Source organism: Dysidea avara, chromosome 2, assembly GCF_963678975.1.
Source record: "Dysidea avara chromosome 2, odDysAvar1.4, whole genome shotgun sequence".
NCBI lineage: Eukaryota > Metazoa > Porifera > Demospongiae > Dictyoceratida > Dysideidae > Dysidea > Dysidea avara.
Window position 1 is genome coordinate 18813995 of NC_089273.1, and position 144179 is coordinate 18958173.

Sequence of the window (144179 nt, forward strand, 5' to 3'; positions counted from 1 at the left end):
CAGATCACTCAGATCACTCCAATCACCCCAATCACTCTGATCACTCCAATCACTCCGATCACTCAGATCACTCCAATCACTTAGATCACTCCAATCACTCCAATGAGTTAACTGCCTAACTGTGTAATGCTACTGAAAATGTGCATCATTTGGAGTACAGCAGTATACAGTAATATCCTAACACCGTGTTATGGAAACTTCCTCTCCTTAATGGTATGTGTAGTATTTACATTGCTAATGCAATATGTATTATTTATGAGGAGACATATGATCAAGCTAGTTTTGGGTAGTGATCAATACTATTATGTCACTCTTTCTGATGAGAATGACAGTATCAGAATAGCAATATCTCCTGATGAAGATGGGGTGGTCAGCATTGCAGGGTTAAGTTGCAGAATAGATGGAATTTAATTGAGTTCTTTAGTGCCAGGCTGACAGAAATCACAGCAACATTTATGCCAGCTTCTGCTCCTCCAGAATGTTACATTCCTTGCAGCTTATGTCCAGGTCTCCATCTAAGATTGGATGAGATCAGAGCTAATGAATTGCCACTTCGTTGCTCCAGGGGAAAGTTGACCTCTGATTACTACAAGAGTCTGAGGCAATACCCAGGTACATAATAATGTACTAATATAGTTACAATTACACTTGTGTAACTGTACTAATACAGTATACTGTCTAACTGTCATCATGATTGCAAAGTTGTCATATACACAATGATGATGTTTGTGTAAAATTTTTGTGCATTGATGAAGTTATTACATCCAATTTTCATGTTTTAAAATTGTTGTAAAATCTAGGTTGTAATTGTTTGAATTGAATTTATGCTTTATTGTCCTTGAATAATAGATAATTACTGAAATGATCAATTGTGGTTGTAATATTGATTTGTCTATATTGTATGTATGAAGTGAATGTACTAACAGAGCTACTTTTTCATTATATTAGCTCAGTCAGAAATCAAGCCTGATCGTCACACCAGTTCTATAGAAAGTGACTGTGGTAAGACCCTATAGCTCAGGCTTGTTGTAATAAGTATTAGTGATTGTTATACTAAACTATTGCATCTACAGTATGTACTATACTACTTCAACAATGACTATACCGTATAGTGGGTAATTTTCAAAGGGTTTTCATTTTAGGATAGTTCAAAGAGGCTCTTCTCTTTGAAAATGTATTCCCACAATTAAAAGTAGCTAACTTACTTTCACATGATCAAGCATCTTTAGAAATTTAGCCCATGCAGTATTACTGATTTTAATGGTTAAACAGCTTCATTACTGTATCAAAATAGGCAGAAAACAGCTGATCCAGAACTGCCATTGTTGGGAATTGACACCATCCACTGCAATTCTATATAGGCTTTGCAGTGTTTGATTAGAATTTGCTTATTCAAGAGCACCCCAGTCTTCTCTAGGCATAGGATGGGAATTATTCCATCAGTAAGTCAGTTGTTGGCAAGCATGTATATATTTCATAATATGTAAGCAAATTCCATTTATTTGATAGTCAGCTGGACGTCAAAATATGCACTCTTCAAAATTTAAAACCTTCGAAATTCAGATTTTGCAACTTCTTGAAAGTTTTTGCTTCGAAAATAATCCACTATATGGTACATATAACACATTTATAAAAATGTACCATCCAGTTATAGCGCTAGGCTAATACCGGATTTGTTAGTAATCTATGATATCTAAGTCATACTGGTTTTGATACCACTGTTTTTTTTAATGCCACCATACCAACTGGGCATTAAGACTTCCTTGTGGGCTTGTTTTATTCCATATTTAGAGGATAACCAGACATGTGTTTATAGGCAGGTTGGGGCATCTGAATTCAGTGGAATGGAATGGTGGAATGGACTGGAATAGTGGACTGGAATGGAACGGTACTTTGGTATTTCAATTGGTGGTCACCTATTTATAAAGACCGTTTTACTTTAATGTTTAAATTTCTGCTATCTTGTTGCTTTAGAGTGTATTCCCATAGAATGGTCTTATTGATCAGTTGTGCACCACATGCCTAGAAAAGTCAGAGTGATATTTGATTTGTAATACAGCAATATACCCCCATGCAAAACAGTTTGGCTGTACAAAAATGATGTCCCCATCAAACTAAAAGTAACTGACAACTAAAGGAGCTATATCTGGGTGAGGCCAAGAATTACTGGCAATTAACTCACTATAATTTATAAAAAAATGGTCCTTTATCATTGACTTGTACAGTCTTGCTGCATTCCTAATTAATTCCCTGTAACTCTAATTGGCTAGTAATTTAGCCGCCTTTTTCTCCTCTACAACACCGGACTATTGAGAAAGGTACCAATTTACTAGCCTATTAGATTTACAGGGAATTAATTAGGAATACAATCAGACTGCACAAGTCAATAATAAAGGACCAAGATTATTGTAAATTATGCTTAGTTGCCAGTATATATTAACATTCATTTCTTGGCCTCACCAGATATTAACTCCTTTAGTTGCCAGTTGCTTTTAGTTTCGTGGACACATTTTTTTTGTATAGCCAAGCTGTTTCTGTATTGGGTATATAGCTATTACTGTATTGTATCATAAATCAGATATCACTGGCTTTTCTAGACATAACATGTGGCACACAATTCATCAATAAGACTGTCTTGTAGGGCTCTAAAACAACAATTCAGATATTAAAGTAAAACGGTCTTTGTAAAGAGGTGGTCTTTATTAGAAAGTAATCTTTTTAAAGAGGCAACCACTAATTGAAATTACCTAAGTACCGTTCCATTCTACCATTCCAGTCATTCCACTATTCCATTCCATTCCACCATTCCATTCCCCTGAATCCTGATTCCCGGCAGGTTGTGATGTAGCCAGCTAACCAAACAATGTAAATAAGTTTGTTTGTGGTAATTTGTACCTGAGGCTTGCTGAGCTTTGGTGCTTTTATTGAGGTAAATGGCAGTTACTTTATACTAATGGCTTTTACATAAGGTGATATTTAGTAATACCGTGATACATTTTATGGAAGGTATACCATTTGCTATTTTTCAATACTGCCTAGCACTATAATATATTTGTATACTATGATCACCTTTTTACTTGTAATACTATAATATGTAGTTGTTTGTTGGCACATCCACCTATGTATTTGTATAATGCTTATAAAATTACACACATTCTCAGTAGGAGATAAAAGCACATCAATCTATGTATTGGTATAATATTATACACATTCTCTGTAGGTGATAAAAGCTTACCACCAAGTTTGCTAAACAAAGGTATAGAGCCACGTACCATAATTATGAATATGTGATAGTTCAACAGCATCATAATGTTGTGTTTGCAATGTATCATATATGTGCAACTTGCTGTGATAAAATGTGACTTGGTTGTGTATTTTGGTATAGGCTGTTTAAAAGTTTTGGCATACTACTGACTTGTACCATGCACACGCATTATACCACAAATAATTTCCCTGTCCAGACATATGAACACTTACATACCCAGGAAAAAGGCCCAGAAATGTATCTTGAAAATTTTTCCCTTCAAAGTATTTTCCTGGGCCATACAGTTCTTGCAAAAAATGTAGAATTTTACAAACTTGCAAGAAACGTAATGTCCCTATTGATTTGAAAACCATGCATTATATTTTGTCCTGGTCATGTAAATTGTTCATATGTCTGGACAAGGAAATTAATTGTGGTATAATGTGTGTGCATTGAAAGAGTTTGTGGTTGCTCTATATTGTACTTTGTGTGGGAGGATCAAAATGTATAGTACCAATTAGTTACATAATTGTACTGTATGTACAGTTCTGCACACAATTGGGAAAATACAGTACATTTGGGCAATTATTATACAGTTATGCAGAACAATTACGTAAGGAATGTGATGTAAACCACCCCACTCAGAAAGCACAAATGATCACATTTGTGGCATTGTCCGTCACTTAAAACTAGTCAAACTAAACCTACCTGTTCCTTGTATGACTAGAAGTAGTAGACTATACCATAAATGATGAAAGTTTGGTGCAATGTAAGTTTGACAAAGCAGGTTGGCGGGCACACTGAAAGTTTGGCGAATTACCATGCAACTAATATAAAACCATCTACTGAATACTAATCGGTGAATAAAGTTTGGTGAATAAAGTTTGATGAATTTCCTCAATTCGCCAAACTTTAGTCACTTAAAACTTTTGTTGATGAACACTTACTAGTAGTCAGATTACCAAAAATTGAAGCAGTTCAGCCACTTGAGATAAATGCTCTGAGCAAGAAAACCAAGAAGTACAATATAACACATAAATCACCACCTGTGCTTGTGTGTAATACAAGGACAAGTGGTGATTTTGTCTTGAGGCAAATACAGCACTTGGCTTCACCTCATAATTATTAGCCTCCTAACATGTTGTATTTTCCATACACACATGTGGTGGTGCTTCATTTATAACAAATACTGCCAGGCTGGTGTGAAGGAATAATGGAGGTGATATTAACCAGAATCTAAATTTTATAGCTATATATGTATGTGTGTATAATATAGGGATGGATTATTGCTAGTACTGAAATTTTGATTCCTAAAGTCAAAATTGCACTTCATATCAAGACACACAGTATTGTATCATGCGACCGTGATAGCCTCATAATGCACCACCCAGCTAATGTGTTATTTGTACTCCCTTACTTTAATAAAACAAATTTATACAAACACCAATGTTCATATCAGGAAAATTATGAGGGTATGCGATACAACTGATATGTACAGTGCCAATTGCAGACTAAGAGCGATTAATCACCCATGCCAATATGAGACTGACCACTGAATTTATTATATAGACCAACTGGTAAAATTCAATTATGGGACAGTAGCAACCAACATTTTGACTATGTTTGTTAACATGAATAGGCAAGTCCTATAGGTTTCACGGAAAAAGTTCTATTTTACAGGTATTAAAGCCGCTGCATCACTTTATAAACTGTTTACAACATTTACTAAATACCTATATAGGGATAAGCTTCACTGTAGAGTGTTTATCTCATGTTACACGAAAAGTGGGCTTGGTATGTATTCAAAACTGCAGCAAACCACTTGTGAATATGCTATTTTACTAGTTCTCACCTTAAACCAGTGTTTCTCTATTCCTAGGATGGTAAGGTGACAACTTCCTTCCATCTGAGTGTTGTAGCATGCTAATCAAACATATAGCTTTCATCAAGTCACCAACAATAAATTCCCATAATCAACTTCAGCTTGAGTTTTATATAGAAATATTGGTGGTACTGCTCCCACATCAAGACCATGGTACATTTAAAGTGTAGCATATACATATAACCAGCCATGGTTTAACTTAAATGTACCTTCGCCAGCCAGGGTTCATGCAGAAATTTGCTTTTGAAGATAGGTGGCTTCTTGGTGCTTATATGGCTATACTTTACCAAATACATGTTTTAGTATTGTAAGTTCATTATAAAATAATTTTCATAAGCACAAATTAGCTACACAAAACAAAATTATAAATCATTGCAAAAGGTTGATATACTCTAATAGAGTGGTCATTCACAAAATCATCATAAAAACAAAAGTAAACATGCACAAAAACAAAGTGAAATACAATATCATGCATACATAAACCTCACATACATGTAGATACACTTTGGTATCACTTTATTTTGCTGTAAGTATACCAGTCAATCTGCTTTACTTGGGTGCACCTACACAGGGAAAAAGTTGACTTTTAAATCTGTTATGCTGTAGCCGTGGGAGAAAATTAAACTCAAGTCTTGTACATAACAAACAGGTCAATAAAGCTGTAGACCTGAAGCTAAATTGTCAGATAAAGTAATAATTTATATCCTGGCTCATGATATTGCCCTAACCACAGGGCAATATCTAGATATTGCCCTGTGGTCAGGGCATGTGGTCAGGGCAATATGTGAAATATAACCCTGTGGTCTCCTTTGATCTGAGGTGTCAAAGTGGTATATATTGATTTTATAATCATTGTTGTCAGTTGCTGCTGCGATGAACAATCCTTCTGTTACTTTCATAAGACACGCCACATTTTTTGAATAGTATTGCTTACACACATAGCTATTCAATATTACACTGTCATATGAAATGAACAGTTCTATATATGTATTTCCAGTAGTGACTGTATCAGGTCATACTTCCATGTTCTCTTGCATGCATCAACAACTCCACATAAATTGAAAATGGAGTTATATCACTACTGGAATATTAATGTAATGAAGTGGGTTGTGCAATTTAAAATTTTTTGAACCTGGTACTGAAAAACTAATGAAAATTTCATTTTGTTCAGTAGTTCATGACATTGGTACTGAAAATCCAATGAAAAAATCCACATGTTTTAATCACTATTGAAAACCCAATGAAATTTTTTTCACAAGTGTTGACCGATTCACAACGATGAAAAGTATTCATTTCATCACAATGTAATTAATGACACTGATTTTCATTAGCTTTGTGAAATTTTAAATTTCATGACCCGCTTCATTACATTTTCACAACAAAATGTAATTCCAGTAGTGTATGTGCTCTGCTTTGATACATACTTGTACTCTCTGCTTGTCAGGAATGATAGTATTATTACAACAACTTGCTATATACATGTACTAAGTTGGCTTGTGGTATACTCCTAGACTTGATGTTGGAACCATTGTGAATCATATCCACTAGTACCAGTCAAGAAGCCGTGGAAGCTTTTCTATCAATCTTAGCTGCTCTTGCTAGATATAATGGCATCATTGTCGAAGTCCAACTCACGCACTTTACACAGAGTTGTACCTGATCATTATTCAAAGAAAAGGAGCTTCCTTGTAGGTTTCAAGCTTTAGAGATTGTGCTAAAATGCAATTTTTGAGAGATGACTATAATATTATGTTGTACACCAAATAAGAAAGTTTTACAACATCTACATAAGGCTTTAGTCACACCAGTGCTCTTTCTTGTTTCATCAGTATGTGCCACCAACTCTGCCAAGGTGATGCCATGAAAAAACGTTTTTACTTTGATCACAATTTTCTATAGTTTCTAATGCCAGCTGCCCTGTATAGTGATACCAAACAATTCGGATTATGTTTAGCTTCCAATACAATCATGTCTCCAGTACTCAACTCACTGTAGCTAAAAGATAATCATCTTGAAGACCATATGCACACTTTTGCACATGGTAGTTCAGGTACAATGCTGCAGCTTCACAGAGTGACATTTAACTTCAGAGAACAAGAAGCAGATATATTTTGGCAGCTTTTGCAATATACTATGGTGTGTATCACACGTTCAGGCTCATCTACTGAGGAACATTTTCTTTTACTGTTCACTGTTTGAGTCACAAGACTAATTATTTATTAGTATAGCTTCCATCACAGGCATAGCCAGAACCCAGGCCACCCAGGCCCAGGTCAGGGCATCAATAATTGTATACACTAAGATTGAGATACTCTAATAGAGCAGTCAAGATCGAGATACTCTAATGAAGCAGTCACAGTGTTCAGAGAACAGAGAAGCAGTGTAGCAAGCTATGTAGTTATAAATAAGGATATATAGTTGGTGGAGGGCAGCCAGGTAGTTACCTTTTCATGGTCTTACTATACAGCTAGGTCCTGGCATCACCAAAAGTCTGGCTACACCTCTGGCTTCCATTATACACTTTTAGTACTATTAACATTAAACATTAAAACAGTTATATAGCTGCTAAAACTGGTAGAAAATGCTTTCCCTGATATGATAATGCCACATCTTAATTATGAAAATTGGTCATACAGAATAATAAAACTTGGCCATGACTTTTGATCAGAACAAGAAACAGACTTGATTCAACTATTCTAATTAGTGTGCCCTTCAATTTGATACCCATATTGAATACATGTCTAAAAAGTCAATAATTAATTAATGCAAAAAGATCACAAAAGATCAAAGTTAGGGATGCATTGATTTTGCTAGCAAAATATTTGGTATAATGGGTGGATAAAAGCAATGAGCAAAATGTTGGCATAATAGGTGCACTTTTTGTGAAGTGGACAGAGACATTGCACAAAAGATCAAGATACTCTAATAGAACAGTCACACATGAAAAATATCAATAACACATTGCTAACTGTTACGGGAAAATCAAGTCACAGAATTATGTGACCAGGCCTGTCATAATAGTGTATGTGGGCCCAAACTGCATCCCATCACATTATGGGATATATCTCAGTTACTGGGATGGAATATCTACATTCTGTAACTTGTATTATACAGTCAACTAAATGTTTAATAAGTGCTGAAAATTGTGTGGCCATAGCATAATTGACTAAAGCGCCATATATAGCATATGAACATTTGAAAAAGGTAGTCAAATTTTGTGTGCCTACATGCCCTATTTTCACAGGCATATATCGCTACTGTGAGCACATGTGCAGATCAAGATACTCTAATAGAACAGTCACTGTAAGATGAAAGTATGGTTTTGCACTTAGAAATGGCCAATTATCAAAATTTAATGCTGAACAAAATAGATATTTCTTAAGCAAAGTATGGAGCATAATAGGTGAAAATAAAAGAATTGCTGGAAAGAAAAATAGGTGGAAAAACACAAAATAGACTTGTACCTATACAGTTGGAGGTGACTGAAATCCCACCATCCTAGCTACCAACTTTCATGCTAGTACTCAAGTCACTAGGTCTAAGTCCTTGTAGGTTAGGTAATCCTAAGGCTGCAGCACATGTTGCTGTCAGACCTTCAGTACTGGTCACTGTAAAGTGCTAATAATAATTTTAAAAAATACTGTGCGTACAAATCTGTGGGTTTTTTTGCAAATTTGTCTAAAAACACTGAAGCAATTAAAATGTTAGTTTTGTAGCATGCATTTTTGAACCCAATCTATTTCAGCATATTATGATTATCTCAAAAAAGAGTTGAAGAGAATTATACAAACTAGTCAGTTTTTTTTTCAGCAGGTCACTTATAGTATATGCAACTTCTGTCTTTCATAATTATCATTACATAAGAATATTAATGTGAATAAACCAACCAGCTTATGGCCAACTTTAGGATACATAAAAGCAAAAAAAAATACATCCAATGCAAAAACAGCATATTAAAAATCGTTTAGCATCATTGCAGCCATTTATTAGTCATCACCTTTGATATCACAACTTTTCACTATGTAAGGCTTTTAATGGCAGTATAGTCAACAGTACACAGTATGATAGTACTGTATAGTAGGGACCAAAGGTTTGGGCATGGCCCATGAAAAAACATCACCTAAAATTTTCCACAACGATGATGAAGCAGTATTGGTTAGGTAAAACTAAGTTCAAGCAAGCCTTTAGATCGACCCAAAACGCTTTCAACAAGTTACTATGAACTTTAAAAATTATTAAATGGAATTTTCTAGTGACTAACTGACTGACTGAGTTACTGATTAACTGACTGATGCCTTCAGAGTTCAAACAAGAGTAAAACCCAATAACAGCTAAGGCTATGGGCTTGATTTTTTCACTGGTTAATATTGCTTTGCCTTTTGGCATGCCACAGTGTGTACAATGTGTTCATATGGGCTTACCAGTGTCCTCCTTTGTGTCCCATTTATCCTATTCTGACAGCGAAAGGTGTCGATTTTGTGGTAGCACATGACAGGCATGATGGCTACCCTTCATAACGGAAATCATTTGTATTTTCATAGTGGCTGCTGTGATTGCAGATCTTTTTAAACTCTTAATTTGTTATGCTGTATGTGTAACAGGTTGAACATAGCTGACAACGAAGCGTAATGGATACTTCACTTTTTCAGAAAATAATTGATACCTGGGCATGCGGTGCTATTTCTTTCTTTTTGTGCGGTATGCGTGGGTTCAACAGCCGTTCATAATAATTTTATGTTACAGAAAAAGTTAACAAACAAGTATATAAAAAAATTGGGATTTTCAACTAGTGTAGGGACCATAGCACATGGATAAAAAGTACTAAAACAAACTGGCATAGTGCACGATAATAAATTAATAAGAAGTGGTATATTATGGTTACAGTAGGGGTATAACACTTCTCATGTTTTACTGTGTTTTAATAATGTGCACTACTCCAGCTTGTTTCAGTACTTTTTATCGATGTGCTACTTGTACTTGTTTACTGTTTGGCTGCTTTTGCATAAATATTAACTTGGAAACCAATTATTTTATTTATTCAGTCCAACCTACATTATTGGTATCATTTTAGATTTCCATCCAAATCTGGAAATTCATGTTACTCCAACACAAACTGTTGTTTACCGGTGTAATGTTTCTACTGAGTAACCGTATATTTTATTGTATAAACAATCTTGTATGTGCCTTTTAGAAAATAAAGATTGAAAATGGGAGAGATGGAATTGACAGTTGCAAGTTAGCACTATTTCGGACATTTTTAGAATGTGGAGAGAGAACATGGCAGAGAGTGTTGGATGCTCTGGAAGAATCTAGTAATCCCAATTTAGCTGGTGTGGTTAAGGCTAACCTACTAAAGGATTTTGGACAGTAAAACTAGGTAGCTCTATTTAGTAACTGCAACTGCTGCTGCTGTTTATGCATACATCATTTAGCTAGACATAAAACTTAGAGTAGGTTTTTGACTATGTTTTGTTTGCCTGAAAAAGTAGTATTTTAGAACACTTTTAGTGGGAATGCAGAATGGATATTGAAAGTCTTGTTAAAAAAATGTTTTTGATAATATCCCATGAATGAAAATGACAAAAAAAAATTCAACTGTCATGCAAAATTTTGATGCTAGATATGTTCATCATATTTTTGATAACTGTATTATTACAGCTTATGTTTTACAAAAGCAAAATAACAATACACTGTAGCAGAAACAACAATGTGCTAGTAGAAACAAAAGGATGAAGTAAATGTTTTTGCATGTGTGTAAACTGGGTCCACGAACAACCAACATGGAAATTCCTTTACAGGGTGACTGCCCTCCATTTATAGTTCCATTAAATTAATGCTACAAAATTAAATATGTGTACAAAACTCTACCCATCAAGAGGACAATCACTGCCTAACAAAATCACCTACTTATTGTATGCGAACAACTACCATATCACATCTAAGCCATGTAGCTTTCTGTGTCGTGTATTTCATAGCAGACAGTTTAGGCAATGTGCATCTTATTTCTGAAGTATACCAAGCATAATTTCATATCATAGTGTCTTCTGTGCTATTCAGAGCTCAGGGCTTTAGATTAGATATATAGTCCTGCATTATTATAATTACCACTACTTGAAAGGGGAATTGCTATCCCCAATTCCAAGATAAGATTGTCAGGCTACACTTGATTATCACTGCAACAAAGCTGCAAAAGGATCCTTACATTAATTTTAGGTTTACAATTTATTGGTTGGCTTGATGTATACTTTTCCTATAGTTGACAAAGGAGTGATGAAACTGTTAATTAGTCTCCTCATTACATGCTCTTAAGTAAATTTCTGGATGGTGTACAGTAATGTATGAGAAGCAGTGAAGTATTGAAGTAAAATACCATCAAAAATATATAGAAATGTACATTTGTAAACAACCTGTGTGTTACCATTCTCCAACTAAATATTTAAATGTTAGAAAACATCAAAGGTATTAGCTGATCTGGTGGGAAGGTTGACAGTTTTAGTGAGGCCACAATCCTGAATAGAGTTAAGAAATTCTGTTTGACATCATAATAGACGTATCCCATTAACTCTCAATTTATTATCAAATCATATGAGGTCACCACAATATCAACATTATAATTATGTACCTTTTCACATTAAGACAAGTCATTCTATTAGTGCTAACTTCCATCCATGATAATATTGCATATGCCATCATTGTGTTTATTAGGGTTCTTTAATTAGCTATTGCATTTGTATATAGATAGATATATTGTCAGGGGCAGATTCATGATATATAAAGAGGGGGGAGCTAATTCAAGATACTAATCCCTTGGGTGGAGGTGTGCAAACTAGAGGGGTCTATAGTAGGGCCTGCCCCCAAGACATTTTTGAAAAATAGATGCTAAAATACTGCAATTTGGAGACATTTCCACATAAAATGCATATTTCTGCCTGTAGAAATTTTATATACTGGCCTTTAGATACATAATATTGTGGCTCTCTGCAGTATTTGCTAATGGAAAGGTTTGGGTAGGTTCAGACAACCAAGCACATGATGCACCCTCTCACCATTGCATGTATGATAGAATAATAATGTTGAAACTGGAAAATTTTGCCATTTGAACGATACGAAATTAAATCTGAGGGCATTTTCAATGGAAATTGTGTACCTGAATTAAGTATACCAGTACTGGTAATAACTACACAAGTAGATGAATCAAACCTTTTAAACAAATCAATGCTCTTCATTGTATGTATAGGCACATGCAGGCAGATTTGGAAAATTTCCGTAACAGAACCAACTTTTATGCTTACACTGAATTTTCTATTAGAGTAGTTAGGTGACTGTTCTATTAAAGTATCTCGATCTTGTACAATGCTGATCCGGATCCTTGTTGCATAACCTCTTTAGCCATAAATCCACTAATAGTGCCTTGGAAAGATGTTTATTAGGTGGCCCAGGTGGGGATGCTTCAGCCCCCAAAGTCCCCCTAGATCCACCCCTGATTGTAATTAGCAAATTGTAATACTTTAATGTCATGGATACATGTAGGCCTGCATCAAACATGCCAGCATATTAAAAAGCATAGTAGGCTGGAGTGATATACTAGCATAATATTAGGTGGTCAATTCCATAGACTGATGCTCCCTAACTAATAGAGCAGTCAGTGTACTGCAATAGACCACTCAACTGCTAGCTCCTAGCACTGTGAAAAAGGTGGGATATAATATGGTATTTCCAGTGGCTTATTGAATACAAATAAGCCTTAATATAAATCCTGTATTATACTCATGTTATACTTTAGTATAATCCATACTATACTATTACATATATGGTTTCAGTTTATTTACCACATTACCTGAAATAGCTTATATCTAGTATAATGCCCACACTATACCATCACATATATGGTTTCAGTATGTTTAACACAGTAACTAAAGCCTTACATGAGATTGTTAGTATAATACAGATTATATCAAGCTTTTTCGTATTCAATAAGCCACTGGAAATACCATCTTATATCCCTCTTTTTTCACAGTGTAGGATTGATACTCTCACCTGAGTCCCCACCAAATATAGTAATATCAAAGAAGTGAACATGTGTTCACTCCCAATGGTTTTGTGCCGGAACAAGTATGTTTTCATGTTGTAAACATGTTTGTGCACCTGAATTGTCCATACCAAATATATGGGATATTTTAAAATCCTCATAACTCACATTTTCTTACCTGTATTGAAGGCTCAAAGCACTTATTGACAAACAGTTCTGGTGTTTAAAGGGCTTCACAGCACTAACTAAATGTTTGGGCCCATGTAACAAGAGTTATTAACAGGAAAATGATGGTTCAAATGAATGCAAACTGATCAACTATAGTCATGGTCGGGACTGCTTCCCTCCCAATACAAAGATCAGTTCAATTCATCAAAGTACTTACCATTGAATTGTCCTAGTTTTAGCTGATATACTACTAGATCTATTACGATTAATAGTTGTTCTCATATTGGATTTCTTTTAATCGAATATCACATAATGACAATACAAGGTTGTTATTGTTGACAAGTAAGAATGTAAAGAGTTCAAAGTATAAACACTGATACAGAACATACAGCACAATAACACTTTCAGAACACCTGTAGCTATTCTGGTCAGGTAATAGCTACACCTGTGTACAGTTGAGACACCTTTCCACAAACATTGGCAAGCAAATAGCATTCCAACTAGTAATCTTGTTTCTGGTTGTCTAGTTTATGTCTAGAGCTAATTCTTGCCATTATTTGGGATGGCATATTTCCTATATCCTACATAGCTACTGACTAGTACTGAGTCAAAATGCTCAAAATTTTGCCCAAAATGCTTTCAGGAATTTCCCAAAATTTTCACCCATTATGCTCTTTCAGTGTTCCTATTATGCTTGCATTATGCTCCTAAGTTAGCAATATTTGTGACAGTTATCATGGAACATTATTTTTAACCAGTGAATGCTCTATTAAAGTATTTCACTATATGACTGTTCTATAAGAGAGTATCAATAAAAAGGAACTATGTACAATGCATTGTTTAAAATACCATCTCATTATGCTGGCATAACACTCCAGCCTATTATGCCTTTTATTATGCTAGCATAAATATATTTGACGCAGGCCTACTAATATAGCTATATACACAGTTTTAATAACAGAAGGATTAAAGGTACGTAAATGTACAAAGTAAATGGTTTGATTTAACTCATACAAATCATCTACAGGCTACAGCCATTATTCTTTATAGGAGTGAGAAAGAAGCATATTGTAATAATTGTATTGTTACAGGCTGTATATTGGCATGGATCAAATATATGTATATATACTTAATTGCTTCTTGCTTTCAGCTATACATATAGCTATGAGGATCATTCCCTGGAGAAATATATCACTATAAGATATAAGTGTCCTGCACAGAGAACTACTGTAGCTATACTAATGAGAATTCTGAATTATATATGTAAACTATATTGAAAAGAATTGTACATGTTGCTTTAGGCGCAAGCAAAATGGGGAATATATGCAGCTGCTAGCTACATGTATATTAAATATTTACACCTTGCTTTACACACCTAAACAGTGTCATGGCACACATTTTTGGACCAAAAGTTGACACCGTTTTAGTGCGCATCACTGCTTGAAGGTTCTTAGTTTACTAATTTGTTAAGCTGCTTTACTGTAGTTGTACCCAGTTATACTGATAGTAAAATGTCAGTAACTTTAAGTATATGGAACATAATTGTTTTACTAAGTTTTAAACTCTCAGTAAAACTGAAACATCAGTGAATGTGGGTTTACTGAAAAACTACTAAAATAACAAACAATTAACTGTTCCATATACTGGGGATATACCACTCTAGTAAACTAAGAAACTTCAAGCAGTGCATATATTTTTTATGTGACTTCTATTTGGCCACTATTAAACTTTGTTGATTTTCTGTTTTTCATTAGAAAATTCCAAATATAGAACACAGACTGGCGAGGCATAACCATTTTCTCTAGTACTTGCTACCTAGGCTTATTCTCATATCTCAACTCTCTGCATAACTGGTAGTTAGCTAGCTTGGATAACTGTACATAAATTATAAGATGGTAACAACCCAAGACTCTGCTCACTTCAGATATCAGTCATCCTTCATGACAGTTTAATGAGTTAGCTAAACTCAAGATCAAGTTACACTCAAGGTCCAAATTCTGCAAATGCTCCAATATCAGAGAGTTAAGTGCACTTAATCTTTCAATTCTCTTAGTTACAATGCACTCCTGTATGAGTGCAGCAATCTCAATATTTCATTAATAATGCTTGGCTAAATATCTAATAATGGGGAAATACATGCAGCAGTGAAAATACAGGCGAGCACTGATGAAAAACAGAAAATCATTAAAGATGGTGGCCTTTATAAATCTTACAAAATGTGTTACTGCATTGTAACAGCAGCTTCCACATCCAATGTACACCTTTATATTAGAACTGTTTTACAGTGGTTCTTAGCATAAAGTAAAGAAGTGGTTATTGAACCAAAAGTGATGATAATATCATAATTCATTACATGTACTGGGGACCAGGAATCTGGTTTCAAGTTACTAAAAAAGTTGTAATAACTAAAGTCCTGGTAAGATTAAATAATTAAATTGTAGCCACTTATAAAACTATTTAATTATATCAACAGATCAACTACATTCCATGGTTTTACAGGTCTAGCCTTCTCACAGGTCCCTAGTGGGATAGTACTTAATAGATGATGCCTAAACCCATGGGTTAAATATCCTGTACGAATGGAAGATGGCACATAAGCTGCTTACTGAAGCATGCAATGTATTGTACACTTCATGATCAGTAGATGGCATACATTGCTAAGTTTTGTAACAGTCACTGGCATGGAATGGTTTGTTTTAACTGTCACAAGATCAACCAAAAATTCAGTACGTTGAAGGTCCAGCAGTAATATGAACCATGGTGATCTTATTTCTGGTTCCTTGCAACCAAAAAGTGATGTTGAGTATTAGTAACCACAGGGAGTTCTAATAGCACGATGGAATCTGTGAAACTAGTACGAGATCAGGTCTGCTTAAAGTAGATGTGATACTAGGTGGAATAATACTTGAGGGACTAACACTTGCCTGGTAGCCAGGAAGATCAGCATAAAGCTTATAACAAGGTGGTAAATCCTTTTTGAAATAGCTACCTTCCTTGATTAAGTGCAGTGGAACAACTTAAAACATGTAGGCTGAGTAGAAGGGTACATACTGGACTAACAATTATATTAGTCTGTACAGCCAGGTGTTCTACAGACCTTCAGCACTTGTGCTGTAAACCCTTATAAATAAATATTCCAGCGAGCCAGATTCAATGGTGTTGGTGGGGTGTCACAACTGGCTCGCAATGAGAAGGTTGCTCAGTTCCATATAAAGTTTTTGGTGACTTCGAAGGGTTGGAGCAGGCGCGTTATATTGTTGATTTAATTGCTGGTATGTATACATTACTGAACTGACTTTTGGTTCAGTATCCACTGCTTACTGTAATGCTTAGGCTAATCCAAGTGGTAATCCTGTTTCTGGACATCAGCTTTTGGCTTTCTCTAATATATGCCATTGTTTGGTGAATATTCTACTTAATGGTGAGTACTAAGCGTCCCTTACTGTTCAGAAGAGGTACAAGTAAGTTTCATGCATGTATAGCATTGCAAATAACTGAATTAACCAGCAATATACATTACAATATACACACAGCTATATAGATACTGATGCTTTAGATGGCTTGTACTATTTTGGATACATTTGGGTTCATCAGTAGGATTAGTAGCCTATGTCACTGTCAAGAGGTCAAGTCTACACTAGCTATACCTCATGGTTGTAGTGTACATGCACCTATACATAGCTTCATATTTAAAGGAATTAGCTAAATTTGTTGCAACCAATACAAAATACCAGAAAAGGTGTTTTTAAATCATTTATCAGAGATCCACGTGTTCCTGGAGAATACTGTTTCTTTACAGAATTAGGAATATGATGTATCACAGGAAACTAGATCAGTGGTACGGCGTGGATCATTATCAGTACCATCACAGTGGCCCATTACTGGATGCCATCATGTTCGAGCGGTGACTGTTAGTCCATTTCTCCTACATCAATGGGAAACCTTGGTAAACCTTATTTTAATGGGAAACCTTATTGTATTTCATTATTCTTTTTTGCAATTGTAAAAATCAAAAAAGTTTGACAGTAAGTATGATCAAGTGAGTAAGACCCTTTTGATGTCAAGCATCTTCAATACAGCTGTTTAACTCTCACAAAAACCTGCAGTAAATATTGTACATAAGTTAAAGTTATAAGTACAAGGAATGACCTGTGTGAATATCTAATATAGTAGCTTGAGTGGCTGCTGGATTCTAATCAGATAAACAAAGGTCAATATACAACCTATACAACACCTGAATGACTTACCAGATAGCTAACACACACACAGTGACAGACTAGACATACACGAGACAGTTGACCTACACAACACAATCACATAATTAATATAACAATGACGTTCATCATAATACACACAGACGTACATAACACAGACAGTGACAGTCAACATGGTCACGGTAGACACAACACAGTCACAGACAGTGATGATCAACACAGTAACAGTTTACACAATACACACAATGACAATCATCATGGTCACGGTAGACATAACACAGTCACAGACAGTGATGGTCAACACAGTAACAGTTTACACAACACACACAATGACAATCAACATACATGTGTGACAGCCAACATAATTCAGTAACAGTTATCATAACACACAAAATTAATGGTAATCACCATACATAATGGTGATAGTCAATGTAACACAGTCATGGTAGACATAGTGACACACAGTGATCAGTGAGTCAACATAACACACACAGTGACCAGAGGAGGGTGGCACCATTAAAATGAATTATGAAAAACCCTTGGTTTGTGATGGACTAAATCTTTGTTGCTGCTATCATTGTGTATTATGTGCAGGGCTCCCGATAATTTTTTTGAGTGTACTGTCAACCTGCCAGTACAACACAGATTTTGTCCTGTCAAAACATAAAAATGTACTGGTACCCAGTGTTAAGCTTTCAGTAATAAAGATGTAGTCATGCCTAAAGTAATGTAACCATGTCATAAATTAATGTAACAAGCATCACTGTTATGGTTTGAGGTAAAGCTTGTGGCCACAAACCATAAACAACTTAATTAAATATTGCTGCCTTTCTAAGGCTACTCTCCAGCAGTAGCATAGCATTTTGTCCGAATTATACAGCCACAATGTCCGGACAACAATAAAATTAACCAGTCATTGCACAATACTGAGCGAAAATTGGCTGATTGTCGAATGTTGTTTCGAGCCCTGTATGTGGACCATCGCTGTATGTTATGTTTGATTATACGTCACTGTGTGTGTGATGTTAACTGTCACTTTGCCCTTGTATGTGTTATGTCCACTGTTACTGTGTGTGTTAGTCACTGCCACTGCATGTGTGTGTTATGTCAACTGTCACTGTGTGTGGTATGTCCACTGTCACCAGAGGAGGGCAGAAGCATTTTAGGTGCTACTTGAAAATATTACATTAATGGATAGTTTTGCTTGGAATATCACATGAACACCAATAGTTCACAGTACATAACCAGCAAATGGTGGGAATCACTGGGGAACATTAGCTTTTTACATTACGCTTCATGTAAGGATTCAGATGATGTGCTTTGTTTTACAAAATCATGCACTTAAGTTTTCTATGTAAAATACAGTTATAGCAAACATAATACACATGGTCAGGGCTCAACCCAGAATATTAACTAACCTAGAGGGGGCGAAGTAAGTCGCTTCGGATTCTAGGGGGGTCTGAGGGCATGCTCCCCCAAGGAAAATTTTGAAAATTTAGGTGTAAATATACGAAATTTTACTGTGATGCCATTGAATATTGACCATTGGATTATACAACTTTGGGATCAATTAAACCTTTCCATTTCTCAAGGCTTTAGGTATACCTAGGGGGGGCAATGGCTAACCCAGAGGGGGCCTGTGCCCCCCCCCCCCCCCCCCCCCCTAGATTAACCCCTGATGGTGGATAGTATAGATAACACATGAAGTCACACATGGTGATGGTCAACATAAAACACTGAGTAATGGTCAACCACAGGTATGATATACACAGTGGAGAATGCTACACTTACAGTTTGCACCAGTTGTCGTAGATACAGCAGCAATTCCTGAAATACATTAATGGAATTCTTAATTACAAATAATGTTACATACCTTATTATTAGCTTGGTGCAGTTGACAGATGACATATTTCTTGACCATGGGATGGATGAACTGAGGAGCAAGTAGTTCTAGTGTTCCTTGTGAACCTATCAACTGTCATCTCTTCATCAGGGGTAAAGCCTGAAGGAGAACAAAACAATGTTACCACGGATACACAGTGGCACACACCAGTCATCCAAGCCTTAAAGCATGTACTTCCACTGGTATGCTGTTAACCCAACACTTTTATAAATAAAATCTTGCAATTTTCAACTATGTATCATGTACCACAGGAAAACCTTACCGAATATTCAGAGAGATTCTATCCCGAAGATTTAACTGGATTCGGACGCACAATCGTCAACAATTCGGTGTATCATTGAATCGGTTTAACTCAGCACCGAAACATCGCGATTTTTGTGAACCATACTCATACAAATATTCAGTACCCCGAATACACCTGTACACATCGACTTATGCAATAATCGATTGTGGTACGCATGTGGTGGTAATCATACTTTCGATTATGGTTTTTGTTTTTTACAAAATGGCCAGCATTGACGGTGGAACGTTACTTATGTTAGAGAATGACGACGAAGGTCGGTACTGTCCTCATTGTGATGAAAAAGTATCAAAATCAACCTTTTACCGACACAAGACGAAATTTTTCAACCTCCTCACCAAAACCTGGCAGCTTCCAGTAGGCATTCCCATAGGTCTTACTGATCATGAAGAGACAGAAAGCTATGCACAGGATGTGCAGACTCATTTGAGAGCTCGTAAGTGATAGCATAAGGCCAGTTTAACTAGAGATCCGTCTCTAAATTCACCTAGAGATGTGAAGCTAAAGTACGAGATAATAAAGTGCCGCACATCACTGCACGGATTACTAAACACACTGCACGGATTACTAAACACACTGCACGGATTACTAAACAATGATGTAAGTGTTTTGTTATTCAAATAAACAATATTTTATAGTGTTGTTTGTTTCCTCAGATGTATGGTAAAGGCTATCTCAAGACGGACAACTCGTTGGAGTTACATCATGAATGTGGACACTGCACGGATTACTAAACAATGATGTAAGTGTTTTGTTATTCAAATAAACAATATTTTATAGTGTTGTTTGTTTCCTCAGATGTATGGTGAAGGCTAACTCAAGACGGACAACTCGTTGGAGTTGCATCATGAGTGTGGACACTTCATAAACTAGTACTCAACAATGTGAGTGTTTTTGTACGCAGATAATTTGTTACTGGTATTTGTTTATTTCCTCAGAGATGTGTCACCGTAAGCGCTGAGCGGATGGGAATAGCTATTCAAAAGCCAAGCTGCACTAGGAGGATGATCTGATAAACAAGATCAACTGAACCATAATTTTTATTATAATCAATATCGCATTTAAAATCATTTGTAAATGTTAAATAACGCGAAAGTTAAAATTGAGTACCTTGGATGCGGAGAAACACGATCCATTTGTAAGTATCGTTTATGCGTGCAATCGGAAGATGTCAGTCGCAATTTCAGGAAGAACTAGGAGATATTCGGATGATATCAGTCAAGGAATCAGGTGAGCCCGAAGATGTTGTGTTCCTAATCGAAGTTATTCAAGCGAACTCGTACCCCGTGTTCCAAGCGGATTCAGGATACGAGTTTGTTCGAATGCGCCTGACTGCGCGTCAATTTCTGAGGTTTTCAGTCGAGTATTCACCCCGTATTTGCGAGGTCGTTTTCCTGTGTACGCACACATGAATGAACGCATGCATGCACGTGCACATGAACGAACGCATGCACGCACGCACACATGAACAAACACATGCATGCACGCACACTTCATAGCCAATGATTTATTTAGGCCAGATGAATGAATGGACTCCCAGGGGAGGTGGTTTTTAATGGCAACATTTTGGCAGGCGCCATTCGTTTTAGGGGAAAACCCTACTAAGCAGTACTATTGTACTGTTTGATATATACACCTATTGACAAAATAGTCTGATCATTTTGGAATGGAATGGTGGAATAATAGAATAATGGAATGGTAGTCTGCCTACCCCACAGAATGCTGTCCAAGTATACATAACATAGCTCTCAACACTTAAGTGGTAGTGTACAACTACAGTGTGTACAAACATACTGGACTGGTGTGTGGCAACTGTACTTGTACAATAATTCCTGCTCTTACCTTTGTAAGGTTCAGTGTGTCCTGTCCTTTAGTTAAAGAAGTAGCTATATTAGGCAGGTCTTTTTTGGTGTAAGGGAATTTTCAGGATTTAGCAAAGAGAGTAGGAGGTACATACGCGTAGATCAGGGTGAAAGTTATACAGTGGTGTTTGAAGTACATGTTAATATGATTTACTAGAGTGCTCAGCTTCTCAATTAAAGCATTTCGATCTTATTGCTATAACTAACATTTAGGCACCACGCCCCTAACTCCTTTACAAAATTCAGTGCATCACCTCAAATAGGACAATGTATGCATATTTTACAGTACTTTGCTCGACCCCATTAACACGTAGAATTCATGAATGAGATTGTGTGAGTGTGACTATGACATGTTGTGGCACTATTACATTTCTCTTATAACTAATCATATTACTAAAATATTGGATTTGTGTCTTTCAGATGGAGAACTATTTGTGACATTTCAGAAAAACAATCAAAATCGCACATTGGAAGTTTCGAGTAAAACGGTTTTAAAGAATTCAAGTCAGCATAACTTGTCAAGGATAGCAAGCACAAGTAGGTGATGCAGCCTTCAAATAGCCTGGGTGAAAAAGTTGTGAAATCAAAGGTTGCGGCCACAAAATGCCTGTAATTGAAAAGACTGCAGGATGTTGATGCTAATAAATTTAATAATGGCTGCACGCATATGAAATTTACACAAAAGATGCATCAATCCATTACATTTTAGACCACTTCCAGTACTTGTAGCTGCTTGTAGAGTTTCCTGCAAATAAGATAGAAAATCTAAGCAGTTGGACAAGCAAAGTAGTATCATGAGTGCTCACTAAGGGGTGGAGGGTAGGGGGTGGCGGGCTGGGAAAAGGATAGACTTCAAAATGGAGGCAGACCACGACTGGAGTCTAGACACGAGATTACAGGGCTGTGCTGGCTTCTTAGTGACTGATATGTAGAGAAAAAACAAACTTATCAGACCATCCACCAGTAAACCACTCAAGCCAGACCCTTCACAAGACCATAAATTGCCATTCGAGCTTTCTGCACCATCCAGAGGTGGTGTTAGTTTGATTTTTCCTGATGTGCAATTTGGATTGGTATTGTAAAATCTGGCCACATTTAGTCAATACAGATTCTACACCATCACTGGTGTCACACATTGACCAGGTACAAACTGTATGTAGCAAACTTTTTGTGATAGTATAACTAATCTTCCATTGGTTGAAAAAAACCTTCACTATTAAAATTCCATTTCAGTTATATTACCTAACTGTGAAGGGCCTGTTGCTTTTGTGTGTGTGTTGTGTGCCATGTTTAATAGTATTACAGTTATGGCCCAAAGACTACCAGAATAACAGACAAGTTTCACTGCAATTTTAAGTTGTTTACTTGTAAATAAAAGCTTTCGTGGCTTTCCTGAGAGGAACATACCACATGCTGAATATGTGTCCACGTGTGCTGTGTGTATCATTGTGAGCTACTAGTTATTTAAATGTGTTATTTATGATGTTGCTGTAGTTGTTGAGAGTTGTATTGCTGCAGTTAAAGACAACACTTCAGAGCGTCACACAGCAAACACATACTATAGCAAAGAAGTTGAAGCAAAAGTATTACAACAGTTAAGTCGAGAAGGTAAAGTCATTTTAATAATGGCTTTTACGTTCAATTGCTATATATGTCAGTGTGTACACTATTTGTATATCCATGTACTGTATTGTCTTGAATTATGGCCGGGGCAATTGCAACTTTTTACGTATATCTGTTACTATATGAGACCAGTGACTATATGAGACTGGCATTCACATCATGTGACCAGCATTCACAAATCTACTCAGTGTTGTACTCTCCTTGACACTTTCACACACATGATTGCATTATGTACCCCTAATATCTCTCGTAGAAGTGCCCAAGTTACATGTTGTGTATATACTTAATTAAACTCTAAACCATTTCCATATAGCCAGAGAAGGTTGGTCAAGCATCATCATTACCTTCTAATGTGCAGTTGTGGGAACCAAAGATAGTGCTAGGTGTTGATAATTGATTATGTTACAAAAAGTAGACAAACAAGTAGTGATGCACCGATACTAGTACGTTCACGTTGAGCTGAATCCTCAGAAACAGTCAATAACTCATGGATGCAATTACACATGATCTTGAAATTTGGCTCATTCGTAGAATTGTTTGACCCGCTAAAAATATTTCAAAACTGTTGTTCAAATGTTTGACATAACATTTATGGCCAATCAAAATTTACACAATACATTTCCTATGGGGAAGCCATATAAACACAGGGTCCGTCCATTAAAGCCCTTTCCCAAACTTGTAAAGGAGCCAAACCGTACGTGTCTGTTGTTGACACCTTTGCTGGTACCAATATAATCATCTGGTTGGCTAAATGTTAAGTCTATTGAGAAAAATCCACTTTTTAATTGTTAGCTGTTTTTCAGGATTCAGCTCAACGTGAACATACTATAGTTTGGCAGTATCGGACTTTAATCAGTAAAGCTATAAATGCCCAATATTATTCCGATACTTTAAACAATGCCATTTAATTTCATTTCAAGATGGCCACATGCATAGCGCATCAAATGGAGTTGAGCAAGAGATGATACAAGCCATGAATTCTTTGAAAGAATCCAGTTACTAGAATTATTAGTATAGTGTAAACAGCAGTAAGCCACGAATTAAGATTCATTAAAGCCATACACAAGTTTAAAGACAGGTTAAACAGGGTTAAAATTAACTAACAGGTTGAGGTCTGCATAATCTTAGCAGGGGCAACAATGCAATGTCAATTAGCATACAGGTCTGTTAACAAAGAGACAGCTTGTCAAAAAAAAACACATTCTAGTATGCATTCCAGGGCTGGCCTATAAGTATTGCAGAGCAAAACAGCCAGCACAGTCTTTGTTGAGCTGAGCAGCAAGCTTGCAGCAGAATTTTCTTTTAGTATTGTGAATGTCAAACTGGATTGACCAAGTTTTAGTTGCATCTGAGTTCCTAACATGAATGGCCAGTGACGAAGGTAGCAGACCAAGTACTAGTGAGAGTGTCGAGCCGTTCCTATACACACCTGGCACCCTAAGACATTAATCTGATTGCTGGAGCTGTTGCCAACTTACTCCGCAACCCTCCTACTGACCCTGGAGTTCCTTTGACAGTAGAAGCAAGAACAGGTATTTTCTTTTTTCATAGTTTCATACATGCTGGTCACCACAGATAGATAGAAAAAATTTTTTTTAAGAAGCAATATTTAGCGGTGGGTGGTTGCACTTACCAGGCAACAACTAGAAAGGTCACGTGACCTGTTTACTGGGCTTAATGAACTAAGTGGAAGCGTAAAGTTTACCTGCTCTTTGTGCTATTAAGGTCCCAATGTGCTTTAAAATATGCAATTTCAGCTATCCTGATAGCAGGCCAGGAGTATAGAGTGTAGAAAGGCTAACGTTAAGCATGGGCAGCCATGGACAGGTGATCATGACCAGTGTCCAGTGATAGCAGGCACACTGCTGCTATGTATTGTACAATCAGGTGTGGCCATGGATGGGTGGTCTTGGCAATCAGTCATCCGAACCATGTTTTGTTATATACTTCATGTGCAGTGTGTTACAAGTGTTGCTCTATTCAGGCACTGCCACTGATTCACCAGTTACCACTGATAATTCCTGTCCTACCAGTGGATCCCAATCTCACACCCAATCTACCCAGACTGATTCCTACCCTTGAAGACAATCTAGATCACACCATTGCAACTACACCAAGACCAATGCCAACATCAATCGTAATGGACAGGCTACCATCCATTCTAACCAAGCTCCTTGAAAAATTCAACCTTGGGAATACATTGATCTCTCAATGCTTCTGGATGGAGCCCTGCAGGAGCAGACAAATTTTTCTGTATCACACGATGGTAAAACTGCTGATCATGGGACCTACTGATCGTGTTCAAACAAAACGAAGTCATTTCCTACCTCCATACTTGGTTGCAGGCCTACTCCAGAATGATGGCTGCTCTGGTGTCAGCTTCATCAGGAGGAATCAGCTGGCTTTGCAGTTCACCTGCACATAATCCTTCAACTACACCATGACTTGGCAGGCTTTTAGTGGTTACCGTATAGCGGGTTATTTTCAAAACAGAAATCTTCGCACAAGAAAAAAAATCTGAAGATTTTAATTTCTGAAGAGTACATATTTCGAAGTTCGGATGGATTTCAAATAAACGGAAGTTTGTGTCACAAATTATGAAGATGCGTGAATGTTTGCCGAAAACTGACTAATTGATGGAATAAAATCCCCATTCCTGTGCACTGGAGAGAAGACTGAGGGAGTCTCGGGTGCAGTGAATTTACTGACACGATCACGCTCGATCATAGCTAGCTATCCTACTATAGATTCTGGCACTAATTCCCATTCTGGATCACCTGTTTTCTGGTTATTGGATACAGTTTACCCATTATCAGCAGCAATACTGAGCTAAAACTCAAGGAATACATGAATGAATCGCCAAAAGTTGGACAGTTGCTTTCATTTGTGGGAATTTATTTTCGAAAAACAACTGGACATGGGAATTTATTTTCGAAAAGAAGGGCCTCTTCGAAATATCCGAAAATAAAAACCTTTCAAAAATTACCAGCTATACGGTATGATGACCAGGAGTATAGAGAATGGGCTGCAGCAAGGAGTTTCAAAAAATGGAAGAGCTGAACTTGACCATTTATGGTCGCTGTTTACCTTCCCAACTCCCTGCAACTCCTGTCATCAAGCAGACATATCAAGGAGTGGACCAAGGGTCAAAAAGAAAAAGACCAGCAAGAGACCTACGCTGCTATAAATGGAACTTTGATGGTCACTGCAACAAGGCTTCTTGCCACTTCAGTCATTGCTGTGTGCATTGTGGAGAAAGACACAGAGCAACAGAGTGCCCGCTGGTGAAGATAGCAAAGTGACATGACTACTCAACTTTGATTTGGCTGTATGCAGCCTTTATGGTTTGTATATGATTCTCTTTCTGTATTTTTTTGGAGGTATTTGTAATTGAAAAAATATGGGAACATTATTACCAGACTCTAATATTTGCCCATATATATATGGTGTGATATGTTCATCCCTATTCATACCGCACGCACGCACGCACGCACGCACGCACGCACGCACGCACGCACGCACACACACAACACATGTATAGAGCGTCCCACACCTCCATAGCAGGTAGACCACATATCCATAGGTCACAAGCAGAGGTTAATCCAATTTTGTACACTAGGCCCCAGAGGTTCTGTCATCTCCACCATAGTTGGTGTGATTCATGATTGATAGACCTCTCTCTCCCATAGATCTAGATTTAACACTCCATAGCACTGGGATGATCAAAGAGGGGAAATACACATACACGGACAAACTAGTGGTTCTGGATAGCTGCAGGCCCACACAGAGACTACATGAAGTCAGGAGATATACAGGAAGCCCTCTCAAGATAGATGAGTGGAATCAGGCATTGTGTTGCCATCCTGATAAACAGTTTGCACAATAAATAACTCAGTGTTTATTCTAGAGCCTATAGGAGGGGGGGGGGACTTTCCCCCCCCCCCCCCCCCCCTAAAATTTCAGACTCCCTTCCCTAAATTGTCAATGACAACTACACTGTATACTAATTTAAAATGGCACACAAAACTGTCTAAAATAATTGCTCTCAGATTCAATCTCATACAGTCTAATACGTAATTTTTTTCCAGGTTAAACAATTACATATGACACAAGCTTAAATATTTCTTGGGATATACGTATATACATATACAACTACCGATCAATCAAGCTAGTAATGCATCAATCTCTACCAACTGTACAATAACACAATCACAACAATGTTATGTTACAGCCTTGTCTAGCTAGTCTGGTAACTAGCTATTTCAACTGGTTTTATAAGGTTGTGAAGTGTAGCTAGCTCAGTATCATATAGACTTTCGCCCAGCCACCCACCCCAAAGGAGTAATTAACACTGTAATTTTACCACTGTGCATCTGTGATCAGCCATATTGGACGTAAACATTGATATGAGAAACCTAGATGCTCTAAAGTATTAGAATACAGTAGCTAGCATCCTGGACCACTGTAGTTCCTAATCCTAAGTAATTGCTACACAAACAAGACAACTGGCTGGTAAGCTATATATACTACTTAATACCTTTCCATTATGAGATTCCCAACTTGGGCTGGTAAGCTATATACACTACTTAATACCTTTCCATTATGAGATTCCCAATTGGAAAGAAGAATTGTATTCCCCTGCTAATTAGTCGCACACGTGCAACAATCATGATTTCAAATATTGAGCACTCAATTCAGTGGACACGTCTTTATAATAGAACTTATAATATAACTGGATTTTTGTATGAGTTATACAGAAAACATTAACTTCATTTTATGACAGTACTGGTAAATGTAAAGGTGGGTTACTGGAGTCAGCAAAAGATTCAACTACATCGAGTAGCTGCACTCCTTCAGCCATGGCGGGCACCACAGCCACCACAGCAGTGGAGCAACCAATGGCTACATGTAGTTCACATCAAGATATTATTCATAGTGAGGAGGAAACAACACGGAGCTCAGTGAGAACAGTTTTTCGTAGACTAAGTGTAGTTTCTACATCTTCGGATTGCTATCCTTTCAGTAGTACTGGCACAGCCAGTGTTACTACTTCTGATAGGCAAACCGAGCCTGAAACTAGCAGTGATAGTTTATATGAGACAGAGGCTGAAGCTGATAACACATCCAGTGAAGAAAGACCTCCAAAATCGAAAGTGAGTAAAAGATCAATAGTTAACAAAAGTGTTGTGTTTGGAAAGAGTAGTCCACTATGAAAGAGTAAGACACCGATAGACTTCAAAACTAAACATCCATGGCTGAGTTTTGATTCCCAGAAGAAGGGAGCTTATTATTGCAAATTTTGTCAAAAATTTTATAGTGGTGAACGTGGCCTTCCTAAAGGATCAGATGGTGTGTTTATAACTAAGCCATTTACAAAATGGTTCAAAGCTACTGGTTCTACTAAGAAAAACAATAGACTTTTGAAACACCAGGAATCACAGGCACACAAATTAGCCATATCACAGGCTGAATTGTGTGAAAACATGACACGCAGAGGCTCAGTGTATACTCAACTTTACAGTTGTGGTGCGTCAGATTCTGACAGGTGTTTGAATTTAATGATGTTATGTAAATACATAAAAAATTGTCTATTGGCTACTAAAACATGAAATTGTACATACCACTAATTATCAAAGTTTGATTGAATTATGTAAGAATGTGATGAAAGTGGTAATCTTGCAAGGTGGCAACAGCAAAGACCTGACAATGCTACCTATACATCTGCAGCAACATCAGCAGCAACATCAGCAGAAATGATAAAAGCTGTTGGTCAATATTTTGACGAGAAAAACACAGAAAAATTTCGGTCTAGTCCAGTCTTGTCACTGATGTGTGATGAATCAACAGATTTAAGAAATCGCACAGAATTGTCCAGTGTGTGTTCGTATTTGACTGATGCTGGTACCACAATAGAAAGTTTTGTAGCTATGAGGTTTAACTAAAGGATCACGGCAGAAGTCAAGCAAGCCATAAGTTCTCGAAGAGGTTATCACGCACATCTGACAAAACTACTACAGAGTGTACATGAGTGCCTCGCTACTACCACGCTCTTCACTGCAGATCAAATAGTTACTCTGAGGGACCTGCACAAGCAATTTAGCCATAAGAACAGTCTTATAACCTCACTGGAGACTAAGATTCTTGAAGTACTGGATAATGATGAAGACACAGAGACTAAAATATTACAAACAGAAGAGATTGCATCATCAACATCTATTGCTAAGGCCAAGATTACATATTGCCTTACTCATACTGTTTCTGAAGTAAAATATAAATTCAACACAAGACACATCCCCACCATCCCAACTCCTTCTGTATCTCCAGAGCGTCACACTAAAGAACCTGTCTCCCTCACTTGTCTCTCAAAATTGGACTTGCCAGTTCTCTGGTAACCCAATCCTTTGGCAAGCATTTTGGGACAGTTTCGAAGCAGTTGTACACAATAACACATCCCTGACCAGAGTCTAGAAACTGAGTTACTTGTGTGCTCAACTCAAGGGGGAAGCATCCAAAATCATTGCTATATTTCAACTCACCAATGCTAACTATACTCATTGAGTAGCTTTACTACAAGAACACTTCAGACAGCTGTACAAGCAAATTGATGCACATATGCAAGCTCTCATTAATCTTCCCAACCTCAGTCAGTCATACTCGAGTTTATGTGAGATCCATGATGCTATAGAAAGTCACATTCGTAGTCTTACATCACTAGGGAAACTCCTATGACAGCTTGCTTGTCTCAATTATCCTTGGAAAGCTCCCTGGAAAGATCAAACAAAAAAGAGCACATGGCAAGGGAGAGTGGACTGTTACAAAGTTACAATCTGCTACTCTTAATGAGCTGTACATCTTTGAGATGGGATCCCAAGTAGAAGACACACTATCACCAACAGCTGCATTTGTTGCTGGAGCTGGCAAGCCGATTGTTAAATTGAAAGCACAATGCTCCCCTTCTGTAAAGGACCTCATTCTCCCTCATTATGCAGTACTGTCACAGACCCTAAGCAATGCACCGATATTGAACGTCAGGACAGATTGTGCTTCAACTGTTTAGGATACCCGCTTGTAACTTGAAGCACCATTGTCACCACTGTGCCCTTGGACACCAGAGTAATCACAACCCACCTACCACTCTCCAGTCAACACTGTACAAACAGCAGAGCAATAACACAGCTCTCCCTCCACCCCTTGTTAAACTTCAATCTGCTCGTGTACATCCCGTGACCTCTCAATCTACTGGAGTACATCCTACAAGCTCTGTTCAACTACTAACCTGCTGTTCAACCTACTGGTGTACACTCTCGTGACCCTTCATCCCAAACACAACAATGTTTGCCTTCTCAAAATGGCTGTAGCAACAGTGACAAGTCAAAAAAGATGTGTTGAAACCAATATATTACTGGATGAAGGGAATTGCAAACTCATTGTCTCAACTAAGGGGATGAGCCAGTTTGAAGTCCTTTGAAGGTATGGAAGACCTGAAAAATCAAGGCTTGTGCAGTTCTGAAGTGGCACTACAAGGACAGATAATTGTAATTCTACTCCACTCCTAGTGAGCAATGTGACCCTGCTAACATTAAGATGGCAACTTGTTGGATGTTAGGCTAGTTTTTCAGTTACCAATGACCTCAGGTCACTTTTAATAGGAGCAGATTACTACTGGGACATAGTTGGAGATAAAAGTTGTTCGTGGCAGTGGACCAACCACAGTGAGTCGAAGTTAGGATACCTCATTTCAGGCCCAACCCAACAGGGGACTATCATTCCATGACAACCAATGATTTAGTGATTATCACCCCAACACAAAGTGATTTTGACTTAAAATGTTTCTGGACTTTGGAATCAATTGGAATTCACAAAGTGATGTTGAAGTCAACAATTACCTCACCTCATGTGTCATAAGACCCACTGATGAGGCATATGTAGCCAGATTTCCTTGGAGAACACATCATCCTCCTCCCCTTCCTAGTAATTATACTGTGGCAGAATGTAGAGCACAACAATTAGCAAGGAGACTAGCCACTAATCCTAAGCTATTGTTGTTGTACCACCAAATCATTACTGACCAAGAAGCAAGGGGGGTTTCATTGAGCAAGTCGACACATCAAGTGAGTATACTGAGACTCATAACATTCCACACCATGCAGTAGAGAAAGACTCACCAACTACAACCCATTAGAATTGAATTTTATTGTAGCTGCTGTGACAGTCAGCTAGCCACCCCTCACTTAATGACTGACCAGACAGAGATCAGTGTACCATATAGTAATGATTTGTGTGCCATCCTCATTCATTTCAGTCTTCATCAATTTGGGATCTCAGGTGATATTGAGATGCTATTTTTGAACATATACACTTAGGCCAATGAAATGTGATTACCAGTTTCTTGCTCAGAATTTTGAAAATTTGATGCGAGCGGTTATTATTCATTATTTTCCAAAAGCACAACATGAAAATTTCTGCCAAAAAACAGTGAGATCTACATTGATCACTCTTGCACTAAATAGCTAAATTATGTTAATACTAATCCATACAAAAATATTTAGCTATTTCTGTTACTCCTAAACAAGTGATTTTCCAAGAGTATAGCTGATTGCTCTATTAGAGTAAAAGTGACTGCTCTATTAGAGTACTTTGATCTGAATTACCAATAATGAACGGGTATTATAAAAGGCATGTGAGCAGGCAATGACGCGAAACTGCTAATCAAGTTTCATTGGCCTTACATCCAGATGATAGAGATTACACCCAGTTTTTTTGGATTTCAAACCCTACAGATTTGTCCAGTTTCATATTTGGAATTTCAAAGTGATACCCTTTGGAGCAGTTATTTCCCCTTCATACTTAATGCAGTCCTTCAACATCATCTCAAGCAGCATAATATCGTGACATGCAAATTAATCTTACATTTACAATGTCATTACTGGCTGTGATACGGAGGATGCAGCCACAGACTATTACAAGGAAGCACGAGCTATTATGTCTAGTGGAATGTTAAACATTCATAGCTGGTCCTCCAACAGTAGCAGATTTCTGTTCAAGACAATACTGCCAATGATCACAGCCCTGTTAAAGTTTTAGGTCTCCATTGGGACCCAACCAGTGATTACTGTCACTAGTAGCAAAGCCCTTTCTCCTCACAAACAACCACTTGATCACCAACAGTGAAGTACTACAAGACAGAGAAATACCTACCAATCCAATACAAATAATCTAGTAGTATATTTCACCAATACAGATATTGATACCGATAATTGGCATATAATTTACACATCTCTATCATTAGCTTTGCGTGACTGCTCTATTAGAATATCTTTATTGCAGTGACTGTTCTATTAGAGCATTTTGATCTTTTTCATGCAAACATAGAAAGCAGCAGTTGAGACTGAATTAAGGATTAAATGTTCACTAGTATCTGCAGGTATACGCGACTTTCTTTGTTTTTTCTTTTTGTTTTTTTGTCATACTTTTTTCTATGATCCCTAACTGAACATAAAATTCTTAATTTTTCCTCGTCTTGTTTGTAACATCATTATAACTGGTGAATCAGCACATACTGCATCAAAAGAAATGAGAGTGCCAGGGTTAATGTTTCCATCTGAATGTGCTCCAGCTATCAATTATATACTCCAAAGTGAAGTGGGTACTACACTTTGCTTTCAGGTATGTTCAGCCTGTACTACAAATGAAGAACAATAGGAGAAGCACCTCTGCAACCAATCCAGTCACTATGAAAAATATGGACAATCTGCAATTATCAATTACTGACTCAAAAGTGGCTAATACGTTTCGCTTTTAGCTATGTTCAGCTCGTTTTACAGCATTGCAAACAAAGAACAGTTGTAGAAGCACCTCTGCAGTCACACCATGGTAAATACAGATGATTCCAATTTACAAAAGTAGGGAAACCATTGCACTAGAGTTATCACAAATCGATACTTTTGGCTGTCAGCAAAATGGAATGGTACATACAGGAGTACAAAGGCAAGTCTATGAAGCGTGCAGTGTTCTTACTGCAGTATGTCAAAAGGCATATCTTGGGATGAAGCGGCATCAAAAAGTGGAAAAATCAAGCCCATAGCCTTAGCTTTTATCGAATTATACTTGTCTGAAGGTATTAATTAGCCAGTCAGGAAGTAGAAAATTCCACTAAATATTGTTTTTAATAAACTCGTAGCAACTTTTAGGAAGTGTTTCAGGTCGTACTCTTCTTGTGAGTTATGATGACATTATTCGAATATTCAATCACAACAGTTACAACAAATCTTGTAGCCAAACATGTATTACAACAGCAGCATTAGAGTTAACAGTTCTGACAGATCACGTATTATATATTACGTGCCCTACAACTGAAATAACTGGCTATCTCATTCACTGAGCCTTCAATAGCAACATGTCCAATGCTTTTAAGAACATTGTGATTAGTAGGTCACATGTTTGCAGTTTCTTGATGCACTCAATTAACCACAAGCACCTGAAAAGCTGGATAACCATAAACGCCACTTACAGGCACTGGTTGACAGCTATCAACTGTCAAGCCATGATCAAGCCATGCATAACAGATTTAGCCATACTAAAACTCAATACAAGAGTCATCTGGACCACATTTTATACCCATCACATCATCAAATGCAAGAGCCACATGCTCTCGATATCACAATACACTGCTAATGACCATTTTTGCACTATCCCATAAATATATATACAATATATAAGGTAAATTGACAACAAATGAATTCGACAACCACAGAGTGAACTGACTAGTATGTACACAAACATTGTTGATGTAACAACACATGAGTATATTGTGTACACTTAGCTAATATCTTGTACATGTTAGTATCAAACAGTATGGTAGCACTGTTTAAGTAGGAATCCCCTGAAATGATGCGAGCTGCCAAAAATATTGCCTTTAAAAACAAGCTAAGAAACTTCTTACGCGACAAAAATCACCTTTACGAAATAATACTAGTCCATCTAGCATCAAATGTAGCGTTAAAAGCAAGAAAACGCTTACTGGCGGCCGAATATAGAATTTTTTTAAAATCGTCAAAACTCAAACTCAAAATTTCGTCTCACTGCCTCACTCACTGCCTCACTCACTGATCACAGTCCCAAACCTAGAGCCCAAACGAAGCAGCGCACAGTCACCATTTTATGCCACAACAACAAACTCACCGGTGGGATGTGCCTTTTGGGGTTCCGACGAGTGTACGCCCTGTGCGCCTTGTCTTTTCTTTTATCTTCAACCAGGCTGCTTGTCTTCTTCTTCATCCAACAAAACCATATCAAGGCATTAATTTTCCATATCAACACTCTCTTTAAGCAGCATAATAGACACCACACTAAATTATTTAAGGTGCTTAGGCTATGCTACTGTACGGAGGCACCCGGTACTCCACGATAGGTCACAACATCACGCCCATTCTTTATTCTACGTATTATTGATCTATTCATCGAGACCACGATTACCACGCCTATTTTACGCTAGCTGTATTTGTGACCACACACCTTCAAGTTGGTAAGCTCAGATTCGAGATTCTCTTATATAATACTACATGAATCGATCGAAACCACAATGACCACACCCCTTTTTGGGCAAGAACACATCTTTGCAGGCTGACTCAAGATGCTTTAATACAGCAGTCACCCTAATAGAACAGTCACATGTTTATAGCTGTTTTATCAAAAAACTAAACAAACTAGTATATTAAAAAGTATAAATTTAAAAATGAAGTAGGAATCCAAGCGATAAAAAGTAGTGAAACAAGAGATGAACAATGGTAGCTATTACAGTATAGCTCAGTGGGAAATCCTACTTTGGCATTGAACACAAAATAATTGTTATACCATGCCAAAGTAGGGATTTCCCACTGAGCTATACTGTAATAGCTACCATTGTTCATCACTTGTTTCACTACTTTTTATCACTTGGATTCCTACTTCATTTTTAAATTTATAATTTTTAATACATACAATACAAGTCCTACCATGTTGTACATCACTCAGTCTGTTAAAGTATTTCTTGAGTGTCATTATACTGATTACTACACTGATAGCAGAAGATTCTAAAATTGGCCATTTCTAACCCAAGTACACCTGCAACAAGTTCGAAGCATCTTCTCATAGGATGACCTGACTGAATGGTTCAAGCGATATGAAATCTGCTGCAGCAGAATGGCTAGAACAATGAGATGAAAGCTAAAAAGCTATTGACCTGACCTGGCTAAAGTTGACCATGAAACAGCAAGGAATTTATGAGCAGGTGATGAAATCCATCTCATAGAGAATGAAGCCATAGTAGTGTGTGTTGATGGATAACTTTCATTGCAGGCAGTTGTCTCTCTGTATTTTGCTATAAACTGTAGAGGACAATAGATCAAACTATGTCAGCAGCTGATGTGTCAATACGTCAACAGCTGGTAATATGGGACAAGTAAGCAAGCTATTGCATGCAGCTGGAGAGATTAATTATTGGGGGTAGTTGATGTAGTGAGAGCTAAGTTGATGATGACAACAGCTGCTCAGCAGCTACCATATGGAGGGAAACCTTGGAGGAAAAATTTGGCGAATCAAGCAAAATATCAGTTGGCAAAATAAAATTTGGTGAATTGTTAGCAAAGTTTATGCCCTATTTAATTACTAATTGCTGTGTCTGAAGTGAGAACTGGGAGTGCCATGCCTTTTCGGTGCCTGGAGTCAGCTATCAACTAACAGTAGATCTACACCCTCTGGAATAGTGAATATTGTATTTAATATGGTAGGACTCACTACTTGTCACACCCATTTCGAGGTGAGGTTTGAGGATACCACGTATACAGTAGCTAGCTACCTAGTGACGTAGTTGAGGCAGGCTTGGCTCTAGCGTGATGCCTGGCCCAGTAGCCCTTGGTCGAGTAGAAAATTGGTTAGTTCAAGGCTTGGTTTGCTATTTTCTTCACCAGTAAAATATTTGGATGGGGAATATTTGGTAAATTTATGGTCATTCGCCAATTTAACAAAGCTGATGCAACTTTGGTCACAGTTGTGCTTGCATGATGATGGGTTAGTATGTGGACAGTACACACCATGACCTAGCCTCAATACAGTATCGGTTTTGCATACCACCTCACTCTGCTATATCAGCTGCTACTCAGTTAGGGCTAGAGAAAATGATGGCCAGAGAACGTCTAATTGGGAATGTTGCATGACATCAAACTGCAGCAACCTTCACCAAAGAGCTTACAGAGTGGTTTGCTAATATGGTGTTTCAGATATCTTACATCCAGATCAGGGCAGAAATTTTCATCTTATGTCAGACTTTTGATACTTTTGGAGTACCAAATCACGAACCGCAGCCTACCACCCTGTTGGTGATAAGAGTACGTAGATGAATACTTTAACAGCAAATGCTGTCTGCTGATGTCAACAATGACTAAGAAAAATATCTTCCTTTTGTGCTTTATGCATATCACACTGCTGTCCATATTCAACAGGGGTCTCACCATTTGGGCTGATGTTGGCAGATGTGCCCACAAGTCACCGATTCTATCTAGTATGGCTTATGATGTAACCTCTCATCTTCAAGCTAAGTTACCTTAGCTTTGAGATTTTGTTGAGACATACAGCACCCAAGTTAGCAAGCAGAACTATTATGATGGATCATGTTGTATCTGCTGTAAGTGATCCTATTTGGCTTTCCATCACTACAGCAGGCAAGTTAGATCCTAGTTAGGCAAGAGCATATTATGCTTTTTAACTTTCCAATTATTCTTTCTGGCAGTTCTTTTTAAATTTACCAAACAAAATTATTCCTGGAATTTGTGCAAAAAACAAGCATACTAGTTAGTTTTACATAATAGTTAAGACATCTAAACAAACACAGGTTCTACAGAGTTTAGAAACCCAAAAGGCCCTATGCTGTGGTGCACGAGTAAAATTTGCTGCTACTTCACAGCTGCTGGTGGCATGATAAATGTAGCATTCTTGAGTAGAACAAGCCCCTGTCCACTTGTAACTGCTATCCAGTTTAACAGCCATGAGCAATTGCCCGTGTTTTGTATATCCCAGAGACAGAGACATGAACAAGGGATCTACAGGATTTAGATATCTGTAAGAAGCTAACGAAATTTGAATATTTCACCTTGCTGTGGTCTAAATAAGTGACTGCTATACTAGAATTATGAACTCGAAGTTAACTGCTCTATTAGAGTATAAGTGACTGCTCTATTAGAGTATCTCAATCTTTTCAACTGTTTTTATGCTTACATTGTTCCAGTCTTGTATCCAGATTTACATTTGCATCACACTAGAAGAAAAATTAAGTAATCACTCCTAGAACTCATCTGATTATTCCAGAATATTCCCCAATTCTCTTCCACTATCTAGGATTCTCAAATTTATTCTGGCATAATAGACACGTCCCTACTCACATGACAAGTAACAGTGGGACTTCGGGTACCACACCTTTATCTGTGAGATGTGGTACAGCCTACTGAATGATTTAGATAAAATTAACTATTACTGACCCAATTAACATGTAATGTTGTTACTAGTATATAATCCACTGGATAAACACTCAGTCTTAGCTATCATAGGTGTAGCAAGATATTTGTAGATAGGAGCTCTGGTTTGGTATTGAAAAAAAAAAAGGTCAACACCTGCTAAGAATGGCTGTCCTCCACTAAATGATAAAACACATAAAATTCTTATTCACAACTTTACAGTTTTGCTTCTCTGAATACTGTGACTGTTTTATTAGAGTGTCTCGATCTTTTTTCATTTACAATCACAAAATCACGACAGAGGCTTCAGCTCCCCCCCCCCAAGGTTGCTACGCCTATGGCTATCATCTTGCATGGCCTTCATGGCCAGTCCTAAAATAGCTTTCTGTCATTCAGTAGAAAGGTAGTACAGTTTGAATCCCAACAATTACCTTGACAATAGTGCTGTGCACTGTGTGGAAATAACCAGTTGTTAACCAGTGTTGTATAAGTCAGCCAATAACTGGTGAAGAAACCTTTAAACTGGTTTATTGTCCACCCACTTGGTAAACCATAAATTACCCCTGCTGACAAGTGTTAACATAACCTCAAAGCATGTGTAAATATGTGATTGTAATAACTGTTATTGCTAGACAGGATGTTGATGGTCACTTTGGTACCACCCTAAACCTTCCAGCAGGTTTGTTGAGTACATATTATCAAGAGTTCTTTATATTATGAACTCTTGATATTATGGGGAGTGTATAAACAGTGGAATGGACTACTGGAATGGTGGAATAGTGGAATGAAATTTTTAAAGCTCAATATCCCCAAATAAGAGCTCAAATTCCTAATAGCCAGCCCAATTACACACTTTTTTAAGAATGATTGCAAAAGGTTGGCTCTTTTGTACCTTCCAGGCTTGCAGAGCCAGGCATACTCGTCCTACTACCATAGTTAACCTGCAGTTAAATGTGCATACATGTATACATAAGTGCACACTGTCTACTTAGCGCAGAGCAGCACCGAGCCACATGGTTGGCAAGTCTTTGAGCACGTAAGCTTTGTCTCGAAACAACTTGGTTCTTAGTTCTTCCTTATTTCTTTAACCTATTGGCCGACAATTTGTGTGAAAATTCTTTTCCCTCTGGCTAGTATTTGGGTGTTTGCCAGCCAGTGACGTCATAGTCTGAACTTATGTATACATCATACACAATGTAAAGTGTGCATATACTGTAATAAGGTCACCTATCTAACCAGGCTAACTTGTTAATAACTCTGTGTGTCAATCATTAATTTTGTTTGCAAAATTATGTTGCACTGTGTTCAGAAATGACTTCATTCAGTACAGTACATGAGCCACAAGAATGCTGAAAGTATGTAATTGGGCTGACTTTCAGGAATTTGAGCCCTTATTTGGATGTGATGAACTGATAAAAATTTCACTGCACCATTCCACTATTCCACCATTCCAGTAGTCCATTCCACTGTTTATACACTCCCCATATTATGTGTATGTTAGATATCCACTGGAGGTTTTTAGTAGGGTTGACAACCCGAGGGCCTGGTTTGGTCACCGAGGCGTGGCATTAATTAGTGACCGAGGCACAGCCTCGGTCAATAATTAATGCCCGCTGAGGCGCCAAACCAAGCACGAGGGTTTCAACCTACTAAAAACCGACAGTGGGTGACGGAAGGAGTGATAGTATAGGATGTAGTTCGGTAACTAGATGAGCGTCCTCTTTGTGATGGACACGGATACAACTACTCACGCTGCCACTATTACTCTATCACGTGTTAAGCTCTAAATACAGCACAGCATTACAACATTATATTGGTGCGCGTGTGTATGCATATTAGCTATATGGGTTCGGTCAGTCGCAATCTCCAACATCCTCCGGGGGGGCACGGATGCACTCTGTCCATTCTAAAATCTGTTGTCTAGCTCTATCAGCAGCTCCACGTCTTGGACGGGTTTCAACACGTTGCTCAGTCTGTTCATTTGTACTTGCTACTTTGAAATCTTGATCATCTTGTTCACCAGTTGCTTGGCTTCGAATACTGGTTGCATCATTTGATGTTACTTCAAGTGGATAGAGTTTTGAGATGGGTCTGTTGGTGACGCCATTCTTTGTACGGATGGTTGCAGAGCGAACCAAACCATCATTTCCTTCCACGAGATCTACAATCAAAGCTAGTTTCCAATTGATACGGACACAATCATCGTGCACCAACACAACATCACCAACCTTGATCTGTTGGCCACCTCGTCCTGAAGGACGATAGAATTCTCTTAGAGATGTTAAGTATTCATCCCTCCACCGGTTGGTGAAGTGCTCTAGCAAGATTGATTGTTTCTTGGCGTCTCTTCTAAGTTGGTCTGCGTCAAGGTAACTTGGGTCTCTCACTTCTTCAATATCAGCCCTTTCATGAGGTAGTCTAATAAGCCTTCGCCCATGCAGAAGGTGTGCTGGTGTGAGTGGTTCAAGATCTATTAATTCACCTGATATGTAGGTAAGAGGACGGTCATTCAAGATTGCTTCAACTTCAGTGATGATGGTTTGTAGTGTCAACAGATTAACGTGGGCCCTTCCCAATGTCTTCTTGACCGCCATCTTGGTGAGGCCAATAAGTCTCTCCCAGTAGCCTCCAAACCATGGTGCCTTCTTCGATATAAATTTCCACACAGTGCCTTCCCGGCCCAACGATGTTGCTATCTCTTCAGATGTCAATAGTTTATAGAGTTCTTCTGCGGCGGAGGAATACGTAGTTGCATTGTCTGACATCATGACGATCGGCAGTGATCTCCTGGCAACAAAGCGGCGAAAGGCAAGCAGGAAGGTTGCTGTGGAGAGGTCTGTGACTACCTCTAGATGTACTGCCCTGGAAGTCGCACAAGTGAATAAGCAGATGTAGACTTTGCTTTCCTCGTTCTGTTGCTTGACGTACAAAGCTCCAGTGAAGTCTACACCAGTTATGGAGAACGGCGGCACATCTTGCACTCTGGCCTTCGGGAGTGGTGCTGATTCTGGGGTCCCATATGGTCTTCCTCCATGTCGTCTACAAACTGTGCATTGTCGTAACAGTTTCTTGACATACTGACGTCCTGAAGGTATCCAGAAAGTCTGTCGAAGGGCTGTTAGGGTAGATCCAACACCTGCATGGGACAGAAAGACATGCGTGTTGTGAACAATAAGTGCGGTGAAGTGGTCATTCTGTGGCAACAGGTAAGGAAACCTGGCCAGCTCGCTGAGCGGAGCATTGTGTATCCGTCTCCCACACCGCAAGAGGCCCCTGTCATCAACGAACAACCGAAGTTGCCGGACGAGAGGTAGCTTCTTCACTTCAGGACGGGTACACTTGGATTTGGCACTAGCCATCTCCAATGGGTATCTAAGCTCTTGGCAAGCTTGGATCCACTGAATCCGTGCAGAGCTGAGCTCTTCAACAGTTAAGGGGCCATTCAGCTTAGGCCGTGATCTGCACAGATTGTTCACAAATCTGGTTATGTATGCAGTGATGGCAAGCAGCTTGTTTAGGGAGCTGTAGTTGCTCAACTTGATGATTTGGTGAAGGCCAGTGTCTTGGTTGGTCGGTCGTTGAGGGACGAATTCCTCAGCAATGGCTGCAGCTGCATGTAACTGGATTGCTGGTTCCATCTGCCATGTTGGCCAAGCATTTGGTGTGGTTAACCACGGTGGGCCCTTCCACCACAAGCTGTCAGTTGAACTAAGGGATTGAAAACTGATTCCACGAGTCAGGAGGTCTGCCGGATTGTCCGTCGTGGGGCAGAAGTGCCAAGTGGAACCAGGGATAGCTGCTCTAATCTCTGCCACACGGTGTTGTACAAATTGGGGCAAGGGCTTAGTGCTTGCCAGCCAGTGTAGCACAATCTGGCTATCTCCCCAGTAGTAGGTGGGAGTGTTCTCCAGTTCCAGAGAATCACTGACAAACTTCGCTACTCTGGAGGCGATTACGGCAGCCATTAGTTCAAGCTTGGGTAGCGTCAGGCTCTTCAAAGGGGCGACACGGTTCTTAGCCATTGTAAAGCTCACATTGTTATCACTAACTAGGAAGGCTACAGCTCCGTAAGCCTTCATACTGGCATCTGCGAATACGTGAAGGTTGACATCAGCTCTACGGAATCCCTCCTTAAAGTAGCAGCGGTCAATGATCAACTCAGATAGCTTCTGGATATCACTGATGATTGTTATCCACTCATCTCTGATAGTAGCATCCAATGGTTCAATACCTCACGTTTGGTTGTCAGTGTGGTTGGGTGGCCAAGTCCCTTCAGTGAAAGTGATAGCTTGTCTGCTGTTGTGTCCCATTGAAGGCCGAGGACATTGGTGAGGTTAGAGCTGTCAAGTGTCCCATCTTGTCGTGACATTTCTACTAGTTGCTCACTGTTAGATGCCCACGCTCTCAAGTTGAACTTGGCGTCAGATAGCATGGAACGTGCATCCCTGTAGAACTGTGCAGCTTCTCTCTCAGTATTACACCCTGTAACAACATTGTCAACATACAAGTTGTGTCGTATGTTGTTCGAAGTGTGAGTGTCATGTTGCAGTAGATGATAATTAAGTGTTGCAAACAGCATAAATGGGGAACTTACAGATCCAAACAGCACTGTTTGAAAGCGGTAGATGTTAAATTCACTGTTAGGATCACAGGGATCTGAAAGCCAGAGGAACCTTGTAAAGTTGCGGTTCTTCTCGTGCAAGGCAGGAAGGCCTTCTCTATGTCTGTCGAGATTCCATAGAGGTGAATGCGGAAACGAAGAACAATTGATGTTAAGTCATTCAGGAATGGGGGGCCTGTGAGGAGGCAATCATTCAAACTAGGATGTTCACGTGACTGGCGGCAGCTACAGTCATAGACTATCCTTATAGGGGTAGTGGCAGAGTCCTTCCTCACTGGGTGGTGAGGGATGTAATGAGACGGACTGCTCTTGTCAGCCTCTGTGACAAGTTCAATGAAGCCTCTGTTCAACTGCTCCTTCAGGATTCCGTCGTATGTCTGTAGCAAGCCGAGAGACTTAGCAAGTCTGCGAGCTAACGATCTGGTACGCCTCTGACAAACTTCGAGGTTGTCTGGAAGTGGGGGATGTTCACCTCTCCAAGGGAAGCCAGCACAATAGGTTCCATCAGTCAATCTTGATATGTGAGAAACAAAGTAAGATTGCAAAAATCGAGCGTCTGATTGATCAGGTTCAGTTTGTGTGTTGGCGGTGTCTTCTATCTGCCAGAATCTCAACAAGTCACACTCCTCCTGGTGATGCCCTGTAATGACATGAAGGGAGTTAACACTAGCACTAGGTGGTCTGGGAAGTAATGCAGGCCCTGAGAGCAAGTAACCCAGCTTAGAACTCATGGCGGTTGGACCAGCTCCTCTGACAATATGGTCCCCAACTAGGTCCCAGTAATGATTTGCTCCAATGAGTAGGGAGATCTCAAAATTCTCAGCTGCTGTGACTGGGTGTGCGAGTGGTAGTCCCTTAAGATGAGGTAGCTGTAGGACATCTGCATGCAGGGGATTGGAAATAGGTGTGGCTATAGTAGGCACTACCAGTGCTGAAAGTGGTACCATTTCTCCAGTGGGTGTTCTAATTCTGATTGACACTGTGTTCATTTACTTGTACAGTGGTTTGTTAGCACCAAACGATGACAGACTGATATTTTCAAATCTGTATGGTGTTAACTCTAAGTCATTTGCAAGCTTCTCTGTGAGGAAGGATCGCTGCGATCCTTCGTCGAACAACACATTGGCTTCAGTTTGCAAACTGGTGCCGACTACTGTGGCAATAGCGGTCTTCAGTAGACAGGTGGTACTCTTGGTAAGTTGGCGTGGTGCTAGTGTGGTAAGAGAAGCAGTGTCAGTAGTAGCGGTTGTTGACGCTGGAGCTACATCACTGGATGTGGAGGTTTCACTGGTTGTCTGCTTGGATGGGTCACTGCAGATGCTTGTGTGATGCTTGTTCCCACATTTTCGACACCGATTCTTAGAATGGCACTGGGAAACACGATGGTTAGCTAAGCAGTTGTAACACAAGCGTTGCTGCCTAATGATCTCAATGAGAGATGCTGCCTCTTTGTGTACTTCACAGTTTATTGCAGCGTGGTTGCCTTTGCAGTAAACACAACTCAACTTATTGCTGGTCTCTCTCTTAAGCTGTGGTTTGCGATGTAGCAATGTGTGGAAGGAGACAGTAGGATTGCCTTGTTGACTAGCGGATATTTGTTGGCCTGTCTCAAAAATCCTTATCTCATTACAGATAGCAGTCTGTATTTCTAGCACGGTTTACTCTGCACTGGTATGGCCTCTGGCCATGTTTCTCCTGGTTTCTTCAGGCAGCTTGGTTAGTATCATTGGGGCCAACAATGTGTCCAGAGATTCTGGTGACTTGCCTAGAGATTCCAGACAACGGACATGGGTTTCCATGGTGTCATGAAAAAATCTCAGACTAGCCAGCTTGTTGGATGGCTTCGGGAGATCCAGCAGGGCTTGAATGTGTGCGGAAATGATCTTCTGTGACTGCCCATAACGCTCTTTTAATAGAGTCACCGAGTGATTATAATTCAGATTTGTGAGGGGAAGTCCAGTGATCACTCTTGATGCCTCACCTCTCAGCTGGGCTCGCAAGTAGCTGAGTTTCTGAACGCCACTGAGGGACGGGTTAGTGTCAATGGCAGCTGCAAAACAGTCCCAGAAAGGCTGCCAATCAAGTGGTTCTCCACTGAAGACTGGGATCTCCAGCTTGGGGAGGCGGGCACCAAAGTGATATGTAGGTGGGATATCACTACCTGTAGTGGACTTGTGTGTATGAGCCATGTGTGCTGAGGTGTTAGCATGGGCCACGTGTGCTGAGGTGTTAGCATGAGCCATGTGTGATGTGGAGTGTGCGTGAGTATTACTTGAATCAGCCGCAGGCTGATGTGAACTATTGCTACTATTATTAGTACTCACGTGATCCACCTGTTTAATGTTTGACTGCTGTTTTGTTGGAGTCTCTTCTTTTCCACTCTGAGGCTCCCGTGGCTGGGGCAGAGGGTTTGTCTGCTCAGTGGGTGCTGTTCGTTCAGCTACGTCTGCCTTCGAAAGTGTCTGCAGGGTGTGCTGGATCAGTGCCATCTTCTCCGACAAGGTAGTTTGCAGGTCGGCTGCTTCGAACACTGCTGTTTCGATTTTCTCTTCATCCTCCGTACTATCGATGATCTTATCGTCCAATTCTTCAAATACACGGGCTTTGAGGCGAAGCTGCTTCAGGTTTTCTGCCAGAAGGACAGAATCGGATATAACTGCCGTGGCGTATGTTTCTTCTTCGTTGGCGGTTGAGAGCTTGGACAAAATATCGTCTGCACTGGCGAGTATCTTGGCTAAATGGCACTTATGGCCGCGGCGTGAACTAATCAACTTCTTCAGGTCGCTCATCCAGATGCTCAGGTCACAGTACCAGAAATGACGGAAGGAGTGATAGTATAGGATGTAGTTCGGTAACTAGATGAGCGTCCTCTTCGTGATGGACACGGATACAACTACTCACGCTGCCACTATTACTCTATCACATGTTAAGCTCTAAATACAGCACAGCATTACAACATTATATTGGTGCGCGTGTGTATGCATATTAGCTATATGGGTTCGGTCAGTCGCAATCTCCAACAGTGGGTATCTAACCTATTTAGAAAGCAGCTCGTTACCAGCACTGACAAAGAAGCACAGAGTCACGCTAGGTAAGGTCCTTTACAGCATGTTTGCTTGTGCCGCCGGCTTAGTGCCCAGGTTAGTGTTGTTTTAGTAGCTGTTATTTAGGTCCAAGGCTTGTTTACTAGCTAATACAAGCTGGACACGAAGCGCGACAAGCTTTATAACAACTGGCCATGAAGCGCCAAGCTTTATTACGGGTTTTACTCTTTTCACCACGTTTCATAACCCTTACATAATATTAAGCTCAAAAGCATCCAGACTTCCTACTGTAGTTGTTGCTCTCTCTCTTCGACTTTAGGGCACGCATCTAGTAGTTGCCGCGAGTAGTCGACTTTAGGGGATGCGTCCAGTAGTTGCCGTGAGTAGTAGACTTTAGGGGAAGCGTCCAGTAGTTGCCACGAGTAGTAGACTTTAGGGGAAGCGTCTAGTAGTGTTAGCGTTAGGGTTAGAGTTTAGCTTTGGTTTCTTCTTCACCTTTAGGGTTAGGTTCTTCTTACTATATACAGTTTATTTCGTTAGTCACATTTACAAGATACAAAAGAAGGGAATCAAGGGAGCTAGCAGCAGTAGCATGATCAGTAGAACACTGGACCATCACACTGGGATCCTGGGTTCGACCCCCCTTCAATATTGCACGTTTTTTTTCGCCTTTGGGTTCACCATTTTTTGTCTAAGTTCTGTAGGGTTATGAAATAGGGTGAAAAGAGTGATACCTGCTTTATTACACCGCGACAAGCTGTATTACAACTGGCCACGAAGCGACAAGCTTTATTACAACGCGACAAGCTGTATTACAACTGGCCACGAAGCGACAAGCTGTATTACAACAGGCCACGAAGTGACAAGCTTTATTACAACTGGCCACGAAGCGACAAGCTGTATTATAACTGGCCACGAAGTGACAAGCTTTATTACAACGCGACAAGCTGTATTACAACTGGCCACGAAGCGACAAGCTGTATTACAACTGGCCACGAAGCGACAAGCTGTATTACAACTGGCCACGAAGTGACAAGCTTTATTACAACGCGACAAGCTGTATTACAACTGGCCACGAAGTGACAAGCTTTATTACAACGCGACAAGCTGGACAAGCTTTATTACAACTGGCCACGAAGCGACAAACTTTATAACAGCTGGCCACGAAGCGACAAGCTTTATAACAGCTGGCCACGAAGCTACAGGCTTTATAACTCGATACAGAGTGACAAATGTTACAAACAGGTGCAATAGCATAGCTGAAGTGTGTTGATGGTAAAATGGCGACAGTGCTGACAAGCAGACGAACGCAAATGTGCTTGCTGTAAACTCGCAACACCAGTAGTTTTCACTGATGGCTAGCTAGTTGTGAATGTGAACATTGTTGGGGTAACTGTGATATGCATCGAGCAGCTGGCTCTTTCGGTTGATGGCTAGATTGGTCAAGTGCTGGTATGGCTGATGAAGGTAAAAACCCAACTCTCACTAACCATACAACCACTAATTAAATCAGTGACATAGAAAACTCTTTGAAGTGTTGCTGAATTTACCATAACAGTCTCACGTGACAAGAGGTCTCTAAATGAAACTTAGAGCCCTCACCTCAGGTCTCTAAGTGGTATTAATAACCTCATTAACTGTGTCAACATCAAAGAGAATTATTCATGCTGCTTTCTAAGTCTGAAAATATCACTTTACTACACACAACCAATTAACCAGTTATTGCCAATTATTGGTAGGCAATTAATCAGTGACAAATATTTTGTAGGTGTACAGCATTACTTGACAACACTTTTTTATTAAGGCTTTACAGCACAAGTGATGAAAGTCTGTGGGACAACTGGTCCTACAGCCTGTTTAAGGTCGTTACAAGTATGTTGAAAAGGTGGAGAAAAATCCATGACTGGACCTTGGCTACATGTCTAACTAAAGAAACATCTCAAACAATAGCTAGCTACATCAATCTTATTTACAATAAAGATTCAATAAGAAAGCACATGTCACAAGCAGTTTAGTGATACAGGTGTTAAAGCAAGAGGACCTTGCAAGCTTCTTCTCAAGGCCCAAGTGAATATCTGTGAGTGTATCATCCTCACTAATAAGTCAGTAATCCTATAGTATACTAGACCCTTGAAATTGTACATGACTTGTTCAGTGTAGGATAAGCGTGTGTTCTATTAGAGTATTTTATTGGACCTCTGAATGACTATCCAAAACAATTCACTTATCTGAACACTTTTATCATTACCTGACATCATTGGTGTTCACATGGTCTAGTGTACTACACATACTATACTCACCAGTGGTGAACCCTCTGGGACCACAAGTACCAACACCATATTTCCTGACACTCTTGGTTGCTGCATCCTAAATGAAATGTGAGAATTTACTAAGATGTTAACATGTAAGGAATGATTACAACACAATTAGAGCACACGCACACACAGACATATAAGTAACAACAAAGCCTCTGGCAGCTGTGCAAAACACAACCATTCAGCAAACTAGTGCCAGCAGTGGGCGCTGGGATTCCCACTTAGGCACTCGAAGTCTTGTGCAGGCAAATCTTCCTGGTGTAGGACTATTAACCCACAGGAGGTCCAGGTCTCACGGAGAGAGGCCATGGAAATCCCAAGTTCCACAACAACCCCCATCACCGCTAAGTGAAACAAGGAAAGTTTGGCATCTGTTTCCCCAGTTAGCACCAGGTATCCATTAACACAAACATGTACACTAGATACTACACATACAACACACAAACATGTACACTAGACACTATACATACAACGCACAAACATGTACACTAGACACTACACATACAACACACAAACATGTACACTAGACACTACACATACAACACACAAACATGTACACTAGACACTACACATACAACACACAAACATGTACACTAGACACTACACATACAACACACAAACATGTACACTAGACACTACACATACAACACACAAACATGTACACTAGACACTACACATACAACACACAAACATGTACACTAGACACTACACATACAACACACAAACATGTACACTAGACACTACACATACAACACACAAACATGTACACTAGACACTACACATACAACACACAAACATGTACAATAGACACTACACATACAACACACAAACATGTACACTAGACACTACACATACAACACACAAACATGTACACTAGACACTACACATACAACACACAAACATGTACACTAGACACTACACATACAACACACAAACATGTACACTAGACACTACACATACAATACACAAACATGTACACTAGACACTACACATACAACACACAAACATGTACACTAGACACTACACATACAACACACAAACATGTACACTAGATACTACACATACAACACACAAACATGTACACTAGACACTACACATACAATACACAAACATGTACACTAGACACTACACATACAACACACAAACATGTACACTAGATACTACACATACAACACACAAACATGTACACTAGACACTACACATACAACACACAAACATGTACACTAGACACTACACATACAACACACAAACATGTACACTAGACACTACACATACAACACACAAACATGTACACTAGACACTACACATACAACACACAAACATGTACACTAGACACTACACATACAACACACAAACATGTACACTAGACACTACACATACAATACACAAAGCAAAGGAAAATAACTGAAGCCTTAGAGTTCCACACAACATTACCTCCTGATGGTGATCTGTCTTCTAGGGCCTCATATGTACATACAATGTCTTGTGTTAAAATTAGAGCATAAATGAATGTACCAAAATTCAAAGGTCAATACTTTAAGAGCATTTAGATGTAAATCAAAACATTTTATTTCTAGTTTATGGTCCACCTGATGTCTACAAGTAGGTCACTGTCACATGCAGATGGAAGTACTACAAGACACAGCACACATCAGATGTTAAGCTGTTTAGGATGAAACTCTACTTCACACTCACGTATATAACTGTCTGATACAAGCAGTGTATCAAGTAAGTGAGTAGAATTCTCACAACACAACCTGTAGACCTGCACTCCATAAATACAATGAATTATGATTTTAAAGATTTGAATTATTTGCAAATAAATATTTGAATTCTCAATTCTAGTATTCCTTAATGTGCTAGTTAAAATTTTCTGGGGGTCAGGAAACACTAGACCACAGCTACTACCACTGAACATTTGATTTCTCAGTTAATTTAACACCTGGATAAACTTGACACTGACACACACTGACAGACACACACTGACAAACACACCACACACACACACTATACACATACAACACACACACACACTACACCATATCACCAGTGACCACGTCACTACTCACCCTGTTACTACGGGGGGCATCATCCACACTATGATCACTTGGGTAACCCTTGGGAATTAATGGCTCCGGCTACCACTCTCATCTTCCTCCTGTAATGTGATGTAATGTTCAACCCTGAAACACAGTCTACATAAACACAGACAATAAGGGATTTAAAATGGACGAAGATCAAGCTACTTGAAAGTGTAGTGGCCAGTACATGTATTGTTGTAAAAAAAAACTTAAAACTGAAACTGTGCAGAAGATAATGACCCACACTCCCAGCCTGTGTATGTGTAATGGACATTCCTATAGCTTGGATAACTGTCTCAGGTTTGGAATAGTTGACCAGAAGAAACAGTGTAACTACTGTTTTAAAAAGGAAATTGTGACAAAACTTCTTTCAATTAGAGAATGAAAAAAAGACACACACAAACACAGAGTTAGCAGACGCTATGGGTTGAGGTAAATGTGTGAAGTTGCAAGTTTATAAATAGGAAGCCACTAACCCAAATCATTTAGGGACATATAATTCAATACCCAAGCAACCCAACATAATTCATTTCAACACATACATGTAGTTCAATATTAGGAGAACTAGTGTAAGCTAACAATACTCTTGTAACATGTTCGATTATTTCATTACTTAACCACAAACAGATAATTTTTTACTAGACATTTCAAATTTAACATTTGAAACACTAGAGAAGAATGTCTTACTAGATAAAATACCTTCATCATAATATTAGCTGCATAGTGGAAAATTTCCAAGGGGAAAATTTTTATGCTTTTTACAGATTGACTCCAGTCTGTACAAAATTTTGAAGGGGAATTTTTGCTTCTTCAAGATCTGTAACACATTCAACAATGCCATTTTGACCAAACTGCATATTTCGAGGGGGAAATATAATGATCCACAAAATATTTCCCCCTTGAAAATATCCCACTATGGTACTGTATCTACACACAAGACAAATATTGATTTTTTGGGGTAGACAGGTATTTTTAACAAAAGGTTGTACATGTGTCTAATTTCCTTGTGACATTAATAAGGCCAGGAGCTCATAAGTGCCACAAGGCATAAACAGTGCTTATAAGACTTATTGGGTGTTACATTGCCTTTTGAATATTAAGAATTTTCTCACCAAAAAAATTGGCTGATAACAATATCAGTTGGTTACCAATACACAGTTGAGGCTGTAAATTACTGTGTACACCTCATATGCCAGTTGGAGGTGAACTTCATACATTGTACACAAGACTAGTACAGTGCATGTATGAGTGGAGCCAGTATAATACAGGAGTATGGACACCTTGGGACCAACCATTAGTGTCCTGATTATCAAGGTCAGTTTAGATACTTTGGGACCTTAATCCATTAATGGCCATGGCATATGGCAACATGACATCACAACTCACTCATAGAAAAAACTTTAGCCTATTGTAAAATATGTTTCATAGAGAGATGTGCTAGAAATGAAGTGGACACATCCATAGACATCCTGTTTCTTGGATAACCAGATCCTTCCCAGACTAGTGTGTTGCTAAGCAATACCCTATAGGTTGCTAGTAATGTGCCAGGACAATTTGCCTATACTACCTCACACCAACTTGCTGGTGTGGAATCACCCAAACTTGCCCACACACTACATATACATACAGTAGATACCATAATATTATTAGAACTTACGTAAGGATTTGGCAGCGTCGACTCTACCTGAGGTACAGTAGGTGTTACTATGGCAAGGCATTTTACAACGTCCTTAGCAAATGACTGTGGAGATGTTGGCTTCTTTTTGGGGGTCTCACCGATCATATCAGCAGAAACATCTAGGAGACTACTATCCATATCATCATTAATGCTACTTATGTGGTGGAGAAGAATGTAAATAATAAAATGTTTAATTTAAATACTGTAGTAGCTAGTGGTAACTATTATGATGTGTGTTTAGAGGTAGATGGTGAGAGAGAAGAAGGTAGACGGAACTCTGTGACATTGTTCAGAATTCCAGGAGACTCTGACAATAGTATTGTCAATAGTCAGGTAACTAAGAACTTAATACTATAGTCACAATGCATTGACACATTCTCAGGTCACAAGAAGTGGCATAGCTACCATTGAGGCAACCGAGGCAGCTGCCTCAGTAAAAAAATACTCAATAATTCAGGCTGAGTAGGCCTGAGTTTTGGCATCTTAAATTTTCTATACTCAAACGTTTCTGGACAGCATTATTGTACTACATATAATAGAATCTATGGCTGTAGTGCATATACTAAGCAGTGCCAGAGCCCATGGAAGGTGACACAGTATGGCATCGGCTGGAACACTTTTCAGCTACTTGAATTTGATAAAGATCGAGATACTCTAATAGAGCAGTCATTGTAATATACTCTAACAGAGCATTCAGTATAGATTATAGCCACTATTTTTATTACACTGAATGTTAACTGTCTTTATCAAAAGTTACAATGCGTCAACTGCATGGCATTATGTTGAGTTAATTGATCATGCATATCATACATTAGCAGTTACAATAAAAAATAGCCTCCACATGCCATTTTAAAGCATATTTTCAAAATTTTCCTTGATATGTAAGTCAGAGATTATCTCTTTCATGTGATGCTCAACTGCATGTGCTAAGCACGTCAAGCTAGGGAGTCTGGGAACATGCCCTCTCAACACCACAGACCAATAAAAAGTGGTGTGCATGACTGTCAGTGACTTCCACTGCAGTCCATGGATGGCCTGACCACTCAAGAGCAAGTCAGTTTTTGGTGTTGAGTACGGTATACTGTAGTATTAACTAAGCTGCATCATTACTTATGATATGTAGAAAAGCACTCAGAGTCTTCTGAAACAGTTTCTTCCATCCAACCAGAGTCAACCTGCAAATGCTGTACCACCCATGCTTGAAAGTATTTGTGAATCAGTCAAGTCAGAAGCACACCCTCTCAATTAGGTCAGTGTATAAATTTTGCCTCGGTAAAAAAATTTTCCTGGCTACGCCAGACAAGGATGGAGAAAAGAATGTATGGAGTTGTATGTATAATGTTAAGTAAGTGGAAATAAATTTATTGCTTACCTTGTCATGTTAACCAAATTTGCTTTTATTTTAGTGGGTTCAAGGAAGGTAGCTAGTTGCAGCGATGACTTAGAGCTTTGAAGAACTGGTGACATAAATTTTATGGTGAAAAGTGTAAAAATGAAAATTACTATTTATCCTCCACCTCACTGCCTTCATGAATAGACTCTATGGGAATAGAATGACTGAAAAAGCAATGTATTAGAGTGGAAAGGAGGCATATTCTTTTCTGTTGTTATGCATAACAAAATAAAAATCTGCAAAATGTTTGCAAAACAAAAGATAGAGCAACTACAGTATAAAACAGTTCAGAAAATTTCAGTCTTTACATGTGGTTTAAAATGATTACACTTCCTTAGATGTGCATAGCAACATAGTTTGATAAATTACAAAACTACTAATGAATTATGAAATACTTTAAATTACAATAACTGTTACATTTGCTACTTCTATAAACCAGGTACATCCTTAACACCATCCCATAACAAATTAATCAATAATACAATACAAACACAAACAAATCACTTTAAGTTACAAATTAAGAATGTAACAAAATGTTATAGCTTTCAAAGCATACTTGAACATAATACCTAGAGTTTTTACCCTCACATTATAGCACAAACCAATGCTGGGTTAACATTTAACAAGTATACAAAACATTTACACACTATCAAAGATGATCCATAACTCAATAACAGTTGTTCCTATCCACGGAGATTCGCCATTTAATTTCCAATCAGGACACATACGAGAGACTCACGTGATTAAGCCCATAACTGAAGTGTGAGAAGTTTGAAACATGGTAAATGTGAGTCACCTTGCTCATTGCTTTAGAACAAGCACGCCACTGCATATTTAAACTTCTCCAAGCAGCCTAGTGAATAGATTTTGATCATTTTGTAGTGTTAGGTTAAAGAAGTAACTTTAATGTTACCATGTGTACATGTGTTGAGTAAACAGGAATTCTGCGAAGTGGCATCCTATCCAGGAGTACGTCAAATCCTATAGGCAAGGAAGCATGCAACTAACTCTGTACAAAGCAAAATTTTATAAAATGGCTGCCGTGTGCTATAAAAAGTAATTTTATAAAATTCCTTATTGGGATATTATACACGTACTCAAGTCACATTGTCATGTTATTAGCATAACTCAAATAAAGCTATGGAAACAAATTTGAATAGCACAACTAGTCTGGTCCCTTATGTCAAAATTTTGGCAAAATCATTACATGGCGGATCAAGGCACCAAACTTGGTACAGTTATTCCTCAGCACGTATAACCAAATATCAGAGAGTGCCATCACCCAACCCCTCTGTACCCCTAGTTATACCCTCATATTTAATCTCTAGTGCAGACAAGACAATTTGTTCATTTACATGAAAACAAATCACTAAACCATGTTATTAAGCTTGTTGCAGCTGCTTTGTACACAGCGTGCTTTTCATTTCTCTGGTTTCTGTGGTGAATGAAGCTCAAGAAGTTCAAGAAAAGGAGCACTTTAGCCCTTTTACAGTGTTTGTAAGGTAAACATTCATTAATTGTTTAACATTGTAGCATAGCAACAAGTATCACACTCCAATTAACGATCACCATAATTTACAATATGTTCTATTTTTATAGCTGCCTTCTGAAACTAGCTGCACATAGCTTTATGTAGGTCTTACTTAACACCTATGGAAGCCATAGACTGGGACTCATGCATTGTATGCAGTAAACACACTGGAAATTTGAATGTCCAGTAGACAGTTATGAGTATAATGGTTTGGAAGTTTACAGAAATTTTCTGGGAATTGTTGAAGAGTTTCACAGTTTACCGGGGTTTTTAAGTCCGTTGTCCTATGTATTTTGGCGTATGCGCTTAGCAGTGCAAAAGAAATGGCAGATTCAAGTGAGATCAGGTAACTGTGTGTGCCCTATTATGATGGATGATTGTAAATGTGGTAAAACTATTACTCACTGTATTGTTGTGACTCCTTTATCACCAGTGAATGGCCCTTCGGTTAGTAGGTTTTTAGCGCATGCGCAATTATAATAGGACAACGGACTTGAAAACCCTGGTAGATGCACCCCCAGTTGATGTCAAATTTGAAGGTGACAACTTGGCAGAAGTGCTTTATCAAAACAAAGCTAAATAGCACAAATCTTGTCATTTAAATTCTCTGCTTCTAAATTGCTTTAAAATTCTCTGCTTCTAAATTGCTTAGAATTAGAGCACAAAGAGAAAGAGAGAAGGAGTGTGCCTCTATTAATGATCAAAAGGCGGTCAAAGCGCCATTCGATGGCAAATACTGTAAATGAAGAGTGCTGTATATTTTGTTCACTGCCATCTGGTAAGCTTCATGAGTGTGCAACAATGGAGCTTGATTCTGATCTGCAAAAAATGGCAGAAGATCTTCAAGACACAACATTGATTGCAAAGCTTTCGGGTGGAGATCTGATAGCAATTGAAGGCAAATACCACAACAAATGTCGTATAGCTTACCGGAATCAGCACAGAAGTATTATGTGGTTGTAACAGTCACATGACAATATTGGCGAGAGCATTTGTTGAGCTTGTATGTTACATTGAAAACAGTGTAGAGAATGATGAGTGTATTTTTAAGTTAACTCAATTGCACAGTCTTTATGTGGAACGTTTGCAATGCTTGGGTATCAGCAAGAGTGTTAACAAAACAGGTTGAAGAAACAGATACTAGATCATTTTTGTGGTGAGTGTCAAGAGCAATCAGATGGAAAATTTTTTTTGCTTGTTTCAATGAAGGTTTAACAAAAGTTTTAAAGGAGTCAATGAAATCTCAAAATTTTGAATCAGAGGCATTTTTAATGACCAAATTAGTAAAAATCATGAGGCAGGAAATTTTTGACTGTGATTCTTTCCGTTTCTCCGGTACTTTTCCACCCAAATGCCAAGAAAACTCTGTGCCAACTGTCTTGAAGAATTTTCTCTCAATGTTGCTCAATGGACCTCACGTACGGAATCAAGATGATGATGAATCTCAAGCTTGTCTTACAATTTCTCAACTTGTGTGCTTTAATGTCAAATCGAAAAGATCTTTGCTGAAAGCAGTCGACATTTCAAAGACAGAGAAACTCCACTTCCTCTCTATATAGGTTTGAATATTCACTCTCAAACAAGGAGCAAGAAGCTTTTAAATCGTCTCCATAGATTAGGGATTAGCTTTAGCTATAACTGTGTCATTGAATTAGAAAATTGTTTAGCGAGTAGTGTCTGTACAAGATTTGAACAAGACGGTGTGGTGTGTCCTTCTCAGTTGCGGAAGGATTTGTTTACAGTTGGAGCATTTGATAATACTGACCACAATTTATCTTCTACAACCACTCAGGGCTCATTTCATGGCACTGGAATAAGCATATTTCAATCCCCCACTACAAGTAATAGTGGAGTGTGTAGAGACCCCATCATTGTCTCATCACATGGTGATTTATCTAAGTTTTCTTTACCAGAAAGTTACACCAATGTTCCAGCTGTCACTTGCAAAGTCAGTGAGACAGTTGTACCTCAGATACAGTATCCTGAAACCAAAGGCCGTTTAAAGCTGAAGAAGTAAAATGGACCAAACATGCTACAGCATTGTTGGCAAAGGACAAGCTGGAAGTTGATGATTATGTTTCCTGGGCTGCATTTCATGCTGAAAATCAGCCTAATCCTGTTCATCCCATTTCTGTGGTTGCTCTTTTACCCTTATTTTATATCTGCAACCATTGCCATGGTCAAACATGGCATGGATGTTCTGCGAAAGATTACAGCTTACCTCAATCCAGGTCAGACTCCAGTAATGGCTTTCGATCAACCATTGTTTGCTCTAGCAAAATATGTTCAGTGGTCATGGCCACAATCTCTTGGAGAAGATGGTTTTATAGTTATGTTTGGAGGTCTTCATATCAAAATGGCTCTGTGGAATACTATTGGTGATTTTCTAGATTGCTCTGGTTGGACAGCAGCTTTGTGTGAAGCCGGTATATATAGCTACTGCTGGAGTAGCAGATTCCTTCTTGAAGGTGTCACATCTCACTAGAACCAGGCGTAGCCATCAGATCACAGCATTGATGTTAAGCAAGCTTCAGCAGGAAGCTTGGGAGAGTGTGAGAGCTGAAAATGAAGAGGTTTCGTTTGAAGAATGGAAGCAAACAATGATAAAGAATTGTCCCACTTTTCAGTACTGGGATCTTGTTTTAGAGTTTGAAATTCTTGCTTTGATATTCATCCGTGCTCATCGCATAAATGATTTCAACTTGTATCTAGAATCTCAGAAAGCTCTCACTCCATGGTTTCTTGCCTTAGACCATATCAACTATGCACGCTGGATTCCAATTCATATTCGAGATATGGAATCACTTTCAGACAACTTCAGAAATGAGTTTGAAAAGTGCTGGGTGCTGAGATAAACCCATAGCAAATTCTCGTGCATTCCAATTGACCAGGGTCATGAGCAGAACAATGAACTGGTAAAGGGGTCTGGTGGAGCAGTTGGACTTACAGAAAATCCAACAGCTTTTAGAAGATGGATGGTTGCAGGACCAGAGCAGGCTAGATTACCGACTGAATTTGGGAGCCAGTTTATGGAAGAGGAGAATAGTTGTGCAAGCAACATGAACAAGGTCTTTCTGCTCAAGACCTATTCCAGAAGCATGCAAACAGCATGTATCAAACCATGACAGGTATGGGCAATCCTTTCAAAGACAATTGTTTAGAGCTTTTAGCTTTGGATTCCCGTAATTGTGCTACAGAGAGTGTAGTTGAAACAGTTAGGAATATCAAAAGCATTGGAGAAACTTAGTACCAAAATTATGTGAATGTTGTGATTAAAACTAGAACTGTTTCAATCCATAAACCCATCAAGAAAAACTCATTACCTTTACTAAAGAGACAATCCTCCAAGCCTGCTACCAAAAGTGTACAAAAGATAGCAATCCCTAGAAGAGATTGTAATCTGTTCAGCCATTTGTTCATAGTAAGCAAGTTTCAAGATGGTAACTTAGACGACTTCTTTTCGCATGAAAATCACCCTTGGCTTCCTTCTATTTCAGAACATGGAAAGCCTCGCTTTCCCAATAGAAAAGCAGAATTATTGAGTTGTTTGGTGGATCATTTGTGGAAGCTCCTATCACATTCCATGCTAAAATATTTGATGGCCCTGCTGTTGTCTACTGTCTTCCTACTAAGGTCAGCACATTTGAGGAATATGCCAATGAAGTGTTCTTGTCATGGACTAGTCAACAACTCTGTCTCTGTGACAGGATCAACATTATTTGGGATCAGTATGTATCTGGCAGTCTGAAAGACTCTACCAGAGAGAAGAGAGGCAGAGGCATTAGACGAAAGGTACAAGCCCAGACTAAGATACCATAAAATTTTTCTGACTTTCTTCGAGATAACACAAACAAAGCAGAATTGTTTGAATTTCTAACACAAAAGGTGTCAACGCATGAATATCCTAGTGTAAAGCAGGTTTACATTACTTCAGGTTAGTAAATTTACATGTATTATATGGTTTTACATACACTTAAAAAATTATACTTTTTCATGCTATAGTATGTTCACATTGAGCTGAATCCTCAAAAACATTTAATAACTCATGGATACAATTACACACAATCTTGAAATTTGGCTCATTTGTAGTACTGCTTGACCCGCTTAAAATATTTCAAAATCTTTTTGTTCAAATGTTTGCCATAATCAAAATTTTCAAATTAATTTCCTATGGGAAAGCCATATAAGTACAGTGTCCATTACAACCCTTTCCCAAACTTGTAATGGAGCCAAACTGTACGTGTCTGTTGTTGACACTTTTGCTGTTACCACTAATCATCTGGTTGGCTGAAATGTTAACTCTGTTGAGAAATATCAACTTTCAATTTTTAGCTGTTTTTCAGGATTCAACTCAACGTGAACATACTAGTTTTTGTGCTGATGTGTTACTGATTGAATGGTTTGTTTTAGCCCTGTTCTAGTAAATTTTTTTGCTGAATAGTTTGTTAGCATATTTTAAATAATAGTTATACAGGCACAATGTGGAGTCTATGAAATTTATAAACCCTCAGGCCTTTAGTAGCGCCCTAGCTTCGCTCGTGCGCTACAGCCCGGGCCTTCAGGTTTATAAATTTCATAGACTCCACATTGTGCCCGTATAACTGCTTTAGACTCTATTTCACATTACACTCAGATTACTTACCTCATCCACGGCTGTTTCTGCTGTAGGCTCGGCTAAAGCGGCTGGTTTTCTTACGATAATAATAGCGCCATAGCAACTATGCGTCCTCACGTGACTAAATCCCGCTCGTTAAATCACTGCACGTGAACAACGCATAGCGATTGGACAAACCCGATTTTGAGCATATGTTATATTGTGCTTGAAGGCATGGAGTATATTAGAAAACAAGGTGGAGTATATGAGATTTATTACCCACCCAAAACAGCCTAAATAGAGTCTAAATGCACATATTTGTTATTTAAAAAAATTTTTCATTTTGTTCACATTTAGAGTATTCATTTGGTCCTGCTGTCCTGTAGGAAAATCAGTCATTTGTAAAGGAAGTGATCAGCCTATGCAGGACTGTGATCATGAAGAGGCTGACACAAGGATATGTACTCATCTGCATAATGAATGCTCTTGAAAGAGGAGCCTGCAACATCCTGGTCAGCACAGTTGATACAGATGTCATTGTCTTGCTAATCAGCGTTTACTTCCAACTCAACGATAAATTCTCAGAATTCAATGTTTGGGTCAGGTTTGGAACTGGTAATCATATGAAATTTTATGATATCAATTCTATCTGTGAACATCTTGGAGAAGTAAAATCCAAAGGCCTGCCTTTCTTCCATGCTTTTTCAGGCTGTGATACCACATCGCAGTTTCTGTAAATAGGGTAAAAGTCAGCCTGGGAAGCATGGAAGGCATATCCAGATGTTTCAAAGCAGCGTTGAAACCGGGTCGGGTCATCCGGGTCATCCGGGTCAACCGGGTCACATTTTCTCCGGGTCATCCGGGTCTGACCCGGTTTACAAATTATCCGGGTCTGACCCGGATTGGATCACGTGAGAAACGAAATTGATCGTTTAACGGCGTGGAACCTATAAACGCTAGTCGCGTAGCTCTTTCGTGAGCCACGCCCACTTATCAAGTTACAAACATACGCTCAGCCACGCCCATTTATTAGTAAGTGCAGTCTGTAGCATGAAACTGTGTCCGTTTCTGTCTGCAAGCTTACGTGGAACCACGCCCACTAATCGATTAATGTATGAGTTGTATATAGTCTAGGTCTAGTCTTGCAGCAGGATAAGTGTTTTGTGAGCCACACCCATTTTAATATATTGGGAAATTGCAATACTAAGTATGTATGAAGCCACACCCAATTACTGTCTGTAAACTCACAGTAGCTACGTGGAACCAAACCCACTGACTGATTTTAAATTATAAACTTACCGGCTTAGTTATCTCGTTTACTCAACACGAATCGAACACTCAAAACGTAGTCTCTCTCGCTCGAGAATACCCGAAACATATCTCTTATCGCGCGCCTCGGCTTAATTTAATCCGGGTCAATCCGGGTCACATCCGGGTCAAATCCGGGTCTGACCCGGATTGCTATCCGGGTCAGTGGGTCATCCGGGTCAGCAGTAGTGACCCGGTTTCAACGCTGTTTCAAAGGCCTTCCTCTTTCCCCTAGAGCATCCATTTGACATCCTACCGTTGAGATCTACTGAAATGAAGCTGATTGAGCGATGTGTGTGTGTGTCTTATATGATAAAACAACTTCACTCTACTCCATCAATGAGCTACGAAAGGAATTGTTTTGCAAGCGATCAAAGACGATGGAAACTATTCCACCAACACAGGTATTCCTTTAGCTAATAAATTCTTTACTTCACATCAATTTTTTTTGCAATAGCAGGGCTCCCACTAATTTTATTGAGTGTACTGTCAAACTGCCAGTACAATACAGATACTGTCCTGTCAAAACTTTAAAATGTTCTGGTACAAGTTTTGAGTTTATCAATACTCAAAATGTAGTCATGCCAAAAGTAGTATAACAATGTCTAGTCAAGTGCAACAGGAAACCAGTGCTTTAAGCTATTAAAATGAAGTTTCATGCATCCCACAAGTCAAAGGTAACACTGGTAACAAGGTTTTCAATACATTTTGCACTTTCATAGTGACAAGTACAAGTAGGGCTGGTGTTCACATCTCAAAGTTATCTGGAGGTAAAGCTTGTGGTCACAAACCATAAACAAACAAGTTAATTAAATAATACTGCCTTTGTAAGGCTGCTTTCCACCAGTAGTGTAGTTATCCAGCCACAATGTCTGGACAACAATAAAATTAATCTGCCAATACAAATTGGCAGATTGTCGAACCTTATTTCGAGCCCTGAATAGTGTGCTCTTCTTCAACACTTTCTAAGAGCTCTCTATTAAGCAAATGTTTGGGCAACATCCCTGCAAGTCCAAGCAGATAAGCCACCACCAGAAGGATATGGCTGGAAACAAGGATATGGCTGGAAACAAGCCAATGAGCTTTCCTGGGAACCAATGTGGACGCTACTCCCTGAGGTGGTTAAAGCTAGCCAAGATTTGATTAAGTGTGGCTGCAAGGCTGAGCCTCTTTGTTCTAGGAGATGCAAGTGCCAAGAGGCAGGCCTTCCTTGCACTACATTATGCCACTGTGGTGGAATGTGCACATAACATTTTATAATAGAAATAACAAGCTGGTATAATAAGTAATATTAATGTAATATCGGATTTTTAATTTAGCGAGTTTTATTTTCGCTGATCTATAATCAGGATAACAACAATGTAAAATGTATCATTGTACTATACTTTATAATGTGATGGACATATTTAATAGTAATACTAGCACAACAAGTAAAGACAAGTGGTCGATAGCACACCTGTATATAAAAATATAACAATTTTTATTTTCGTAGTTTATTACATTTAGAGGGGGTGCCAGATCATTTCATTGTGGCACCCCTCTCTGAAATCACTTAGTACATGCTAAGGAATCACTGTACCAAATTTGGTGCTTTGATCCACCATGTAACGATCATTCCCATAAGCAACCAGACTAAATAGAAGAAAGGTAGCACAGGGATAAAAGGGTAGCCTTTCTGTATTCACAGGTATGAATAGGTACAGCCAGTTGTCCAACAAATATTTACTTAAAAAATGAAAAACAGTCTAGTCCCAGTGACCTTTCATCTCAAAGAGATGATGTGCTATTCCAGACATGTAGTCTATGAGGCCAGTTAGTGTTTCTCATTTGTTAATCAACCACATAAAGACTTGTTCATAACTCTCTACACAAGTCAAGTACAATAAACTACACCTGCTAATAACCACATGTTAACCAGTTAGGTTAGTTATTACAACACAGGAAAGGGGAGGTCTCCCAATTGTCTTTTATTGAAAGTTCTCCAATTTTCACTCGTAATGCAATAACTTCACATATGGCGGAAACAAGGATACAAAATACTAGTGTGGAATCAAAATTATTTATTAATTATACCATCGTCACTAACCTGTATTTACCATCAATGCAAGAGTGGCACAATTGGTGTCCACGGCATGATGGCTGAGATGGTTGTCTCAAGAGGAGGCGACAGATGAAATATCGGTCAGCTTCAACCTCTACCAGGCTCAGAGACTCCAAACTTTTTCTTAGAAATATCTTGGTTAGATTGACGTCAATTCCAATTCAAGCGGTAGACTCCTGACTAGCCATTTATCAGTCATTTACTAGGCTTGGATCAACACTTGAGCTTTCACTATCGTGTTCTACACAAAAGAAAAGCACAACATATCACTAAAAGAATATAACTTCTACTACATACACTTGTAACTATAGCAAGTTTTAATTACGTCATCCAGTGACAAATAAATACTCTCCTAAACAACAGACAGTGGCCAGAACAGCAAATACAGTAGAAATCACTTAATAGAATAGACATTACTGTGGCACAGCTGCGACAGGAAATTATAACAAAAAAATTGTTTATGAATCAGTAAATTCATCAAATTTTAATTTGTCAAACACCCATAATAGAGCCTTTAAAATACGTGTTAATAGATCTGTGATTGTTGGTCAACACTTAATTCATCAGTGCTGATGAGTACTACACTAGTGTGGATTAATGATTGTCATACCATATAAGAAAAGTCATAAATTATCAGTGTTAGGAGTAACGTGTTACTTATGTAATGTGTTACATAATATTATTACGTTTGTGGTAACTAAGTAATATAACAAAATATGCTATAAAAACAGGTAATATAACTCAAGTTACTTTACTAACAAATGTAATGCGTTACCTAAGTAATATAATTACTGTAATGAATCTAACATTACATAATATTGTTACTAAAAGTAATGAAGTTACTAATCTTGTTAGTAATCCACTGAGTAACGCCTAGCCACAACAAAGCAATGAAGCCAACTGAATGAAGCTTATTCACCAGCTTCTTACTTATAACCAAGATTTGCACATTGTCCAACAACGCAATCATGTCACGTGATAATGTGGTAGTTTCACACGTGACAACTTAAGGCTGTGGACACAAAGTAATATAATATGTAACATTATTATAGTTACTTTATTTTATGGGCAATATATAACTGTAACTAAATAGTTCAGTTGCAAGTAATATGTTATAACTAGTTACTTTTAAAAAGTAACTTTCCTAACACTGTATGCTATGTAACTTGTAAAGCGCATACTCTCTATATTAACGCTTGAGCCAAAGTACAGTATGGGATGAGAGTAATGCAAATGGACTGAAATATTCTCATCTTTTGCTCACTGATTTACTTTCAGTTACTTGGAGCAACTGACTGTGACAACTGGCAGAGATTAACATTTTAGGACTTACTTGAGTAGAAAATTAGGTACAATTATAGCACATATTCAGTGATGTTAGACTGATTTATCAAATGGTATGGTGGTACCATATAAGTAGTGATTGAAGTGAAAATTTTACACGACACCCAAAATTCTGCCTTTAAAATCATCCTAGGGGTATTTACGCCACAATAACCACCTTTATGGAATAGTACTAGTCCATATAATAAATAAAACAGCATTAAATACAACAAAACACTTACAGGTGGCTGGAAAGTCCCTACTTTGCCATTGAGCAAAATAATTGTTATAGACTTTCCCACTGAGCTATGCTGTAATACCATCATTCATCACTTGTTTCACTACTTTTCGTTGCATAGATCTGTACTTCATTTTTAAATTACCAATTTTTTTAAAGTACTTGTTTTTTTTTTGTTTTTTTTTTGTATTACGATTGCTATCAACAAATGTGTTAAACTACCTGTACACATCAATTACCAAAAGGTACAGGGTTTTTTGTAACAGGTGAAAATTTATTATCTGGCATGTAAGTCTGGTATAATATATTTCGTGGACTTAACTAACTCAGGAGCGTACCGAGGGGGGTTTACAGGGTTGGATTTTTTACACACTACTTGAAACATTAAGAAATTGAAACTTCAGGTTTCAAGAATCTGAAATCTATCATGGAACAGGACAACATTTTAAACTTTTATCTTAGTTAAATAATAGTTTCTAAAATGATAGCAAAGCTTATAGCAATTGTTCTGAATTATGATTTTGGTGAAAAGATCGAGATACTCTAATAGAGCAGTCAGGTAATCTAATATAACGGTCACTTAGCTGTAGTGGAAACTTCTTTTCAAAATTTCTACGTACACCCCTGCCAACTAACAAACTAAGTAGTGTACAGTGTATATATACAAACATACAGTGTAATAGGGTTACTTTAATACAATAACACACAAGCTCCTAATTCAAGAACTTGCACTATATGACTCAACCACTATAAAGTCTTGCCAGTTAAAATTGAGCTGTGACACCCCAACAATTTCAATTGTGGGTTTCCAATTACAACCACTTGACACAAATATAGTGACCTTGACCTATATATACAGTAAGACTATTTAAGTTTAACCACTGTTACGATTCGACATACGAGCTCTTGAAGAAATGTTGTAGTTCGTCACTGTGACAACAGTGTATACAATCTCAATACAGAACAAAGCATATTACGAAGTTTTGGTTCAATCTCACTCTGATTGAATATAACTGTGGTAGTTTGGCTGAGTAGCTATTTCAAATCAATCAATTCATTTAATCAACAACTTGCAGAAATTCTGCAAGAAATGCAGCAAAACCAGCAGGCACTGCTCTATTAGAGTATCTTTTTTTACAAATTTTCAAGAGGGCCTGTGGATCCTACAGTACCCTGAGAAATGAATGCAAGTGTTATGTTACTATACATTGTTGTGCTGTTATACAAAATAAAACAATGCATTTAAGGGTAACAAGTACACAGAACAAGTTGGAATTTTCAACTAGAGTAGGGACCATAGCACATTGATAAAAAGTACTGAAACAGTCGGAGTAGTGCACGATATTAAATCACAGTAAAACAATAAGAAGTGTATATGGTCCCTACTCTAGTTGAAAATTCCAAATTTTTCTGTGTACTTGTTTGTTAACTTTTTTTTGTAAATAATTATTAAGGACTGGTGAACCCACACATTTGAAAAGGCACCACTCACCCCAATTATCATCTGAAAAGAGAAGTATCCATTACGCTTCATTGTCAGCTTTGTTCAACCAGTTATGCAACATTTCGAATCAAGAACTGTCTGAAAAGCACCTCTGCTATCAAAATAGCCACTATGACAAATACGGACAATTTCCGTTACAAAGGGAAGCCATCATGTGCTATCGCCAAATCGACACTTTTCGCTGTCAGCAAATATGAATGGGACACAAAGGAGGACACTGGTAAGTCCATGAAGAATGCATTGTACGTACTGCGGTATGCCAAAAGGCACCTGTTGGGCCGAAGTAACATCGAAAAGTGAAAAATCAAGCCCGTAGCCTTAGCCGTTATCGAGTTACTCTTGTCTGAAGGTATCAGTCAGTCAGTTACTTACTCAGTCAGTAGAAAATTCTGTTAAATAACTTTTAAAATTCTGTAGGCTTGCTGAAAGCGTTTCGGGTTGATCTGAAAGTTTGTTTTGGCTTAGTTCTACCTAACCAATACTGCCTCATCGTTGTCAGGGGATTTGAAGCTGTTTTTGGGTGATACTATTTCGTGGGCCATGCCTACTCCTTTGTGGTCCCTACTATACAGTAACTATCGCACTGTATGATAAATTTAGGTGGTGCTGAAAGTATGTCCAGTTATGTATAGTTTGTCAATATGACCTCATCAAAATACAGAGCAAAACCTAATTTTGAATTTGATCACTGACAAAGAAATTGTTTTGACTATAGAATTTTTTAAACCAGACACGTGTCAACAGCTAGCCAGGGGCGGGCTGTGAGCTTACATCTGGTTTACTGAAATTATATTTGTAAGAATGCATGTGTGTGTACCTACCTACCTATGTTTATTTGTCCGGTACGCACTCACGTAAGCAAAAGCATTAAAGATGGTAAAGCAGCCAGGATGTAAGAATTAAAAGTTTGCATTAAACTTTCTCACACATAAACTCTGCTCGGAGGTGGTTTCTTCTCGGCGGTCAGAAATACGGGTATGGCAACTCTTCATACTTCCTGAACGCTCTTCCTTTCGGTTTTATAGACATTTAACAACTTTAAAACAATGCTGAAGGCCTCTTAGACTACCAGAGATAGCATATCCTTCAAGTTAAAAGGGGAGGCATTAGCCATACTTACATGAACAAAAATGAAGGGCAGCCTCGAGGCTTTCTCTATATAATTTGCATGATAAAACATGGTAGACACACTATAAAACAGTTGAGAAATATTTCTATGTGTAATTTGTGGTTTAAAGTGGTTTGTTATAGTTAGCAGTGTATAGCAACATAATTACAAAATTGCAAAATAATTCATGAATTACGAAATACACTAAATCACACCATTTAATTATATAAACTAAATTATAGTCTACATGGTTGCCTAATGCCATAGTATTTAATTGCATGGTTTTTTTAGAAGTAGCATAACATCAACTTGTTTACTGCACTATATTTTCATGCACTAGTTATTCACGCAGCTTTGAACATGTTAGACATAAAATCAGTCTAGTTTGTTGACCTTTGTTTTGACCACAGTCACAGATCATAGTACAATAGATATTGTAGTGACACCTCATTGTGTTCCATGTTACACTACTCTCATGTAGTTTCTACAACACTTATCGATTAGAGATTATAAGTACCAACTATAAAGTATCTGGGCCAAGTGAGTGCCACTAAAACAAATTATGCAAAATTCATTTTATTGAGAAGAGTAATATGTTGATCTCATGTAAACACCATTGTTATTCAGTTTTGTATTGCAAATATTGAGGGTCAGGTGATATCAAACAGTACGGTGGTACTGTTTATGTAGGGATCCACCCCGAAAATTACAAGCGCTGCCTAAAATGCTGCCTTTAAAAATCATCCTACAGACATCTTACGTCACGAAAATCACCTTTACGGAATAATATGAGTCCATCTAACATGAAATACAACATTAAAACACTTACCAGTGGCCGGGTATAGAATTTTTTTTAAACTCCAAAACTTAAAATTTCATCTCGCTCACTCACTTACTGACCACAGCCGCAAGACTAGAGCCCAAACAAAGCAGCGCACATACACCATTTTATGCCACAACAAACTCACCGGTGGGATGCGCCTTTTGGGGCTCTGATGAGTGTACGCCCTGTGCACCTTGTCTTTCCATTTACCTTCAATCAGATTGGCTGTCTTCTTCCACAAGCATTGAAACCATACCAAGGCACTAATTTTCCATATCAACACTTTTCCCTGTAGACACCACAAAATTATTTCAGAAAGCTCTTATGCTGCTGAAAGAGTGGGGTGCTTATAATTTCAAGTGTTGCACATGAAATATTAAGGCTGCTGAGTTGTCACTTCAACTTACACCATATGCATGCATAGTTAGCAGTGGCACTATCAATACCTGTAATTTCCGCCAAAAAATTCCAGTCACCACCTAGAAAGTATTCAATTTCAAAACAAATGCTGTTGACTTTAATTGATGTAAGTGCTTCAACCTCCTTTCTGATGTCTTCAAGAGATAAAACTAGTGAGTCATACTTTTCAGGTTCCTTAATAATAGCCACACAATGGTTACCAGTAGCAGAATATGCCAAGTCTCCTTCTTCGAGTAAAGTTAAGCCAAAGTTTACAACATGTAGGTGCTTTCCAATGTTGGTTTCATCACCGGTTAATTTGACCCTGATTTTTTTCTCTACTATGAAATCTGCTGATGGTGATGACCTATCTACCTATAGAATAAAAAAACAACACATAATTGATTGCAGCTCAAAAAAATCAATATTATTTCAAATAAGGCTTTTGAAGGTACAATTTGTCATATGTAGATATGAATTTTTGAAATATGTTTAAAGTTCAAGATACAGACTCACACCGAAAACACAAATTTCATTATTTTTACATACCAAGCTACTTCAACCGTTCAGTAAATGACTGCTGAATATCAGTCCCATTAGGTAAAGGTTTGATACACCATAATTTATTAAGTTCCTTGATCCTATCTTTCAATCTATAAAGCCGAGGCAGTGTTTTACAAATTTGAGTCATTTCATGGTATGCTCCACCAGAAATATTATACTTGTCTTTAATAATATATAGCATCATATTGATTGTATTCATCTCTTCTTCAGAGACAGATTCCCCAGGGCCAATCAAATATTCATTTCTTAAATCTAGTATTTCTTTCATGTCATTTGAATTGTTAACTAATGTAACCTGAATGGCTTTGCACCCTTCACTCTCCAGCCATGATAATGACCCAGCACACTTATCTTTCCTTCTTTATTTAAGTCCCCTACAGTGGCACTCTGTATACTGAGTCGGTGATTTTCGTTTTGAAGTGCCACGACTTGGTATAAATCCACTCTGGATTGCCTTTTACATTTGTCCAGATAAAAATACTGACTGTGTCTCCAAAGATTTGCATCGCTGTCTCAGTTCCCTATTCTCTTTTTGGAGACGGTCTCTGTCTGATCTTAAATTATTTTCATTAACATCCTGATGTCTGGTTTTTTTATCCCCAGGTGAGAGTTGTATTGCCCATTCTTTTTGTAAGAATGTATTCATTTGGTGGCCTCCTTGTTTTACGAAGTGTTTTAACCTCTCACAATTGCACTAGTCCACTGATACAGCCTCCTCATTAAAGCAGTAGTACAACGAAGTGTGACAGACAGTTCCTTGCTTAGACTTGTAATCCATTTTCTCAACACATTGGCATCGTAAATATTGGGCAAACCTTTCTCCTCCACATAAAGATCATAAAAGAATTGGCTATAACAAAACAATCATGAATGCATAATTTATCATCTGTTTATTATCAACTTTACCAGTTAGGCACTGGAGGGCAAACAAAGAAGGCAGAGCTTGTACAAGTAGTTTACTACTAAGCTGTGAACCTATAAATCTTCAAGCAAAATATCCTAAAGTGAAAGGGGACAAATACCTAGAAGGGCTGAAAAAAAAAAGCCAACCCATCGTGACTTGATCCGCAGGTAATCAACAAATTATGCCAAACACATTAAGTTTTACAACAGAACTACATACTTCTTGACTTTCAAATCAACATCCAGATTCATTGAAAACTTGCAGGTAGCTAGTTAGTACAGCTACGACCAGTAGCCACATTTCATTATTACTCCAGCAACTTCACAAGCTCCACTGTCCTTCACCAGATTACTCTTCAATATAACTCTTTAATTTAGCCACATTATAATCATAGATATTATATACTACATACCATATACTACCTATGGTTATATCATGAAATCCATGATCCCTTCAAAAGGTGGAATCAGGTTCTATGAACCAAAACTTTTCGCCGTCTACTTTAAACTATCCGCCTCTCAACACTCAAAGTACTCTAAATGATATCTATGACTGTCACTTAACAGTGAGGAGGGGTTCCGTACAATCAGGTGGCTGGTGAAAACTCACAGTAGGTGCTCACAGCGAAATTCAACCAGACAACCTTATTTTCTTATTCAGAGTCATAAGCAAAGCAGCTTCAAGTGCAATTTGATGCACTGAAATTTCCTCAAATTGTCAAAAACTTGGTATCAAACGGCCTGCCAAAAACAGCTCTACACAACGCACACCCTGAAAATGGGATAGCATCACGTGTTAGGGGGTTATTATGCCACATGTTGCATGCCCCCAAAACACCCAATACAAAATGTATGGAAGAATATGTGAGTTTGTTTTAGGCCATTTTGATGCACCGAAATTTCCATGAAATGGATATATTCTAGCATCATTAGATTCGCAGAGAGTTGCTATACACTTATCACATCCTGAAAGTTGCTAATTGGGCTCGAGGTAGGCGGTACACAATAATTAATTCCATTTTTAATGAGTTTTTCAATGTAAATGTATTGGACATGTTTGAAACAGCTGTCATTTTTGTAATGTGAACAAATGTATAACAAATTTCCAATATGAAATCAAGCAACCAAGGTGCATTTTCGTCAATCAAAAATCTTGATCCCGGTTGCAAATCGTTCTACAGGACTGACTATTTGTAGTGACTATCCCTTGTGGTATGCTTCATCAAATTTCACGAAACCTTTAGAATCTTTTTGATAACGCTTAATTCGTGTCAACCCTCCTCTGTTGGGCCCGCTTGCATTACAATCTATATCTTTGTCGCGATAAGCAGTCGAGACTAATGTCACGAATCTGCTCGCAAAAATTAACAAATCAACGAAAAGGCAACCACATTCAATTGTTGGCAATAAACTATGTAACAACTTACTGAACGCACCTAGCCTGGTGGTTGATAAAAACGTTCACCACTTCCTCAGTCAAGTCCTCAGTTTCTATTTCACCCGGCCGGTTTCACCAGAGCTGTTGACAAGTTTAGGCTAGTCTTCTTTTCATAGGCGCACGAAGTTCTTCATTGCTTTCTGCGACTCAAGCAGCGGGAGGTCCAGCTGAGGTCACACACCTGGAGATCTGACAAGTTCCACGTGGCCAACCAAGCAAACCTAGTTGCGCCCGCCCCATTTACCAGCCGCAAGCGAAGGCTCGACTGGATACGAGACCAGGCCTGCGAAAACAGGACAAGTGGGGGCACAAACTACATCCTACCACACAACTCAATAGCTACTGGAATAACTATTGTATATGCAGCCAATTATATTAAAGGGCTGAAAATTGTTTGGCCATAAAAACATAAAAGGCTTAATAAAAATAAGTCATGAAAGTTCAAGTGATCCACATGCCGAAGCAAGGGCGGATTTAGGGGGGGGTGCTTGGGGCGCTGAAGCATCCCCCCCCTCCAAAGTTTTACAATGAGCAAGCTAGGAAACTTCTAGAAGCTGTAGTACAGGTGCAGTTGCATTTTATACACATGTATGGGCAATAAAACGATGGAAAGAGCAAGGGGAATAGCTAATCTTATCCAAGAATTACTAAGAGGGGTTCAAAATTATACTTTTGGAGTAAGTCTTACCTTAGAAGTTGCTAAATCCGAAATACTCTAATAGAACAGTCAACTACTCTAATAGAACATCAACAATATGAAAACTATAATTTTCAAGAAGTTACCAGAGTGTGAGCTGAAATTAAACCTATTCTTCAGGACCTGCACACTGCCACCCTCACCATTGTACCAACATCCTGCCATACCAATCACTTCAGGTAAATTTAAAGATTTATACCCTTAATGTACTATAAATTATATTTTATTTATTTATTATTACTTTATGGCAAGTATGCCAAAGGTCTGCAAGCAACTGGTGCTTGCAGCCTAAAACACAAGTTATACATACATTATAATTACTTTAACTAATTATAACTTAGCTATAGTGTTTGAAAGTTTGATGGTGGCGAGAGATCGTGACATTTGCTGCACGGACATAGATAATGGTAGGTACAGTGATTGTCATCGTCAAAATGAGTTACAAAATGATTCCACATGAATTTCTTTAGTTTAGCCTTGATGGTTGCAATTGATAAATTGGTATTGATTACAGGAAGAGCATTCCACAAACGAGGAAGGCGATGGAAATAAGAGTTTCTATTTAAGTTTGTACTATGGAGACGATGTTTGAGTTTATTATGTGTAGAGGATCTGGTGTGACCCTGAGTAAATGTAATGTACCTATTAATGTCAAAGTTTCTTATGGGTGACTTAAGTGACTTGATCGCAAACAAAACATCCTGAATCTCGAGGATATACATGAATGGTAGAAGATGAAGTTCTAATAACCTGGATTTGTAGCTGATATTATAATTATTCAAGATGTGTTTGGTTGCTCGACGTTGAATACGCTCAAAACATAAGATGTCCTTGATTAGGTACGGTCGCCTTAACTGAGAGCAATAGGTAAGATGAGGACGAACTAAAGTAATATACAGATGTAGCTTGACTGATGGGTAGTGATTGGAACAAAAAGTACGTCGTATCAGAGCCAACGATTTATATGCTTTAGATATTATAGAATTGTAGTGATTTGACCACTTCAGGTCACTGGAGACAATCACTCCCAGATCTTTTTGAGTCTCCTGACAATTGATTTCTGTGCTGGAGATAAGGTATCTGGTATTGGACGTTGATTTGAAGGGAACATGTACACACTTGGTAAAGTTGATAGTTAGATTGGAAAGGAATGTTTGGTGAATAATAGAGTCAACATCTTGCTGGAGCTTGATGCAGTCCTCATCACACGAGATGGTCATAAAACATTTCATGTCATCAGCAAACTTCAATACTTGACTAACTTCTATACTGGAAGAGATATTGTTCATATAAACTAGAAATAACAGGGGACCTAAAATACTTCCCTGGGGGACACCAGATATAACTGGTAGTACACTGTCAGATAAGGTATTGTTGATAGATACCTGCTGTACTCGGTCAGTGATGTAGCATTTAAACCACGACCATAGGGTACCAGTAATGCCAAAAGACCAGAGGTGATTTAGTAGGATTCCATGTGAAACAGTGTCGAAGGCTTTACGTATATCCAGGTATATAGTATCAATTTGCGTTGGGCTGTTGGTCAAGAAGTCAAAGAATGTTAAAAGCTGTTGTAAGGTGGAAGCTCCTTTTATAAAGCCAAACTGGCAGGGATTAATTTGAGTTACCAGATGATTTACTATTTTATTATACACTAATCGCTCAAGTACCTTTGATGTGCTGGAAAGCAATGAGATGGGTCTGTAGTTCTTTACCGAAGTTTTATCACCAGCCTTGAAGATAGGTACAATCTTATGGATCTTCCATATAAAACATCATTAATTGAAAATCTATTCTGAAAATAACCTTTTCTGTCAGTTTTTAGGCTCTGCTACCAACTTGATTCTTGGGTTGAAATGCTTCTATTGCAAGTAAAACAGTAGTTTTATATAATAGTGAATTTCGTAGCTTTTATAAAGTTCACAAGGCTGCAACTTTTGAGAACTGTTCGTTTTTGTTTCCCTTGCTTGATCAAATCCCATACTACATTTGTATAAATCTAGCAGCTTTGGAGTTTGCACTATCAAATCCCTTGAAGCTCAACTTTAAGCTTAAAATTATACTACAGCATTTATGTTGTCACGATCATTGTGTGCTAAAAAGGGGTTAGTTGTGGCCAAACACTAGTTGTATTTGTAGAGTAATTGTAAAACAATTATAATGATTGATGGATCAATCATTTTAAAGTTAGATTGAAATAGCAACCTGCACTTCAGAACAGTGGCCACATATGAAGTAGATCCAATCCTGTGTTTTAAATGTTCTCCTTGATCTTACATTCAATTAACTATACACTCTTTATTCTCTTTGACAAGCCACTATTACACATTTTCTTAAAATCAAATAACAAGAAACAGTGTATATTTCTGTCTTTTTTTAAATTAAAATTACTTACAACTGAACTCGTTCAAATTAAAATTACTTCCACCTGAACTCATTTATCTTGTACCCAGATTTGGTTAAAAATAGCTTCTAGATTCAATCTTGTGATAGCCATTTTCCAAAAATTTCCAGGGGTTCCTGGAGTATATATATGCCAACAGATCTAGAGCGCCCCTAGCTGGAGAATTATATACAGATGAGTGCACATGCACTCCATACACTGGTGAATCAGTCTGCTTGCTCTCTCTGCTCGCACTTACCCTCTCTACTGGTTTGGACAGCCAGTGTAGTTTGAGCCATGAGACTGTATTAGACTATACTTCAAAACACTAAATTTGATCAATCATGTGCAGCTGATACCCATATGTTTCCACTACTAGTTCTTTAAGGTGTTAGTCTAAGATTGAATTTTAGCTACATGGCTGCACCCTCTAGTTATATTGACAAGCTGTAGGGGAATAATGGTATCACAAAAACAAAGTGACATCATTTTTCACTCAAAATTACTACCAAATTCAATCTCAATTGGCCAAATTTGCAAAATTTCCTGTGGGAGCATGCCCCCAGACCCCTCTAGATAGAGCATGTTTCGCATGCTGAGTGTGCTTCTCACACTAGTTGTATCAACTATCTTGCTACATATATAAATGTCCATGTTAGCACCCCCCCTTCTGAAATCCTAGATCCACCCCTGCGAAGGCCCGTAATGCAGTCACCTTTTCGCCATGATGCCACCAAGACAATTTTTTTTTGTCATTTGATGTTTTTCCAAGCCTAATGAGTCAGCCATGTATTTCATTTTCTTTTGTCATAGTCCCTACTTCACTGGCTTACTGTCCCATTCAGGTTCCTCACTGAGCGGATATAGTTGTCTAATGAATAGTCAACAGTGGCAGAGAAAGTAGTTGATATGAGGGGAAGAGAACTGACCAGAGTATAGGGGGTCTGGGGGCGCAGCCACCCAGAAGCTGTAGCCATTTTAGCTTTCACAATGTCTCAAAGTTCACTATAATTAATGGAATTTTATAGATACAGTTTAAAGCGTTTTAACTAAAACACCAACTTTTAGTCAAAATTATGTAAAATAGGCTATTTGCCAGTTAAAAAGTTTATTTGGCAAAGATTATAGCTATTGACTACAGTGTTAATGAACATAATATTTATAAGCAATATAAAACAGCCTATAGCCACCTGGAAACACTTGATACAGTGGTAAGACGGGCTAGATGGATGTCCTTACCGCTAACGCCAGGCTCCCCAGCAATGGCTGTCAAGTGCTGGACAGCTGGATAACACCAGTGGCAATTAAGAACAAAGCTATTCGATCGAGGGCATCAGCATTAAGCCTGCCCTCAGAATAGGCCAGATCAATACTGGCAGGTGTTGGGAAATGCACAGTAGAACGATGACCCCTCAAACACATAATGGCTGATCTTAATAAAGAGAAGCAAAGTCTGCATCTCATCCAGTGCAAACACCGAATACAATTCATTTCCCACTTGTCAGCCAACATGGAAGCAAGTTTCTTATACACTGTGGTTGCAGTCAGTCTCATACCTCCACAAGCTGAAAAAAAAACAGAGTAGAGAAGCAAACTCTCTCAACCTCTCTCGCCCTCTCATCATAAGCACATCTGTAAGACACCAACTCTTAAAGTAAGAGGTACCTGGTTTGAGTCCCATTGCATTCAACTTTTTTCTTTTTTTTAAAAGCTACTTTCAGGAACACATTTATGAAGGTCTTTACTGCTCTATTGGGGTATTTGAGCATTCTATTATGGTTTTCAACCCCACTCCAAGAAAGATAATTTTGGCATGACATCATTCTTGAAACTCCCTCAGCAGAGCAAAGGGGAGCCTCAGTACCCTACCCCCCTTCCACCACCTATGATAGTCAATGACCAAACATCATAAAGTTTTGTTAAACTCCTTATATATGACTTGCTCTATAGTTTGTGGAATAGAGGGATGCACATGCAACAAGTACACCCCTACCCAGACTGCACAATGCTTGAACATACTTTACTGTTGTTTGATCAAAGCAGTGAATGGACTCAAAATGGTGGATGGAAAAAAGGCCACTCTCTATACATACTAGTGATCCCACAATATATCGTATATTGTGTGATTATCACGATAGTAATATTTCATGATAATTGTGATAGAGAAAGAGCCATATCGTGATATTAAAAAAACACAACTTATTAATGAAAATGACTTGATATTTGCAAAATGAGTCAACTTCTTTGTCAACATGTGATAATGTCAACTTTGTCACATCAGGGTCAACTTTGTCACATCAGGGTCAACTTTGTCACATCAGGGTCACCTTTGTCACATCAGGGTCATTCCATACCAGCACGGAATTGTAAGGTCACCCCTCAGATTTTGACCAAACTTGGTATGCTTGTAGTACCCTTGGTTCTCATCACCCATACCAATTTTTAGCCTCATACACCACATAGTTTCTGATTTATGACCACAAATATTTCATTAAAAATTGATCCATCTCAAAGTACAAAATCAACTGTAGCTCATCACTGTCTTAATAAATTTTTCAGAGATTGAAGACTGTTAATTGATCTTTCAAGTGGTCCATAAATTATGGGATATACACTTTAAAGGTCTCAATTAAAAACTTCAATCCTTAATATTTCAAAAAGTACTGCTTCAAATTTTTTGAATTTTTTTAGTGAATAAGTATTGGGTCTTGGTCTGTTGTTAAAAAGTTTTTGTGCACAATGGGTTTAAGAGATCTAATTAAATATGTTGTGGCATGTAGTGGAATTTTTTGTCTGTTATTGCTGTATGGGAGTCTATACCTCCAATAACCACTCCTAATAAGGCCATACCAACTTTCCAGTAGTGCAACTTGTATTAATTACCACCTGTATTTAAAGACCACCTTTGTGCTTCAGTTTATTTCCAATTTAGTCTGATTTATCATATAATCCCACTGTCCCACCTTAAGCTTGTCCTGACTATAGCAAACATTATCAAACATGGACACCACCATGTATCCATTAGTTATCTTCTTAATTTACCACCACAGTAGTACAGTACACTTACATAGGCCAAAGCCACACTACATAATATGTGACTAGATTTTACAAAACCGATCCAAATCGCACATCAAGCAAAATCAAACTAACACCACCATTGGATAGCTACACTACCGTACTAGTAGTTTTGACACTCAGTACCACTCAAACTACTCGAGGCTTGTTTCAACAGACGTCTTATCTCAGGGGCGGATCTAGGATTTCAGAAGGGGGGGTGCTAACATGGACATTTATATAATGTGGCAAGAAAGTTGATACAACTAGTGTGCGAAGCACGCTCAGCATGCTCTATCTAGGGGGGTCTGGGGGCATGCCCCCCACAGGAAAATTTAGCAAATTTGGCCTACTGAGATTGAATTTGGAGGGATTTTGAGTGAAAATGATGTCATTCTGTTTATGTGATACCATTATTCCCCTACAGTTTGTCAATATACGTAACTAAAGGTCAGTAGCTAAAATTCTATCTTAGACTAACATCTTAAAGAACTAGTTGTGGGTATCAGCTGCACATGATCAAATTTAGTGTTTTGAAGTATTGCATAATTTACAGTCTCATGGCTCAAACTACACTAGCTGCAGCTGTCCAAACAGTAGAGAGGGTAAATGTGAGTGGGCAAGTAGACTCACCAGTGTGTGGAGTACATGCACTTAGCATGTATAGAATTCTCCAGCTAGAGGGCTCTGGTGGCATACTCCCCTGGGAATTTTTGGAAAATGGCTATCACAAGATTGAATCTAGAAGCTATTTTTAACCAAACGTGGGTACAAGATGAATGAGTTCAGTTGGAAGTAATTTTAATTAAAAAACAGAACTATACACTGTTTCTTGTTATTGGAATTTAAGAAAATGTATAATAGTGGCTTGTCAAAGAGAATAAAGAGTGTACAGTTAATTGAATGCGAGAATATTTAAAACACAGGATTGGATCTACTTCATATTTAGCCACTGTTCTGCGGTGCAGGTTGCTATTATCAAATCCCTTGAAGCTCAACTTTAAGCTTAAATGATACTGCAGCATTTATGTTGCCATGATCATTGTGAGGGGTTTGCTGTGGTCAAAAATTAGTTGTATTTGTAGACTAGTTGTAAAACAATTATGGTGATGAATGGATCCATCATTTTAAAGTTAGATTGAAATAGTTTGGTATATGGCAGGATGTTTGGTACAATGGTGAGGGTAGCAGTGCACAGGCCTAGAAGAATAGGTTTAATTTCAGCTTACACTCTGGTAACTTCTTGAAAATTATAGTTTTAATGATGGATGTTCTATTAGAGTAGTTGACTGTTCTATTAGAGTATTTTGATTCTAGCAGCTTCTAAGGTAAGACTTACTCCAAAAGTATAATTTAGAACCCTTCTTAGTAATTCTTGGATAAGATTAGCTATTCCCCTTGCTCTTTCCATCTTTTTATTGTCCATACATGTGCTTAAAATGCAACTGCACCTGTGCTACAGCTTCTAGAAGCTTCCTAGCTTGCTCATTGTAAAAATTTGGAGGGGGGTGCTTCAGCCCCCCAAGCACCCCCCCTAAATCCGCCCTTGTATCTGGGGTGTGTGTAGAGCTCGAATGGCGGTTTTAGGCCTTGCGAAGGACCTGGCTTGGTAAGAATCAGTGGTTTACTGGTGGACAGCCTGATAATGTAGGCCAGACATTTTTTCTGTGGATTTTGTTACATATCAGGCCCGTAGCCAGGGGGGGTTCGGGGGGTTCGGAAGAACCGCCCTCTTGGGAAAAAGGTCCACAATTTCAGTAAAAAGGTCCACAATTTTAGCAAAAAGGTCCACATTTTTAGTATACAAGTCCAAATTTTCAGTAGCAAAAGTCCATTAGCTCCAGTTTAATAAACACCACTAATAAGAAGCTAAATTAAGTGCTCCGAGTAGCTGGCTCATTCAGTGCTTGTAATGCAATGCAAGATCGAGATACTCTAATAGAGCAGTCAACCACCCTAATAGAACAATCACTCTAATAGAACGGTCACAATTATGTTTTCTTCTAAAATCTGTATGTAATTACTTAATTTATTTACAAAACCATGTTTGTTGCCTTAACTAGAACTTTCATAATATAAAAATTTTGGTGGGCAAGCCCCCCCATGCAGAGCCCATAAATAGCATCCATGCTTCAATGCACGATCCAACAGAGCGTTCAATCTTTCCCATTCTTATTCACTGTGACATTCCAATATATTATAGACACAGATGGTATAATTACAGTAGTATAGTAGAGATATTTCCCAGATGTCATCCAAATAGCTGGTCTTAAGCCTACCTAAAAATTGTTATTTTTATTGACTGAAATGCCACTAAATTCAACCTTTTAGTGTCTATTTTCAAGAAATTTCCTGGGGGGGGCATGCCCCCAGACCCCCCTAGTTTCAGCATGCTTCGCATGCTGGGTGTGCTTCACATGCTGGGTGTGCTTCACATGCTGGGTGTGCTTCACATGCTGGGTGTGCTTCACATGCTGGGTGTGCTTCACATGCTGGGTGTGCTTCACATGCTGGGTGTGCTTCACATGCTGGGTGTGCTTCACATGCTGGGTGTGCTTCACATGCTGGGTGTGCTTCACATGCTGGGTGTGCTTCACATGCTGGGTGTGCTTCACATGCTGGGTGTGCTTCACATGCTGGGTGTGCTTCACATGCTGGGTGTGCTTCACATGCTGGGTGTGCTTCACATGCTGGGTGTGCTTCACATGCTGGGTGTGCTTCACACACCATAATGTAATCCATATAAAAAGGGCCTCAAAAAAGGTCCACTTTTCTTCTAAAAGAACCTACCCAGATAAAAGTCTGGCTACGGCCCTGCATATCAACCACTAAGGAGCCAGCACGGCCCTGTAATCTCGTCTCTGGGCTCCAATCGTGGTCTGCCACCATTTTGAGGTCTAGCCCTTGCCCTCCCCGCCACCCCCACCCCTTTGTGAGCACTCGTGATACTACTTCACTCGTCCAACAGCTCAGATTTTCTATCTTATTTGGTGGGAAACTCTACAAGCAGCTACAAGTACTGGAAGTACATGTAACCCACATATTGTAATTTCCAAAACTTTCAGCTGTTTTTAAACTAAAACATTTTGGAGTTTAGCTGTAAAAAAAAGTAATATCAATAGTTCACCTTAAATGAAAATGCTGCAGTGCTATAAAGAAGTTGTATACTCAATTTGGAATGATGACATATACTCACGGACAGCATAGTAGATCTTGGTACCAGTGGTGGGTTGATTAATCTTCACTTCTTTCTCTAAATGGGTCTTTGAATTATCTTGCCCACATGATGTGCCCATGTGAAGCACTGTGGTAACAATAGCATCATGCAAATCTAAACGTTGCATGCCATCCACCCCAAATCAGGGGTGATGCACCACACAAATGTTTTTTTGGGGGGAAACGTTGGAAAGTTTACTAATTTATTCGTTTATAAAATACCCAATATCGGTAAATAGTGTGAAGTGTGGATTTTTACTTTATACGAAAGGCCTTTTCAAATCCACCTGTTCAAGAAGGATCACTATATAAGCCAGCTTCATTAGAAAACAAAACAGTAAATCTGACTAAGCACAAAGGTGGTCTTTCAATACAGGTGGTCACTAATACAAATTGCACTGTACTTGGACATCTTTACTGTGTAAGACAAAGTTGGCATGGCTTTATTAAGAGTGGTTATTAGTGGTGTATGCTCCCATACAGCAATAATAGCCACCACATACCGCAACATATTTAAGTATATCTCTTGAACCCATTGTGGGCCCCATCACAAAATTTTATCAACAATAGACCATGACCCAATGATTATTCAGTAAAAAATTCGAGGAATTTGAAGCAGCACTTTTTGAAATATGAAGGATTAAAGTTTTTAATAGAGCCCTTTTAAACCTTAATTAAGTTGATATCCCATAATTTATGGATCACTTGAAAGGACAATCAACAGTCTTTAATCACTGAAATTTGTGTTTTAGAATATTGACACAGTGATGAGATACAGTTGATTTTGTAACTCAAGACTGACTGACCAATTTTTCATGAAAAATTCAAAATATTTGTGGTCATAAATCTGAAACTATGTGGTGCATGGGGCCAAAAATTGGTATGGGTGATGAGTACCATAGGTACTCCAAACACAGAGTTTCATCAAAATCTGAGAGGTGAACTTACGATTCCTTGGTGATTTGGCATGGAATGACCCATCATTGTTTTAAGCATATAATAGAATATAAACTGAATAAAACTTGTCCTGTGAAAATATTCATAAATTCAATTCATTTATTATTGTGATTATCATGATTTAAGTCCTATGATCATGATTATCATGATATGAAAATTTTCATATTGTGGCACCACTAATGCATATACCCATCCTCAACCCTGCACACTCTAATAAAACAGTCATCGCATGCATTCCCCAGTTGTAGAAAATCCTCCAAGTAATCCCACTTACAAAAATTATCTAGTAGGTTAAACATGTCCATGGCATTGTGCTTATAGTCATGTAGTTAGCTACATATAGCTAGTAACTGTTAATCATACTCATTCTTCTAGTTTACATCAGGGCAGACATACTACAGCCACATTAAGTAGACACATTCTGTGTACTGTTCTTGATTCAGCTTGAGTAACAGACAGAACAATAGTTGAAGCTGAGCTATATTAAATGTATGGCCTGAGAATTGCTATATTTTCATATCTACAGTTCTCTTGATCTTTTTTCCTTGCTAAAGCATACAATCATGAAAACATGTTACAAAGTTAACAAACAAATGTATGAAAGTAACTAGTAACTTATTACAGCAAAGCTCATAATAATAATACTAATACTGACTGATACTGACTCTGTATTTACTCTTACTCCGTATTATACTCCATCTTATGACCACTCTGTCAACTACTGTCTAGCTAGCTTGAGGCAAAACTAGATTACTGATCACTGTTCAAGATTCGGTATTATGAGTTTTGTTGTGTTAAGTTACCATAGTAACTGCAACTACATAACTTACATGTGATAACAGTAACAAGTATAACTTGTTACTTTACTGAAGTAGTAATTACCTCAACTCTGGTGTTTCTTTAACTAAATGAAATTTTAAGGAAATTAATTTGTCACAATTCATGTTAGCTATATTTCCTCACTGGAATATGCATAGAACATTCCTCAGTCAAAGAAACAGAAACATAATTAAGACAGTTGCTTGTAGCCACAGCTATAGATCATAATATTAAAAGACAAAATACCATACAACCTATAGCCATGTACGTTTTCACTTATAAGATATTATAGCTTTTCTACAGGCCATAGATACAGTGTAGCCATGCATGGTGGCTATTATATTGTTGTGCACATTTTGTTGATTGGCAAGACACAAGAAATTTTGATATCATACAATTCACAAATTTACCTTGCACATAAATTTATTTAGCTATGGCATAAATTATGACAATATAACTTTAAACTGTAATTTGTTTTTGACTATAATCAAGGGTGGATTTAGGGGGGTGCATGGGGGCTGAAGCATCCCCTCCCTCCAAAAACTTCACTATTAATTTGCTAGCTAGAGAGATAGTAGAAGGGGATATGTTTTGGACAGAAATTGGATATGGACATAATGAGGGGCCACTGGCATTGTTATTTTTCTTTTCATGTCCACTAAATAAAAAAAAAAATTAAAGCTACAGTACAGATGCAGTTACATACACAGGAAATGAAAACATAAAAAGAAGAGCTAATCTCTTCTACAAATGTATATTTTTAAGGCTAAAACTGCTAAACTTTGAAATACTTTAATAGAACAGTCAACTACTCTAATAGAACATGCTAAAAATCTTTAAACTATAAAGAACAAAGACCAACTCCCATGCCCCTTGAATGTCATCTTTGAGCTCAAACTGGCCATACTGCAGCATTTATACTGTACCCTTAATTTATAGAGTTATTGGCACTTGTAATTAGTTAAAGTGGACTACAATATTTATTCAATAAGGTTCAGTCAAAATTGTTGCCAAATTCAATCTCAGAAAACTAATCATAAATTTTCTGTGAGGGCATGCCCCCTAGATAAAGCATGCTCCTCTCATGCTGATTATGCTTCTCACATTACACTACTAGTTGTATTAACCAGTTTTAGTTCCCACTCACTGCATAGATGTCCCTAGCTTGGCACTCCACCCTGTGAAATCCTAGATCAGCCCCTGTATAATAATTATATAAAATTACTGTGTTTTACAGTGGTGATGAGAATGATAGAGACTTGGAGTATTATTTTCAAAAATACTTTTCTGCTGTATGTGTCACTATAGATTCAAGAGTACATGTATATAGCTATGTTGCCAAACATGTGGTCATAAAGTCTTCTTTGTTGTTGTTATTGTTTGAGCTAGTGGTCATACTTCACAAGCTTATTGTTAGCCTCCTTGCAGGTCCCTAGAGGAATAGTTGTATAATAAATAATTAAAAATCCTACGTACTTTGTAGCTGATGGGCTTGCCATTGATAGTAGAGGACCTGACTAAGTTTTGTATGCACTTAATTTAGGAGAGAGTATCTCAACTGTTTCAGGGTAATTTGACCCCCAGGAACAACGTGGCAACTGTGCCAAAACTGTATCAGTCTGCAAAACATGTGAAAATGGTCACGTCTTTCTCAATTATACGTATTTATTATAAAAATCTCTTAAATTGTTAGAGTAACAGATTTTTTGAGATACTAGAATGGTCATGTTCATTGGTAGTGATAATGGAGTGAGCATAGGGGCTATGACCCTTCCACTTTCATTAGTCAATACTTGTAACAAATACTCTAATAGAGCAGTCAACCAATCTATTAGTGCAACCAAATTTAATTTCCCATGTGACTACTTAGTTTACACAGAGAAAATAATAACCTTTATGACCATGGACATATTTAGGCATGCATAGACACTTATTTTTAGATCATAGTATTGTAATAGATCACACATCCTGTTATAGTTTCTATTGTATTTCAACTTCCTTTCACCTCATGCTACTATGAACTTTTACATCATTGTTCTTACTAGTATATAATTAGGTCAATTCTTTTCCTTTCAATTTCCTGTATATTACCTATAAATACACTGCTTTTGTAGTGTGTTTATGTGTGTTTTGGTATGTTTACCTTGAAAGTGTATGTAGTAATAAACATTTGTAATGAAGTAAAAGTTGCTTGACCGTATCACAGTGTAAGACATTCTGCAGGACTAAATGGTATGAGATTCATAAAATATGTGGTTATGGATAGAATGTGAAATTGTATCCCTCTAGGATGTAGTAAATCTTTGTGGTACAGCAATTTCAGCGAAGTAAATCAATCTTGAAGAGTGTATCTTCTGTCAAAAGAAAAAACGAACTGAGTACATCTCTAGTGATAAAATTGGCCGAAGTAATATTATTTTACTTGCCATACAAACAGAGTAAAGTGATATTCGAGTTGTCATGGTTCTTTAACTGTCTGAACAAGAACAAGGTACGTACCATAGTTCATCTTGCTACAAAAAATTCCTATAAGGGACATGGCTATAAAATTGACAGTATAACCATAACCTTAGTCAATAGAACAACAAAAATCACCTACTAAGGGATACATCTGAGCAACATAGCAAGAGGTTTAAGCCTAGTACACAGACAAATGTCTGCATATTTTGTGGTGCAGAGTGAACATCAGTTAAATGTAAGACAGTACACACTTTGTATAAAATCTATGAAAAGTCGATGGCTCAACTTTTAAATGCAGCTATGTTGTTTAAGAATATGTGTTCACTAAAACAGCAACAATGTGTGATGTGGGTGATATTTTTGCAGCTGATATACAGTGCCATGCCTACTGCTGTAAAGCTATATGAATAAATTTCATGCAAAAGTTGAGGAAATAATGAGCAATCTTGAAATGGAAGATTTGGTATCAGCTACAAATGACTCTTTGAAGGAAAACTTTTTGGCTCTTAATCTTGATTTTAGTAAGTCAACACACAGTCTGATGTCAAGTAGGGACAAGCTAAATAAAGGTTCAGCTGAAATATTCTCAAACAGAGTTGTAAAGAGGTTAATTATTGAGATATATGGTGACACTGTCTGCTTTACATACCCAAGTAAGAAACAAATATCGCAGATGGTACTTAGCTCTACAAAAAGTTCTCCTGAAACCTTGGTAGAGTCTCTGAGAACAACACCTGTTCAATAGGTTGCAAATGAACTAGCACAAGAACTGAAAGAGTATAGTTTTGGACTACAACAGAGCTCCCAAAATCTTGAACTATCTATTGAACAGTGTTGGGCAAGTTACTTTGTAAAAGTAACTAGTTACATATTACATATTACTTGCAACTGAACTATTTAGTTACAGTTACATATTACCCATAAAATAAAGTAACTATAATAATATTACATATTATATTACTTTGTGTCCACAGCCTTAAGCTGTCACGTGTGAAACTACCACTTTATCACGTGACATGATTGCGTTGTTGGACAATGTGCAAATCTTGGTTATGAATAAGAAGCTGGTGAATAAGCTTCATTCAGTAGGCTTCGTTACTTCGTTGTGGCTAGGTGTTACTCAGAGGATAACTAACGAGATTAGTAACTTCGTTACTTGTAGTAATAATATTATGTAATATTAGATTCATTACAGTAACTATATTACTTAGGTAACGCGTTACATTTGTAAGTAAAACAATTTGAGTTATATTACTTAGTTACCACCATAGATTATATATGGTTACCACAAAAGTAATAATATTACGTAACGCGTTTATCAACTTACATAAGTAACGCGTTATTCCCAACACTGCTATTGAAAGATTTATTAATACCCCACCATCAAAATGGACTGACTTTTGTCTTCATATATATTCAAGGGAAAGACAACATCTCAACTGAAAATGATTACGGTTTTTCGAATTATGCACTATATTCTGACTAATGGAAAAGAGCCAACACCTGGAAGTGCGCAGTCTAACACAGTCAAAAGAGCTAGTGACTTCACTAAACCATCATGGAATATGTGTCAGCTACAACACAGTGAAGCAAATTGATGTGGACCTTGCTGAGCAGATCGTCACTACTGCAGGTGACAATAGAGTACCGCATCCTCCTGTCTTTGAAACAACAAGTCCATTGGATGGAGCAATGGACAACTTTGACTGCAATGAAAGCACCCTAGCAGGAACAGGCTCTACACATGATACAATTCTTGATCTTTTTCAAAATGTTCCCGTAATTTAGAGAAGCCATCTCTGAAAGATCCGTTCAAAGTCAAACCACAGTATGACTTCGATCTAAAGTCAGATGCCAACAGCTTGTTATATAGTATAGGAACACTAAAGGAGCGTGGGTAAATACCCACTGAATACAATTTATCAAAAGTTCCATCCAATTCTACTACATTGGCCCTAGCCTCAGAAGCAGTTCTACCATCCTTAACAACAAAATCCCTAGCAGCATCTCCCATCATCATCACAACAACAGAGCCAACTCCCAACATAGTGAACATGACTGCAGTAACAGAAGTGCCAGATACCACACCAAGAGATCACTTTTCTACAATTATGGACATTTTTCAATTATGGGCAGTATATTACAGTGTGTTACATATAACAATATAATATGAGGTGAAGGAAAATTGAAATGCAAAAAAAGTCCTGTTAAAAATAAGCGATCTATTACAACACTATGATCTAAAATAAGTGTCTATGCATGCCTAAATATGTCCATGGTCATAAAGGTTATAATTTTCACTGTGTAAACTAAACAGTCACATGGGAAATCAAATTTGGTTGCACTAATAGAGTGGTTGATTGCTCTATTAGAGTATTTGTTACAAGTATTGACCAATAAAAGTGGGAGGGTCATAGCCTCTATGCCCACTCCATTATCACTATACCTATGAGTATGATCATTCTGAATATTTTGAGCATCTCAAAAAATCTGTTGTTCTAACAATTTAAAAGATTTCTATAATAAGTATGTATAATTGAGAAAGACATAGTCATTTTCACATGTTTCGCAGAGTGATACAGTTTCGGCACAGTTACCACATTGTTCCTGGAGGTCAAATTACCCTGAAACAGTTGAGATACTCTCTCCTAAATTAAGTGCATACAAAACTTAGTCAGGTCCTAGACTATGAGGAAAAGCTTCACTTTTGTGATGCTGCATGGTTGGCTAGAACTAGTTGCATTCATTATAATTATACATATATACACATTTTAATCACAATGCCACATTTCCATACTGATGGCTCAAAGACTTCAAAGTAGAGTGGACCCAGAGCTGTAGGCCAATTCACCTGTATGATTAATTGTGCTATCTTTTGATGGTGTACATGTACAACTCAAGTTTTATCCTGTATTTCTTAACCATTCCACATACTGCACTTTATTTAGTGGTGTGTTACTGCAGTAAACTACATGCTCTTTCCTAGGGTCGGATGGAGTGTAATCAAAAGACAAAATAAAAAAAACACAGTAGGACATTCCAATATGGTCAAAAAGTTTTGTACATTGTCAATAAACAAAACACAGTATTACCATGAATTTTCAAAGAAATCACCAACCTCATCAGATGGTTATGGCAATGCAGCTTCACACTAACAACTTGTACTCCAGAGTAGGTAGGAGTGTAGAGACAGAAATTGGTACTGTATAAGTACAGCTGTAAAATGTCAAAGTGTTGCTATTATACAAACTATAGCTATATAGTTCAATCAGTTTGTTGCTCAATGATACAATAACAAATACTTGAAGTGGCTGTACACTCAAATAGTTAAACAGTTTCATATACATAGTTTGATGTGACTGAATTTGACAAAACCAATGTGTCCATAATGTTACACAATAACAATTCAGAAGCTGATGATATATTCCTACATGATCTGTCAAATTCAGTCAATGATAACAACTTTTGTCAATATAGTTCTAACAAGTATCAATTACAAAATGATGTGAGGGAAGTATATCTTTACCAACATTTCATAACAATAGACAAATAATTAACACACTTCTCCATTAAGACATTGACTATATACGTACTATGCACTTTGTGTGATGAGGGACTTCTCTTTAATATTACCAGCCCATTATACAATGAGGAATAACATGAATGTTTCTTCCTGAGAAGAAGATCTGCATAGCTGTCTGCAAGAAGATAGATATTTTTATATCACATGGAGATTCTTAGATTTACGGTTCTTGTGATAAAATTGTAGTAGTGTAATTCAGAGACATACAATAATTACATTAACCAGTAAACTCTCAGTCTGAATGTAACTAGAACATCAATCATGATTCTGAGATTGCTTAGTATTCCCTGTAGCTATATGTAGTATACCATCAGCTATACATCATACAGCATAGTTGCAGATTAATGGATGATACAGATTTTACTAAGGAACTGTCAAACTGTATATAGCGATTTATACTATGTACCTGACTGTCCATATAGATACCAGAAAACATCAAGCTAACGTAATAGGGAGAGTTTTTCAGGAAATTTCATCTGAAATCTGGACATAAATATGCTATTGTATAAAATGTTCACTATTTTCTAATAGAATAGCCAGCAATTCCAATAATGCAACCAACCACCTTCTACAGACTTGCCTAATTTAATACATAACCTCTAGTAACAGTAAATACCATTTTCTGCCATTTTGCATAGGTTAAATTAATACAATATTGCATGTGCGAGCGCACTGACGCACACACATACACAATTAGCTTTGTTTGACCATATTGTGGTATCAATTATGGAAATAGATCAATTAAACTACACAACACAACTAGCTATTATAAAAAGTGTGTAGTAGCTAAAAATGACCAGTTATAATTTCAAATATAAAGCCATTATATATTCACAAACAGGCCACTCCCTCTTCACATGAATCACATCAGCTGTTCCAACACTGGAGTAAGGTACAAGGTAACAATATACATAGTACATACCAGGTAAAACCTGGATCATAACAACCAACCTGACAGTTGATCTCCATCATGTGCACATTGAGATATTTTACATGGCAATCCTACCATTACAGATTGGTGATAACAAGAATAGTACATGTGTATATTAGTCCTGATGTCAAGCAGTACTTGCCATGTGATGACAGTCTTTACCCATGATTGGATTCTTAGACAGGGAAGGCCATCTTAGATGTTGGTACTTGACAAAAGCCTTCTGGCTTACAGGTACGTATGCATGCTACATCCTGTACTCTGATGAATCCATCACTGAGGAGATCACATTGGGTTTACTAGACCATAAAATTAATTATGTTTAGTGTCTTAAGGGGCAACCAGTGTAGTATGACAAGACAAAGAGTATGATAGAACTTACAGAGTGATTGACAAAGAACATACAAGTTAGCTATAGTACATAGTATGCCTAGTCAAACTTTTCCCTGACATGACCAGTAGGATTCTGATCTCATCATACGTAGCAAGAAACTCATTCAAAGAGTTCCTAGCACGGTCCAGGATATAGGTAAATGGCTGCACTTTGGATTCTGAGCAGGATTGCTGACCAGGCTGGCCCCTTCTCAATAGGGGGCGATATACAACTTTCTATGACTCTGGTGGCCGTCAAGCTCTGTTATGTTGCTCCTTATCATGAGACACTTGAGTAAAGAGGTCAGTAAGCTAGATTCCAGCTTGAAGTACACATCAGTCTAAGCTCTGATGAATCCACCACTTATGAGGTGACATTGGGACTCCTATAGACCTTTTATTTTAGTACATACAAGTGGTATTGCCTTAGTCAAATATTCACTGGCATGGCTGGTATGATTCTGTTCTTATAATAGCAAGAAGCTTATTCAAATCCCAGGGATAGCTGTATATCAAACTCTGTGATACTGCTCCATGTCATGAAACACTTTACTGGACAGCAAGCCAAGAGTCCCTGGATCATAATAATGCTGTCCACACAATCAATTGCCAGCACATTGAGATATGAATATACTCTACCCATTATGTTACTTGCTGATTAGGCCTCAGGGAATTATGCCAGCATAATTTTGGGAATAATGATCAGACAAAAGAATCAAGAATTATTACAGCATTTTGAAGCAATTTTGAGCATAATTAGCATAATATGCAATTAATTCTGATAAAAAAGTCATCAGTGGAATATTTTACTCTATTGAAATATACTCTACCCATTATGTTAGTTGGTAATTACAGACTTAGAACATGCTCTCATGTTCAAATGTCCAGCAGTCCTAGCCTGTCTCTTTTCACCCCATGGGTTAGCAGAGGAAGACCATCTCTGCTCAGACACAATCCTCCACAGCAGCACTGTCTTCTGCTGAGTCCCCACCTTAGGCCAGGAAAGGTTGATTCACAGTCTATCATCCAAGCTTTTCAAAATAAGCATGAAGTCAGGAGGAGTACAATTGTAAATACCAAAGTACAAACAATGGGTACAACTGCATACACTATGTGATAACTTAAACCCTTCACATTAACCAACTTGACTAAATTATTAAATAGTTTGTCCTTTTCATATTTTTCACGGATAAAATTGGGAAAGAGTCTGAGCACATATATGTCACTGTGACTTCACTGTAAAAGCGTTTCACATGACAGCCTAGCTAGCTGGCTTGAGCTTTCACCCTGTACCAGCATGGACACAACAAATTTAACACGCTACCCAAACAATGAACCTTCCCTCCCAACATTAACAGTTACATCCACACTGGAATTAGTATCTGCTTATCTTGTCCAATATAGACAGCCTCTAAGGTTGACAATCACAGTTCCAACAATGTTGTAATATTTGAAAACTTTCCAGACTATATATCTAAATAATAGTCCACAAAAGTCAAGTTGGCTCCACTGCTATTACAGACCAAGGGACAAGTGTTCTATTCAGAGCTCATATAAGGATGTCACAGTAATTATCAGCCATGCTATTATAATGATAATTTTGGAGGGGCTTTTAAATACCATGTGGGCGGTCATGATATACCATGAATCAACTTTGCTAGGCCTTAAGTCTCCTAGCTCATACGTATATGGTTAGTGTCCTGAACCAGAAGATGAATTATGATTTGAATATTGTAAATTTTTAACTGCTAAAGTGTATTTGAGTTTTGGAGGTAGCCCCATTGAGTAGTTGGACCCCTTCATGCTGTGATATATTGTCACACATACGTACAACATTTAGAGTGAGAGTATTTTTTTTTCAAACAAACAGCTGGTAGTAATAAGGGAAAATTTACAAATATATACAATTAATCATGCTGATAATCTCTACTGTTCAGCAGAGATTTGGCATTGACATTATTACTGTATAAAGTCTCAACTTAATTTAATTAGCAACAGTTAACAACATAATGGACACTTGCTTCTATGATTACGTGTTTATTATTAATTGTGATGGCACTTAGGTGCAGTATCAATGCTATTAGTACTAGTAATAGCATGGGTAGCAGTGAAATTTGGGATAAATACCACGAGTGTTGTATTGGAAATGGGGATAAATTTCACGAGGCGAAGCCGAGTGAAATTTACCATTTTCAATACAACAAGAGTGGTATTTATCCCAAAATTTCACTGCTATACCCATGCTATTCCCAGTTAATACCATACTCGCTGCATATACGCATGCTGTGCATTAGCGTTGCTATGTACGCAATTTGTCACTATGTACGTATACTAAACATGCGTAAACACTAATTGGCGCTACATTGTTAACATAAATTCTAGCCAATGAAATTGCAATTACAACTTTTTCACTGCTACCAGTGAAATACGGGATAAATTTCACTGCTACTATTGAGACTTTTGTATGGGCAGTGAAACAGGTATGGTATTAGCACTGATATTGTTACCTGATACTGTTACACTCCTTGGTCTGCATTTTACTAAATTTAAGTGGAGACCCTCTCACTCACCTTCTTTGTGTTGCCCCCTCCTTTCTAACACACACAGCTTCATGCATTCTCCAGTGTCCATTAACTTTTCCCCATTGTTTAGACACAAGGGGTGCTGCGCAGTTTATGGTTAGTTTTCCATCCTTTGGATGTGACCAGTTATCCCTACAGTATCCTGCTGTACTGTAGATCACCATGCAGTCTCATCTCAGTATACCATTGCTCTACACTTATCAGTCAAAGGGTTGGAGTTGAATAGCTGTCAGACAGCTGCTAGACCCAACTGCCTCTTCATGATGGTGTGAGCTGTCAACCCATCAGCTACATAAACCACCCCTTTTTAAGCTGGTGGGTTATATTATATCTTTTTTCAAACTCTATCAGTGAGAATGAATTACTTTATGGAATTTTGATTGGATAATTGGCGTTATTATACATCACTGCTGGATACCTGGACCTTCTTGAAAGATGCCAAGGCTGAAGTCTAGAGATACAGTAACTGATATGATTTGCATGGATGCACTAATTTGTAACATAGTAAATATTAAACATTACCTGCTATAGCATCACAAGTGTTGCTATACATCATTAAGGTGAACTACAGGTAGCTGTACATACAGTATAGGTGGTAATTTATCAAAGTCATTTTGCAGTTTGGACTATAGCTACTCAATGGCTATATTTCAGCAGACAATATGATCATAACACTGCAAGTATTATGATAGTGTTTTGAAAATATCACACTTATTCTATTTTCTTTAAAATTAGTATTTCTGTAGTTGATAAGCAAGATTGGGTATTACTTCATTCATGCAAATTTGTTAGGAGACCAAATTGTGGTTTAGAAAATATATCCTGTATGTCCCCTGGACATCACCAATCCTTGATTTGACTAATAGGTAGTCTATTAGCCCAGTGGGCACCATTGTGAAAGTAAAGGAAGGTAAATCAGAGAAATGGAGACTTCTCTTCCCCAGTATATAAACTCACAGCTGGAATTACCTTTAGTGAAGGCCTTGGCTGAGTCTAAAGAGGAGTCATATACAGTATGTATGGACTCCCAATAAAGACTGGTCATCAGTAAGTGCCCTATATAACTATCACCCTGTTTTACTCTACCCTGCCTTCACCTTCTTCTGCAATGATATACCATTTTTAAGGATCCAATCTATCTGCAAATCTGATCGAGCCAGGAGGGAAACAAAGGCCAGACTACTTATATTATGGGAAGAGAGAGTCACCACTAGCAAAGTCTCATAGAGCATGATGTGGCATATAATAGTTGTGTAGGCCTACATCACATAATATACCAACATAATAAAAGCATAATAGGCTGGAGTGCTATGCTAAGAATAATTACATTGAATCTAGTGTTGTTTTAGTAAGACATGCATTTGACTTTTAGTTTTAGTTATAGCTGTAGATAGAAAAAGTTTTAGTTAAAGTTTTAGTTTTAGTTATCATCATTAATATATTTTAGTTACAGTTTTAGTTTAAGATGTTAGATTTATATAGTTTTAGTTAAAGTTTTAGTTATAGTTACCATCTTCAATACATTTTAGTTGTAGCTTTAGTTTAAATGCTATAGTTTTAGTTAAAGTTTTACCATCTTCAATACATGTTAGTAATTTAGTTGTAGTTTGAGATCTTAGATTTCAAGAGTTTTAGTTTCAGCTATCCACACAGATGGTATAGCATTTGAAACAAATACCATAGTACTAAATATGATCATTTAGTCTTTCCTGGCCAAAAATATCACTGCTGCATGTATGCCCACATGACTTGGATTTAGATGCAAATATGTAAGTTAGTTTAAATGTTTGTTGCAATGATGTATTTAAATGGAGTTTAAACAAGGTTAATGTTGGTAGGTATGCAATAATATTGCTTAGTGACAGCTTGTAGTTGATGGTCAGGTAGATGCAATAGGGTAAATGGGTTCCACAATGCAAATTAGATGGGAAATGATGAGCATTGTAATCAGGATAACTCTCAAAAGCATGCAACAAAAAAGAATGTACAGATGGCCACATGGAAAGGTGGAAAAAGTTTGTCCCCGCTCAATGCACACCCCTAGATCTAGGAGACTATACATTCAAAATGTGTGTATATTATTGTAAATATATAGCAGTACAAGTAATAATAATAAAGCAAACAAAATTCATAAGCTAAATAAATAATAAATAAATAAAATATACATGTCAGGCTGGCAGAGGATATGCAGTCTCATGGGGTAGACTTTTGCCCCATTTCATGAGTTGCCTCCAACTAAAAGGTTAGCTTGAGGCGTGATAGTGCAAGGTTTCATTAGGATTGGTAGGATGACATTAGAAATTCCTGAGGTGTCAACTATAGGAGAATTGTGGAACCCTGCACAGTTTACCAAAACAACCACCATCACTAGACAGTGGTGGACAAGTGCCACATAGCAAACAGTGTTTGTACTATTGAGTGATATAAATTACACAAGTAAATATGAAGACCAATTTGGCAGTCAGTGCATACCACCCTTATTTGATGCAACCCATCATGTTTGTTTTATGCAATAATGAATGCAGCAGCTCACCTGCATGATTTTTTTCAAAGAACAAGTATAATACAGTGCACATGATTTCACTAATTTTAAAAGAGCTTTTATTATTAAATTCTGTGATATGTAGTTTAAGTTAGCTATGTCCTGCTTGACAACATTGCGGTAGTAGCTTTTTAAGCATTAAACCCTTGTGATGATTATGAAATATCTTTATAGCAAAACACTTTTAGTTACTTTTATATACACTGGCAGATAGTATGTGCATAATGATAATTAGTTACTACAATATAGCAAGGTACTTTTAGTTCTAGTTTTAAACAATTAACAACTTTTATAATTGTTGGTAGTAAGTGCTTTTAGTTTTAGTTTTAATTATTTGTATACTTGGCAAGTACTTTTAGTTTTAGTTTCCGTTATTTGTAAACATTAAATGATAATTTAGTTTTAGTATAAGTTTCCACATAAAGATTGAGGCACTTTTAGTTTTAGTTTCAGATAACTAAAAGTAAAAGCCTTAACTAAAACTACTATTAGTTTTTAGTTTTAGTTACTAAAACAACACTAATTATATCATTGATATATCAATTTATGGAGCTTAAATATACATGGAAATATATCAACACTCCCTAATAGAGCAGTCTGTGGAAGTGCAAACTGTAATAGAGCACTCAAATGTATTGTACATGGCTCCAAAAATTGGTACTCCTAATAGAACAGTCACTTTATCGTGATATATCATTCTGTGAATGAGTTCTATCCCACTATATTAGGGCCAGTCACTAATTTAATGTTGCAAAATGATTATTTATAAGAAATGTTGCTAACCTAGGAACATAATGCATGCATAATTGGAACATTGAACAGCATTACAGGTGAAAATGCTGGAAAATTCCTGAAAGCAAAATTTGAACATATCTGACTCAGGCCTAGGGGAAGACCAGTAGCTATATTTGCTCAAGACTTTTATGAGGGAAGCTGCATTAATGATGTTAGGTCTTAAGGATTCTGCCTACAAACTGTAAGACTAGCTGTAGCTTAGATTGTTTACTACCTGCAGCTGGCTTCACTAATTGTGTCCATCTCTCTCCAATGGTAGTATAGACTGGTTGATTAAATTTGTAGTTATCTGTATTCCTTTAGGACCAAGTATGAGCTTGTACTTGTTGTATGGCTGCCATTAAATACTAGCTATAGTCCATGCAATAATAGTGTGGTTACATGAATGTACAGTCTCTAACTAGCTCATTGCTTTAATGCCCTGTATACTTTTATGAGTGCCAAGGGCATCAGAGTAGGTGTGACCAGTGAGGCCAGAGCCTCACCACTTTTTGGACTAAAATAAAAAAGTAAACTTGATGAATCCAAAACTAAAAGTAGTTAACATGCAATACTTGGCATAAGTTTAATGGCAACAATAGACAGAAACAACACTTTATCTAACCTGCTTCTGTTTCAAAACAGCTTCATGTCAACTTGCGCCTCTAAAAATAGTTAGCGTTATACTAGCTTTGGCTTTGTTTTCTCTTAATTTGTAGCTGCTTTGGAAACAGTTTATTAATAGACTCAGATGATAAAAGGTTAATTATTACAGATGCGCCTTTTGGTCAGTCTCCAGTTTTATCATTGAGCATCTGACAGGTAGCTAGCTAGCTAACTAGCACCTTGCACACAGTACTACAGCCCAAAGAGTACTACTACAGTCCATCTCTAAATGCTCAAATTTAGAATTTTTCTGGGGGCATGCCTCCATACTTAGCCTTACCACTTTCACTTTTACTCTGACGCCCCTGATGGGTAATGAGATGGTTGAGGTGGCTAAAGTTCAATAAGAAGCTATTCTTGGATGAAATGCTGACCCTCCACTACTAAAGTGGGTGTCAACTTCTGTGGTGCAAACATCTCTGAAATGCAGACAGGAAACTTGTCTACTTTCATCATGAGTAGATTCTACCCACCACTCAGCAGGTACCTTCACCCAGCCTGAATTCAGATGTGCTCTAAAATTTAAGATTAGATACTGGGCATTTTCCCAAGGGGTGAAAAACCCCAAAAGGTAGCTACAATCACACACTGTTAAAACTGAGGTGGTCATAGCACACTTAACTAGCAGCACACCCTTTGGGTGCAGGCACACCTTTAGGATATAGCGTGTGAAGCACACAAGACAAGCAGTGTGACTGTATATTGGTATACATGACACTAAGGTTTGTAAATGAAAAACTATTTTCTGCTATTATAGATGATTCTAGTGCTAAAAATTAGGTGTTCTTTGGCATCCTTTATCATTTAGAGGTAGTAGGATGTATAAAAAAGCATCAATTTTATTGAACCCTGTGCTATAAATAAACTCATTTTGTGCTAAGCCATTACGCAGACACATTACAATAAAATGTATATTTGTGCATAATTATGTGGTATGTTCTAAATGTGTTGTATAAATAGCATGCACTCCTGTGGTGTATGTGATGTGTGTAGGAGATGATAGTTCACATTTGTCCATTAGTTAACAAATGTGAACCATCATCTCCTACACATCACATACTCCACCAAAGTATGTGATGTGTGTGTGGTATGCACAAATACACATTTTATTTTATGACAGTTCGAGTCAATGAACAAAGCTGGTATGTTTGCATTAATAAAGTAACCAATTTTGCATTAAAGTAACCAATTTGCATTAACGAAGAGTAAATTTACTCTTGATTAACATTAAATCATAGAATTTCCATTAGATCAATCCAGTCAACAGTAGAGAGATGAAACATTTGTATACTGATGATCAGTGGGGGCCCATACACATCTTAAGGTAGTCTCAGTTGAGTGAAATTAAGCCCACAATCAAACTCCAGGCTTGGTGATATAGGTTTTATATACATTTTGAAACAATGTTTAAGTAGAGATTTGAAAGCAGTAAGTTGCTGACTGACTAATAGTGTTGTGTACTGTTTGTATATTGTTGATATTCCAGGAATGTTATACCAATTGTGATACTGCAGATGATGTAATATTTCACAATACTAAGATGAGTGATTGACTTTGATAATAAAGCCACCCTTCCACTCCTGAATGCACAAGTGCTTTTTTGCAGCTGTACATGTATGGTCACACTATTATTAGTGTAACTATAATATCACTAATATGGTGTGCATACTACTCTTGTAAGGATGTGCCAGTTTGGACAACAATATCACATCTGTGTTAGTGTGTTGTGACCACTACTGTATTTACAGTGCATGCATACATTCTATTTAGCTAGTGTGCTAAGACCTTTTTTGTGCGCTTTTGGATAAAAGCATGAAACTTTCCACATACGTAGTTTGTATGTATCATAAAGATTATTTTGTGATAGGGAGCCACCTCAGATTTGACCTTTGGTGACCTTTACACCCAATTTAATACTTAAAAATGGTCAGTTTTTCATCTATCTCACCTATAAATGGTTCAAAATTCACAAACTTCATGTCAAATTAATGCTCTTGCTGTGAAAAGCACACTAACATTTTTTAAAAGTCCATAGCTTTTACTATTGCAAAGTTATAGCCATTTATTTATAAGAGCAAAAAGTAGCCCTATTTTCTCCCGCCCACGCACATCATGCAGTATGATATGGTACTTATACATAGTGCAGATTTGTATTTACAACATAATCATTAGATGCTGGGTTAGATATGTGATATTTACAATTGTAAAGTGGAACGTGTCATATAGTGACCACCTGTGTTAAGAGACCACATTTTTATAAAAGTTAACTTCCAAGACATAGAATGCACATTGTACAATAAAATGCACTGCATACTTTTCTACATAAGATAGAACACTGTTAAAATTCAGGTGGTCATAGCACACTTAACCAGCAGCACACCCTTGGGGTGCAGTCACACTTTCAGGATATGGTGTGTAAAGCACATAAGACAAGCAGTGTGACTGTACATTGGTGTGTATAACACCAATATTTATACATGAAAAGCTATTCTCTGCCATTATAGATGATTCTAGTATTTAAAAGTGGTATTTTGTGGCATCCTTTATCATTGAGGGGTTGTAAGAAGGATCACAAGTATCAATTTCATTGCATTTATATGTGTTATTAAAATATAACTATGACAATAAATTCATTTTCTGCTAAGCCATTACACACAGACAGTTCAGATCAATGCACAAAGCTGGTATATATGTTTGTATCAACAAAATTAATTTCCATTAGCTCATAGCTAAATAAAATACACTCAATTATGTCATCAGACATCAGAATGTAAACAACAGAAAAGGGATAACAATACTGTGCACTAATCATCAGTGGGGCCAGTACATATCATACTGTAGAACATGAAAGCCTTGGTGGAGTGAAAACCCACAATCAAATGCCAGGCTTGGTGATATAGGTTTTAAATACATTTTGAAAACAATGTTAAAGTAGAGATGTTAAAGTAGGTAAGTTGCTGATAGTTGCTGACTGATGCATAGTGTTGTGTACTGTTTGTAGATTGCTGACATTCCAGGATTGTAACACCAATTGCGAAACTGTAGATGATGCAGCATTCTAATACTGAGATTAGTGGTTGACTTTGATAATAGCATGTCATGAAATGCCTCCCACTCCTAAATGCATTAAGTACTCCTAAATACAATAAGTGCTTTTTATCAGTTGTAAATTTATGGTCACACTATTATTAGTGTGATTGATGTGGTGTGCATACTACCCTTGAAAAGATGTGCCAGTTTGGACAGCGATATCACACCTGTGCTGGTGTGTTATGACCACCTCTGTATTAACAGTGAACACTTGGATAAAATGGTACTAATGCCTATGGAATATAAAATAGCCAGTAGCTACACTTATGCATGCAGTATGTGTTTAGTTGTCACCCTGTAACAATACCCCTTTATATATCACTGCACAAAAAGTAAGATGTCCTGCTTGTGTCAGCATGTAGGAAATTTTTTTAATGATTTCCTTTAGAATTTCCTATTTGAGTTATCATGCAGGAAATGTTTTTGAACATTTTCTGTACAATTTCCTGTTATTGTCACATTGCAGTAAATTGTTTTAACATTTACAAGAAATGTAGATAAAATCAGTATTAAGATTTTCACCACATTCATGACTAGTGCAAATGCAGCTGTAAACTGATCAAATGGATACTGCAGGTTTCTTATGCTTAGCTCAGTGTAATACTGAGCCAAAACGTGGTTCTCAACACAACATAGGCTTTCAACATCATATAACAGAGTGTCTCTACAACAATGTGTAACACTGTAACCCATATTATGCTGCTGCAATAACATTTTAGTGGTATATGAATTGTTATACTAAGGAAGCTCTATTTTACTTTTAAAATTAACTTTACGTTATGCCAGAATTGTATCTAAATTAACTACACCATATTTCTCAGTGACTTACCGTGCTACAGAAAAAAGAAGCTATGGCATACAGTGATGATACTCAACCATTTAGGGCTTTCAACACGACAATGTAAACAGTCAACACATGGAGCTAGATAGTTATGTACTGTATGCCAAGGTAAATATTACATGAATTTATGGCCTTAATTGTGTGTTACACTTTGTTTCTTTGTACAATATGGATGTTAGAATTTGTCATGAATAGTGACAGACAGCTGGGGAGTATGGCGTTGTGACAAAGTGTTTATTTTAGTAAATATCTAGCGATGGCTTTACTTACTGTTTCAGCGGTTCACCATCTTCATGCTATGTACTTTAATGTATGCTACAATGATATACCTGGATTCGTGGAAAGGTACTGATTACTACGATAAAATAACCTGCACTTGGTTGCCAGGAGATAAAAAAGAAATAGTGCATTTCGTGAATAAAAATAATAAAGGAAATGTAAGTGGCTATGAATATTATACATGTACACCATAAAAATTTCCCCTAGTGTATATATAAGGAATGGGAATATATTATGCCTTTACAGTTATGTGGGTGATTATGTGTAACATAGCTACAGTGCAGTGACTAAGTTGATGCCATCCTAGCATTCCCGGTTATCGCTCGGGTGACATATTATTGTAATGTTGCTTTATCTTAATTTTATAACTGAAGCAAGCTATCAACTTAGCTATGATGATATCACATCATTTTACGTATAGCTAGTTTCTGTGTGCATTAGCTGCATCATACTGTCTACATTACCTGATACATGATGCACGCAAGTCTGCATTGACAATATACAATATGGCTAATCTCAACTCTTTGGTCAGTCATGGATGACGTTAACACAGTATATTGTAATGTTGTGACCTCCCCTAGTCTCTGTTGAGGCACCACAGCCAACTGTGGTATAGTCTCTCCCACAATCCTATAGTGGATGGTTGTCAAACCAACAGATGTTAGTCTTTGTGTCACTGCCACTGGGCACTTTCTGACAAGTGTATGTAATGTATAACAATAAATTACTGATTTTTGATTGTATATGTGTACTATCAATAGTTCATAATAAGAGGTCTTATAGTATGGACTCTTGGTACAAGAGGTTATTGGTAGAACTTTATTGCAGGAAAAAACACTAATGACACTTAGATGGTTTATTAATTGTAATGTTGGTTTACAGTTAAATGGCTTCTATCCATGCAAGAATTATGATGTTGTAAGAAAACAAAATGTTTGGATTACAGCTCTCTCATATGGTGGTCTATAGCTAGTATCACATTACATTTTTTTAGTTCACAGATTTACTATACAGATTTGGAGACCTGTATGCCTTAAACACATTATGAGACCAACTAGATGTGATCATCATTCACATGTAACTAGTAGCTAGTAATGTGCAAGGACTTGCATGAGGAATAAAGTTCTCCTAAAAATAGCTTATTTGCTAAGAAACTGCATGAGTGAGAAGGGTGGTGGCAGCTAATTGGTCATATTCATAGAGTTGAAGAATTACACATAACTATATTCAAATGTTTTGGTAGACCTTTTGGTTAAATACATAAACTATAGCTACCTGCCCATTTCTTTGTTCTGTTGTAAATGAGTTTCTGGTCACCTCTTAGCAGCAATGTGTGAACAAAATTATATCATATCAGCAAGTAAGAGTTTAATCTCAGAGGCTTGTAAGATGGAATGCAATCCATCTATGTACATGTGTCCTGCTTAACTGTGTTACTTGATCCTGCATGGTGGTAGCTGCAGCTTTATGTGTTTAAAGCATAGATTATAAAGTGTCAAGTGTTCACAATTTTTTCACAGCAATATGTGAAACACATTGCTCTTCAAAGCAGGCAGTGAAGTGTAGCTTAGTAATCTACTCTATCTATTTCCATACTGGGCATCCACCACAGCACGTAACGTTATTTCATTAGTGGTTATATCCATTTAGTGGCTTGAAGTACCAGCTGTTGTGTCTTTGTGTCACCAATGCTTGGAAGGGACTTATATACTTTGCTATTCATTCATGTAAGCATGGCCTATAGACATTTTGAATCACAAAAAAACTTCTATAGCTGCTAACGGTCTGTCACTATCAAATGCATGAATTATAGTAGGCACAATCAAAGTTTGGTAATTGTAAGGTTTCAGCCAGGGTTGATGCTCAGTTGCTGTTGTTGCTTCCTTGAACAAGAAAGGTTACTCACATTGCTCCGGTTTACCCAGTTGTTAAATAGGGACCTTTCTTAAATGGTGACTTTTTTGGTAGCCCTACTTTTAAATGCTTTTAGTTGAATACATATTAAACTATAACATTACTTTGTTCTGTTGTAAATGAATTTCTAGTCACCTGTTAGCAACTATTGTGTGCACTATAATACATATCTACATGTCAGGAACATGCATTAAGCATGTAGCAAAGTAAGTTTCAATCACAGAGGCTCTTAAGATGGAATGCAATCCATCTATGCACATGTGTCCTGCTAATGGTGGTAGTTAGCTTTTTCTATATTAAAACTAACTTAAAAGTGCCAAGTGTTCACAATAATCGCCACAGTGATGTGTGAAGCATATTGAGCAAAAGCTCTTCGAAGCAGGCAGTGATGTGTAGTGCAAAAAATTCTATGAATTTGCTTGCATACTGGGAATCCACCACAGCGCATTATTTCATTAGTGTTAATGGTTATATTCATTTTAGTGGCTTGAAGGAACAGCTGTTAGTCTGTGTGCCAATAGTTTGAAAGGACTTATATTTTGCTATTGCTTTTGACTCATGCATGCATGCATTATAAATCACAAAAAATTCTGTAGCTGCTAACAGTCTGTCACTATCAAATCCATTACCTTTGGTAGGCACAATCAGTGCTTTGATACATGGAAAAATTTAATGTTGTGTAGTAGCTAGTGTGTGTGTGTCTGTGTGTGTGTGTTTGTGTGTGTGTGTGTGTTTGTGTGTGTGTGTGTGTGTGTGTGTGTGTGTGTGTGTGTGTGTGTGTGTGTGTTTGAGAGAGAGAGTAAATGAGGCAGTTAAGATAAGTGGTCTGAGTTTGGTAATTGAAAGGTTTCAGCCAGGTTTGATGCCCCATCCAGTTACCCAGGTGTTAAGTGGCAACCTGGTGACAACTGGGGAGGCAGACCATCCATAGCTCTGATATAACATATGTAGTGGGTGAAGGTACAGGTGATACTTAATTGGGCTGCCATGCCCACACATTCACATGAGATACTGTATGGTACACCTTTCTGTGAGTTACGTATAATACTAGTCCTGCCCTCGAAGGATTATGCTTACGATGACTCTTAGCACCAGCCTACATGGCAAGTGGTAGCTGAAGGTATTGTCTTTTGTGTGTGTGTTTGTATGTGTGTGTGTGTGTGTGTGTGTGTGTGTGTGTGTGTGTGTGTGTGTTGGGCTTTGCTCTGTTAGTGTAGGCTAAGGCTGACTAAGAAGTTGACAGGAATGCATCCAAGTACATGAATATTTTTACTAATCAGTGTGGACAATCTAATTAGCCACAGTGCATCCACCACACTAGCTATATGGCTGCGCATGTATGAGGTCACTGCTCTATCATGCTCATATATATATCTAATCTAAAACAGCCAAGCTGTAAAAAAAGAGTGCGGCCCTGAGAAAGGCTATGTTGAAAAAAGATGTGAAATCCAAGGTGGCGGCCAAGAAATGGCTGTGATGGTAGGTTAATGGTAAAAATTTTAATAACGACAATTCAAGTGAATTTTGTGCCAAGACCAAGCGGCACCAAATTCACTGAATTGTTGTTATTAAAATTTTTACCATTAACCTACCATCACAGCCATTTCTTGGCCGCCACCTTGGATTTCACATCTTTTTTCAACATAGCCTTTCTCAGGGCCGCACTCTTTTTTTACAGCTTGGCTGTTTTGGATTAGATTTCACTTCTTTTCGCATTTGTATACCCCAAAGCCGGCCTATGGCCGGCTTTAGGGCTTTTAACCTGTCATTTTTTTCTTTACTACAGGAAGAAGAAAAGATGAAGCAGGGTGATTTCTTTGTAGCTGACCTCTCTGCAAGGTGATCCTTCTAGCTGATCCCTCTACTGGATAACTTGTTTGTAGCTGAACTCTCTACAGGGTGATTTGTTTGTAGCTGAACTCTCTACAAGGTAGCTTCTTCTAGCTGATCTTTCTACAGGGTGATTTGTTTGTAGCTGAATTCTCTACATTGCAATTTGTTTGCAGCTAAACTGCTGAACTCTCTACAATGTAACTTCTTCTAGCTAAACTCTCTACGGGTGGCTTGTTTCTAGCTGATCTCTCTACAGGGTGACTTGTTTGTAGCTGAACTCTCTACAAGGTGATTTGTTTGTAGCTGAACTCTCTACAAGGTAACTTCTTCTAACTGATCTTTCTACAGGGTGATTTGTTTGTAGCTAAATTTTCTACAGGGCGATTTGTTTGCAGCTAAACTGCTGAACTCTCTACAATGTAACTTCTTCTAGCTAAACTCTCTACGGGTGGCTTGTTTCTAGCTGATCTCTCTACAGGGCGACTTGTTTGTAGCTGAACTCTCTACAAGGTGATTTGTTTGTAGCTGAACTCTCTACAAGGTAACTTATTCTAGCTGGTCTTTATACAGGGTGATTTGTTTGTAGCTGAATTCTCTACAGGGCGATTTGTTTGCTGCTAAACTCTCTACATGGTAGTTTCTTTGTAGCTGAACTCTCTACAATGTAACTTCTTCTAGCTGAACTCTCTACATGGTGACTTGTTTGTAGCTGAACTCTCTACAGGGTGATTTGTTTGTAGCTGAACTCTCTACAAGGTAACTTCTTCTAGCTGACCTTTCTACAGGGTGATTTGTTTGTAACTAAATTCTCTACAGGGCGATTTGTTTGCTGCTGAACTCTCTACAAGGTAGCTTCTTTGTAGCTGAACTCTCTACAATGTAACTTCTTCTAGCTGAACTCTCTACGGGTGGCTTGTTTCTAGCTGATCTCTCTACAGGGTGACTTGTTTCTAGCTGAACTCTCTACAGGGTGATTTGTTTGTAGCTGAACTCTCTACAAGGTAACTTCTTCTAGCTGACCTTTCTACAGGGTGATTTGTTTGTAGCTGAATTTTCTACATGGTAGTTTCTTTGTAGCTGAACTCTCTACAATGTAACTTCTTCTAGCTGAACTCTCTACAGGATGACTAGTTTCTAGCTGATCTCTCTACAGGGTGACTTGTTTGTAGCTGAACTCTCTACAAGGTAACTTCTTCTAGCTGAACTCTCTACAGGATGACTTTTTTCTAGCTGATTTCTCTACAGGGTGACTTGTTTGTAGCTGAACTCTCTACAGGGTGATTTGTTTGTAGCTGAACTCTCTACAAGGTAACTTCTTCTAGCTGAACTCTCTACATGGTGACTTGTTTCTCTCTACAATGTAACTTCTTCTAGCTGAACTCTCTATGGGTGGCTTGTTTCTGGCTGATCTCTCTACAGGGTGACTTGTTTCTAGCTGAACTCTCTACAGGGTGATTTGTTTGTAGCTGAACTCTCTACAAGGTAACTTCTTCTAGCTGACCTTTCTACAGGGTGATTTGTTTGTAGCTGAACTCTCTACAAGGTAACTTCTTCTAGCTGATCTTCCTACAGGGTGATTTGTTTGTAGCTGAACTCTCTACAGGGCGATTTATTTGCAGCTGAACTCTCTACATGGTAGTTTCTTTGTAGCTGAACTCTGTACAACGTAACTTCTTCTAGCTGAACTCTCTACAGGATGACTTGTTTCTAGCTGATCTCTCTACAGGGTGACTTGTTTGTAACTGAACTTTCTACAGGGTGATTTGTTTGTAGCTGAACTCTCTACAAGGTAACTTCTTCTAGCTGATCTTTCTACAGGGTGATTTGTTTGTAGTTGAATTCTCTACAGGTGATTTGTTTGCAGCTGAACTCTTTTACATGGTGGTTTCTTTGTAGCTGAACTCTCTACAAAGTGACTTCTTCTAGCTGATCTATCTACAGGATGACTTGTTTCTAACTGAACTCTCTACAGTGTGATCTGTTAATAGCGGAACTTTCTACTGGGTGATTTATTTGCAGCTAAACTCTTTGCATGATTGTTTCTTTGTAATTGAACTCTCTACAAGGTGACTTCTTCTAGCTGATCTCTCTACAGGATGACTTGTTTCTAACTGAACTCTCTACATTGTGATCCGATCATAGCAGAACTTTTTACTGGGTGATTTGTTTGTAGCTAAACTCTTTTCATGATTGTTTCTTTGTATCTGAACTCTCTACAAGGTAACTTCTTCTAGCTGATCTCTCTACAGGGCAATTTGTTTGTAGCTGAATTCTCTACAGGGTGATTTATTTGAGCTGAACTCTCTACATGATGGCTTATTTGTAGCTGAACTCTCTATTAGGTACCTTCTTCTAGCTGATCTGACTACAGGGTGACTTGTTTGTAGCTGAATTCCCTACAGAATAACTTACAATGTAATATAACAGAGTAAATTATAAATGCAGCTGAATGCTTTATTAGGGTGACTGTTCTATTAGAGTATCTCGATCTCGCATTTGCTGCACCAACTTGCACCTAGTTGCCTTTCGAATCATAACTCAGTGATTTGTAATCCGATTCTTCTGTACTACTGCAAGGACTTTCTATGATGATTATTCCAGCTACATACTGATTTTCAGCTCGTTGCTCTAAGCGGTTTGCCTGGTAGATACGAAAACTAATAGTTTTTTTATTCATAAAAATCGATCGCGTAATTTTGACACAGGTTGGATTTCGTGTCATATCTCCATGGTCTTTATCCCGATTCCTTTCAAACCACAAAAAGGCACTCCTACGATGGTTGCTTCATCTACATATCAATTTTCAACTGATTCCTCCAAGGCGTTTACCCTGTAGGCGTGACAGACCTTCGACCTTATTTTACGCAAATAATCGGTCATAACTCCGTGAATGTTCATCGAATTCCTACCAAAGTTGGTACGGAGATCCACCTTAATGAGCCCTTTAAGTGTGCCAAATTTCAGCCAAATCCGAGCACGCATTCGTGTTTTATGGCGAATTTTGCGAAGTGTGCGAAATGAAGAAGATGAAGAAGAAGAAAAAAAACGAAGAAATTAAAACGAAATTTTGTTCGCTCGTATCTCGGAAATGGCTGGAGCGATTTTCTTCACATTTGGTATGTAGACTACCCTAACTGGGCGGCACGTCTCCAGCAAATTTGGTTCCAATCGGATAAGGGATCACAGAGCTACATAGGTGTGAAAATTGCGTTGTCTTTCTTCCTGTTAATATACTCACGGTGTGGCGCGCCGGCTTCTTGGGCCGCACGACACACTATCGTGTGTCTTGATATACCAACAGCATACATGCATGCACAGATTGCGCACAATCACCTTTGCTGCATGTTTCTTCCGATTGTTCTAGTCGCAGTTAATAACGAGGCTCTAGCAATGATGCAGCTTGTTGTCATCCAGAACTAGAACTGTGCTTGTGCTCCATGGCAGACTTACCTGCAAGGTATAGCTATAAAGACTGTCACAGCATTTATGATCGTTCATAGATATTGCCTCTTCCATCCTTTTCCGCCAGTTTCTAGCGACGCCACAATTGTATACCTTTGCTACAGTAGCTAGCTATGTACAGTGCTACACACATTTGGCAGCTACAAAATCCCATGTTGCTTGCTGGCAAAAGGAGTAGAGGATAACACCCCCTGGGTCGAGAGACAACTGGGTGCATTTCACAAGCACTCATCATCTCTAGTACAACTACCGCACAGTGAATTGGTTAAGTCTACTTTATAGATGGCTGCAAGTGCAAGCTACCCTGACATAGGGAACTTTGCAGAAAGACATATAGGAAGAGCTGCATTTGTAGCAATTGTGAGGTAAGAAGATGTGGCTAATACATGATTCGTTATTAATTTGTTACCTATCATTGCATGGCAGTGGGATTTGTCATCAACATCACCTAGCTACGTAAAGTTGTCAAAGGAAGTTACAAAGTAGATACTGATGCTTTCAAAACTTGGACTGCTGATGATGTTTTGTGGTAGTACTGTAGATGAAATCACATAGTAAGTTCTGCTATAGTTCTTCAAAATGAGTATTTTGTGGTCTATTGAAGTTAGGCAGTGGAGAAACCTGTGATCATGGCTGGATCTTGTGAAAGCTATGAATGACACTGTACAAGGAATAGTATACATTAATTCAAGGTTTGTCACAGAAAAAAATTGCCATAGCAATATTTTTATTGTAACAACATTTTTATAGATGCTACCTATAAGAACTATATATAACTAGTGATGAAACAGATTATGAGAAGAAAGCTGCACTCAATGGACAGAAGTAATAGAGCAAATCTACATTAATTTTAGTGATGTAACATCCCTCAGAAAAAAGAATCCTGAAGGTGTCAAGAACTTCAATTCTGTGAACTGAAAATTATAGTTGCTGTACAAATGATGTGCTTTTTTACTTATTAATGAAATACATATTGTCTGTAGTAAATACAACACAGGAGCGACACATTGCTAGCTATATTACTAGCGCAGTATAAAGCAGATGCACAATACAGAAAATGTTGATTTCAGCTACAGGATTTTTTACATCCTGTATGCATTTCATAGTGTTAAAATGTACATTTCTTCACTGCCTCATTTCCAGCACCATTCTAGATGCAGTAAATCTTTCTCTATCCTCTGTATGAAACTTTACTGAAATCTACTAATGTTCTAAGTATGAAATGTGGCTGAAATGACAAATTTCATGCACATTTTATACTCATTACCTACAAGCGGACATGGAACTTTTTGCCCTGTGTATATGTGTATCCTTAAGCTGTATACACAGTATACCAAGCATTATGTTGGTGTGTTGTGATTGGTAGTACAAGGAACTAACATTAAGCAGTGCTTACTATTCGGGTGCAATAAGATAGTAAAGGAATTGGTAGTTTATTTACAATAGCAGCATAAACACCACTAGCCAAACAGCATTATAATATCTGCACATGTATTGATCACTCCTATTGACATTACACAGTAAACTGTACAAATAAGAATTAAGAAAACTACCAAGTTACTACATTCCAGACAATTTATTTTAAAATGTACAGCATAAATAGTTACACTACTTTAATTTTGGACAAATGTTTTGATTTTAAAACCTGCACCATGACCAGTACCTACGTATATAAGGTATGTATTAGCAATAAATCAATTTTACTTAGTTTAGTTGCCTGTGTAGAATTTTCTTATATATCAGTTACCATATCACCCATTATTTTGCTCAAAAACCTGTGTGGGGATGTTGAATTATCAAGAAATATCAAACAGCCAGAGTCTTATGTCATTGGTGCAGCAAACGGTGTCAGATTACAGAGATATTCTGGATTAGATACAGGTGTTGAATTAGAGAGGTTTCACAGTAATAGCTGTAACAAATATAATAAGAATAATGCTTATATAGTATGATATGCACTAATATACTGAGTTGCTATTGTATAGGGTGGTTTCAAATATTCTTCAATGATAGATATTAAAAATTAATGATATATACCATTGGCGGTGGAGACAGGGGAGCCAGGGGCTATGCCCCCGGCCCCCCACTGTTATGGGATAATCTTTGCAAGAAAAGATCAAGATACTCTACTGATAGAACAGTCAGGATCTAGATACTCTATAATATAGAGCAGTTCACAGTATTCAGAGAAGCAAGCTACTTAGCTACGTATTTGTAAGAAGATGTAGTTGGTAGAGGGCAACTATATTGTCAGCAGGTAATTACCTTTTTTTTCTTTTGGTCTTCACTTACAGCTGGCTTGACCTGGCCCCCTCATTCTTTGGCCCCCTGAGTGATACTATATATTTGAGAGTTCATATAAATCTAAATAAGCCACAGCAGAAATTTCTGCAAACTTTAGTCTACAAAACACAAGCAATTGTCTTCACTATGACAATTCAATAAAAGTAGAATCCAGAAAGCTTAGTCGAAATGTGTGAATTCATACAAAAACATGCAGCTAAACTTTAGTGGATCAAGAGTTTGCAAAACTTACACAAATTGTACCTCATACATAAACTCACCATTCAGAATAATGACCTGCATGGGCATGTAACCCATGGCAATCAATTGATCTATCCCTAAGTATCATGCCTATTTAACATGTCAAAATTAATTGTATTGTATTGTATTGTATTAATGCTTTATTATGATAGTGTTTTGAAAATATCACACTTATTCTATTTTCTTTAAAATTAGTAGTTCTGTAGTTGATAAGCAAGATTGGGTATTACTTCATTCATGCAAATTTGTTAGGAGACCAAATTGTGGTTTAGAAAATATATCCTGTATGTCCCCTGGACATCACCAATCCTTGATTTGACTAATAGGTAGTCTATTTGCCCAGTGGGCACCATTGTGAAAGTAAAGGAAGGTAAATCAGAGAAATGGAGACTTCTCTTCCCCAGTATATAAACTCACAGCTGGAATTACCTTTAGTGAAGGCCTTGGCTGAGTCTAAAGAGGAGTCATATACAGTATGTATGGACTCCCAATAGAGACTGGTCATCAGTAAGTGCCCTATAACTATCACCCTGTTTTACTCTATCCTGCCTTCACCTTCTTCTGCAATGATATACCATTTTTAAGGATCCAATCTATCTGCAAATCTGATCGAACCAGGAGGGAAACAAAGGCCAGACTACTTATATTATGGGAAGAGAGAGTCACCACTAGCAAAGTCTCATAGAGCATGATGTGGCATATAATAGTTGTGTAGGCCTACATCACATAATATACCAGCATAATAGGCTGGAGTGCTATGCTAGGAATAATTACATTGAATCTAGTGTTGTTTTAGTAAGACATGCATTTGACTTTTAGTTTTAGTTATAGCTGTAGATAGAAAAAGTTTTAGTTAAAGTTTTAGTTTTAGTTACCATCATTAATATATTTTAGTTACAGTTTTAGTTTAAGATGTTAGATTTATATAGTTTTAGTTAAAGTTTTAGTTATAGTTACCATCTTCAATACATTTTAGTTGTAGCTTTAGTTTAAATGCTATAGTTTTAGTTAAAGTTTTACCATCTTCAATACATTTTAGTAATTTAGTTGTAGTTTGAGATCTTAGATTTCAAGAGTTTTAGTTTCAGCTATCCACACGGATGGTATAGCATTTGAAACAAATACCATGGTACTAAATATGATCATTTAGTCTTTCCTGGCCAAAAATATCACTGCTGCATGTATGCCCACATGACTTGGATTTAGATGCAAATATGTAAGTTAGTTTAAATGTTTGTTGCAATGATGTATTTAAATGGAGTTTAAACAAGGTTAATGTTGGTAGGTATGCAATAATATTGCTTAGTGACAGCTTGTAGTTGATGGTCAGGTAGATGCAATAGGGTAAATGAGTTCCACAATGCAAAGTAGATGGGAAATGATGAGCATTGTAATCAGGATAACTCTCAAAAGCATGCAACAAAAAAGAATGTACAGATGGCCACATGGAAAGGTGGAAAAAGTTTGTCCCCACTCAATGCACACCCCTAGATCTTGGAGACTATAAATTCAAAATGTGTGTATATTATTGTAAATATATATAATAATAAACTTTAAAAGCAAACAAAATTCATAAGCTAAATAAATAATAAATAAATAAAATATACATGTCAGGCTGGCAGAGGATATGCAGTCTCATGGGGTAGACTTTTGCCCCATTTCATGAGTTGCCTCCAACTAAAAGGTTAGCTTGAGGTGTGATAGTGCAAGGTTTCATTAGGATTAGTAGGATGACATTAGAAATTCCTGAGGTGTCAACTATAGGAGAATTGTGGAACCCTGCACAGTTTACCAAAACAACCACCATCACTAGACAGTGGTGGACAAGTGCCACATAGCAAACAGTGTTTGTACTATTGAGTGATATAAATTACACAAGTAAATATGAAGACCAATTTGGCAGTCAGTGCATACCACCCTTATTTGATGCAACCCACCATGTTTGTTTTATGCAATAATGAATGTAGCAGCTCACCTGCATGATTTTTTTCAAAGAACAAGTATAATACAGTGCACATGATTTCACTAATTTTAAAAGAGCTTTTATTATTAAATTCTGTGATACGTAGTTTAAGTTAGCTATGTCCTGCTTGACAACATTGCGGTAGTAGCTATTTTAGCATTAAACCCTTGTGATGATTATGAAATATCTTTATAGCAAAACACTTTTAGTTACTTTTATATACACTGGCAGATAGTATGTGCATAATGATAATTAGTTACTACAATATAGCAAGGTACTTTTAGTTCTAGTTTTAAACAATTAACAACTTTTATAATTGTTGGTAGTAAGTGCTTTTAGTTTTAGTTTTAATTATTTGTATACTTGGCAAGTACTTTTAGTTTTAGTTTCCGTTATTTGTAAACATTAAATGATAATTTAGTTTTAGTATAAGTTTCCACATAAAGATTGAGGCACTTTTAGTTTTAGTTTCAGATAACTAAAAGTAAAAGCCTTAACTAAAACTACTATTAGTTTTTAGTTTTAGTTACTAAAACAACACTAATTATATCATTGATATATCAATTTATGGAGCTTAAATATACATGGAAATATATCAACACTCCCTAATAGAGCAGTCTGTGGAAGTGCAAACTGTAATAGAGCACTCAAATGTATTGTACATGGCTCCAAAAATTGGTACTCCTAATAGAACAGTCACTTTATCGTGATATATCATTCTGTGAATGAGTTCTATCCCACTATATAGGGGCCAGTCACTAATTTAATGTTGCAAAATGATTATTTATAAGAAATGTTGCTAACCTAGGAACATAATGCATGCATAATTGGAACATTGAACAGCATTACAGGTGAAAATGCTGGAAAATTCCTGAAAGCAAAATTTGAACATATCTGACTCAGGCCTAGGGGAAGACCAGTAGCTATATTTGCTCAAGACTTTTATGAGGGAAGCTGCATTAATGATGTTAGGTCTTAAGGATTCTGCCTACAAACTGCAAGACTAGCTGTAGCTTAGATTGTTCACTACTTGCAGCTGGCTTCACTAATTTCATTCATCTCTCTCCAATGGTAGTATAGACTGGTTGATTAAATTTGTAGTTATCTGTATTCCTTTAGGACCAAGTATGAGCTTGTACTTGTTGTATGGCTGTCATTAAATACTAGCTATAGTCCATGCAATAATAATGTGGTTACATGATGTACAGTCTCTAACTAGCTCATTGCTTTAATGCCCTGTATACTTGTATGAGTACCAAGAGTATCAGAGTAGGTGTGACCAGTGAGGCCAGAGCCTCACCACTTTTTGGGCTAAAATAAAAAAGTAAACTTGATGAATCCAAAACTAAAAGTAGTTAACATGCAATACTTGGCATAAGTTTAATGGCAACAATAGACAGAAACAACACTTTATCTAACCTGCTTCTGTTTCACAACAGCTTCATGTCAACTTGCGCCTCTAAAAATAGTTAGCGTTATACTAGCTTTGGCTTTGTTTTCTCTTAATTTGTAGCTGCTTTGGAAACAGTTTATTAATAGACTCAGATGATAAAAGGTTAATTATTACAGATGCGCCTTTTGGTCAGTCTCCAGTTTTATCATTGAGCATCTGACAGGTAGCTAGCTAGCTAACTAGCACCTTGCACACAGTACTACAGCCCAAAGAGTACTACTACAGTCCATCTCTAAATGCTCAAATTTAGAATTTTTCTGGGGGCATGCCTCCATACTTAGCCTTACCACTTTCACTTTTACTCTGACTCCCCTGATGGGTAATGAGATGGTTGAGGTGGCTAAAGTTCAGTAAGAAGCTATTCTTGGATGAAATGCTGACGCTCCACTACTAAAGTGGGTGTCAACTTCTGTGGAGCAAACATCTCTGAAATGCAGATAGGAAACTTGTCTACTTTCATCATGAGTAGATTCTACCCACCACTCAGCAAGTACCTTCACCCAGCCTGAATTCAGATGTGCTCTAAAATTTAAGATTAGATACTGAGCATTTTCCCAAGGGGTGAAAACCCCCAAAAGGTAGCTACAATCACACACTGTTAAAACTGAGGTGGTCATAGCACACCTAACTAGCAGCACACCCTTTGGGTGTAGGCACACTTTTAGGATATAGCGTGTGAAGCACACAAGACAAGCAGAGTGACTGTATATTGGTATACATGACACTAAGGTTTGTAAATGAAAAACTATTTTCTGCTATTATAGATGATGCTAGCGTTAAAAATTAGGTGTTCTTTGGCATCCTTTATCATTTAGAGGTAGTAGGATGTATAAAAAAGCATCAATTTTATTGAATCCTGTGCTATAAATAAACTCATTTTGTGCTAAGCCATTACGCAGACACATTACAATAAAATGTGTATTTGTGCATAATTATGTGGTATGTTCTAAATGTGTTGTATAAATAGCATGCACTCCTGTGGTGTATGTGATGTGTGTAGGAGATGATAGTTCACATTTGTCCATTAGTTAACAAATGTGAACCATCATCTCATACACATCACATACTCCACCAAAGTATGTGATGTGTGTGTGGTATGCACAAATACACATTTTATTATAGTGACAGTTCAAGTCAATGAACAAAGCTGGTATGTTTGCATCAATAAAGTAACCAATTTGCATTAAAGTAACCAATTTGCATTAACGAAGAGTAAATTTACTCTTGATTAACATTAAATCATAGAATTTCCATTAGATCAATCCAGTCAACAGTAGAGAGATGAAAAATTTGTATACTGATGATCAGTGGGGGCCCATACACATCTTAAGGTAGTCTCAGTTGAGTGAAATTAAGCCCACAATCAAACTCCAGGCTTGGTGATATAGGTTTTATATACATTTTGAAACAATGTTTAAGTAGAGATTTGAAAGCAGTAAGTTGCTGACTGACTAATAGTGTTGTGTACTGTTTGTATAACGTTGATATTCCAGGAATGTTATACCAATTGTGAAACTGCAGATGATGTAATATTTCACAATACTAAGATGAGTGATTGACTTTGATAATAAAGCCATCGCATTCTACCCTTCCACTCCTGAATGCACAAGTGCTTTTTTGCAGCTGTACATGTATGGTCACACTATTATTAGTGTGGCTAATATGGTGTGCATACTACTCTTGTAAGGATGTGCCAGTTTGGACAACAATATCACTCCTGTGTTAGTGTGTTGTGACCACTACTGTATTTACAGTGCATGCATACATTCTATTTAGCTAGTGTGCTAAGACCTTTTTTGTGCACTTTTGGATAAAAGCATGAAACTTTCCACATAGTTTGTATGTATCATAAAGGTTATTTTGTGATAGGGAGCCACCTCAGATTTGACCTTTGGTGACCTTTACACCCAATTTAATACTTAAAAATGGTCAGTTTTTCATCTATCTCACCTATAAATGGTTCAAAATTCACAAACTTCATGTCAAATTAATGCTCTTGCTGTGAAAAGCACACTAATATTTTTAAAAAGTCCATAGCTTTTACTATTGCAAAGTTATAGCCATTTATTTATAAGAGCAAAAAGTAGCCCTATTTTCTCCCGCCCACGCACATCATGCAGTATGATATGGTACTTATACATAGTGCAGATTTGTATTTACAACATAATCATTAGATGCTGAGTTAGATATGTGATATTTGCAATTGTAAAGTGGAACGTGTCATATAGTGACCACCTGTGTTAAGAGACCACATTTTTATAAAAGTTAACTTCCAAGACATAGAATGCACATTGCAATGGCGGATCCAGCATGGGGCATTTGGGGCAAATGCCCCCCCCCCCCACCTTGTGGAAGAGCCATGCCGCTTGAGCCATGCAGCCATGCTTCTGATTAAAATAGCTACTAAACTTTGTGTCAGACCAAGATCAGTTTATTAACTCATACAAATGTGCACATTTTACTAGCATAAATTACAAATTCACCTGAAACCAAAGCACACCAGTCAAACTAGCTGTAAAATTGCCATCCAGCACGGTCGTGCGTACTAAGCGCCTCTAGAATTAATTATCGCATTGCTGTTAAAAAGATATTTCAGAGCCTTTTAAACAGTTCTTAAGATTTCACAACCATCCAAAAGGCCAGAATGGCAAAAAATCAACTGTGAGACACTACTAAGAGGTGATTATTTGCTGCTTCAAAATAACAAGAGAATCTGGCTCTCCCCAACCACCTACAACTTAGCCTGTTTGTGCCCCTCCCCTTGCCAGCTCCTGGATCCGCCCCTGCATTGTACAATAAAATGCACTGCATACTTTTCTACATAAGATAGAACACTGTTAAAATTCAGGTGGTCATAGCACACTTAACCAGCAGCACACCCTTGGGGTGCAGTCACACTTTCAGGATATGGTGTGTAAAGCACATAAGACAAGCAGTGTGACTGTACATTGGTGTGTATAACACCAATATTTATACATGAAAAACTATTCTCTGCCGTTATAGATGATTCTAGTATTTAAAAGTGGTATTTTGTGGCATCCTTTATCATTGAGGGGTTGTAAGAAGGATCACAAAGTATCAATTTCATTGCATTTATATGTGTTATTAAAATATAACTATGACAATAAATTCATTTTCTGCTAAGCCATTACACACAGACAGTTCAGATCAATGCACAAAGCTGGTATATATGTTTGTATCAACAAAATTAATTTCCATTAGCTCATAGCTAAATAAAATACACTCAATTATGTCATCAGACATCAGAAAGTAAAATGCCAGGCTTGGTGATATAGGTTTTAAATACATTTGAAAACAATGTTAAAGTAGAGATGTTAAAGTAGGTAAGTTGCTGACAGTTGCTGACTGATGCATAGTGTTGTGTACTGTTTGTAGATTGCTGACATTCCAGGATTGTAACACCAATTGCGAAGCTGTAGATGATGCAGCATTTCACAAATAATACTGAGATTAGTGGTTGACTTTGATAATAGCATGTCATGAAATGCCTCCCACTCCTAAATGCATTAAGTACTCCTAAATGCAATAAGTGCTTTTTATCAGTTGTAAATTTATGGTCACACTATTATTAGTGTGATTGATGTGGTGTGCATACTACCCTTGAAAAGATGTGCCAGTTTGGACAGCGATATCACACCTGTGCTGGTGTGTTATGACCACTTCTGTATTAACAGTGAACACTTGGCTAAAATGGTACTAATGCCTATGGAATATAAAATAGCCAGTAGCTACACTTATGCATGCAGTATGTGTTTAGTTGTCACCCTGTAACAATACCCCTTTATATATATGTGTATCCTTAAGCTGTATACACAGTATACCAAGCAATATGTTGGTGTGCTGTGATGGTAGTACAAGGAACTAACATTAAGCAGTGCTTACTATCCGGGTGCAATAAGATAGTAAAGGAATTGGTAGTTTATTTACAATAGCAGCATAAACACCACTAGCCAAACAGCATTATAATATCTGCACATGTATTGATCACTCCTATTGACTTTACACAGTAAACTGTACAAATAAGAATTAAGAAAACTACCAAGTTACTACATTCCAGACAATTTATTTTAAAATGTACAGCATAAATAGTTACACTACTTTAATTTTGGACAAATGTTTTGATTTTAAAACCTGCACCATAACCAGTACCTACGTATATAAGGTATGTATTAGCAATAAATCAATTTTACTTAGTTTAGTTGCCTGTGTAGAATTTTCTTATATATCAGTTACCATATCACTCATTATTTTGCTCAAAAACCTGTGTGGGGATGTTGACTTATCAAGAAATATCTAACAGCCAGAGTCTTATTTCATTGGTGCAGCAAACGGTGTCAGATTACAGAGATATTCTGGATTAGATACAGGTGTTGAATTAGAGAGGTTTCACAGTAATAGCTGTAACAAATATAATAAGAATAATGCTTATATAGTATGATATGCACTAATATACTGAGTTGCTATTGTATAGGGTGGTTTCAAATATTCTTCAATGATAGATATTAAAAATTAATGATATATACCATTGGCGGTGGAGACAGGGGAGCCAGGGGCTATGCCCCCGGCCCCCCACTGTTATGGGTTAATATTTGCAAGAAAAGATCAAGATTCTCTACTGATAGAACAGTCAGGATCTAGATACTCTATAATATAGAGCAGTTCACAGTATTCAGAGAAGCAAGCTACTTAGCTACGTATTTGTAAGAAGATGCAGTTGGTAGAGGGCAACTATATTGTCAGCAGGTAATTACCTTTTTTTTTTCTTTTGGTCTTCACTTACAGCTGGCCTGACCTGGCCCCCTCATTCTTTGGCCCCCTGAGTGATACTATATATTTGAGAGTTCATATAAATCTAAATAAGCCACAGCAGAAATTTCTGCAAACTTTAGTCTACAAAACACAAGCAATTGTCTTCACTATGACAATTCAATAAAAGTAGAATCCAGAAAGCTTAGTCGAAATGTGTGAATTCATACAAAAACATGCAGCTAAACTTTAGTGGATCAAGAGTTTGCAAAACTTACACAAATTGTACCTCATACATAAACCCACCATTCAGAATAATGACCTGCATGGGCATGTAACCCATGGCAATCAATTGATCTATCTCTAAGTATCATGCCTATTTAACATGTCAAATTGTTATACAGAATAAGTACACTTTATGTAACAACTTTAAACAGGGTGTAGGATCAGGTGTCCAACAGACCTTCAGTACTTGTGCCTTAATAAATTAATATACAAATGTCCATTTGGTTCCACCTGGGGTATATATACTTTGAGATAATAAGTCACTCTCTATAGAGTTCCTATGGATACATATATACATACATGAAAGTGAACATCCTGGCTGCCTGGCAGATTCCTGTAAGCGTTTGAGCTTTAATTGGATGGCTGCAGGTTTGAGGCTGCCTAGGTCATTCCAGTCATGGACTTTTTCTCCTTTCTCCACCTTTTCAAACACAACAATTTTCAACAGGCTGTAGGACCAGGTGTCCTACAGACCTTCAGCACTTTTGCTGTAAAGCCTTAATAAAAAATGAAAAAGTAAACATTTTTTCTGTACATATTTCAAAACTGTGTGTGGGAGGGAGACAATAGTGGCATATTTTACCACAAAAATCATTGTAACTTTAGAACAGAATAAGCTATAGACTTTCTGTAAAACCAACTTATTTTTTAGGGCAAATGCTTCAATTTAACACCTGAGGAAGTTTGTGGATTTTGGATCATGCAAACATGAAATATAGAAACAAAACTGACAATTTTTGAACATTAAATTGCTTGTAAAGGTTACCAAAGGTCAAATCTGAGGTGGCTCCCTATCAAAGAATAATCTTTATCATACACACAAACTTATTGCCAAGTTTCATGCTTTTATCCAAAAGTTCACAAAAGGTCTTTTTTAAAGGCTACAACCCTATAGCTAATTAAACTAGCTAATATTATAATAATTAATTAAGTAAGTAAATTCATCTATGTCTATTGATTCACTCACATTAATTGATAAATTGTTCCAATCTTTCCAAAAAATGCCGTTACTACCATTATTACATATATCACTATACCCACATATCATACCTCTATCTTTCTATACCCACCATAACAAAGACCTTTCCCCATATGCAAATAAACACACAAAAAAACATAGACGCCCCATTAGCATGAAAATACCTGAAAAAATGCCCATTGAATATATCCCAACTAAGTTCTGCCACTGACAAAAAGGCAAATTTTTCATTCGGGCAATAACACATTGCCAAAAGTATTCCACTAACTATTTGCTTTAATTGTTCTAGGATAGAAACTGTACTTATAAGTGTTAAGGGTGGCTTGTGGCAGGATAAAGTGATTCAGGTGGTGTTGCCTTGTGTGTTCTATTAGATTAACGCTGAGTAGTGTTATCCAACAAACCCAATACTCCATATCCTTTTTACCAGTGTTACGGCTAAAATTACTTGTACAACTGCTTGTGAGGAGGAGCTACCGTATATCCTAAATATTTTGAGGGGCAAATATTTCGAGGTTGAGCAATATTAAAAATAATTTTTTTGTGGATTTGCAAACACTCCCAAAATGTATTAGCAGGGGTGGATCTAGGATTTATAAAAGGGGGGACTAACTCAAGGTACTAATCTCTTGGGTGAAGGTGTGCAAAGCACACGTCCCAGCATGTGCACATGCTGGAACTAGGGGGGTCTGGGGGCATGACCCTCCAGGAAATTTGTCAAAAATATAGATGCTAAAATACTGCAATTTGGAGACATTTCCACATAGAATGCATATTTCTGCCTGTAGATATTTTATATACTGCCTTTAGATATATATGGCTCTCTGCAGCATTGCTAATAGCTAGAAAGGTTAGGGTAGGTTCAGACAACAAAATAAATGATGCACCCTCCCACAATTGCATGCATGATGGAATAATAATGTTGAAACTGGAAAATTTAGAAATTTTAATGATACAAGATTGAATCTGAGAGCATTTTCAATGGAAATTGTTTAGCTACCTGATTTAAATATACCAGTACTGGTAATGATAACTACACATGTAGATGAACAAGTCTTTTTGTGTACTGAAACAGATCAATGCACTTCATTGTATGTATAGGCGCAGGCAGATTTGGAATAATTCCATAAGTTTTATGTTCACACTGAATGTTCTATTAGAGTAGTTAGGTGACTGTTCTATTAGAGTATCTCGATCTTGTACACCTCCAATACTGATCCGAGTCCTTGTTGCATAACCTTTAGCATAAATCCACTAATAATCATCAGTGTGCCTTGGAAAGATGTATATAAGGTGGGTTTATGAGTTTTTGTATTATTAGTGATTATATAATTATGCTAAGACAAAATTTCGTTATAATCCTCAACATATTGATCAAGTAAAGCCTAAATGTGAAGGTGGGGTGAGGAGGAGCTTCAGCCCCCAAAGCCCACCCTCCCCTGATTAGACTAGCTATATGGAGGCACAAATATTTCAAACCTAAAATTTTCACTGATAAACTCCAAAACCGCGAAATCAGCGAAAATTTCCCCCCTCGAAATAATTATTTAGGCGGTAGTTAGTTCTAATTAAACGAGCCTAAATTAATTTTTTTGTGAGACTACTAATGCACATTACTTCTGAGTCACTGGCGTACTCTGGAGTACCTTCCCACTACTATATAGTTTGAGTCTTCAGTGGAGATTGCCGATTGATTGAACATAACAGGTACATGAGTGTATTACTGTATGTACGCCATAGTGTGTAACTAAGCTATGGTATCAGTAGCGAGACGACCCGGCCACACTGATAAACTACCGGTAGCTAGTTGACTTCTGAATCGGTTAGTCTGGCGAGCGAGAACTTTATGGCAACACGAGCTACAGCTTTTGGGTTGATCGATAACAACTGATAACGATAAACTAATGAAGTAGAACAAAGCAACAGGATATCAAATCCCCTTTTTACAACTGGGGCCAACAGTGGGGATTTGGCACAATATGTTTACCCTACTATGGGGCATTTGACATTCAGCTGTGTCAAATCCCTACTGTAGCCCCATATATGCCCGAGGGGGGTGGTGGGGCAATACATTGATAGGTGCATAATGTCATAATGACACCGAGTAACTTCAGATCCCTCCCCCCTTCGTCCCATCCTGTCCTTAACGTCACACTATGAAAACAATACATTGGCAATAGAAGCACAAAACGTTATATTCTTTACCCGAAAACATAGTCTACAAAAGGTATAGCTGCTTAATCTCTATTCCTAGCTGTTTAGCTATGCTATAACTGCTTTAATAACAAGTTGTTGTGCTACTTCTAAAAACCAGGTGCCATGCAGCAAACAAGCCTAACTGGAATTAATTAACAGTGTACTAAACTAATAGTGATATTGGGTTTTGCTAGATAAATAATTTTGTAATTGATGAAATATTTTGTAATTCTTTCTGTAATTACATTGCTAAGCACTGCTAAGGAGGCATACCTTGAACAAAATGCACAGAAGTATCTTCTTAACTGTTTAATAATTCCTCAAATATTTTCTTACACAAATTCTCCAGGCAAAGTCTCAAAGCTGCTGTATATTTTCATTCGTGTATGTATAGGCATTCCCCTTTTCAACTCAAATGAATTCATTATACCTGGTAACCTAGGAGGCCAGCTGTGTTATTTTTCTGCTGTTTTATTTTTCTGCTGTTTGACATCTGTAGAGCCCATTGGGAAACACCTTCACCGCATCCTCATAGACTCGTTTCACCCGTATTTCAAACCGGCAAGTATTAACCATATCAAACCAAAGCTAACCTGTCCAGAAGTTTAATACAGGCTCTATATGGTCTTTATTTCTGTTTTTAATGAACAAGGTTTTGCTCACGTGGGTGCGGAATGACAATCAAATATAGAAACAAACATGCATGCATACATACATACATACATACATACATACATACATACATACATACATACATACATACATACATACATACATACATACATACATACATACATACATACATACATACATACATACATACATACATACATACATACATACATACATACATACATACATACATACATACATACATACATACATACATACATACATACATACATACATACATACATACATACATACATACATACATACATACATACATACATACATACATACATACATACATACATACATACATACATACATACATACATACATACATACATACATACATACATACATACATACATACATACATACATACATACATACATACATACATACATACATACATACATACTTACATACATACATACATACATACATACATACATACATACATACATACATACATACATACATACATACATACATACATACTTACGTACATACATACATACATACAAACACACACACACTTTTCGGAAATGTGCCTGTTTTAAAAAATTAACGTTATGAGCTGAGCTCCCTTCCCCCTTAATGTCATTATGACATTAAGCATGCCAAACTGCCAATATCAATTTGGAGATGCCCCCTCACCCTGGGACAATGTCAGCGAATAAAGGAATGTAATGATGACATACGAATGTAGCTTAATCAAGTCGCCATTAACTGGCTTTTTAAAACACATTTCATTAAGCAACACATGGACTATTCAACAAAGCAGCCTTTAGTCTCTCTGGGTACCAAGTTTTAAGGATAACCATTGCTCTCAACCTGTAGCCTTTGCTAGTAGTGAGATCAACAAATTCTGCCACCCATCCTGTGCAACCTACTGATGGAGAGAACAAACACAACATACATAAAATGTGCTCTTAGACTGATAATATTATATCCACCTGTTTATGCTGGCTAAGGTGCTATTAATTTGAGTATTAATTGTATTTGTACATACATTCTGCTACACCATATCTATGGCCACACACTATGTATTAGTTAGAATGGGATGTCAAGGTGTCTACACTATTTAGAAACCCGAGGACGATGTGGGTGAGGCTACCCTCAAACTCTGGCGTGACATTAACATCAAATAGTTACAATTCCGGGCTAGAAAGATGCTTGTCTTGTCTAGAAAGTAAGCTATTAAGAAGCAAATTGTGAGTGCTAGCATAAAGATTTATCCTTCGAGTTTGGTGTCAGTGCCACACCATTGGTATTGAACGCTAATGATGCCTGTCTTGTTCAGAAAGTAGGCTATCAGTAAGGACATTTTGTTTCCGGCTTTGCCAATTTTTGTTTGATCAATGTGGTAAACAATCACTAGTGAGGCCACAGGTTACTAACTGTTTATTTACCCCGCCACAGGTTTCTATTGGATTTAATAACCTCAGATATCAAAGGAAATATTACATAAATTTTTCTAAATAGAATAAATTGTCCATACTGACATATTCATTGAATTCTGGTAGTGCACTTTTATATATATTACTTTGAAGGCACTGGAATGTATCTTAATGTTCAGCTACACATAACCACTTGTTCTCCAAATTTCATCTTGCAGTGTATCCATGGTATCACGTGATCATTTTATGACACATGGCACAACTCATAACATTACTCAAATAACACTTGTAGGTGCTAGACAGTTGAACCATTCTGTTACTTTTATTTTACATCTCATGTTGACCCCAGCCATGTCTTAATCCAGTACTCTGATCCAGCATCGTTTCCTCATTTAAACACCAGAGAAGGATCATGTGACACAAACTGTATAAATATCCAAGGAGTTCTTAATGTACAGTATATATTTGTGGAAGTTAAGCTACATTGTTTGTAGACATGAGATTCAATACCTTGAGCTTGAGATTGCACCTCAAATTGTGAGAATCACGCCAGAGGCTTGACAGTTGAGAGATATGGAGTACTGAAATAGCTAATACCAGCTAGCACATTGCAAATTGTGTGTGAAACAGTAGAGCCTATGGTTTACCACTCCTCAAACTCTGGTACGTATTTTCTAACAGCAATATTTCACTTACTCATCAATGTTCAAACAGTTCACACATTCCAATGAATAACTTACTAGTTAATTATCCTGTTACTATGAGGTTTCTATGAGATGATGTCCAACTACTGAACAATAACTTGTGAGAGAATTACAGACAATACGCCATTCACAAGAGTTAGACTGAAACTGTGGTTGTTATAGGTGCTACTGTTTTACTATAACTGGAGGCCTACTCGTCCAGTTTAACCCTTTATTACCGAATGGGTAATATATTGCCAAAAACATGTGTTACGAGTGCCCTGTATAAATGGACCCATAACTCCTTCGTTCTGAGGGCTACGAAGTTGAAATAACCACTAATTTGTTGAGTAGGCCCTGGCGTTTCTAATAAAGTTCAACGCGAAGTAATAAGAATGAGTATGGGGAGCTACCAACACTTATAAATGCACAAAAATGCATAAAAAACAATTGTACCTGTTTAAATTTTGATAACTTTTGCTCTGAGCATCATGGTTTGTTCTACTAAGAATAAAATTGTTCCTCACATTCTAAAAATATACAGTATGATGTAATCTGGGGTTATAACAAGATGGTGGTGCCCATCTTTCACTGCTATGGTGAAGAATAACAACACGCCTTTCTTCACTTCAAAGCGTGTGAGTTATGTGTTTTCTTGTAAGATTTTTAGATGCTTGTGTAGAAGGGAAAGATGGCTTTCATATGGTACGTTGTGTTCCGTGTTAATTAATGGCTGGGATCCTCACGTATCAGGCAAAGATCACACAAGCCATAAAAGTTCATTTCCTGAGGTTTTTCTGCAGTTTTACGAAATGGCTTTGGTAAGAAAGGGTTAATTAAAACTTAGGTCTGAAGGAGAACAAAGTCTCCTCTGTTGAATGGTCCAAACTGAAGTATACAATACTGTATCACAATACTATAATGTTATGACTGGTCATAGGTGGTGGAGGCCATGGCCCCCCCCCACCTTTTGGGACACTGTTTGCAAGAAAAGATTGAGATACTCTAATAGAACAGTCAGGATCTGGATAGAGTAGTCACAGCATTCAGAGAAGCAGTGTAGCAAATTACTTAGCTACGTATGTATAAGGAGATAAGATTGGTGGAGAGAACCTATTGTCAGCAGGCTGTGACATATTTTTTTTGTCTTCAACTTACAGCTGGCCTGGCCCCCTCACTCTTTGACCTGCTCCACCGCCCCTGTGACTGGTACTAGCCAACATAACAGTAACGATATCTTATTTATCTGTACCTTAAAGGGTTGGTACCAATTCTACATTCACTGTGTATACAAATTAATTTGTATACACAGTGAATGTCGATAAACTACATGTGTATTATAGTGATGTGACAATTAGTTATTGTGTTCTGATATGATTTTTAGTATGGAGAAAACAAAAGTGCTGTTACAAAGTACATCTCTACCTGGATACCTGTAGTGGTGTGACCCCTATTACACTACCCAGACAATTAGCTACCACAAATATTTTAATGTTGCTGTTTTTTCCACTGAATAAACAAGCAAAATTACAAATAACAATTACACACAAAGAGACTAATACTTAAAGATAAGCATTCAATGAAATGAACTGATCCTACTCTCTGTGCACAGAAGGTCAATAGCTGCAGACTCTTTGATGCCAAAGGGGTGGTAGGAAGATCTAGATTCTTTCAAACAAGTGATGGCTACTGAGAGTAGGGAAAATCTCAGTTTACATCTTAACCAGTACAGGATCTTGCTATAAGATTGCCCATTTTTTTCTGACAAACACTTTAATGCATGCTCCAACAAAGCCTTGTAGCTGGCAAGTTTCATCCCTGGAGCGAACTCTACAACGGGACCTCGTACAAAATAGTGCATATTGCATTTTCACAATGTTTCTAAACTTTAGTAGCTAGACAACATAATAGACTAGTATGCTTATTGTGCAGTAGGCAAAGTGGCCTATAAATGCAGTCAGCTTCAGACACTTTATCAGAGGTACTTATAATTTCTAATTGGTATAAACATCATGTGAGACACTGTGATGGGGAAAAAGTGGATTGGCCATGCAAGACTACTTGCAGAGGTACCCAGTACAAGTATAGAATATTGTGAACTGTATAAATTCCAAAAAAAAACTGGATCTTCATGGGTACCCAGGCTCCCCTAGTCCCAGTTCCTTGGTCCCCAGGTCCACTGTTTATACCTACCTGTAAATCCTTGGGTTGGGAAAATGTAGTATCTCCTAGCAACCAAGTGACAGTTATTGTTAGCACTACAAAAAACATGTACACATCAACTTTTATGGTACCACTATTGGTTTAGCAAGGACATGTGTAAATCTCATTATGTGCAGACATTGTGCTATTTGTGCAGATTTTGTCCTGACCGCACATTAATTTAAGGCCTGGTGCTCTACCTAGGATTTTCTTTTTTTCTGTAGCTCTAGTCAGGAGCTTATTAGCCGCTGATGGAGCATGGAACTGAGTTCTGTGACAGTCCATAATTACATAACAGCGTTTGAAATAAATAGCTTTACAGTGGTTTTTCAGCGATTTTTCGCATTGAATTTATTTGGTTGATAATCAATACATTAATATCAAATGGGACATGCCCCAAAATTATGTTAAATGCTTTAAATGGCATAAAAACACTCAGTGATTTTCATGTATTTTTGAAGCGCCCACAACATTAATAGTGGTACCCCCAAAATACGTCTGCTAATTACTCACATACCTCTAAGGAATACTCCACCTTATTTTCATGGTTGTAGATACATGGGCCCGGCACATTTTCTGACCCTGGCTTGTCTTTTTTCTCAATGCGTAATGTATTGTGGGATTCACCCGTTACATAGACTATAGGAATTCACCTTAAACTGATTAGTCTAAATACAAAAAATGGTCTGGAACATTGTGTACATTAAATATTACTTCAGTAATTTGAGGGAATTGTATGAGGAGTTGTTGCCCTAGAGCGGGCCATTCAGTAAAGTTAAGGAGAGCTGCTTCGAGAATAGTGCTGCATTAGTAACTTAGTTTATAATGACTTTGTTCTAGTTTCTATAGGCCTATATAAACAGACATGTTTGCTAAGCCAACTTTTAGTGGGTTTCTCATGCGTGTTTGGCCTTACCATGTTGGTAGATATGTGGAATTCCACTAAAATCAGTAAAGTTTATTAGGTGTGCAATCCCAATGGCTATTTTCAATATGTACATGTACTTTTAAAATATCACGGTTGAGTTCATGCCATCCAGAGCTGAAGATTTTCGTTGTAAAACCATCATAACTTTACAGAAATACATCACTTTGTTCAAACAGCTCGCATGGCTGTTTTAAAATCCACACATGCATGTTTGAAATGGCAAGATTACAAAAATCTGCTGAACGTCATACAAAATAATGGTTATGTAATTGACAAGTGTGATTCAACATGTAACAGCTCCAGCTACACTAATTGAGGTCAAGGTAGAGACAAGTTCACCACCATCAAAGAAGAGAACGACCACAATGAAGACTCAGCCAACTTCACCATCACCATGCGTCACTGCCAGTCTCCTTCCTTGGCTTGATCTATGGTGCCTTAGGGTCCCTTCATTGTCTAACTGTGCACACTTTGGTGCTGGCTCACTCATTGTACATCTCCTTGTACTCTGTACAAAGCTCAGCCCTCAAGTGGGAACACTACCGCCATCTTGTAATGTTGCTACATACGATTCTGTATACAGCTTCAAATAACTTTCCATATATGGAAACAAACTGGATTGTGATGGTACCTAGAGGTGTCATCAACAACCGGTCTCCAATCCCTGGGTAGCAGTTTAAACTCTACCAAATCGTTGGTTGATCATAGTTTCCACGATCAAAATAACACTGTAACTATGGCCAGGCCTATTACTCATGTGTACTGTATATTTATTAAAAGCTGGGTATAAACCAGTTGGTATGATCCATGTAGATTCTGTGAATGTTATAAAATTTGCAAGTCAATCCTGCTAGATTTATACCAAGTCAGTGATCAAAGATACAAGTTTGACTCATGATTGATAAGTACATAAAACTTGATAGTTGTCATCAAGTAACAGGTAATACTCAGGGTATGGGTACAAGTCACAAGTCTAAGTGATATTTTGGCCAGTCAATCTTTGACCACAATAACAGACTTACCTACAGCATATGTGACACTCCCTTGTTATGTTGACACATTTGTTTGTTTATTGATTTTAATTTGATTTGGCTGGACAGACAGACAGACAGACAGTGTCTGGTGTGTCCTGAAGACCTTGAATGGGACAATTGGAAACAATGCATGGAACTGGAAACAGAAAATGGAAATGAACGACAGAATTGGTGGCGAAAATAATAGCCTTTATTTCAAGCTCATAGCTTTAATTACTGTTGAATTACAGCCTTTTGTTTACATCCTATACACTTGGATGTAATATTACGGCAGTGGTCCTTAAAGGGTTAACACATCATCAAACTAATTAACACATTTCACATGTGATCCAATCTGAGTCAGACCTGAATATTCTATAAAGTGGGTGAGACCTGGATGACTTGAATGTGACCCAGGTGACCTGAACCACTGGTGTACACACACCTACCATTAGATGTGTATGTATGTGTGTCATAATAATGATTGAGTATGAGTAATTCAGTTTGTGTTGTTAATGATTGTGTTGTGGTCTGAACATGTGTGTACATTATAATGTTGTATAGAGCACACATTATGAGATGTTTTATTACTACTATAGTAGTAGTGCTGGTATGGCTCAACGTGGGAGAGGAAGGGAACCAACTCCAGTGAGTAATATAATTTATTGTGTGTACATGTCTGTAGATAGTCTAATAATTTGAAGAAATTTTTTGAAGAAGTTTTATTATCCACAGACAGTCCAGTTGTCACAGTAATATACACTAGTACAGAGTTGTTATGACACAACCTACTGTAGTGTCAGTTAGGAATGATTTACTGTAGCAACTACCAAATTCTTCATTTCCACTATTCCACTACTAACACTCCTGCATATCATAGGCTTCAATATGTACTTGTAGTCCTGTGTAGGACTCTTCCCAGTTTCAAAATTACAAATGATCACAACATGTACACCATATACATTTCCTATTGTACTATACAGGTACATGTAGGGTTGGTATAGAGGTGTTGTGAAACTAGTTTATTATTTGTGAAATTAGTGAGTGTGGTGAAGGTCATGTGATACATGTGTGAGTAATGGTGCTTATTTGTTGTAGGGGGAGAGGCTGAGACTGAGGAATGCTATTAGTAGAAGTGACCAGACCACACTCAGAAGTCTTATAGTGGACAAGAATATTGATATCAACGCTGTCATAGGAGTGAGTATTGTTACATACTAATCCAGTATAATGGTATGGTAGTATAACACAAAAACCATACCTGTATGTTCCCAGTTAATAGTTGTGACTTCTATACCATTCAACACAATAGTATACAGCTACTATGTGAATGTAGTTACTATCTGAGGGTAGTTACTATGAGCTTGTGTAGTAGTAAGCTAGTTGTGTGTATATGAATTATTTTAATGATTGACCTCATTTAACCATCTTTCCATTTGGTTCCTAATAAACTACTTCAAGAACACAACTGGCTTAAAGTGACTCCTTTGTATGGTTTCTACTTCAAGCTACATGTACTAATTATAACATGGGCATGAGGGCTTTGCCTGATATATATGCCTAACTGCCTGAGGGCAGAGGGCATACATAGCAGGCAAAGCCCTAATGCCCATGTTACAGCTAATATGTAACACTTATTAGACTGATAGCCTTTACAGGGCGATCAATCACCCAAGCCAATACGAGTGCAGCCACTTAATTTATTTGCATACCTAAAATTTTTGATTATGGGTCAGCAGCTAGAACGTTCTGGTTACATTTGGTTATGATAAACGGACATATCCTAGAGATATAACTGAGAATTTCCGTTACACGAGTTTAATGTTTTAATCAGTGCTACTGAATCGTTTATGGAAAAACTACACAGTTCACTAAAGGCCTAGACAGGTAAGCTTTCTTGTAGAGTGGTTACTCCATGCATAATTCATGATGGGGGTATGTCCGTATTTCAAAATGTGCTGAAACGATTGATGAATAAGCTATAGCACTAATTTTACCTTAACCCAACGTTTTCAACTTGTAGAATGGCGAGGATAACAAAACGCTCACCATTTGAGTGGTTTTATAGCAAAATCCAAGTCGTATATCCTGATCATGTGAGTGTTAATCGATCCCCACAATTGGTTTTGGCATCAACATCTATATAATCACTGCCCAGTTGTAGCCCGGTCTACATTTCGTATGTAGCCAGGCTAGCTGTGCTACATACGAAATATAGCCCGGTCAGCTCCTTTGATCTGAGGTGTGAAAGTGTTACATGTAATACTAACAACACTTTTATCAGAATATTCAGATACAAATAGTGGCTCTTATTTAAAGGCAGCTTTTATGACTATAATTCTGTGATGTAGCTACTATCCTTAGTTTACATGACTATTAACTGGTAAAATATGGTATGGATTAGTTGTGATGTGATCACATGATATATCATATGATGTTATTCAATTATAATCACTAGTTATTTCCAGTGTTAACAATCCCAACCTGTTATGATTTTAATATCACCTGTTATGATTATGTTGTTGTACTAAACAATTTGTCTATTTTTCAAACCTTCATGATCACTGATATACACTATGAACATCACAATCTTGAATTATAGTTATAGCAAAATAATATTGAACATAATATAATTAAATGGGTTTTCCTGGCCAATAATACACCAACCTCACAGGTGCCTTGGCAGTATTGGTCAGAGTCCAGCAGTGTCTTCAGAGTGTAAGTGGAATTTTCTACTATCTGACTGACTGACGGACTGATTGACTTACCAAGTGACTGACTGATCAACTGCTTGATATGAGAACTTGATAATGGCTAAGGCTATATGAATGATTTTTACACTGTTCAAATTGCTTTAGCCCAACAGTGTCTTATGGCATTCCACATGTACAATGCATGCTTCATTGGCTTATGTACCTGTGTCCTCCTTTGTGTATATACCATTTATCTTTGCTGACAGCACAAGGTGTCAATTTGCAGTAGCACTATGTGATGGCTTCCTACGTTTGTAGTGGAATTTGTCTGAGTTTCCCTTTTTAACTGGATTGATTGCAGAGGTCCTCCTCATAATGTTCTTGCTGTGTAACGGGCTAAAAATAGCTGAAAATGAAGGTTAATGATCACTTCACTATTTCAGTAATTAATAGTTGGGACACTTATTCAGACAAAAACAATATACCTGGTCATATTCTTCTTTCTACTGCAGTATGTGTGGACATTATGATGTTACAAAAAAAGTAACAAGTTGATGCTGTGCTACTTCTAAAAACCAGGCACCCAGTAACTATCTCTTGAATCAACTCTTTGTTAAATAGATTATGTGGTAGCTTTGTTTTTCGTCTTGTTTAGTAACAATAGTATCCAGCTAAAGCAATATCAAACAGTGGAAAAACCAAGCCCGTAGCCTTAACCACTACCAAGTTATGCTTGTCTGAAGGAATCAGTCAGTTATCCAGGCAGTCAGTTACTCAGTCAATCAGGCAGTCACTAGAAAATCCAATAGTTTTTTCTTAAAAAATTTCGTAGCAACTTGTTGAAAACATTTCGAGTTGATCTGAAGGCTTGTTTGGGCTTAGTTCTGCCTAACCAATGCTGCCTCATCGTCATCACGGAAAAGTGAGGCTGGTTTGGGGTGATTTTTTTCATGGGTCATGCCCATACCTTTGTGGTCCCTACTATGTACTATTGTACTGTATGATGGTGGCAATATGTAGCATATAGGGTTGGAACGAATGTACAAATACTTCCTCCAAAGCTTCTTCTCAAAATGTTACCAAAGCTTCAAAGCTTTGTTGCAAATGTCATGTCAACTATTAATGACCACAATTGATGGTTCTTAGGGTGTACACTGTAGCACAAACTCCTACACTTTGTTATAGCTCCAATATAACCATTCTTTAAACTACAATTACATCAAAAAAATATGTAAATGGCAGCTTCCACAAGGAGTGTTAATACTTGTGCAACTGGTTTAACATGTTGGTATCCATGGTAACAAAGGGTAAAACAGCATCCGAATGTTATGAGACCGAACGAAGCTTCGAAGCTTCAAACTATTTGTCTCAACCCTAGTAGTATAGTGTCTGGTACACTGTATTTAGTTAATTGTGTGTTGATGGTTCAATTTTACCTAAGGTATCCTTGCATTAATAGCTAAGCTCTCTATAGCGGCTTTTTATTAACCCTTTTATGGCTGTAACTGGATTTTTCTGGCACAACGGTCTAAAACACGCACTGAGTGCAATTCCAGCATACTAACTCTCCTATTGTGCATTTCATAGTACAATGCGCTAACCCTGAAGTGGGCTCGCCCACAGAGGTCCCGTTTCTGGGATAACCAGATGGTTCATGCACTATTGTGGGTTTATTACGTTACTTGATAAAACTTTACTCTTGAAAGGAAAATAGGGCTATTTCATTTATATTTGAGTTGATAGTAATGTTTTGAACAAAGATACATTGTTATAGATAGGCTAAGACAACTGGCAAGTAGCTGTGGATGGTTTTTAGACATGTGGCGTGATTCAATCGTGTGCATACACACATGTGTGACACTGGATTTATGATAAAACTTGAAGAATCCAGCCATGAAGACAATGATTCAGTAAGGAAACAATATAAGATACTGGAACACTTATTTGTAGGTAGTTTATTAGTGGCCATCTATTTTTCAAAGCTGCTTTTAGTGTATTTTGTAGTTTTGTTGTCTTATAATTACTTTGTGGTTTTCTTTATGTAAACAAAAACAACCCAGTCAAGATTGTTAGTCCACAGTGTTTACGTAGAGGTATAATAAACAAGTGGTGTAGTGTACAGTGAGGCTTATACAGCATGCCTTGTAAAGTGTGCCGGGAAATTCAGCCATGAAAGGGTTAAATTAATTAATTAATTAATTAAGAAAAAGATAGTCACATAACAATAATAAAATATAGTACCATTTTACAGTTACTAATGTTATGTTCTTAATACCATACCTGTTTTACTGCCCATACAAAAGTCTCAATAGTAGCAGTGAAATTTATCCCGTATTTCACTGGTACGTAGCAGTGAAAAAGTTGTAATTGCAATTTCATTGGCTAGAATTTATGTTAACAATGTAGGGCCAATTAGTGTTTACTGCGTGTTTAGTACATAGTGACAAATTGCGTACATAGCATGTATATATGCAGCGAGTATGGTATTAACTGGGAATAGCATGGGTATAGCAGTGAAATTACCAATCTTGTTGTATTGGAAATGGTAAATTTCCAATACAACACTCATGGTATTTATCCCAAATTTCACTACTACCCATGCTATTACTAGTACATATCAAACTTTGGTGATATATGATATAGTGTTTTTGATATCGTGATAGCACTGAATTTAATGTATGATCCTTAAAAATTTGTTAATATACTCTAATAAAACAATCATGTTAGTCCTTGACAGTTCTATTAGAGTATGTCAATCTTTTTACCATGACATGTCATTTATATACACAATAAAGGATTAGGTGACTGAATTTGCATGAACCCCATATGTTAGCATATTTGTGGGAAAACCGGTCTTGTCGCTCAAATCAACAGATTGAATTTTTCACCCAGAACACAAAGCTACATGAATAGACTACCTAATTTCACAATCAAAATCAGCTAGACTTGAGTGGTCTGGTTTTGCTGGCTGCATTTCCTAAGCCCAGTGGTGATCCGTACATGCGATGTGGGGCCTTAGTGGAACTCTGGTCAGCCTGAGGATGGCTGTATGTGGCTGTACAGCTCCGTGGTGTTGAATAAGTACCTCTTCTGTGAGTTTCCTTTCATTTTAGCCAGTTTTGATACCTGAATGGCTTGTAACTTGGCCTAATTCATCCCTACACTTTCCTTTTTAATTTTTTTGAACAGCCTCTGTCCCTCCTTCTGGGCCCCTACCTTCCTTCCCTTTTGGAGCTCACCTAATACAGTCAACCATGGTTTAAAAACTATCTAAAATGGCGGAAAACTTAGTTGTTGGCTACTTTCTTGATTCCTTCATGTGTTGAGGTACTTGCGGTACTGGATTTAGCTGGTTCATCCTCATTACCAATCACTGACTTGATTCCTAGAGGATGTAAATAGTTTACTGCTCTTCCAAGATTGTTTTATTAAACAATTGTATCTTCACTGAACAAATCCAAGAGTCCTTGCCTTTTATCAGTTCCACTACCTTAGCTAATTTCCACTCCCTGCGTGATAATCCATTATCTCTTAAAATTACAATTTCACCAACTTCTGGCTGTCTATGTACTTGTAATTGTGGACCCATATGTACTATATAGTGGTAAGGTTTCTCTTAAACTGAGTAAATAGCCTTTGGACCATCCATTCCAGAACAATTGAAGTTGTTTTTGGTTCTTTTTCTAGTACTGCAATAAATTTTGTGTCGAATCCAAATTGGGAACATAATCAATATCTTCAAAATTATCTTCAGTGTCAAAGAGAATTGCATTGTTGTAATTACCCTCTAAGAAATGTGATGGGGTGAGAACAAATCTTGACTCAAACTCTTCATAAATATAGGTTAACAGACGATTGTTAACAATAGCCTACACCTCTGAGAGCAGTGTCATCAACTTATCCCAGTACAACACTTGTCAGCCCATCCCTTTCCTTAAGGCTCTCTTTAGGACCATGGTGTAGACAGCCATTCAAACTACTTGAAGCAGTCTGCATTTTTGCTGAACCATCATAAACTATACGGACCTTTGTTGTAGCCTTCGAAGGGGTCAACACAGGATGGTGAGGTAGGTAATATTTCCTTGGGTAGAATTATCAACTCTGCTCTTCAAAACATGACCAGGTTTCAGGCAGATAAAACAATGCTTCTTTTCATTTAATTTCCTTTTCCTAGCCACAACTGTGGCATACCTATCACACTGATCATTATATTGGTTACCATCACAAAATATTCAAGGTTGCATTACCCTCTGACTATTCCCTTTGCCACTGAAACTAGCAAACACTTCTGCTGTAGTGGTCTGAGATTGGTAACCTGTCTCCTTGTTAGTGGGACAATAAACAGACCTTTGCCCTATACCCCAACCTTTATTGTTGTCACCTTGTACTTGGAGCTGACCCTTGGTGTTATAAGTATAACGAAAAACATTTTCTTGTACTCTTATGTACTTTAAAATTGCCTTTCTCAGATTCTCCATATTCCACCTTTCAGTGGGTGGCTTAGATTCTTCCAGCTTGATAACCACTTCAAGTGGAAATTTTGACAAAAATAATTGGATTAGTATTATTTGATTGTTAACAACCTCCCCTTGTAGTTCTAATTGCCTCAATATCTTTTCTATGTGTTCTTGTGTTTTATGGATTTATGTAAATTTATTAACCGACGTTGGAAGACCTTGCAGCTTAATATACAAGGATTCAATGATAACATCCACTCTTCCAAACCTTTCCTTTAACAGGATGACTGCTAAATCATAATTATCATTTGTAATCGCTATACCAGAAATGGCTGCTGCTGCAGCACCTCTTAAAACACCCTTAAGATGAGTAAACTTTTGACACCTTGGACAAATTTTGTTGATCCACAGATGTAGTAAAACATTTCCCAAAATTCAGTCCATTGCTGAATGTTCCCATCAAAACAAGGAAGCTGTATTTTAGGTAAATTGACCTTAACACTATTGCGTTGACTTAGGCTGCCATCTAAAACACTTTGACATGAGAGATTAGAGTGGGCATTAGACTGGTCAAACGGAGAAGGGTTTAGGACAGGTGAGTTAAGCATTACCCTTTGCTGGCTCAGCTTGAATTTACGTTTTACGTGTTTTAATTTTCCTTTAAAACAAGCTATAATCTTACCAGCATTCATTATTGTGTCATTGTACCCTTCTGTACCTTCTGCTACTCGTGCATGCTCCTTTTCCTCCATGACCTTTTACTCTGCTTTCAATTTGCTCAGTAGTATGCCCTACTCGCAGTCACATCTTTCAGGAATAGTAACATTATTATTAATACATTCTACATACTCCTCTATAGTCGCCTCCTCGTCTTCCACATCTTCTTCATTAATAGGCAAGACAAGAAACATCTCCGCATCCTCCAAATATCCTTGTAATCGAGCCTTTGCGGGTCCAAGTAGCTTACGAATTGTCCCAGACATCTTTTCTCAGTAGCCCAAAACGTGATATATCCTGCTCACTGTGCCAATAAACTGTGTCGCAGAGAAGAGAAGCCAAGTAGCAATGAAATCGACTACTTCTTAACTGAACTTTCTCTCAAGTGAATTTTAATAACAAATCAACATATTTATACAATACTAAGTAATGACATAATAGATATAATACGTAGTGTTACATGATGTAAGAGTACATCATTACATTAAAGTATAATATTCAGTTCAGTTTGTGACAGTGTTTGTGCCCTCTAAAGTATTACTGGTCTGTAACAGTTAAACTAGGTATCATCATCAGTTATTTCTGATTCATATACACAACCCATTCTTTATGTTTGGCTAGTTTTGTATTATTAAGTTTTCAATTTTTACACTTGAAGTGACTGCTGTACCCCTAGAATGGGGGTAAGTAGAATTCTAGGAAAACGGGAACGGAAACAGAAAGCGGGAACGGAAGCAACCAACAGAAAATGCCTGATGAAGGTTATCATGTCAATATACAGGTTAGATTTTACAGCATGATGCTTCTTTGTAACATTGTTGGACCCTTTCGCACTGTTCCGCTAAAGCGATTGAAATTCTCTAATAGAGCAGTCACCGTGCATTAAAATACTCTACTAGAACAGTCGAGAATGTTTCGTAAACTATGCGGACCTTTAAACCTGTGAATGACATGGCTGGCAAAGATTAGGTATGTAGACTAGCTAAGTCATCAACACTGACTGTTAACTGTTCCTTTAAAACTATAAACATTTAAAAAGATTCAACACTGAAACATGCTTGAAGAAGTTTGTGAAGTATTCTAATTATATAGACTAAAGACAGTGTCTATATAGGCTATGCACTTACATGCAGCTTCCTGATAAAAGTTATGTATGATAAGGTATACTGTTAGCTTGCTTGTCAGCTCCAAGATGTGCATGGCTGATCTCATATGACACACACTAGCTATATCATCAACACTATTTAAAAACTGAAATAACTATACTCCTTGAAACCATACAAAAGATTCAACAATTAAGAATGAAGTGATTTACAAAGTATTCTAATCAATTGACAGTGTTTACATAAAGATGTTAGAAGGTGTATGGCTGCAACCTTGTCAAGATAAAAGTTAGGTCTGTGGTAGATACGTATGTGTCAGGCTGAGGTGACTCCAATGAAGAGGCTGAGGGTTGCCAGCTATAGTAAAATGATTCACAAGCTTTCAATACTAAAAGGCCCTTGGTGAGATACATGGTTTGCAAAACATTCTGTGACTGCTCTATTAGAGTATTTTAATGGACGGTGACTGCTCTATTAGAGAGTTTCGATCATTTTAGCAGAACAGTACAGAGGGTCCAACAGTGTTACAAAGAAGCATCATGCTGTAAAATCTAACCTGTATATTGACATGATAACCTTCATCAGGCATTTTCTGTTGGTCGTTTCCGTTCCCGCTTTCTGTTCCGTTCCCGTTTTCCTAGAATTCTACTTATCCCTAGAATGGTCCTGGTGTAGTATAAATATCACATAAAAAGTTGTTTTTTTTGGCTTCTTTGTTAATAGTACACCAGCACGGGAGATGAGTAAATCATGGATAATTCATGATATGCTTTGTAAGAAACATCAAATTGCTGTTTCACATAAAGTGTTTTCATAATATTTTCAGGGGGACCATACTTTGATATCGTAAAGCAGCTTTTGAGATCAATTGAAATCAATTCTTTACCAACCATATCAACCCTCACTGGCTTGAAAAAAGGATCTGTCATAAATCTTACATGTTGGTGGATAATTTCTGTTGCCTTTGAAATTCGAGTGTGTATACCCACTCCATGACTTGTGGTGTTTGGGCTTGTATGGTCCGAGATGCTACTAGTTGTTTGTCTCCCCTATAGTTCCATGTTGGTAGCTTTTAATGTTTGTTGGCTACTGTCTCTACATCCTCCCTTAGTTGAGCATTTTGTTGCGTGGCTCTGAACAAACACATTTTCTGTTTTCCATTTTAGAGACTATTTCACTGGGATACAAACTTATTGTCCACTTTGTCTCTGATCTTGTCATACCTGTATGTTTTGTCATCCTCTCCAGCCCTGTTTGTGTATTGCCTTCCCAATTCCAGATAGTTTAGTCATGAATAATAAAGATAATCTGTGATGACAATGTTGAAGTGTTGGTTGGGAAAAAGTTTTGCGTATCACCCTCTCAATTAGCAACTGATTGTTGGTCAGTAGCTAAGCCCTTTTGTAGTGTGTCCATTTCATCAGATGATAGGTCTATATGTGGTACACCATACTTGTTGGGGTGACTGATGTTCTACAGGCAGTAACTAAACAATGTTATATTACAAGCTAATATTGTATCAATACAATTTTTGTAGAGTACTAGTTGTGTAATGTAATTAATAACAGTCATGTATGGTTTCTATACTGCAAACCACAAATTGTACACAACTAACCTAGGCAGGTTGTTACTTGGTAATGTCTAGTGAACAAACGTCATGTTTAGTGCTTGCTGTAGTCATTAAAACAACTGTTGATGCTAGCAAAGAAGGGTAAATCACCATTAGTAAACCACATTTGTTTCTAAATGTAGTTTTGGTTGTGTATTAGGCCACTTATTTGAGCCCTTTTGTAGAGGCAACATAATGAGGCACGAAGGTAGAATGTATATCTGCTTGATATTTATGTAAAATGGGTTTCAGTTATGCAACAGAAGACCCTTTTCCCCTCTGAATGAATCCCACAATACATTGCGTATTGGGCGCTTCAACTGAAACCCGCACTTCATTGCCAAAAGGCGGCTATTGGAAGGCTAGTCAGACTACTGCATGGCTGAAAAAATGGTTTGTTATATAATGTACTTTAGTTTCTGACCGATATAAGACAGTTTACCGTAAGGTGTGAACTAGGGCCCAAACGAACTTGGATTGTCAGGGTTTGAACATTCATTAAATAAAGTCCACGGATCTTTCGAACTTTTAAACGGAACTGATTCCTGTTTACAAAGTATAAATCACAGCATATTAAATGTTAAATGCATCTCTCACACACACATGCAGTTGTACTGACTCAACAGTTTTACTGAGAAAACTTGAAATTGAATACCACAAGTAAAAATGTTTGTGATTACTAGGTTTTAAATACATTTTACTACTGCTATGCAGTTGAGACAAGTGACTGGCACCGCATAGAAACCTTGAAACCTCATAGCCTGTGACCACCACTAAACCATCAACACATAACTTAATTAAATGCCTAATACCATTTGTCTGGCCTCCCCCACATCATTATGGAACAAAACAAAATGGATAGCTAAACTATATCACTATCTAATTAGTAACGATAGTTCGAGCTGTTCAACCCGCATTCGAATGTTTGTTTGTTCGAACGAACCTTTGAATTCACCTAAGTTTGCTTGGGCTCTAGTGTGAACGTAATTTAACAAAGTGCATAATTATTTTTTGGTTTGCCCAACAGGAGTAATACATTTTACGGAATTCTAAAAATTTTGTGGACGTGGTCTGTGAAGGACTTTGTATTGGAAATATATTTAGACTTTTTGACATGTTTCATCTGATTTACCAAATGTTGAAAAAGACTATTAACTATTGGAAAAAAAACTTAATTTGAAATTTGGTCAGCCACATTGCTAAACGTGTTGGGAAATAAATTTGAAACATAGTATTATTTGTGACCGGATCTGCAAAACCCAAATATGTTAGTGCATTGGTTGAATTCCATTTTATTACATTTTCTTTATCTAGATAGCCAAAGGAATGGTCAACTAAAGTTTCAGTTCTATGAACATTAACTGAACAGGAAAATCGATTAGTACAGTGACAATACGGAAAATAAACCACAGGCACTTAAATAAACGGTCATAACTTACAAATGCAGTCCTCTACTGAGATGAAACTTGACTCACACCATCAGATTCTCCATGAACAGGTGGATCCATTGCTGGCTTCATACAACCAGGGCGAAGGTGAAAATGTGAGAAACTGATCATCCAATGTGAGGCAGAGACTTATACTCATATCTTCCATATCCTTGGGAGCACTGACATGAAGCTAAGATTTCCAAACTCCTCTTGCTTTGGGGATCACGATGGTACCAAAGTATTTGCCATTACCACCTTCCTTCACTTTTTGATTTATAAATACTCCACCCATTGCATTTATTGCATTCTACTGTAAAATTAGGCTTGTGCTAATATATGGGATTCTTGCAGATCCAGTTACATTTTACAATTTTATGGAATTATTGGTGTAAGGTTCCTACTATAAAAAGTAGAGAAATATGAAATGATGGTAGCTATGAGGGAAAATCCCTACTTGGCTGTGTAGCAAAGTGGGAAAATCCCTAAATTGGCCATCTTTTTAATGTCAAAGTGTACACTATTAAAATACCAAGTAGAGATACTCCTTCATCATCACTTGTTCTATAGCTACTAGAACCATACTTCATTTTAAATTATTTACTAGTTTAACTTTTTTTGTTAGAGCTTATGTAGCTACGTACATATAAACAGCATGTGTGGTTATGACTACTGTATTTGAATATCTAGATCTTGCTACACTACTACACAGTAAATTGTGAACGTGTTTTCTATGGAACTAGATCATTGAATGGCAACACTGATTATTAAAGGTGTATCTGATCATTTAAGTGGACATGGCCCATTGCCATCATTATATAAGCACAGCTTATGTGGCTGTTACCCAATACCCGATACTACAAGGATACTGCAGTCCGTAAAGTTTCTCGAATAGTTTCATAGCATCTACAGTAAACGCAGTGGAACCTCTCTTAACTGGGCGGTCTGGTACATACTATTGTCTGTATCTCAGAAATATCCTTAACTAAGAATAACATGCTATTATGCTAAAGTGACTAACATACACTTAGAAAGCAACATGAATAATTCTCTTTGATGTTGACACAGTTAATGAGGTTATTAATACCACTTAGAGACCTGAGGTGAGGGCTCTTAAGTTTCATTTAGAGACCTGTTGTCACGTGAGACTGTTATGGTAAATTCAGCAACACTTCAAAGAGTTTTCTATGTCACTGATTTAATTAGTGGTTGTATGGTTAAGTGAGATTTGGGTTTTTACCTTCATCAGCCATACCAGCACTTGATCAAGCTAGCCGTCAAACTGAACGAGCCAGCTGCTTGATGCATATTACAGCTACCCCAACAATGTTCCACATTCACAACTAGCTAGCTATCAGTGAAACTACTGGTGTTGCCGAGTTTACAGCAAGCATATTGGCATTTGTCTGCTTGTCAACACTGTCACCATTAGACCATCTACACACTTCAGCTGTGCTATTGCACCTGTTTGCAACTTTTGTCGCTTCATGTCCAGTTGTAACTTTGTGGCCAGTTCGGGGGGCCCCAACACCAACCAAAAATCGCGTGTAAGATTCTGAATCCCACCAATTTTTCATAAAGATTCCAGATTTCAGGCAAAGATTCTGGATTCCATACCAAGATTCCAGTTTAAAATTCAAACAGCTAGCTAGCTATGTATATAGCAGTTTTATTTATGTATGTAGCTAGCTATATCAGCTTCAGCTTGTACTGTAATTATAGCATAGGCTGCTACTTAGCTATATCTACTCTTAAGTGTAGCTCGTTTTACAGCATGCAAGATAGCTAGCTAGTAGCACTATCAAACTCATAATATCAAATTGCACAGTAACGTTTTGACTTTATCATTCATTGCGACAGGATTTGTGAAAAGGTACCCTTTTACAAATAGCTTAAACTTGACACATTTATATAGCTTAAAAATAATTTACTACAATGGTCTCAAAATTCTGATAAAGCTCAAATGTTTGAAAAGATTATGTTTTAGTCACAAACATTGGTTCATAATTAAATAAACTGATAATTTATTGTTATGTGGTAGTCATATTATGCTGTAATAATGACAACAGAATAAAAATATCTGAATATCTTTTCTGCATATAGTTAAATGTCAGTTACTGTTTTGCATCACTACACACAGTACAATACCAGCTCTTTCTATTATCAGAATATTCAACACAAGCGGAATGAAACCATTTGTTGTAAGTATCACAACACACCATCTTCAATCCATCATCTGGCATTCTGCAAATGCAGTGCACATCAAAAACTTCTGTCTGTAGTATCCTTGATTTTACCTTACGCCTTTGGGTAGATGAAAATTCTGTTATTTGCTCTTTCTCAATGATGATCTGTAAATGTGCTTGCAAGTCTTCTTTTTAAAATACTATACTGCATGGATCTTTGCCTAGTGCCAAGCTGGACATAATGGCTACTGCATAAAGTCCACAGTCTGTAGTCCTGGACTGTTTGCTGATATTCATCACATGCACAGTAAGTTGGTCTTCATTAGTGTTAATCAGGTGAGCAATAACTTGCTTGCCATCACCAGCAACTGACGTGTATGCTGAGTCATACAAAAAAATACTTTTGTTCTTAATTTCTAGTACAGCCCAGTGTTTAACAGTAGAACTAACTGATATGTTAATAGCTTGCAAGTTGTTTTCTTTTTTTATTTGAAAGAGGTGACTTATTCTGCTGCAAAAGAGTGCTCTGCAATCCACCAATGGAACTGAATTGCATCTTAAGAAGGTTTTGAAATGCATTAATATGTAAATCAGACAATTCCTTTCCACTGGTAAGCCGCTGTAGATCTCTTTTGTTTAGGGAAATTCCACCACATTTTACCCAGTGGTCTTTTGCTGTAGCTAAATCGACTTCACTTTCATCAGGTATTAATACTGGACTGGCCATGGTAGCACTGTTTTTTTATCTTTCTCTGGTATTCTGATGACTGTTGGATTTTTTGTAATCTTCTACCATCACTTGTACAGAGTCCATGCATTGCTCTTTGATGAAAAACTTCTTAGTTGTCAATATTAACTGCCTTGCTGGCAATAAATCATTATTGCTACTGTAATTTTTTATGATAATGCAATCTTCTCGGAGAGTGCAAATATAACTTTCAAGTGACTTGTATTTAGGCCTGCGCCTAATATGCCGGCATAATTATGAGAATAATAGGTAAGCAATTTCATGAGAATAATTCCGGAATAATAGGATGGTTACAGGCATAATTTTAGAATTATCGAACGTCCACGGGAATAATCAGTGGAATTAAGGTGGTGATAAAGCAGTGACGGCACAAGAAGCCATAGCAAAACATATCATTGTACAAGAAGCCATAGCAAATACATATCATTCGCACAAAACCATAATAAACTTACCAAGAGTAAAAACAGCCATGAATAACAGGTGAGTTGTTAGCAAAAACAATAAACAGCTGCTGTTACACAGTTCAGGTGGAATGCAACTCACCTTTACAACAAATTGACAACCTTGACAATGTGAAAACAAATGCCACTAATAATTATTATTTGTTTCGACTCACCTTACAGCCTGTTACAAACATTATCTTTTCTCTGTAAACATGAGTTGAACAGCTATGAAACCTCATATGAATGGTAAGCAATAGTGTCTGAATAAATCATATATTCATTGTATGGCATCTTCGCTTGGTGCGAATGGAGGAACAAGGCTCTCATCTGCTTGTAAATGCCATATATTTCGACCCGTAAATCGCTTCCACTTATTGATACGTAGAATGATTGTTGTAATAGTATGCTTTCATCATGTGAAGTAATATTGGAGCTTAAACTTGAGGTTATTGAGAGATAAGACGTCTTCTGTGGTCCACTAAGTACCACCAATTTCTTAGTTTGAGAGCAGTTCTACACTTTATACTCTCTACGAATGATAGATTCCTGTATGTATAGTTTATTTGTATGCAAAATTAAGT

At 37.5% G+C, this 144179-nt stretch overlaps 4 long non-coding RNA genes across 11 annotated transcripts; 3 read left to right on the forward strand and 1 right to left on the reverse strand.

The window, feature by feature from the left end:
* Positions 1–16852: 16852 nt before the first annotated feature.
* On the reverse strand, positions 16853–70893 carry LOC136246752 (uncharacterized). Of its 6 annotated transcripts, XR_010696806.1 has the most exons (14): positions 70668–70893; positions 69461–69607; positions 68323–69187; positions 67821–68148; positions 62364–62619; positions 51431–51602; positions 49762–49850; positions 47678–47744; positions 19411–19539; positions 19329–19364; positions 17571–17623; positions 17473–17515; positions 17294–17423; positions 16853–17248 (listed from the first exon to the last, which is right to left on the reverse strand). It is a non-coding gene; the product is annotated as an uncharacterized lncRNA (long non-coding RNA). The 6 variants fall into 6 exon arrangements; XR_010696807.1 differs by lacking the exon at positions 16853–17248 and having other exon boundaries at positions 17273–17423; positions 70677–70893; XR_010696805.1 differs by lacking the exon at positions 16853–17248 and having other exon boundaries at positions 17273–17423.
* On the forward strand, positions 20295–21064 carry LOC136246754 (uncharacterized). Its single transcript, XR_010696811.1, has 4 exons — positions 20295–20341; positions 20398–20483; positions 20540–20625; positions 20680–21064. It is a non-coding gene; the product is annotated as an uncharacterized lncRNA (long non-coding RNA).
* Positions 70894–106991: 36098 nt separating the features above from the next.
* On the forward strand, positions 106992–108105 carry LOC136243548 (uncharacterized). Of its 3 annotated transcripts, XR_010694895.1 has the most exons (5): positions 106992–107128; positions 107172–107498; positions 107560–107687; positions 107738–107825; positions 107884–108105. It is a non-coding gene; the product is annotated as an uncharacterized lncRNA (long non-coding RNA). The 3 variants fall into 3 exon arrangements; XR_010694894.1 differs by having other exon boundaries at positions 107000–107498; XR_010694896.1 differs by having other exon boundaries at positions 107000–107498; positions 107742–107825.
* Positions 108106–120705: 12600 nt separating this feature from the next.
* LOC136243560 (uncharacterized) lies at positions 120706–129416 on the forward strand. Its single transcript, XR_010694899.1, has 3 exons — positions 120706–120831; positions 128815–128863; positions 129314–129416. It is a non-coding gene; the product is annotated as an uncharacterized lncRNA (long non-coding RNA).
* Positions 129417–144179: the final 14763 nt, after the last annotated feature.